The 106,412-nt window shown below is 32.9% G+C and overlaps 1 protein-coding gene across 1 annotated transcript; it reads right to left on the bottom strand.

Moving 5' to 3' along the window:
* Positions 1-3,912: 3,912 nt before the first annotated feature.
* Positions 3,913-101,533, bottom strand: Lmbrd1 (LMBR1 domain containing 1). The gene is made up of 16 exons (XM_076860053.2): positions 101,281-101,533; positions 92,905-93,081; positions 83,931-83,991; positions 61,372-61,469; positions 58,837-58,904; positions 53,364-53,452; positions 46,991-47,064; positions 39,489-39,614; positions 35,006-35,158; positions 31,143-31,207; positions 30,257-30,359; positions 29,621-29,725; positions 27,937-28,086; positions 26,487-26,565; positions 4,573-4,664; positions 3,913-4,400 (listed from the first exon to the last, which is right to left on the bottom strand). Exons 1-16 carry the CDS (start codon positions 101,353-101,355, stop codon positions 4,287-4,289), a joined length of 1,629 nt encoding a protein of 542 aa, XP_076716168.1. The 5' UTR covers positions 101,356-101,533; the 3' UTR covers positions 3,913-4,286.
* Between the last annotated feature and the right edge of the window lie 4,879 nt (positions 101,534-106,412).

Here is a 106,412-nt window from a genome sequence, read left to right as displayed (position 1 = left end):
CATATTACCCACCACCAATTACTACAGTTTAGTCAGTATTTCTTTTAATCCTGAGTGCTAGCCAACTGAGATAAGGTTCAGGTTAATGCAACAGAGCCTCTCTCCTTTAAAGGATGTCACTATGTAAACCAGGAAGTGCATCTGCATAGTTAACTTCATAGCCTCAGCAGGGAATTGCTGGGGATTCCAATCCTGGGAATCAGGGCTTTGCCAGTTACCCCCAGGAGTTTGCTCACCAGGGGAACGGGAACTCTTCCCTATTTCCACAGTCAGAATACCTACAGTAGATTTATGCTAAAATATCTACTTTGCGGCAGCAAATTCTGCCACCCTTCAATACTCCCTCTAACAGAGATAGTATGTTTTCATTTTTCTTTTCCTTACTCACTATATAATGCGGGTACTAACACCCATTTCCCCTTAGGTCTCTTTGTACCTCTCTTGTTCAACTTTCCAATCTTCATCAACAATCTTTTTATATTGTTAGGGTTTGGACCTTAAATATCACATGCTATACTATGTTGGTCTCCAGCCAATGACACTATTGGAAAGTGCTGGAAACCTTTAGGAGGTGGGGTCTAATGGAAGGAAGTTAGGTTACTGGGGGGGCATGCCCTTGGCAGAGAAGTTAAGACACCAGTCCCTTCCTCCTTCTCCTTCTCTCTCTCTCTCTCTCTCTCTCTCTCTCTCTCTCTCTCTCTCTCCTTCCTAGCCACCCTGAAGTGAGCAGCTTGTTCTGCTACATAATCCCTGCCATGATGCTCTGCCCAAAACCTGGAGCTAGCTGACCATGGACTGAAACCTCTGAAACCATGAGCCAAATTAAATCTTTCCTCATTTTAAATTGATTTTCTCAGGTTTTTTTTTTCACAGTGACAAACCTCATTAACAGTGATCAAAGGTGATACTTAATTCAGTGCTATAATCAATGTCTACTACTGTGTTTGTCTATGGATTGATTCTAAAATAGCATATAACTGCTCAGTAGTATACTTTGGAAACATTTTTTCTTATATCTTTTGTATTGTTTTGCTTTGTTTTCCTGGAGTTCCTAATTTCTTTTCTTCACACACACACACACACACACACACACACACACACACACATATTTTCCCACCCTCCTCATCATACCCTGGTATAGTAGCTCTGAATTGGAAGTCAGTTCCAGGTTCCTCATATTGCCAGTACCTTCTACACAACTGAAATACTCACTTTGAGATTTGCTTGGAACATGAGGGTCTTAGTATTTTGGAAAGTTATTACTCTGAAAGATCTCTAATTTAGGCATTTTCAGAAGAATTTCAAAGGATATATGTTGTTCATTAGTGGTAATTCTAACACTTAAATTAGTTTCATGAAATCATAAAGTTAAAGGCATTCCATATATCACTAGGAGGGGGAAAACACCTTAGTGTTAGAATCAAAGTAGACTTCTAAATATGTATGCAACAACATTTGAGAAACTAATAAGAAAAATCACATTGTAAAAATATAACTAACAAAATAAAAAGCTAAGATGTTGGTCTGACAAAAAGAAATTATTCCTTGAAATAATGATGTGTGAATGTATGGGTTATTTAAGACACACATGATATAATCTCTAAACTCTAAACTTCTAGGTAGCAAAATAAATCTCAAGTCTCTAAATAAAATATAAAATAGGACTGGGGATTTGGCTCCGTGGTCAAGTGCCCTTGAGTTCAATCTCTGGTACGAAAAACAAAAAACAAAAACAGACTGACTATACATATCCACTCTAATCAAAATACAGGTTATAGGCTTAAAACTTCTAGTTAGGAAATTTACATGTCAACTGAATATGTTCCAAGTACAAGGAGCTACTACAGGCACCAGGACAAAGTTACAAAACCAGATGTTGTGTTCCAATATCTGCAGTAAGGAGGAGGCCGGCATAAAAGCAATTAGTTACAATGACACTGCAAAGGGTGCCACTGAGTACTAGAATCAGCAAGGAACCAAGCCTGAGGGACTTAAGGAAGGGGGAACCTAAAGTGCTAAGACTGACACTTGAAGAATAAGGATTTTCTTGGGAGATTAAAAAAAAAAAAAATGAGCATCACATATAGAAGGAATAGTTCACAGAGTGCAGATGTGAGGTATCCTAGCCAAGTAGATAGTTAATCAGTCTGGCTCATATAAATGGTGTGGGGATGGCAGAGAAAGATGAAGTCAGAAAAGCCTTAAATATCACATAAGGGCCTATGGATTTTATTCTAAAATAACTGAAAGCTTTTCACAGCAAAGAAATGAAAGAAACTGATTTGTATTTTAAATGCCATGGAAAGACTGAAAAGAGTCAGGACTTGGCAGAAAACCCATTGAGGAAGTTCAAGAACCATTATGTGCATTAGTCTGCCATAACGAAATGTCACAGACTTGGGTGGCTTATGTAATAGAATTCCTGCTTCCCCCAACCCCCCACAGATATGGAGTCAGGAAGTCCAAGTATAGGGTACTGGCAGGGTTAGATTCTCTTGAAATCTCTTTCTTTAGCTTGCACACCATTGCCTTCAAAATTGTGTCCTCACATGGCCTCTTCTTTATGCACATACATTCCAGATGTCTCTTACAAGGACACCAGTCATATTGCCTTAGTGCTCTTTTTATCTTAATTATATTTTTAAAAGACCTATCTCCAAATATAGTCATACTCTAAGGTATAGGAGTTCAGGGCTTCAACATAGGAAGTTTGGAGAGACACTCACTATTCAGTCCTTAACAGAGTGGCAGTAAAAGTGGAAAGGAGATAAGCTGAAGGACAGATATAAAGTAGAAATCAATATGACTTACTGTTTGATGAGTCAGTTATACCTGAGACATAAAGTCTGCCTGATATTTGGTTTAGACAATCAGGTGGGCCTGATTTTGAAAAATTAGGCCATTTGTCAAAAAAAAAAAAAAAAAAAAAAAAGAAGAAGAAGAAGAAGAAGAATACTGAGAGAGGCTTAGTTATATTTTCAACATGATACAATTGAAACAGTAATTTCTAGTTGACAGTGAAGTAAAACTTCAGAACGTAAGAAAAAATAATATGTATGGAAACTAAGGATACAGTAAGATTATCCACAGAGAAAATGTAAAACAAGAACAGAAGAGAATGAAATCCTGATGAATAACACTAAAGATTAGATAAAGAATCTGAAGTCAAACATGAAATCTTTAAACGTATGTCAAGAGAATTAAAGAATGAAAACAGAAAAAAGTGGTACAAAAATTAAGTGACAGAAGAATTCCGTTGGATATAATTGTTAATTCTTAAATCTTTTTCAGAAACTAACATTTTACTTCAAGGATCATATTGTATACTTTTTATGAATTGTAATTTGTTTGTGTTAGTAAGTTAGAATAATCGTTTGTGATTATTTTTAACTATTCAGAATGTGTTCAAAATACTGATATATATATAACTTTCACTATATTCTTGCACAAATTTCAAATCCTTAAAATGAAAACATGTTTTTAAATATGATGTCATAGATCAGTAAATTGATCTTTTTTCAGAATTATTCTAGTCAATTCCATTTATGTTGGAAGACAAATTCTAAGGTCATCTATAAAACACATGCCACCCACAGGGATAGATAGATGGATAGATTGATTGATCCATATACGTATACATATTTGTGTTTACATATACGTCTGTATATATATGCATAAATGTCTTAAATACTCTTGTAAAAGTGGTAACATACTTAATGGCTAATATTTGAATAATATAACAAACATCTTAGAATGCCATTGTCTTAGCAGTTAGAATTTTTTTCATGAAATCTACCTGAGTGGCCCTAATGATTTTAAGTAGAAAATTAAAAAACAAATTCCATATGGGAGTAATGTTTATTATGCTATACTATGAGTATTATTTTTAGACAATCAGAGACATATACACTATTCTGGAGACACTAAGGCACAGATATCAGTGATTTATTATTGTTTTTAAAAAGCAGCAAAAGGGAATATTAATTCTGGAAGATTTTTAATCAATTTAACACTATTATACATTAAAGATTTTTTTTTTTCCACAAACATTCCCTCACAAAGCCGGTAGTTTCATATTTACACAGTATTAATTTTAGCAATTTTAAGTGTTAATCTATGATACAATAATGTTACTTCAGAAACATAAAAAATATAGTCCTTTTTAACAGCCATGCTCCCATTTTTGATGAAAGCTAGTTAGTTTATCCTAACGTATAACTTTAAAACTTTAAAAATGCATAACAGATATTCAGTCAGCTTTATAAAACCTTTAAGACAGAAGGCTGTCAAACAGAATAGACAGAGGGCTCGTCATCACTTATGTCTGAATCTTCATCCACTCCTTCAATGACTGATTTTTTCCCTTTACAACAGGATACAATTAATCCGATCAAGAATACCTGTAAATTTAAAAAAGCTGGGTGTTATTTTTCAAACCTAAAATCACTTAAAAGAAATGCATTTAAAATTCAATGGAAGTACTATGATACAAAAGGACTACTGATATACAAACAAGGAGTTTATATACTGAACTTTATAAAGGAAAATCATGCCTGGGAAATCTGTACTTACCCCAAGAAAGGCCCAGTTACCAAAATAGTATGCGGCACTAAAGAACCAGAATTTGTGAAGAAATAGGTATGTCCGGGTAACGGTACACTGATCTATAAAATAGCAAAAAAAAAAAAAAAAAAAAAAAAAAGAACTATGGTGAGATAGTTTCTTCTTAATATGGATTCATTCTATATCTAAAATGTGATTAGCCAAAGCTACTGGCCAAGATCATACAATCAGTAAACGTTTAGAGATAGATAGAACTGAAATCTAAGTTTCTCTCCCAAACCCACTCTTAACCACCTTAATATAGTGTTAAACTGCCAACTATTATGACATATTTAAAAAAAATTAATGCCACCACTGTAATCTGGATTTTAAGTTAAAAACATTATCTTGACTAATTTATTTGAAACAAAAATACTTTTAAGCTATAGTGTCAGACATCCTAAAATAAAACAAGGATAAACTTTTCCAATGAAAAGCAGGAAAAACTGAGCAAAGGAATCAGATATAATTGGAATTAACTTGCACTTTTCTAAGAAATGAATTCTCAGAACAGATCAAACATGGGAAGGTTCTTTTGAATCTTTTTCTTTTTAATAATGCTGTTGAAAAAATACAAAAATCATTATTCATTGCTATTCTTCCTGTTTAAACTTTAGAGATCATTTATAGCTAAATTAAAAATAAATCATATTTTTCTTCTACAAATAAAATGTAACTCATAAGGTAGTAGACTGTTTTTTTGATATTTGTGTCAGATTCTATTAGTATTATCTAAATATGTTACTGCCATTAGGTTACAAATACATGTATACATATTCACATATATCTAGTAAATGATGTTTAAGGAAATACTTGCTCACCCAAGCTATTCAGAACGGCCAGGCTTGAACAATATTGCATAACCGTGTGAAAAATTTTATTTGCTACAGCTAATACAGGAAAACAACCTCATATATTTTAAGTGGCCTTTATTCTTTACAAAAGAAAATTTTCATCTTACAAGGCAACTTCTTTCAGTCTATTAATTACAAAAGAGATTTTGATTTCTGCATTACTTTTATCCAAAATGGACAATAGCAAAACATCCTGCATTCAATTATAAGACCAATATAACATCTTTCTGGTGATTAAGGAAATACACCTTTTATTTTTATGAACTGTCTTCTCAGCTTCAATAAGTGAGTGTTATTTTTTCATAAAACAAAATTGAGCTGGGAACTTTGCAGCCCAGCTTTTATATAAAGGATCTAATATACTGTAAAAAAATTTTTTGGTTGATACATGATTTTTTGAAAAGTAGAAATCAGTTTATATTTTACCAAAGTACAAGAACTATCATATAGATATGTAAAGATTTGAGCCTGTGAATCTTACATACCTTCCACTTCAACATTGTACTCTAATATTTACTTCTGAATTGCTCAATATGAAACTGGACAAACCTGTCTCTTTTTCTTGCAAAACATGCAGTTTAATAGAGAAGCAACCTGTTCCTTCCACAGTGACCAATCTAATTCCTCTCTATTGATCCCTAAAGGGCTACTTCCATATCCCTTTTACTCTATCAACAGAAGAGTCTAGAAGGAATATTCACAGTTCTCTAAGAAACCCAAAAAGCCTTCAAGCAGTAGTGGCTGAACAAATGTTTCCCTGCCTTCCTGTAATAAGGATGCAAGATTACAGTTTTACACCAAGTGCTGGGAGTTCAGTATACCAGAGGAGACTCCTAGATAAGAATCCTATTGTCACTTACTCTCTGCTCCTACCACAGTTTATTCTCACTTCAATTACAGAATTTACTCCATAGTAATATATTTAATTTGTCATTTTTCCTATTCAATAAGCCTGAGTATTCTCAAGTACCCATCAGAGCATACCTGTTCATTCATATTCAACATGACTGGGAATATCTTATTTAAACTATATATTGTTGCCAGGCGTAGTGGCATATTCCTGTAATCCCAGCAGCTCGGGAAGCTGAAACAGGAGGATTGAGAGTTCAAAGCCAGCTTCAACAAGGACAAGGTGCTAAGTAACTTAGTGAGACCCTGTTTCTAAATAAAATACATAACAGGGCTGGGGATGTGGCTCAGTGGTTGAGTGCCTCTGAGTTCAATTCCTGGAACCCGCCAAAAAATAAAATAAAATGTGTATTGTTAAATAGTATACTTTCTATTCACTAAAAACTGATATGATTCCAAGGCTATTAAAACAAGACACTTGAATTTCATATCTTAAAAATGGAAGTATAAATGAAATGTCCCGCATGATGAAAGAAAAGCCATGGCTCTATGCTCCAACCCACTGGAGGTGGCTACCACTTGGTCTCTTTGCCATGTGAATGGGCAAATCAGAAGTGTGGTGCCTGTGTACTTGTAAGATGAGAATCTCATCATTTTTGTGTAAAGACCAAATAAGGTATTATCAAAAACCCTGTGCAAAGTGCCATTTAATATCAGCTCAACTGAACAAGTATAAGCTTGATTGTAAAAAGTCAGTCTTCTCAATACTGATAATACTCCAAACTTTAATCATACCCTATTTGAGTCAAATGTATGATATGTCAAGATCATTGTACTGTCTTGAGCAACTAATAAAAAAATATATAAATTCTATTACATATTTTCATACTTAAAGATGTTCTGAGAATAATAATTTGACTGAATTAAAAACTTCAGATCTACAACAGGAATTTTAAGTCAGAGATTGAGCTGGCAGAAGCAAGTAAAATTGTTATTCTTTAGTCGTCTAATAATTCATCCAGTGACATTTTAAATTGGCATATACTCATATTCTTTGGATTACCATCAAAATCATACTTTAAATATTTTTCCTATCATATTATTTACATGCTCACTATTTTTAAAGGTTGTGATTGATCTTTGACACAGCTTTCCAACATTGTTAGTAGTCTTTTTTGTTGAAATACAACATGACTAAAAGTACATAAGAACATGTAGCAGCTTTTGTAGTTATCTTTATACGTCTATTATATTGAGTTCTATTTATAGTAAATGGCATACACCCACAGAAGAATTTCTATTAATAAGTTCCATGCACACATTTCAAATTTAAGGGATGATTCCACACTGAGTAAATGGAGGGGAGCTTCTTCTCTACAATCTGTCAACTTGTTGCTGCTCACCTGAATCACAAATATCTAGATTTATGAATTTCATTCGACATTATCTGATAAAGTTAGCAAAAACATTCTGAACTTGGTTTTACCTCAAAGGAAATTTTCAAGTTGGTGAATGTTCCAGTTAGGGATTGTGTTTTAAAATCAGAGGTGTTCAAAGGACTTCTGACTATTGTAGCTCAAAAAAACATAGAAGTTCCAATTAAACTGACAACTAAATGTTAACAATAAAATCTAAAATGCATTATTTTTCTTTCTGATGACAGTGGCCACACAAAAAAGAAAAAAATCAAAATTTATAGTCAAGAAAGTCATGTGAAGCATATGAAAACAATAAAAAATGTTTAAATCTTGTTACTTCCACCCTTCTTCCATCTCTTCTATCATCACAGAAATAATTGAAAAATGTAATGAAACCATTGTTTGGCATATAATTGGAAACTTTTCCTGATAACTTATATATATATAATTCCTGTTTCCTCTTAGAGTACTTACTATGTCCTTTTTTAAAAATGTGTGTTGACTGCTACTAAGATAACTATAGCTGTTGATTATAATAAATAGCACCTTTTCCTTTAAATGTATTTAAAAAAATTACTGTTGATTTAAGTCACAATTGAGTTATGTTAAACCTTCACTAGAAATCATTTATAAATAATTATTGTACTTACTAATTAAATCCTTATGTGGTTAGAAATAGAAAACATTTGAGAAAACTCATATCTCATGGTTACCCATGACTATAATAACTTTGGTTTCTGATTAGGGTCTTACTACTATTGAAGTATTATAAGGGGCATATAAATATTAACTATACACAGGACAAGAAACTTTGGACTTTATTTTTATATAATTAGGAGTTATTCATCAAGTAGTGTTAAGAGGGGATATAACATGAAATACAGATTGGAGGAGGGAACTCACAGTAGAGAGAGGTTCACTAAGAAGACAATTCAAGTGAAAAAAATTAGCTGTAGGGATGGAAAAGGTTGAATCTGAAAGATTTTTAGGATGTAAAGTCCCAGTTTATCAGTTTTATTGTCAAATAAATTCACAGCATATGAAATACATACACATAAAACATGTGAGAGAGTAGCAATATGCAACCAAATAAGTGGGAAGACAGAAAAAAATGAAAATATATAATAAAAGCTAAAGTTATATATTTAACTTAAAATTAACAGAGTTGTTGGTATGGCTTAGTGGTTTGATCCCCAGTACCAGAGAAAAAATTTAGCAAACTGCATAGCTACATAAGTGTTTTGTTAAATCTCACTGGGATTGCTCCATAAAGGGGAAAAGGAACTGATAAACATCAATAATCACAGAAATTCTAAGGAAAATAAATATTTTTATTATATCTTAAAAACAAACTATATTGGGCTAATAAAGATAGAATTTGTCAGCCGGGCATGGTGGGGGACACCTGTAATCCCTCCTCCTGAGGCAGGAGGATCGAGAGCTCAAAGCCAGCCTCAGCAAAAGCAAGGTGCTAAGCAACTTAGTGAGACCCTGCCTCTAAATAATATACAAAACAGAGCTAGGGATATGGCTCTGTGGTTTTGTGCCCCTGAGTTCAATCCCTGGCACCTCCTCCCAAAAGACAGGATCTGTTATATATTTTGCAGTAACGAATGAATAAGTTTTACAGTAATCTTTTTTTTTTTTTTTTTTTTTGAGACAGGATATTGCTTTGTCACCCAGGCTGGGCTCACTGACGATCCTTCAGTTTCATTTTCCCCTCCAAGCAATTGGTAATTGTTTTTTATTACTTTATCTTTCTCATGAAACAAAAGCATTTTAAGGGGTATACTTGAAAAAATTAGAGACAGAAAGTTGAAATTTAGTTCTTGAATCAGCCACTAATATACTGTGAGATTCTGGGATGAGCCATTTAACTTCTAAGTATCAATTTCTTTATAAGTGACAAAGTTAATGTCTCCTTATGTTATGTGGTGATTGGCTAGATCGACCTTTTGAGAATTAAATTTAGAGAGAGATCTACGTTTGATTAAAAAAAAAGGAAAAGTGATGTTTTCTGAGTTAGCAACCTTAAGCAATAATCTGTAAGTAGCTGAGAAGCTTCACAAAATTAGTTAAGCTGGCTCTAGTATGGACTCTGAAGAATTTAGAAAGTTTATAACTAATTAACTTCATTATATTGTCTTAGTTGAACTTTATCAGGACAATCAAAATGTCACCTAGAAAAAGAACTTCCACATTAGGAAACTTTCTCAATCTCCAGCAAAATCCAGGAAAAATTATGCCATGATCAATACTCAATTTTCTGCTCTACATGGCAACCTTGCCTGAAAATGGACATAATATATCAGGCTATCTCAGCTAGATGATCCCAGCCAATAAGATCAATGAGGCCCTTCTTTGTGCCTTCATGCTTACCTAAACTGTATGACTATAAATTTGGTTTTCCATGTAGACTCTTTTTCCCTGGTCGGAATTCACTAATCCTGAGCCTGTAGTTTCTTTTAATACTTAACATTTACTATAGTAAATTGATAAACAGTCATCTGATGAATATATTAGTCTCCTCTCAGGTTATATGAAGCTAAATATAGATGTTAGAGACAAAGATAGGGTAGTTTGTAATTCTTAGTTCTCCATCTCATTACTCTAACTTTAATATTGTACTACCCATTTTACAGGTTTGCTAGATTTCAATCAAATGAGGTTATCCATTCAAATGTATTATGTGTCAAATGAAAGATTATATGTAAATATAAAGTACATAACTATGAAGATCTATTTTACTCTGTTGAAAACAAAGCTTTCTGGTTTAAAATGACAATCAGTTGTTTCTTATCCTTCCCAAGACCTTATTAAAGTTACAGTACAGGAATAAAGCCAGAAGCAATCCTTTAACTGTGAAGAGAATATTGGACCATCAGCTGATGAGAGGCTTCAACAATAATTTGGAAGATGAAAAGCCACATTTAAGGTCTCCAGTAAAACAGATGATTTTCCTCCCATTTATTTTAAAATATAATTTGAAGATCAAGAAGTCTCAACCATATCCACAGAGTTCCCAGCAATGAGAAATCATAGTTTCTGACACTTAATATGAATTGACATGAATATGAATAGATCATCAGATATATAGAAATCTATCAGCATGAGGGGAAAAGAACAGGATAAACAGAATTGTTCCAAGATAAACATAACTGTAATTTTATTTAAAGAAAACCATTTAGGAAAATGTTTAGTGTCTTCAGATACTGAAGATGATGTTACATCCATTAAGACTAAGGATGACTGGAAAAGAACAATCAGAAGAATAAAGTATCGGTAAGAATGCATTACATGAAATAAAAATTCAAAATATAGTTCATAAAGATGATTATATATTTAAGAATTTAGAACAAAGTGGCAGAATACATGAAGTATGAGATGAGACAGATGATCAACTAAAGAACAGGAACTCCCAAAAAGGAAAGCAGGAAATAGAAACCATGATGTTAGCTTAAAAAAAAAAAAAAAAAAAAAAGACTGGTATTGGCTATCTCCTCAGTTAAAATCAAAGACAAAGATGACACCTTGCCCTTAAGATATAAGAGAAAATTATTTCTGTAATTGTATTGGGCTAATAAAGATAGAATTTGTCAGCCGGGCATGGTGGCGCACACCTGTAATCCCAGCAGCTTGGGAAGCTGAGGCAGGAGGATCGAGAGCTCAAAGCCAGCCTCAGCAAAAGCAAGGTGCTAAGCCCAAACTACCCATCAAGTGTGACACAAAAATACTTTTCAGATACACAAAATACTTTTCAAATATGTATTTCATACACACAGCTTTTTTTTTTTACTATAGCAAAACTAGGGACATAGAAGAGAAAATTAAGAAGAGATTGTTTACAATACATCAAAAGTTTAATGATCAGAAATTATAGCATTAAAAATTTGTAATTAAAATTTGTAAAACAGAATCAGAGCAATTGAACCAAATAAGAGAGAAAGTCAGTAGGTTCCAAGATGAAAGCCTTTAAGTCTATACAATGAATTTCATCTAACATAAAGAAGCTAGAAGATATTAGGCATATTAATGTCTTAGGCTAGTGGAAAAAGAAAAAAGAAAAAGGGTGGTTTACGAATGTTGTTTGAAGGAGACAAAGCGACAGAGAGCGAGAAAGAGAGATGGCTGAATGTGTGTATTTCATTGTCAAGGAGCTTACTTACATTCATATAAGAGACTGGGACAGGTATCAATTAAGAGAAAGATGATGTTTTAAAAAATATAGATGTTTTAGGAAATAAAAGAAAAAAGGAGAATGCACACATTTGGAGATTTAATAAAGGTCTCGTTTGAAATAAATCTTATAAGATGATTAGGATTCTGACTAATGAAAATGGGAAGGATAGAGGTAAAGAACAGTTGTGACATTCTAAGAATGTAATTGAAAAGGAATGATGGCAAAGATGTCCATGTCCAGAAAGTATATTCTAAAAAGCTAAAAACTTGTATGACAGGGTAAATAGTGACAGTCCTTAAAACCCAGAGAATTTATCAGATTAGAAGAAGGGGAAGGTCTTATGTTTATTATTGATGAAATGACATTATCAGAACACTTTGGAACAGTGGTTTCTATGATGGGTTCTCAAACTAGAACCATGAGAAAATTAGGAGGTAGGGTTCTAGTTCAGAACCACTAAATCAAAAACTTTGCAATCTGTGTCTAAAAAGCCTTACAAGTGATTCAGATGTATACAAAAATTTGATAACTAGTTTTTCAGAACAATTAAGCCAATATCAGTATGTAGTGCAAATCAGAGTGTAACAATACTGAAAACGTAATTTAAGTGAGATGTAATGAAGGTAAGATGAGAAAGTCATTATGACAACTGACTCTGCATCCTTTAGTAAAATAACTAGGTGTGAGTAGGAGTGAATAAAGATTAAATGTACTTTGAAGAATGATGGTAGTATAAGAATGCGGGTAGTGGAATTTCTCAGTATAATCCAAAGTCCTTATCTAATAGTTTGTATTGTCTTCTCTAAGAACTATTCACTTTAAACATTCTTATGGATATAGTACCAAAATAAGACAAAGCTTGGAGTATTAATTTCACATAATGTCTCAGTCTCATTTGGAACTACTCATAGCGGGATAACTGGCTAATATCTTTCTTTTGCTTTCTTCCTTGACCTATACACACTAACCTATATAACACATTCCAACTACACACATGCTTTCAGCCATCAGGAAAATCTAATGAGTTAGCAATGACCAGGTAGCTCTGAGAAGTTATTGAGTTATCCTTTTTCTTCTTTATTTATGAAGAAAAACCAAGAACTAAACAAAGTCACCTAGGCTCAAAGGAAAAAAAGAAAAGAAAGAAATGCATACCCTTAATAGGTGCAAACATGTTTTAAAGATAATTATTCTAGATATAATCAAACCTTATAGAAAGTGAAACATTAGGCAAGTATTTTCTAATTAGAACTCAAAACCATAGGCATCGCCTCTAACCACTTTCTCATATCTACTCATACACTCACCTGCAAATCCTATTGGCTCTATCTTTAAAATATTTCCAGATTCTGACCATCTGTTGCTATGGCCACTACTATAAGCTCTGCTTTGGATTACTGCAAAAACTTCCTGTCAACCTGCTTTTGTCCTTGGTTCATTATGGTCTGTATCACAGGTTGGCAAAATATGGCACACAGGAAAAGTCAGGACTGCCACTTATTTTATGTTTTATTGGAACACAGCCACAGCCATCCATTATATACTGTTTATGGCAGCATTCATGTGCAAAGGCAGAGACAAATGGTTGTAGTAAACTATGTTCCACAAAACCTAAAATATTACTATGTGGACCATTACAGAAAAAGTTTGCCAAGCTTTGGACTATATGAAACACAGTCTGAGTGATCTCTTAAGAACATATGTACATCATGTCCCTGTTCTGCTCACAATCTTCCAAATACTTTCCTCTGAAAATAAAAGTCGAAGTCCTTAAGATTATCTGCTTGCTATTCCTCTACCTTCTCAGCTTAATCCCACACCAAATTTACTATTATCTCTACTGGAATGCTCTTTCCCAGATATCTTAGTTTACTCCTTACTTCCTTAAAATATTTTTGCTCAAATGCCATCTTCTCAGAAACAATTTCTTTCCTACTATATTGAAACATGTGAACCATTCTTCCATCTGAGCACTACTTACCCTTCCTGGGGCCCTTTATTTTTCTCCATAGTACATATCACCTGATATACTTATTTGTCTGTCTCCTTCTAAGTAAGATTGATGGGGACAAGAATCCTTGATTGTTTCATTCACTACTTTGTATCTCTGTCACTTAAAATTGTACCTGGCACATAGCAGTCATCAACAATCATGTTAAATGAAAAGCACAGGAATGCTAGAATAAATAGAACTAAAAGATCATGTAAGGCACTTGAAATTAAAACATATATAAATTTGTGATAATTTAGAAACTAACTGGACTGTGACCCTCAATGGTATTGAAGATAATGTCAGTAACTTCCAAAGATGCTTGAATTACAATATAGCAATTAATATGTTTTATCCCTCATACAGAATTGTTTTCTAGATAAGGTTATTAAAATTATCTCTAGTACTAGAATTAACTTGTCTTCATGTTATAGATCATCCCAACTTTTTGACTTGCATCCCCAAATTTGTTGACTATAAAACAAAAGGACAAATATAGATTTTTTGTTTTGTTTTGTTTTTTAACAAGGATTGAACCTAGGGGCATGTAAGCACTGAGCTACATCCCCAGCCCATTTTTATATTTTTATTTAGAAACAGGGTTTTGCCAAGTTCCTTACGGCCTCCCTATGTTGCTGAGGCTGATCCTCCTATCTCAGCCTCCTGAGCTACTCAGATTATAGGAATGAGCTACCACACACAGCCAAATATAGCTTTTTGAAAGGTCACTATCCCATGTTCTTTATTCTGAGGGACTTAGTGACTTCTATTCTCCTAAAGAAGGTCATCTTGTTAATTATAAAATTTCAGAAAGCTTCACTTAATACGGACTAGGAAGTGTTAAGTTGATAGTTCACATTCAAACCTGCCTTTTAAATAAAGACAGTAACAGTCTTCCACTGCTTTCATTTCAAATAGTATTTATGAACCACCACTGGGCAGAGCACCACATCCCAAACACCATCATCCCAAAGCACTAGCATCACTTTTCTACTGAATCACTTAAGGCTTAGTTTCTAGAGAAATCTCTCAACCAGCTTCATTCTCGGCCTGTTAAAACTAGTCTTTGTTAAAAATGAACATTTTATCTGTAACTGTAAATATCAAATGCCAAGCATCATCTACTATAGTAACTCTTTTAGTAACATTGGTTTTAAACACAAGAAAAATATTTTTCTTTTCTTCCAGGCCAAAGTTTGGGGAGGGAGGTTTAAAAAACAAAAATCACCTGAATCCATTATAAGTGACAACATAAATGTAAACAGTATGGCTTAGATACAAACTTCAAAATAAAATTTCAAAGGACCACAAAAGTTCAAGGAGAAAAAAATATTCCATGTTCTGAGAAAAGATGGTATAAAGAATGAACTAATCTTTGAAAAGTAACTATCTTCCACACTCCCACTTTTTAACAAACTGGAAAGAACAAACATCTTCCTAAAATCAATATTTACTTGGCAAATGCATATCACTATATTGTTTCTCACTGATTTTGCCTTTAAAGATGTTTAATTGTGCTTTTGTTCAATTAGAAAATAAAAGTATTTATTTTAAAGAACAGAGTAAATATCTACTTCTTGCCTGCCTTAGGCAAAACCAGAATTTTAGTCTTCGTTTATGCACAAAAGCATCAAAAAATGAGATAATATATATATATATTCTTCCACTTACCATTGATGTTTACTTTTCTATTAAAACATATAAAGTTGTACCAATACATTTTATTTATTCTTATTTAAAGTAGTATCATTAATGGGTAAATACACAGTTGTATCTTTTGATTTTGCTATTACTTTTCTAACCTTGGTAGGGCTTGGAAACTGGTTAGCTATTGGAAGAGACAATATACATATATAACTTCAAGACTTCCATCAGAATAAATAGTTTAGGAGACAGAAAAGGAATAGGATCACTCCTCACTACCCCATGACCAGGGAAGGTGGTAAGAAAGTGGAAAAGAAAAGGAAAGGAGCTCAATATTGGACTTTATGTTTCAGGGGTTGACAGGACATGCTTGTTCCTACAGATGAACTAGAAGACAGTTAGAAAATAAGAGCACAAATTTAATATTCTGAATTCTTGATTTCACCCCTTTGAATTACTAAGCATGAATAACCTCTATATGTCAACTGTCGATTCTCCAAACATCACTAATGAACATCATTGACCTAGCAAAGCTAAATTGATTAGAGGAACTGCAATGAGAGAGAACATGAAGAAGAAATACTGAGAAGAATATTTATAAGGTTTTAGGGAATGGGGTTGGCTGGACCACTTAACATCTTGCAGGGTGGGGAACTAGCTAGAACTAGACAAAGTTTATGATGAAATAGTTTTGGATTAGTAGGTACAATGAAAGGGAAAATCTTGAAGCAAGCCTTACTGAGCAATTAATCTTGCTAAATGAGCTATTTTAGTGGTTTCAGTCAGGAGTATTTCCTAGAGCAAGTAACTAAACCAATTTAAAAAAAAATATTACTGAACATAAGGATAGGGAAATACGCCTACATTCAGCATGGCTTAGTGTAGTGACACTATGTTGGTGTCACCAGCTACACACATTTCAGAGGGTTAAAGCTTTCAAAATTTATTGATTGGCACTTGAGAATGGCTTAGATTTTATTATAAATTGTTGAAATTAAATATGATACTCTGTGATGGACAATATGATGGAGCTGACCAAGTATATTTGGAAAATAACCAGTAAGAAGGCTAACTTCCTGATACAATTTATGCAACTATTCTGATTAGAAAATCTGCTTGCTTATGTTCATAGCTTTCAAAGCAAAATCTTCACATAAGAAAATGTTAAAAATAGCTCTATTATTTCATGTATTTGTTGATTGATTGTACATCATATTCTGAGAAGTGTCTCTTCAGGTCCTTGGACCATTTATTGATTGGTTTATTTGTTTTTGTTTTTATTTTTATTTTTGGTGTTTAGCTTTTTGAGTTCTTTATATACCCTAGAGATTAGTGCTTTATCTGATATGTGAGGGGTAAAAATTTGCTCCCAAAATGTAAGCTCTCTATTCACCTCACAGATTGTTTCTTTTGCCGAGAAGAAACTTTTTAGTTTGAGTCCATCTCATTTATTGATTCTTGATTTTAATTCTTGTGCCACAGGAGTCTTACTAAGGAAGTTGGGGCCTAATCCCACATGATGGAGATTAGGGCCTACTTTATCTTCTATTAGACACAGGGTCTTTGGTTTTATTCCTAAATCCTGATCCATTTTGAGTTTGGTTTTGTGCATGGTGAGAGATAGGGGTTTAATTTCATTTTGTTGCATATGGATTTCCAGTTTTCCCAGCATCATTTGTTGAAGAGGCTATCTTTTCTCCAATACATGTTTTTGGCACCTTTGTCTAATATAAGCAATTAGAGAAATGCAAATCAAAAATCACTGTAAGATCTCATCTCACTCCAGTGAGAATGGCAGCTATTATACATACAAACAACAATAAGTATTGGTGAGGATGTGGGGGAAAAAAGGTACACTCATACACTGCTGGTGGGACTGAAAATTGGTGCAGGCAATATGGAACGCAGTATGGAGATTTCTTGGAAAAGTAGGAATGGAACCACCATTTGACCCAGCTATCCTTCTCCTAGGTTTATACCCAAAGGACTTAAAAACAGCACACTACAGAGATACAGGTACATCAATGTTTATAATAGCACAATTCACAATAGCTAAACTGTGGAGCCAACCTAGATGCCCTTTAATAGATGAATGGATGAAAAAAATGTAGCATATATACACAATGGAATATTACTCAGCAATAAAAGAGAATAAAATCACATCATCTGCAGGTAAATGGATGGAGTTAGAGAAGATAATCCCAAGTAAAGTTAGCCAATCCAAAAAAACCCCAAATGTCCAATGTTTTCTTTGATATAAGGAGGTTGATTCATAATGGGATAGGGAGAGGGAGCATGGGATGAATAGACGAACTCTAGATAGGGCAAAGTTGTTGGAGGGGAAGGGGGGCTATGGGGTTATAAATGATGGTGGAATGTGATGAACATTATTATCCAAAGTACATGTATAAAGACATGAATTGGTGTGAATATACTTTGTATACAACTAGAGATATAAAAAATTTTGCTCTATATGTATAATAACAATTGTAATGTATTCTGATGTCATATGTAAATTTAAAAAAAATAGTTCTATTATTAAAAAAATAGAAAGGAAATTCATAGAAAAATCCTAAATTGTTTAAGGAAACTGGGTCACATCATCAAATATAGAACACCAACTTTCCATTTTAATTGGTAAATTATTTAAAACTAAATGAAAAAAAAATCTTCAATAGGTTTTAAAGTACTATGTGCCTTTAGAGAAGATTTTAATTTCTGAAGAGTTTTAAATATGTTTCTTGTGGATTTAAATTGCCCTTTTCCATTCAGTTTCAAAAGAAATATATCATGTAAACTTAGTCAATGACTCACTTTACATGATTGGTTATGTCTATAATTAAGTCAAAATTTATTTGATACTAAAAATATATACCAGAAATGATAGAAAGATATAAGGAATGAATTATTTTGTAGCAAATTCAAAATTAAAAGTAAACATGAAAGATTAGCTTACTTTCATAAGTTTTACTTTTCATCTAAATTACTTAGGGAATCAGCAAATAGCATTGTACTAACTTTTACAATCAAAATAAATCCTGTCATTTTGTGGGACAAAATACATCATGTTAAATCGCTGGAGATACAAATTTAAATTTGCAGAAATAAGAAAAATAATGCATATAATGTAAATATTTGTAATGCGCATAATACATAATTATGCAAATAACATTGCATAATATCTCTAAAATGGAATTCATAAATGTTTTCTTCAACAGTTTCACATTTTGGTCTATACTTGATTATTGTAATTTTTTTTTAAAGAGCAGCTATTCAGATGGTATACAGTGATTCTCATTGTAGGTTTTTTCCTCCTAGAATCATTCTCTAAACATATGCATAACATTTTTTGAACGATGTTTCATGGTCCTTGACCTCTTAATGTTTCTGCATTTTTTAATCAGAAGGATACTTTCTGCCATGTAACTACAGTACAGGTATTAAGTTCAGGACATTTAATATTGGTATTATATTTTTATTTATCCTGCCATTCATTTTCCAACACCATCATATATCCCTTTAATTTCTATTTTTATTTTTAATTTTTTCTCTGTTTGTTTTGGTATTGGGTATTGAACTTACAGGCTCTTTACCACTGAGCTAAATCCCTAGCCCATTTTTTTATATTTTATTTTGAGACAGGGTCTCTCTAATTTGCTGAGGTTGGCCTCAAACTACAATCCTCCCACCTCAGCCTACAAAGTTGCTGGGATTACAAGTATATACCCCTGCTACTATTCTTTATAGTACTTTTATCCTCAAGTACAAAATCAAATCCAGATTTATGTATTATATTTTATCATGTCTCCTTAATATTCTTTCATCTGTAGCCGTTCCTCAGCCTCTTTGTCTTTTATGACATTGACATTATTAAAGCACACAGGACAATTACTTTATGGCATGTTCCTCAATTTGGGTTTGTCTGCTCTTTCATTTTGATTTAATTCATGTTATCCATTCTTCTCAGGGTGTCAGTTAATGAAACACAAAAAGCAAATTTATTCCTCAGTGAGGATAATTCTGATCACCTGATGCAGATATTGTCCAATTTCTCTAATATATAGCTACTATTTTCCCTCTTTATACAAATAAATAATCTATGGATAGATCTCTTTGTGGTTTTAATCCATGGTTCCCTACATTGAATTTACTTTCAATAACTAGTATTACATCTACCTGTAAATGTTTTGTTTGGGCCATTTATAAGTCAGGATTTCATTGGTACATTCATTCACTTTAAAACAGTTTTTTGTTACTGGCCAATATTCTGAGTTAGCCTTACTCAAAATCTTTTCTTTGGTTAACTATTCTATAATCTGTGTCAGTAATCACAAAGCCAGAACCTTGCAAGTCTCCATTTATACTCATTCTCTTAGTGATCCTTCACAGTCTCTTCCCATCCATTCCTGACTAGCCCAGCATAAACTTTTTCCTCCAAAATTCTAGATCCAATTCAACTGCCAACTCAATATGTCTACTTGAATGTTTAATGAATAATTCAAACAAAAAAATGCTCAAAACTAAATGATGTTCTCTTTCAATAAATGAAGTAGGAAAACTGACATACAGAATACATAAAAGCATTCATTTGGGGAAAAAAAATCAAGAGGTATTACCCAAATAGTAAGCTCTTGAATGCTTTGGTATGATTCTGTATTAAAAATCAGTTGTTGGGGCTGGAGCTGGGGCTATGGCTCAGCGGTAGAGTGCTTGCCTCACACATGTGAGGCTCTGGGTTCAATCCTTAGCACCACATAAAAATAAATAAACATATTGTGTCCATCTACAACTAAAAGACAAATTTTAAAAAACTATATTAAAAATCAGTTGTATGTACTATTTGTAATATTTATATGCTTTTAGTTCATATAACATCCAATATGTGGGATTTTAAAATACTATTTAATCAATATTATTTCAATCTCAAATTGAAAACACATTAAGGAATTTTCTCATTGAAAAATGTACTCACTTTACTTTTTTAATGATAATTATTTTTGAGTTGCAGAATAATTCACTATTACTTCAGCTCATTCAAACCATTCTCAATGGTTTAAAGATTTGCCATTAACTAAATCTCTTTCTAAAGAATCAACACTATTGACCACTAGACATGGCATTTTCTTGGGTATTAATATACTGTAGTTTCTGGTTCATCTCTTATTTTCCAAAATTGTATGTCTTTTCCAACACCTAGATTTAGCCTTTTGATTTCTGGCTTTCTGTATACTGTCTGTGCCTTCATTCTTTTGTGGCTTCAAATAACCACTTCCATTTTATTTAAAAAGCAACAACAACTTATTTTTAAACTTAAAGGGCAAATGATGCAATAGTTTTACATTTTATTTTTCTCAAACAAAACACAAAATATGTTACATGTAGGAAAAAGAGACTTGGAAGGAGACTTGGAAAAAGACACTTGGCATCAAAGTCTCAGTCTGATACTATTTGTGCAACTTTTAACTCTTAACTCTTGGAGCTCTAGTTTCTTCATCTGCAAAATAAAATTATTTAGATAATCTTTCTAGGATTTTTTAGTTCACCAGAAATGATAGAAAGATATATAGGAAATAGTTTCTAACCCACGCAGCTCTTTATGGCTTTTATTACCATTTCTGTCTCCCATGCAAACATCTGGGGACAGGGATATTTTCTAACATAACCTATGCAATGTCTTAGGTAAACCATTTCAGAAGGATAGGTAGTGAATATTTGTTAGCCAAAGCAAAATGGTTTGATAAACAAGTGTTATTTATAGAGATTATATTTTGAATCATCTCTTGATGGACTTGTTTACTACAAAACAGTGTTCATCTACTTTTTAAGTTATCAATAAAATTTTTTCTTTTAACGTTCTGATATGCAATTAAGTTTGCGTTAGATTATACTTTTGTCTGCTCAGTTTCTTCTTTGTAATTCATATAGTTTGGTTTAACATATCAGCTCCTATTTTAGCAACTAACTTCACTCAATTTGTCCTAGTAACATCATATCTTCAAGCTAAAACCTAACCCTATGGATTACTTGATAATTTTTAAGGCTCCTCTCTTTATATGTATTATTTTAACAAATAATCAGAATAAATCCACAAAAATGAAGTTTAATCCACAGAGAGCATTCTAGTAACTTTAATGTCCAAATAAGACAACACAAATTTACTTTAAGAAAAGATAAAATAATTCAATAAAACAACAGAAATGAGACTTTGGGTTCATGGATTTTTAAAACTGGTCATTTGGGAACATATTGTTTGATCACTCTCCATATTCTTCAAATGAATCTATGCTCCTGCCACAATTTATTGTTACATAACATGCCAAATATATTTATGTCGTTATGCCTTGTTAATGCACATTTTTTTCCTTTTCTTGGAATATCTTCAGGTTGTTTTGTTTGTTCATTCAGATTTAACTATTCTTTTGAGTCCAACTAAAATGTTATACTGCCCCCTGGGCAGAATAAATCATTATTCCTTCCACCTTTACATACTTTCATTATAGTTTGCCATTTATTTTCCTCCCATTACAATTATTACAATTATTTATTTTTGGATTCAGTTCTATTAGCCTATATGCTTTTTGAAGGGAAGAATTCTATATGTGTTTCCTCTGACATTTTCCCTTTCTCCAAAATCTAATCCAGTACTTATAGTGCCTATTGTATTTGTCCTTTAGAGCATCCTAATCTTTCATTTTTCTATATTCACTCAAATATTCATAATTATGAATATATATGTTCCTTTTAATAACTGTTGGCTTTAAAGCATTTTCCTCAGATCTACATATAAATCAATTATTGTTATTATTATTATTATTAATCCTTATTAAATTAAGTAGCAATCAAAGAATATAAAAATAAAAACCTAAAAGTCCCTTTGCATAAGAAATTTAAAACTTATCTTCTAATCTGCTCAACTGGCTCACTTTGAACATAAAAACTATGCAGAATACCTGTCAGGATAAATTAAGTATTCCTGTCGCCTTAAGAGAACTTTATAAACATAGTAAAACAGTCTATAAGATTACAGATAAATCACTCTATTTAATAGATTATTTTAAACACAGTGTAATCTATTCTTTGATAAATGACTTTGTCATTCTAAACATAATGCTCAAAATTTTTAGTAGTATTTTCTATATGTTTAATAAATGTCAGACCAACTCACACATGAATAAAATATTACTGTAAAAAGTCTCTAAAATGTGGTTGATGTTAAGAAGAAATAAATGTGCATATTTTTAGAATTTGTTGCCATAAATTTTTTCAGGAAAACTAGCAATCTTGGAAATAACCTATATTATCATACTGTTATTTCATTTCCAAATCTAAAAATCATTCTCTAAGATTGTTAACTTGCTGGGGCAAGGGGTGGGGTGGCAGCTCAGTGGTAGAGCACTTGCCTAGCATGTACAAGGTCCTGACTTTGATCCCCAGCACCACAGAATAAAAACAACAAAAATTCTATTACTTGCAAAAGATCACATTAAATATCTTATGCATTATATATACTATCATATCATCTACTCTAGTCAAATGTCCTCACCAAAATGTCATAAATAACAGTACTGAATTTTTTCCCTACCTGTTAAATTTCTTAGTTTCCATTTAAATGGATACAACTGTACCAGTCTCTCACCATATATGCCACTTCCAGACTATTCTTGTATATCTAATATCATGTCCTTTTCATCTTACCCTATCAATATTTAAACTACAGTCTCTTGGGAGAAAAAAAAAAAAAACTACCCTGCTACCCCAAATTCAATTACCTTATTTCTACCATCTTCTTTCAAGCATGCACAAGCAAGTTAAATGTTTAGATATGTGATATAGAAAAAAAAAAGGATTATGAAAAGTAAATGTAATCCATAAACCTAAAGGGTAAATTTTTGTACTGTAAAGTAACATTTCAAAAGATGAGACAACTGAAATGTTTAAGAAAAATGGTAGTTCAAAGAGTCATTTTAACCACAGTAAATTAGATTAGACTAAAGAACAAAAATACTGAATGTGATTCATAAAAAAGTTATAGACAAGTGTCTCATTTGACAAAAGGTCTATAATATACTAATTCATGCAGTTCAGCAACACAGGGACATTTTAAAATCCCCTTTATCAGTAAAATATATTCTTGAAACCTCACTATGTTTTTATTTGTGTTTCTAAGGTTTCAAGACCACTATAACAATTTGGGAAATAGATCTTCAAGGTAACTACCCCCTTAGTTTAAAAAAAAACAAAACTAAGCTAAACCAACACTAATTTTTCCTTCTATGTTCATTTAGCTAAAGATGATAACCAAAAGCACTTTAACTATTGACCCTCTTTTGTGATGTATATATCATTTTATAATAAAACATTTAGGAATAAAGTCACTAATAAAGTAGATTCAAACATTAAGTAGTATTTATTCATACTAGTAAGATTTAAACTATTATTTCTTCATACAAGGTAAAATAATATCTATTTTTCTATCTCATCTCTTGACTTTGCTCCTTTCTCTAGTTTTGATCTCTTTCCTTATTTCCTATGCCTCTGGACTCTGGTTGGTCAGCTGATGCTCTAACCCTCAGTGTGTACTTTGCTTCCCATACTTATATCCCCAATCCCACTTCAATTCCTCAAGTCATGCCTTCTCCAAACTGGTATGAATAACAATCATACCAGTTGTTCAGATTTGTTCAACAAAAATAGAAATTGATAATTTCATCTCTGTCCCTTCACATATTTACCTATCATTACCTTATCTTCAGTCAGAACCCATACATTTTCCTTCACAGACTATCAAAAATTTTTGCCACTTTCTTCAATAGTCTATTCTCAGTAGATGATATGAACTTATATTTCATAGCTAATCAAGAAATACCACTTCCTGCCACCCTCATAGTGTAAAAACTTATTATCCAAGACTTATTATCCTGTTTCCTTCTTAGTGATCTAGAAAAAGAGGTGTGCCTCATTCTTTCTAGCACATTATGCCTTTTTAATCATATTCTCCGGAATTGGATAATATTGGTCTATCAATCAGCCTTGCTGACATTTTTCTTCAACCTTTTCTGCTCTGCTACCTTCAATCTATCATCAACCCTAAAGTCTTTCCTAATTTTAAAAAACAAAACAATAATTCAACTTCCTTCTCTAAGTATCTATTAATAATTTCAACAAAGTAATATAAATTGTGACTACTATTCTTTCTATTCAATGAAATTAGTTTTACCTCCATTAGTTTTTTTCTTCTTTTCTGTCTTCCCTGTACCTTCTCTATCTGCTTGCCCTTAGAAAATGATTTCCTGAGTTTCAGTCTCCATTCTCTTCTTACTCTCTGTCCTCTGAATCCCTTACATTTATAGCCGGTTGCCTGTGAAATCTCCAACAGAATGTCCCCATGACATTTCAAGTAATGAACATGTCTTACATCTCTCTCTAATCCTAGTAACTTTTATCTTGTGTAGTAATATCAAAATTTATAAAACTAATTAGAAACTGGAGGGTCATTCTAGAATCTGTTTTTTTTATCACTACTTTGGATCTAAGCAATCAGAAATTCTTTAAATTTATTTCACAAATTTCTTTCATCATTTTCTATCATCATGAATTATATTTAATTCAAGTTTTTACCATCTTATTGGATTACTGTAGATAGGTCCCCTACTTTAACTTATTTCCATGCTCTGGTCTCAATTTCTTAAATCCCTTCTTTATATAACTATTATAAAAAACCTACTGAAAATAAGTCAGATGATAACTTCTATTTTCTTACTTAAAAAACTCTTTATTAGCTCTTCAGTCATTTTCTAAGATCTTTTATGATCTGGTTTCTAATTCTGTAATCTCATTCCTCCATCACATACTTACTCCCATAACTTAAAAACGATATGATAGTATATATAATTCATTAAAAAAACAATAATGTTTTGTGTCCCTCTTGAACATAAACCTGTATAATTTAATTTTGTTCATGCAATTTTCTTCTTGGCATAGAACAGCCTTACCTTGACACAAGCCAGATAAATTCTTCTTTCATCTTGAAATACAGCTCTAGTATCTGTTGAAAACTTTTTACTCTATAATAATCTTCAACAGGTAAAGCTACTCACTTCTTCCTTTAGGCTATCCCTGTACTCTATAACTGCTCCTATTACTCTCTATCACATTATATAGTTTACCCATCTAAAATAAAACCGCAGAAGTTATGTTTTTGATAATGGTAATGCATGAATGAGAAATATACTATATTTGACACATGGAGTAATAAATATACCATATTTGACACCAGTAAATAAAAGCATTTTGAAGACAAACAGAAAAAATTTTTATAAATTTTGAAAAAAATCAATTGGTAGTCTTTAATCAGAATTGAATACTATAATATTCAAAGGAAAAAATCACTTTTACAACTCATGGAAAATAGAAAAAAAATCATTCTCTAAAATATACAGTAGTTAAGAGCAAAGTCAGAGATTCTGTCAAAACAGTGAAATATTGTGCTCAAACATAACTGTATGTGCTTACAAGTTAATTGCTATTATAACTAATACTATTACTATAAACTAGAGTGATAAGGATGGATTAAAAATTGTTCCAGATCATAGGTACTTTTGGTCTCAGAATTTACAGATTCCAAAAAACTTTCTTGGAATTTTCAAAAAACAAAACAAAACAAAAACCCATTTAATAGTAATTGCTTATTATATTAGTAAATGTAAAAAATAATAACTACCTTTTGTTACTTCCTAAGTAACTAATTGATAATGGTTGATTCCTGAATGGAAATCCTTCCATCACCAAGAAATTCTGTTAAAGACACTTACCATCTTCTACTAGCTGAAAGTTCCTTTGTTATCACACATTAAAATAGATGCATCAAATGCTTAACACAGCAAAATACAAGGTATATCTTCTCTAAAAAAATGATAAAGTATAAGATTGTTCAAAAAAATCTGCTTTACCTTCAGGGGCATCTGCATCACATCTCTTTGGCACAGAAATGGTTGTATTGCCTTTAGTATCATTAGAAGTTACATTGCTCTGAAAGAAGAATATATAGTTAAAGTGAAAATATTATATTATTAACTATACCTGGATTTTAAAAAATAATCATAGTTTGAACTTTATACTCTTTTTCCATTAATTACATCTATTTGATATTCTAAATGGCAAATTTAGTGCAAATTTCAATTAGAAGAAAGAGAATTATGGTAAATTTAATATTTGATCTTTTTGCAGTAATTTTTTTAGGTCCTGTATTAAACAAAAGAGCTGCTTCCCAGAACAAACATAAAGTCAATAATAAACTTCTAGTTTAAATAGGGCATCTAAAAAGAAATAGAGTACTTAAGTTTAGACTTGTGAAGCAGACAAAGAATGTCTTTTGTCCTCACAAAACATAACTTTCCTTCCTTCTTTCCTAGACAAATGCTTACTAAGCATGTCTTAGTAGACTACATACAGGGGAAAAGGCAAAAAGAGAATAAAATGTCATTAAGAAGTAAAAAAAAAAAAAAATATTGGTTCAGTGATCTAACACAGTGGATATCAAACAAAGGTGGTTCATGTACTCCCATTACGATCTAAGCCTTTTCTGATTCACCTAGATTATTACTTAAAAATTTTCAATGAACTAACTAGCTTCTTAATATTTAGCAATATAGATGGTATCAACTGAGGGTTTGATGTGCTATGACTTTTTCATTTCTAATTACATGTTAAACTAAAGAAAGAATGTAGAAAGTACAGTATAAAAAAAGGAGTAATCTGGGCAATACAGGTTAGCAATGCAAGATTCCATTAAAGCAATGCTTGAAATAGGCTCTAAAACACAAATATGATTTGAACTGTTAGGAAATAGAGCAAGAAAGTAATTTAGGACAAAGAGACAAACTAAACAAAGGTTGAATCAGTTATTGTAAAAATATTTAAATGTCAAAAAATCTAAACTTGTTGTCTAATTAAAACAAATAACACAATTGGCTTTTGGGAGATCAACATCATCAAGAAGTCAGATATCAGGATACCCATTATTTTGAAAGAAAGTCAAGTAATTTACAAATAAAATATTCAGACAGCCTTTCCTGTGGGATTCATAGAATCAATAAACAGAAATCCTGTGCTCACCAAACTTTTGAGGGGAAGTCGTACAACTAAAATTATTTAAAAGTGCTAAGATAATACTCAGGAACTTAGTACCTAACAAGATCCATTTAAGAAACAATGAAATGAAATTCTGTGGGTTATTAAAAAGAAAGTATAAAACAAATCTAAATATACTCAAAATTGACTGAAAAACCAGCTTTAGCAATATTAAATTTAAGCTGGTGAGTTAATATGCTAGCCCTCAAAACTAAAATTTGCCTTAAATATCACTGTCTATAAAATATAAAAATAATCAAGTTCACTTACCTCTATTAAGTAATTTTGGCTTCCATACATAACATACTGGGGAGCAAGACTATAAATCATATAGCTAGTATGAAGAACAATTAGCAGAAGTATCATACACAGAAATAAAAGTGCTTGAGGCCTGGTTCTACCTCTTCTGATTTTATATAACTGGAAAGAAAAAAAGACAGTAACAAAATTTCAGCTATATATTTTACTTGTAAAGCATTAAGTACTGCTCTTATATTATGGAGAATAATTTACACAGTTCAGTCAACCATTTCTTTGTTCCAAAATAAATACTGAAAAGTCTTAGCCATTGCAAATAATTAGAAGAATGAAAAAGATAATTCAATAATGGCAGAGCATTTATATCCAAAGGATCCTATAAATGATCCATTAAAAACTAAAGACCTACAGAATTTATCAGTGTTCATGTGACTAGCTTGCAGACAAACCTTCTTCACTTACCATACAATAGCATCTGTTAGAAGTACATAGACCTAAGAATTGTGAACTACCTCCCTTTCTATCTAAAGATCAAAAGTATGACTTTAAATTCTAGGTATTAGTAAATTTTTATGGTTTTAATATATGTATTATTTTACATACTACTGTAGAAAAACATGTCTCATTTATAAGTATTTATTTCTATGAAATACTCATGACATCCTCATATTCTGCTACAAAATGTAGTCTATGATAATTTATGACAATCTGATTACATTTTCACATGTATCGATACTAAAGGGAAATTAAATATATGATAACCTTCATAATAAGAAGTCTTGCATTAGTTAAAATCACTAATGAACTGGGTTTTCTTTTACTCATAGCTGCAAATAGTATCTACCTGATTCAGCTCCATTTTAAAATGCTCAAATTATTTCAAAATGAGTGTAAGAAGAAATAACAAATCATGTACAGTTGTCCTTCATGAGTGTCTATGGGGGACTGGTTCCAAGACAAACTATGATATCAAAATCTACAGATGCTCAAGTCCCTTATGTAAAATGGCAAAATATTTGCATATAACTTCTGTATATCTTCCCATATACTTTAAATCACTTCTAGATTACTTATAGTAACCAATATAAACAGTTGTTATGCTATATTATTTAGGGAAAAATAACATTAAAAAGTCTGCAAATATTGGATAGATGCAATTTTTTTAAACATTTTCTGCCCATAGTTGATTAAATCTACAAGGGCTTTTTATACAGAGGGCTGACAGTAATAATCTATAACTCCTAACAGGAAAGGCAATCTTTTGAGCATCAGTATGTTTCCATGCAGCAAAACACCAAGGAAAACAATGTATCTTCTAGACAAGGTTTTCTTAACCTTGGCACTGTTAACTTTTGGGCAGGATTAGTCTGTGCGCTATATACTACAAGATGTTTAGCAGCATGTCTGGGCCATATCCAAAGATGACAGTAAAACTCCCTAGCTTCTAACAACTAAAAACATTTCTAGATATTGTCAAATATCTCCAGGAGAAGGGGGACAAAATGGCTTGTGTTTAAGAAGTACTTCTCTAGACACAAAAACACTTTTATGTTAACAGGAAGTGAGAAAGTTTAATATTACCATTACTCTTAGTATCAAGACACAACTTATATATTCTAAATGTAATTTGTAAAAATGGAGATCATGTATAAAATAATGAGAAAAACATCAAAATAATAATGCAATATATACTTACTCTAATCCAAAAGAACCATATGCCAATATTTCTAATTCCTGCCATTGAAGTAAAAATAAAGTACATAATAATAATTGTTATAAGAATATAATCAAGAGGGAAAACCTAGAAAAAGATAAAATCAAATTTAATATACAAACTATGAAATCTCTAGAAGTCATATAAAATTAACTAAAAAGTTAATTATTTTATTTGAGAAATATTTAAAATGTCAACTCTGATTTAGATTAGGTTACTACAATACCATTAAAACATAAAAATTCTCAAAGATACAAAGTATTACTAAGTTATTTAGTATGATTATCCTAAGAAAAATACTAAAACAAATTAAGCATCAAATTACATTTATATACATAAAAGAATTTATTAAAAATTAAAAACAAAAATTATTTGGAAAAGTTCATCTTACATAATGTACCCCAAATCAAATTATGTTCAACTAAAACTTTAGCAATATATTGATAAAATAGTCTTTAAAACAACACTCTAATGTTGAAATTATATGCAAATAAAAAGTCAAGTTAGCAGAGAACATAAGTATGTTAAGGTATTAACAAATTTTCAGAATACTAATTTTAAATTTAACAGTATCAGCATGTTAGGTAAGAACCTAAAATGACTTGATGCTATACTTACTGTTTGTAGTAAAGGCAAAAGCATATTCAGTGGATTACTCAAGTTAGCTCCAAAGATTATGAAACCAGAATCTATTCCAGCTGAGTGAAGAGCTTTATCTAAACTAAAACAAAGAAAAAAATCATAAAGAAGATAATTGTGTTTTACTATCACATTTTTAACTGATCTAGAAAAAATATCTTATAATTTAAACATGAAAATTCAACTGAGTCAAAGAAAAACATGGAAAACAAATTAAGCTTCACTTAAATATCTCACAGATATTGTTCAACTGATACAGAATAAAGAAATAATGTCTATTATTGAAACTTTCAGTTATTCTTTGAGTTAATACTATAGAATATTTCATGTAGAATAGCTATTTTAGATGAATAGGCTATACTAATGGAGTTTAACACCAAAAATCTAAATCACAGAATTTGTATAAGTGCTTTAAAAAATGTGTGTACCTTATGAAATATTACTCAGCCATAAAAGAAGAATCAAATGACGGCATTTCCAGGTAAATGAATGGAACTGGAGACTATCATGGTCAGTAAAAAAAAAGACAGTCCCCAAAAACCAAAGGCTGAATATTCTTTCTGATATGCAGATGATAACACACAATTAGTGGGGGGAAGGAAGAATAAAATTCACTGGATTAGACAAAGGAGAATAAAAGGAAGGGAGGAGGGACAGAATAAGGAAGACAGTAGAATGAATTGAATATAACTTTCCTATGTTCATATATGAATAAATGACCAGTGTAACGACACATCATATTCAACCAAAAGAATGGGATCCTTATTAGAATAAGTTACACTCCATGTATATATGTCAAAATACATTCTACTGTCATGTATATCTAAAAAGGACAAATAAAAAAAAATGTGTGTATTGTACTTACTTTGACAGGAAAAGAGAAATTACAAACAGCAATGCAACTAAGATGAAAAATATTCCCCACATGATCTAAAAGCAAAAATATATTCATTACAATATAGTTTACTAGTTACACATTTTTCTTCTATCAGATTCCAGTTCCTATATTTGACACCTAGGTGAAAACTAAAGATCAATATATAAAATATATTACTTCCTAATTGTCTGTTAATAAGAAATAGCTAGTGACACAAGGCAGTATACATGCCAGACTCTGTAGTAAAGAAACATGACATAAAAGTGTATCAAGTTAAAATTCCCTTCCCTTGATTTCCATTTTGGCAAAAAAAAAAAAGAAAAAAAATACAATATATCCTTAGCTATCTTCCCAATCTTATAGGAACCAGAGTTAAATTGTTTAATTGGTTACTTAAAAGAACACAGAATAAAAGTTAAAAAAAATGTGATCCTGCAATCTGCACACGAGGAAAAATAAGAATTCATACCCCATTAGAATCAAATGTATGATATGTCAAGATCATTGTAATGTTTTGAGCAACTAATAAAAAAAAGTTAAAAAAAGATAAATACTTTATAAAGACCAAGGAAACTATATATATTTAAATATAAGAACTCAAGTTAGTACTTATGGAATCATTTCAGAGATGATCATGTTGGGTTAACCTTGAACACATATTAATGTATATTCTAGCAATCTTGTCAATTTTGAAATAAAAATTAAGTTACAAAGGTGACACAGTAAAAACAGAAGAGTAAGAACCTCTGAAAATTTCCTCCTCCATAAAAGCACTAAGAAAACTGGCATAAATAATCAGAATCAACATTTTCAACATTCTGGAAATTAACCAAAGGTATGCAGCAATATAGGAGCAGTTACTCAAGAAAAATGGCTGAATCTCAGAATATAGAGCATTATGACATTCTAACTTGCTCTAGTCCCAATTCTGTTACTCTATCGACACGGCAGCCTTGAAAAATAGCCCTAAAATTCACCATCCTAGAAATCAAATAAGGAAGCAAAAAGGGCTGACACTTTTTTACAGTCTCACTCCCAAAGAACTGTCATTATTTGGCCTGTCTGTGTTTCTCTAGAAACCCCCACTTGCAAGGCTGCTTGTATTTGACCTAAACTGGTGTTCACATGGGGCTAAAAGCCTTTTCAAAGGAGTGTTGGCCAAAAAAATTTGCAAGCAATCTATGAACTTCATGACCTCTCAAAGCCAGTGGACAATGGAAAAATTAAACTAACCAAAAAGATTAAAACAAAAGCCTAGGAAATGAGATATCAATAAGGATTTTAAAAAGTTCTGATATATCTCTAAGAATCTAGAAGGTCTTGTGTATGCTCAGGGCTCTGTGCATGACCAGGAAAGATCTGAGGACTAAAATCTACCTCTGACAAGCACTGAGTACAAGGAGGAAGTGAAGGCTAAGGTTGACTTGGAAAGTGTCTCCCTGGGTGTTGAAGTAGTCTAACACACACGAAAATCTCTGTTAAAGACTGAGAGACTTATTGATTGCAGTTGTTTAAGAAAATCTATATCTAATCATTAACAAACCAACTGAGCAGGGACTATAGTGATCACATAAAAAAAAAAAGTAGAGACTTTACACAGTCCAGAGAAGTCACTAAACAAATAATGATAGAAAGGATAATAACAACAAACCCTTGGCAACAAGGGGAAATCTGATTTCTAGAGTTATCATATTATATTATTTAATACTTTCTAAGTGTTAACAACAAAAACAATGAAGTATTAGTAACAAAAAGTGCATGGATTCGGGGACAACTGACAGACATTTTTTAGGAAACCCACACATTAGATTTACGAGGTAAAAACTTTAAGTATGCTTTAAAATAATATATTCAGAAAACTCTAAAAAGTCATGTCTTAAAATGAAGTGTCAGCAATAAAGAATACCAATAAAGAGATTTTAAAAAACACTAAGAGAGTGAACTGAAATTTTGGAAATGGAAAATGATAACTGAATAAAAAAGTTCTTTAGAAGAACTGACCAGCTGATTTGAGCATCAGAAGAGTCAGCAATTTGAAGAGACATCAACTGAGAGTACATAAGAAAGGAACAATGAAGTGAACAGAGTCTTAGAGAGATGTTGGACATCATCAGCTAACCAACACAAACATGGGATTCAAAGAAAGCGGAAAGGAAACAAATGGAAAAAAACTTTGAATATTGTAGACAACCAAAATATCCACTAACAGATTAATGGATAAACAAATTGTGATACAGACACATATCAGAATACCTCTCTGAAACATAATGGAATGACCACCAAAAGAAAAGAAGTACTGTGAATGAATCTAAAAACTACTGTGCTGTGCCAAAGATACTAGACAAAAAGTTTTATATCCCATGATTCCATTTATATGAAATTCTAAAATGCATAAAACTAAACTCTAATGACAGAAAGGGCATCAGTGATTACCTGGAGTCTGAGCTCAAGGAGCAAGAGAAGGTAGAATTTGGGGGTGATGTGAATGTTCTACATATCTATACATTTATATTTGGCAAAATCAATCTGTATGCTTAATAAAGTTGATTTAAAAATCCTTCTAAACATATGCTCAGTGAAATGAAACAGAAGTTTAAAAGAAGGCAGCTGATGACAAAGATCAGGATATGAATATTTATAAGACATTATAAAGAATCTAGAATTAAAATAAGGGTTGGAGAGGCTTTTGTACACCTTTGTTGCTATGAAGACAAATTATCTTAGGAAAAAAGATTGGAGTGAGTCCTTAAACAATTTATTTTGGATTGGAGGTATAGCGCAGTAGTAGAGCACCTGCCTAGCATGCATTAGGTACTGGGTTAGATTCTCAGCAAAACACACACACACACACACACACACACACATACCACATACTTCTAACAGAAGGTTTAAAAAGAGGTTACATAGAATTACATGATTACAGTATATTTTTGAAAAATTCTTTCAAAAAAGGAGGTTTTTAAAGGGTAAGCAGTTAATGCATTTTTTTAAGTTTTTAAAGAGTGAACAGTAGCACCAAAGTTAAACAAGACTCACTTGTCTTTGATAGAAATACTCTGAAACATTTCTTTCAAAATCTAACCAAAATGGACCTTCTAGCTTCATCTCGCATTCTTCATATTAGTCTTTTCATTGTACTTTCTGAATTACAACTTACATACTATGGTATAAAATTCTGGTCTCTGAAATGCCTATATATATATATATATATATATATATATAAAACATGCAAATTTGGAAGTCAGTGGACAGCAGTTTTAGTTTCTTTATAGTCTAAGTCATATTATAATGTTTTAACTCAATCTAGGTACTTAAATTTAGGCACTAACATCCCAAGAATTCAAGGCTGGCAAACAATGGCTCCCCCCGCCCCTGAAAAACAAAAAAAAAATAAAAAAAGGAAAATAAAAAGGTTTTCTATCTCAATAACATCTTTTTACATACTTTCAGAAATATCATCTAAAATCTAATAATGAGGCAAATTCTATTCTATTTTCAGTTAGGGTTCTTCTGTTCTAATGTGGTTCTCAGGTCTCCTACTGATAGATAACTACAAACTTGAAAATATGCTAACAGCTTATTTCTTATTTACCTTTATTTTTATTTAAATTTCCTAATAACTCGATTATAATACTTATATTACACATGAAATAAATGAAACTCTGAGAGGTTCATATCTTGTCTGACCTAAGCAAGGAACCTGTGATTAAAAACCAGATTATTTGAACACCAAAATCCACACTCTGAAGTATCATGCTATAGTGCCTCAATAGAAGAACTCAGTCTCTAAGAGGCACTACAAAAACTTGAGAGAAGAGTGACAGCATAATTTTTTTAAAAACTCCATTTACCTTCAGGGGACGCAGAGCACCACAAAATTTTGTCCACCAGCTGTTTTCAATGAATTCTAAGTGCCTCTCTCTTTTCCTAAGTGTTCGTAACCTTTCTTCAAATTGCTTTAAGGCACGTTTATCCCTTGCTGGCAAAGGTCGACCATCTTTACTCTGCAAATAACAGAACAAAATTAAAGGTTTGGGGGTGGGTTTTTTCTCCCCACAATTAAAGTCTTAATAAAGCATCCACCAGATCTAGCAAATCAGGCAATAAAATACTTTTAGCTTGGACACTACTTAGGCAAATAATTAATAAAATTGACAAATGCAATGTAACAATAAACGTCTCTGAACCAAGATTAGCATGAAAATGGAGATGTGTGTACATTTAATACTGACCTTCTCCTTGTTCCTTTATTCCAAATGTATTTGTAAAAAAAAAAAAATATGTATTTGTAAAAATACCCTATTAAAAAGGTGTTTGTTTAAAAGAACTGTTAACCACTATGTACTGTAATTATTCTTCCTCACCTCCAAACTGCTCCATCCCTTATTTTAATATATTTGGTCCTGCCCCTTCCCATCCTTTAGTTTAGTGGTTGTGTTCCCTGAACTAATGATTCTCAGCCCAACTCAAATATCAGTAGAGTGATGCAATATCAAGCATAGGTCACATGCAGGAGTTTTTATAACAACTGCTAAGAGTTGGCACTTCCTTGTTGTCCAAGTACACTTGCAAATGAGTAACGCTTTCTTTGGTCAATCTATCTGACAGATAATTTCCATCTGTTTTCACATGATGCTTTGGGTAACAATGAGTAGTGTCTTTTCCATGATGTCTCACAGATACACTTTCCCACTTTAACTCCCCTACCCCAAAATGTCTTAAATTGACCACAATAATAAACCAGAATAATAACCGCTAAATGAAAAAAAGGATGAAATGCAGATTTGTTTGCTTTTATTAGAAGGAACAAGAAAAAAAAAAAGGACTACATTTTAAGAATGCAAAGTCTAAATTAGAGAATATAATGTCTTAAAATACCTATTAAGGTTTAAATGGGTTCCTAGCAGACAAAAACATTTCTCTCCAGTATAGCCTAGTGTAGCTTCAATTTGAAATCATTTAATGAAGATAATGCCCAAACCTTTAATAAAGAAATTCTCACAGTTATAAAAAGCTCTTTACATATTTGCATTACCAGGCTCTTTTGAAACTAACTATCCTCTTCCATACCTTAATGCTTCTCAAACTTTAGCATGCTTAAGACTCACCTGAAAAGTTCAATAAAATCAGAATTCTGGGCCCAACGCCCCAAAGAATATAATTTAGATCTTGAGTGGGCCTAGAATTTATATTTCTCCCAATAAATATTGATGCCTTTGGTGCAAAGACCATATTTTATATTTATAAGGTTATATTTTACTATCTTCATTCCTTTAAGTCAACTTTTAAGTTGAGTACAATGGTATTATCAAAATGGATCCCCGAAAAGGGAACTTACAGAAAGATATTTTCTGAAGGTCAGAGGAATAAAATGAACACTCCCTTCTTAAAGAAATACCCAGATAATAATACTTAAAGTATGTTATTTGAGAAGGGATCAGTACTTTATACATTACCCATAATAAATTTTCTCAAAACCTCCATTATGATGTCAAAATGATATAAACAATGAGGTACTTTTTTTTAAACTGATGGATTTAACCATTTTAGAAAAAAATTAGTAAATCAATTTGAGGGTCAACTTAAAACAGTTATGTGTCTATTTGGTGAATGAATGTATCAGTACAGTGAGGGATGGATATCCACTCTGCACTACTCACTAAATTAATGTAAGAATAATTTTGGTAAGAGAAAAAATGCTAGGACAGAAATTCTGCAGCAATCCATCTCATTTGAAAAATAATATGGTTATAATGTACATAAATACATATACCATCTTAAAAAAACTGTGACCAATTACCATATTATTGCTCCCTTTCCTGTGGTTATCATTGTTAAGCAAATCAAACAGACAAGTATACACATGCACCAATGTATTTATATATTTTTGTATGTACTAGCTAACATATCTTTCTTATGCCTAAAACTGGTCTTTTCGTTATGCATTTATTCTAATTAAATTTTCAGAATAATAGAAATATGTTCATTTACTACCTAAAAAAAATAAAGACTGCAGATGTAGTGTGCACAATCAAAAAAGTCAGAATTTGAACTGAGATAGTCTGGTTTTATAAGACATTTTTCAAGCTATATAAATCTCCCTCATTCCTTTCTATCCACTACATTGCACATTACACCATGGTATCTTAATTTAATAAGTACCTTATTTTTTAATACTAAGGTTGTTTCCTATATATCTACATACCAATGTGTACATATAGCACACATAGATTCCTATAGATAAACTGTTAGGTTAAATTTTTAAAAGTTGTATATTTGATTAGACAGGTAGGCATCACAACATTTCATTTTCTTTAAAAAGCTGTATGTCTCATATTCCCACAAACAGTATTACTATCTCCCCAAATATCATCAATTCCTGACACAGGTAACCATTTAAAAGACTTTCGAATGATTAAAAAATACATATTAAGTCATTCTAATGTCTATACTTTTGATTACTAGGGTTACCAACTCTACTGGTTTTAGCACTGAGAGTCCTATATTTTGGAAAAGTCCTCGGGTCCCAGGTAACTGGGACACCTGATCAACCTCCTATTTACTATTTACCTAAAACATCATTTTATAATTTTACTAAACAGTTTAATTTCTCCTTCAGTGAACTACCTTTGGGTCTTTCATTATTTCTGTACATTGCTTGTCCTTTTATTTACTATCGTTATCATCTGTGCTGAGAGTTTCTCCCATACAATTCTTGGTCTTTAACGTCCATTTAGGTGCCCTTTTCAGGTTCATAAATTTTACAACATAAAAATTGAAGACTCACCAATTTTCTCTTAATTAGCAACTTGGTTTTGTGTCTTTTTTAGAAAGGATTTCTCCACACCAAGATAAATTCATACTTTCTAAAGTGTTTTATAAATTTTATATTTGATTTAGAGTTAGAATACAGTTTTAGATGGTATGAAATTTTATGCAAATTTAATTTTTGTATTATATACACTATTGAATTTATACAAAAATTACTAAAAAACAATTTTCAGGTACTATATCTATAATATTGAATTAACCGATTACAAACCGATGAAGTTCTCTATTCATTTGAATCTCCTATTATGTACTTCAGAAAATTTTATAATTTCCATCAGGTAGATGTTGACATTTCTTAATATTTTATAGTTTGTGCTATTATGGATAATTCTCTATAACAACATTTAACTGGTTAATGATTTTTTATGTATCTATACAATTTGAAGAATTCTTATTAGTTCTAATAGTTTGTAGTTAATCCTTTCACTTGTCTTGGTAGACGATATCTGCAAACAACAAAGATTGTATTCCCTTTTTTCCTCTCCTTCTTTCAATGTTCTTATCTAAATTTCCTTATATTGACTAGAATCTCCAGGAATATGCTAAAGAGTGGTAATCATACTGACATTATTGTCCTGTATCTAACTTTATTGGGAATGTTTCTTTCACTTCAAAGTATGATGCTCATCAGAGGATTCCTTGATTTTGTATTTTCTTCTCTTAATTTGGTAAGATTTTTTGTTTTTGCTTTCTAAAAATCATAACTACAAATTGACTGTTACCAATTTATTCTTTGACATCTGTTAAGATGTTTATATTTCTTATTTTTAATCTCAATACATTGAACTACTTTAATGTATTTTCTAATGTATCATCTTTGTATTTCTTAGATAAATATAGGCTGATCATTATGATAAGCTTTTATTACAGCACAGGTTTTGCATTGCTAATATTTATATTTCTATTAAAATACTTGCCTCTACCTTCATATGAAAGAGAGTACGTGGTTTTCCTTTTTGGGTGCTATTACTGTCTGCTTTTTTTTTTTTTTAAAGCAGGATAATGCTAGGTTAGTAGACTAATTCAGAAAGCTCATCATGTAATCATGTTTCCTAAACTCTTTAAAATTAATGTGTTATTTGATGGTAAAAAAGGAAGAAAAATTTATTATATTTTTAGAAGTCCATTTAGTTGGCAAGTGATAACATATACTCTTTAGCTTGTTCAACTAAGTACACAAAACTTAAACATAAGTAACGCAGTAAAATATGATGTTACATATGGAAAAAGGATAACTGAGAACTGGAAAGGTCTTAATCATAAATATGTAGTTTTGTTTCTTCTTTGTTAAAGTATTGATAGAAATTCTAAAACTGCCAGTGTCCCACCTTACACAGGATATCAATTTTCAAAATAAAGGCATAGTTCTTGAAGAATGTTACAAAACTATCAAACAATATAAAAATATATGTGTTTCCCAATATTAAAGTCACATCAGAAAGCAGCTCAAAGGTAAAGTCAAATAAGTTTATGCTTCCCAGTAACAACAAAAGACTAACTCACTTTTGATTTAATCGTCTGAATATGTTGCTCCACTTCTTCAATGTCTTCAGTGTTTTCTAAACGTTCATAAGCAGCACTTCTAGTGCCTTTTATTAGATTTAAAGGTAATGCTGACATACCATAGGCCTAAAATAAACAAAATTGAAATGCTTTAATAAATTCATTTCAATCAGATTAACACAATTTTCAGGTAAAAACATGTCCTTTAGTAACCTGAAAGTGAGCAGTAGTAGCAGTGTACAATCACTGAAGAATATGCTTTAGGGAAGTGAATCATGATCATATTATAATTCTCTTGTTTATTTTACACTTACATTTATGCAGTTATGATAACATATTACTCATTCCTCAAAGGACAAGTTGCACATTTAATGTCAATATAATACTTTATCAAAGTAATAAGTTATAACTTTAGGATAATCAAATTATGATAGTATAAATTAATAAGAACAATTTATAAAATTATTTTCTATGAAAACAAGAGTAATTTTCTCCAAGCACATACAATGTATCTTTAGAAAAACATATGTATAGTAATATATACACAGTACTTCATTAGTATACCAATTATCTATATGGACAGTTGTTTAAAAATTCTACCTATTTATAACCAATCTTTTTACTAAGTATTTTAAATATTTTCCAACAAGTAATTTTTAACTTTTAGTCAGCATTAAAAATAATGTATATTGTATATACTACTCAATTCCAAAAAGTCTCAATAACTTTTTATTATAATCATTAACAGTCAATGTCATTTGCCATATAGCCATGGTTCAGAATCTATTGACTTTAAATTCTTAGAAGAAACACTGAGAAATACCTGCTGGTTGCAACGACAGGCTCTAAAGCAGATACATGAATGTAATTTTAAATTTGTTTCATTTTTTCTGCTGACCACACAAACTCAGAATAAATGCTACTTCTTAGGCTTAACCCAACTCTATGCTGAATGGATTTGAATCCTATAATGTACTAACTTCAGTACTCAATACTGTTTCTGTAGAATCTTTTGGTCTACTAATATTAACAACATGGCCCTTATTTATAATCTACTGTCAAATACAAGGTCATCTAAATACAAGGTCATCTACTATTTTCTCTGCTGCTCTTCACCTCTACATATACATCTTCTATACTGTTTCCAAATGATCTTACTCTGAACACCCAATTCAGAATATGTCATTCTTCTAATTAGTATCCTTTAAGATTTTCCAGGAAAAGGAAGGGAATTTTTCAATGTGCTCTAGTAGAAACACCTTTTGGGAAGGTGATCCCAGGGCCAGTATGAAAGACAAGAAAGTGGTCAGCCACAGAGTGATCCACTGTTACTTTGTCAGAGAAATTTTTACCTTATGCCTCACAATTGTCCATACTTCTTAAAACACTCTAATTTTAAAATACTTCAGGCCTTCATACTTTAATACATGCAGCACCCTCTTCTATGCCTACCTTCTTAACTTACTTCATTAGTAAATCTGAATGCACTCAGGTTTCAGCTTACTTATACTGTGTCTGAGAAATGTTCCTCGATTTGTAAATGTCACTTTCTTACAATACATAACACATATTTAACAATTATCAGTCTGCTCACTTGGTTTTTCACTAGATCTGCCAAACTTGACTAATCAAATTTCTGACCCAAACTAGTTAGCAACCAGAGAATGAATACTGGGTTTGTTAAGACTAGGTAGGTCCCAATTCTTTGGTCTTCTACTGTTATTCAAAGAACAAATGTTTATTAATAAAATAATTATTGTAAGAAGATAATATCTGACTAAAACTATTTTAAGAAGAGAGAGCTGTTAATTCTTCATGAAGTTATTTCCTTGCATGAAATTGATATATTTATTAAAAGAGCTGAACTAAATTCCTAAATGGCTTAATGTAAAAGATTAGAAAACGAAAATACGTCCTTGGTAACAACTTGTAGTAACATGAGACCAGACTATACCATAATTCTCTGAATATAGCAAATAAAAGTAAATAATCTTTGGTTTTTTCATCAAATGTTTAGTTTGTTTTTAGATTGCACGTTTAACTTTCAATGATTATCAGGAAATTTATACTATTTAGATTTTAATAAGCTTGAAATAAACATAGAAAAAAATTAACATGTTTAAATAACAACCTTTCGAATGTAACCTCAAACTTCTGTGGGGAAAAAAATGTACTTAAAACACTTTTTCAAAAACCAAATTTTTATTACTTACTACTGCCCTCTAGTGAGTTTCTGGAAAAATCAACAAAGGCTAAAAAGATTGTACAGTTTAAAAGGTTAGGTTGGTCATTATTGCTTCCTATCTTGTTTTGAATTCCAAAAATAAACTGCCAACAGAAATATTTTAAAATAACATATACAAACAACAAACATTTCTTCAACCTTCTTGCACTGTTAAGAAGAACATCATAACCAATTCAAAAAATGATTCACAATTTCTTAGAAAATGTGCAGTTTTAGAAATACCTTTCCAATTTCCTTCACTCGTATTTTCCTTGTTATATTGCAAAGATTGATGTGATTTTTAAAAAGTATCTACACAAGACAAAGAAGCTTCTCTTACTGAATGTAGAAAAAATATTAATAATGAAATTATTTTCAAGGATTTTTCCTTTAATGGTAAAAATGCACTTAAAACAATGGTGCATCTTCCAATAAGTATCACAGACTAAAAGACATACAATGTCACATGAAAGGTGACAAATTTGATTTTTAAAGGGGATTTCTATCTCCAGATTATTGAGAACCACTGCACCAGTTCATAGGGGGCTAGGGATTGAATGTTGTTCCCTACACTCACCCCTACCCCCATGCCAAAATTCATGTTGAAGCTAATTTCTAGTGTGATGGTATTTGAAGCCTTTTGGAGGTAATTAAATCACAATGTTGGATCCCTTATGAATGAGATTAGTGACACAAAACAGATATAAGAGAGCTTGCGATATTTGTCTCTGCTCTCTACTATATGGGGAATAATGAGAAGACAGCCAACTGCAAGCTAGGAAGTGAACCCTCACCAGATAACCAATTTGTTGGTTTCTTGATGATAGGCTTCCCAGCTCCCAGAACTGTCAGAAATAAATGTTTATTGTTTAAGCCACCAGTCTATAGTACATTTACAGCAGTCCAAACTAAGACAAATTTTAATGAGCATAAGAAGAAAACATTTTATTTCTATATTTGAATCTTTAACTATCACTTCAATTAGTTTGTTTTACATTAAATGTACATTGATTAGGATAATAATGTTTATTTGTAATTCACAAACATCTTGGAGAGTATATTAAAAGCTTTACTAACATGAATATATAATAAAAAGTTTAGCTGTCTCTGCTAAACTCTCATAGGGGCCTTTCTCTGGACCATGTAATTAATTTTGCATGAAAACATCATTATTCAACATTTCCCCACTTGGTGGCACCAAAAAAAAAAATTAAAATACCTACAAAGATATTTGTTCCTAGAGGTTTCATTTTAATTTTTTTAATTTCATTTTTTTTAGGCAGTATCAGATTTCTTTTTTGGTTTAAGGTTAAAATAATACGCAAGCTAATATATTGTTGGATATTCTTCTCCTAAAACTGAATGCCCAATTATCTGACTATCCTTTAGGACATTGTACAGAGGTTAGAAACTAAACATAATTTAAATAATCAAGTAGCTTCCAAACTAAACAATAATATATAAAGAAATCCAAATACTTGACTAACATAAAGTAAAAAGTCTCTCTAGTCTCAATGCAAAAAAATAATAAATTCCATCACACACATGATTTTAGGTTTAAGAAAGTCTTTGTATATAGGGCCAAAATACTCTATTATTAACTTCCCTCTTTGGGTACACTAGTTAAAATGTACCTCATGAACATATACTATATACCCTCTTTCTTGCCATATGAAATGCCCAATTCTCAAGCTTTTCCATAACAAGTTAGGAGATAACTTTGCATCTGAACTTCAGATAAATAAAAAATTTAGTAATATTAATGAGTTATTTATAATAAAACCACCTATTTATAAATTATTGATTTTTAATTAATTTATAAAAGTTTGTATGAGTTTTTAAAAAATATTTTTAGTTGTAGTTGAAAACAATACCTTTTATTTATTTATTTATTTTATGTGGTGCTGAGGATCAGACCCAGTGCCTTGCATGTGCTCGGCAACCACTCTACTGCTGAGCCACAACCCCAGCCCCTGTATAAGTTTTTCAATTAAGTATAACTAAAGTTTAAGTAGCAAAACATTCTCTTACTGAGCTTTGAGCATCCTTGAAGTGCTATTTAAATGATATTCATCTGTCTATCCATACCTTACCAATTCCAACTACCATTCAATTATGGATGCCTCTTTGACTTACTCATCTTTGAATAATTCACAATTTTCACTAATCATGATATAATTGTTTTTAGCATCTGGTTGACTTTCACTGAGAGAGAAAAGAAGTAGAAACTATAGTTTGATCCAAATAAAACCAAATATTTAGATTCTAATCTTTGATGGGTTGTTTAATAAATCCCAATAATATTATTACTTAAATATTAGTTCTATTTTAAAGACAACAAAAATTGGTAGGTAAATTAGGTCAAGGAAACTATGAACTTGAGATCCACATTTAAGTCTCTCCACTAAGTACATGATTCTGTTGCTATGCCACATAAAACAAAACATAATTTCTAGGTTGTCTGATCTTGTCCTATTCCATTGCAATCTCTTCCTTAATATCAGGCTTTAAGCAGTCTTTTCTACTTAGTCAGCAACTCTTCCTTATCTTGCAGGTTCCTCAGTACCATCATAATGTCCTCTGATCGTTTTATCAATGTCCTTAAGCTCAGCCCTCTGTATTCTAGAAAAGCCAAAACTTTTAGACAGATAACTAATTCAGCATGATTATTATATGTGGTTTACTTGATTAAATGATAATTTTTAAAGTTTTAATTTGAACAATACAAAATATTATGTTAGTTTAAAATATTTATCTCTACAGTAATACTGTTCCTACAGGAAAAGTTCTCTCTCAAATAGTTTTGATAATTTCAATCATTTTTTCCGCTTCTACTCCCCATTAAGATAGCTTCTTTAATTCAGAGCCAGCAGATTAATACCTTTAAAATGTTTGAGAGGGGCTATGACTGTGGCTCAGTGATACAGCGCTCACTTAGCAAGTGCAAGGTGCTGGGTTCAATCTTCAGCACCACATAAAAATAAATAAAATAAAGATATTATCTAACTACAAAAAATTAAAACAAAATGTTTCACAAATCCCTTTATTTTCCATTAAAAACTTTCAAATGGCTTTCTAATCTCAATCCAAATAAAATTTGAAATCCTAACCACAGTCTATACTATGACTACTTGACTTCTCACAACGTCTAATCTACACCTTTTCCTCTTTCCTTTGTTAATTGAGCTCCAGCCACAAGGGCTTTGCCTCCTTGCTACTCTAACAGCATACATGTACAAACCTCAGGATCTTTGCACTTATTCTTCTGTCATGGCTTGCTTTCATTTTATTTAGGTCTTTTGTTCAAATGTGAGAAAAGGCACTCTTGATCTTTAGAGTAACATTAGCCTCTATTATTATCTAATCCCTTAGACTGCTTATTATTCTTCGTAGCATCTATTCCTTGACCCTTGGGAGACAATTCTCAATGGGTCTTTAATTGTTGTATATTTTGCAACCAGGCATTGTACTACCTTTTTCAATAATGTCTGTATAGGACATAATATCCTCCTCTGGAAAAAAAAAGGGGTGGGGGCAGGCATGGTTACTGTCCATACAAAAGCTTTAGTTTCCCTAAGTTCAGAGCTCCTCTTTTGTAATGCACCCCACTATATACAGGTTTCCTATGGTTCTACTCACAATTCTCCTGGGAATTGGGACTCAGGAAAACAGAATAAGAAAATGCCAATAGTAAAGCTAGTGTTATTACTGTGAATAAGAAAAGTCTTTGTTTCTGACTCAGAAAGAAGTCTTGCATCTTTGATCACAATCCATAAAACTTTGGCAGGCTACAAATAAAATAAAATTCTATATCCTTAATAGTATTTTTTACCCCTTTGGTCAGGGTACTGGGAATAGAACCCAGGGTGCTTTACCACTGATCCACATCCCCTGCCCATTTTTATATTTTATTTAGAAACAAGGTCTCACTAAGTTGCTTAAGGCCTTGCTACGGCTGGCTTTGAACTTGCAAATACTCCTGCCTCAGCCTCCTAAATCTCTAGGATTATAGGCTTATGAGACCATACTTGGTTCCTTATAATTACTGACAGTATAATTACATATTGGTTTTCTCCTTTTCCATTTGTTTTTCCTGGCTAATCTTCCATAACTGCTATCGAATTTCCCTATAGACATCAAAGTGCTTTACAAACAGTATCTATTTTCATTTGACCTTCAAAAAATCCCTTTGAAATATTTCCTGTTCCAATGGAATAGATAAAACACTGACCAAGGAAAGGTAAAAGACAAACCCAAGATCAGCATAACAAACCAGTCAGAGAATAGCAATTTGTGTTCCAGGTCTAACCTCTAATTTGTTTTTAATTTGTGCCTGCTTCTTAAATGACAACTAATATCCTCTACATACATTTTGTGAGATGGGAGGATAATCATCCACTAAAAGAAATGGCAAATTCCTATGTACCAACAAATAAAAACAGAAAAGTACTGATAAATAATAAAACTTAATACCTATATAAGCACTGGGAAGATATTAAAATGCATGTCTTTTAGACTTCTTTTATTACACAATATGACATATGAATGTGCATGTAACCAAATTAGATTGCTATTATACTAATAGCCTATTTGTTTTATGTCTAAAGGAAGACATATTGGGAAAATATCCAAAAGTATTTATAAACAGTATTTTTCATCTTTGTAGGAACCAAAAATGCTCTAAACAAAAAGTTCATTAATCTAAAAAGGTCCAAGATAATTTTAATACTGCTTCTACAACTTTAGAAGGTAAGAAAGGAGCACTTCTTGTTGAATTTTCCTCTATAATTTGAGAAATAGAAAAAGACTCAAAGAGCAGTCGTATATAAATTCGGAAATCATTTATAATTCATACCTTGTCACTTCTAGAAATACAAAAAATAAAGTGTTGGATAATATAATATTAGATTTTCTATACTAGAAAAGTATCATTCTGTAAAATAGCCTATTTTAAAAGCTCTGCATCCCTAAATAAGACAGTTTATCAGTAATAGATCTTGATCTATAGGTCAGAGTTCTAGTACTGTAAAATATAGAACCATCTTCAAGGTTCACAATAATAAAATTTGTTTCTGAATATTAAAGTTTATAAATACAGATAAAATTATTGTGACCAAGTGATTCAAACTTTATCATCTTCTTAAGAAAACTGAAGAAAAAAAGAAGAACTAAAACATTAAAGAGAAAAAAATTAAGTTAAATAGATTACTAAGTTGAAAAAAAGCTGTTTTATAGGGTGAATCTTTAATTTTAACTCAATTAACACCATTACACTTACTGTATAAGTTATAGCTGCCAACATTCCGATCAAGGTCAGAGAACTAATGGAAAATGACAATGCAGCTAAGCCATCTGTGGAGAGAAAAAGACTGCTGAAACACATATATGTACTACTCACACATTTATATTCAGCAAATCAATGTAAATATATGAAATTAGACTCCTTATACATTCAGATGTAATAAAACAAATATATATTACCATGTCTTTGCAGTGCTAATTTCAAATGGGAAAAAGGTATTTTTTTTTTTAAAGGCCTCTTCACAAACTGATTTTAAAAAGATCTTTCAGACTAATTAAAATTTTCTTTTCTTCATCTCTTAAAATTAAGAGAAAAATTATTGTTTAATTATAGGTCTATTGGGTCTAAAAAAGAGATTGATAAAATGGTTAGATGCTCAAAAGGTAATGAAAAGATTGCCTGGCCTTTCTCAATGGCAGACACTAATAAATAAAATACATAGGAAAGCCACTGACCTTGACTCTCCCTTTTCTCCTCAATCTTGATACTTCCAGTTTTTTTTTTAAGTAAGTTTTTAATATATAGCCTAAAACCAAAATCTTTTATTTCCCCCTATACAGAGGATTGAGTCCAGAGGTATTATACTGAACTACATTCCCAAACCTTTTCACACTTTATTTTGGGACAGGGTCTTGCTCAGTTACCTAAACTGGCCTTGAACTTATCATTCTCCTGCTTTAGTCTCCGGAGTAGTTGGGATTTCAGGTGTGTGCCACCACACCCAGATTAAAAGTAAGATCTTAAAAAGAGTTTACTTCACTTTTTAACTTGAAAAGATTAGCTTGCCCACTTGGCAGAAAAACAAAAAAAGAAAATAGATTCAAATTTAATAACAAAAGAGTAATACTGTTAACAAGTTGGACTTAAAACTTTATTTTAAAAAAAGGCCATTAAGTGAGAAGCTGGGGTAGCACATAAATATATCTAATATATAAGGAAATACTATGAAAATTTGATTATAGTTAAAGGATGTAACAGTTTTTCTAGCTTTAATACAGGTTCTAATGGGCTTGTACTAATCTACTTTAAATACAGATCCAGTAAAGTCAAATATAATATTTCAATTTAACATATTCCTAATATTTCCATAACTATAAATAAAATGATAAAATCTTCTTAAAAGTCAAATATCAGTTTTATTAAAAAAAGAAAACATTAACAAATTCACAAATTATGCAAGGCAAATTTTTTCAGTCTTATTTTTTTTAAACTACTTATTATCAAATCAAAGTCATTTTGATAGTTACTTTCTTATAACAGAAGTATCAACACAAGGTGTTCATACCACCAAGGTCTACCACCTGGCTGATAGTAATTTTAAGGCACTATAACTTATATTTACCAACACCAGAGAAATAAAAATGTGAAAACAAAATATGTCTTAGAATTGATAGAGTATTATGTTCACATATTAGCGAATCAATTGAGCCAAGGAATTCAAAATTAATCATTTAGAAGGATTCCCATTTTGGTAAAAGATAATAAACTTGTCAAAGACACTGAACATAGATTCTCTTGATAAGATAGGGTCTATGATCTGAGCATATACATAACGAGTACTGATAAAGAAGTTATAGTATACTCATGAAATGCATTAACTGCTGTGATAAAAAGAACCAACTACTTACACAAATTTAAATCATTACTATGTGAAATAAGTCAGACATACAAAAGAAGAATCATAATGTATAATTCCACTTATAATATTAAAAAAAGAAAAAAGAAAAACTAATACATAGTAGCTGAAATTATAACAGTGGTATTTCTTATCAGAGATGATACTAAATAGACACACTGAAGAAACTTCTGTAATGATGGACATGTTCTATATCTTGATTGCAATCAGTTACACTGATTATATACATGTATGTATAAGCCATATGCATTTCTCTACAGGTAAAGTACAGTTTTTAAAAGTTAAAATGCCTGAAGAAAGAGGTCTAAAGTTTATGTCATAAAGTTTTAAGCATAAAATTGATGCCTAAAACAATAAGGAGGTGTGGTGAGGGACAACAAAACTAAAAATTAAGAATAGCTGGGTGACTATTTTGAACCTAAAAAGATGACAGACCTAAAATGTAATACAATTTAGAACATGGTATTTAAATTTGAGGAAAAAAATTGAGACTAAAGAGAATGAGATTACAAAAATCAGAACAATATTGTATGTCTAATCACTAATTCAAGTTATATCAATACTCAAGTACTAGTATAATTTATGAAATAATATTTAGGCAGAAGGAGTAAAAAACCTGAAGGAGTTAATTGCAAGAAAAGAAGCTATTTATTTCTGAGAAAAAGGATCAAGGTGCATAAATCCTTGACAATTCATTATTAGTAGATGCCAGTCCTGCTATCCTTATTCCTGCTGGTTTCAGGATGACATTAATGGACTACAATTTACAAGAAAAATCTTTAAGTGGAAAGCAAGACATTTAAAAGTTACAGTGTAGCTAACAAGTCACAATTTAATCATTATTTTAATATTGTATCTGGAAAAAAAAACAAGAAATACTAGCCAAAAAATATATGGTACCTAATAGAAAGAATACTCACAAAAGTAAACAAATTTTTCAGTATGGTATTTATAAAAATAAGTATTCTACATTTCATAGAAAATAAAAATAGTGTTCACTATCTCTAGTAATTAGAGAAATGCAAATCAAAACTACTCTAAGATATTATCTCACTCCAGTCAGAATGGCAGCTATTATGAAGACAAACAACAATAAGTGTTGGCGAGGATGCGGGGAAAAAGGTACACTGATACGTTACTGTTGGGACTGCAAATTGGTGCAGCCAATATGGAAAGCAGTATGGAGATTCCTTGGAAAACTTGGAATGGAACCACCATTTGACCCAGCTATCCCCCACTCCTAGGACTTAAAATCAACACAATACAGTGATGCAGCCACATCAATGTTTATAGCAGCTCAATTCACAATAGCTAAACTGTGGAAGCAACCTCGATGTCCTTCAATGGATGAATGGATAAAGAAACTATGGTATATATACACAACAGAATATTACTCAGCATTAAAAGAGAATAAAACTATGGCATTTTCAGGTAAATGGATGGAACTGGAGAATATCATGAAGTAAATCAATCCCTAAAAACCAAAGTCCGAATGTTTTCTCTGATAAGTGGATGCTGATCCACAGTGCGGGGGTGGGGGGTGCATGAGAAAAATGGAGGAACTTTGGGTAAAGGGGGGGTGGGATGGGGTATGGGGCAAGAAAGATGGTATAATGAGATGGACATCATTACCCTAGGTACATGTATGACTGCACATACGGTGTGACGCTACATCATGTATAGAGAAATGAAAAGTTGTGCTACATTTGTGTACAATGAATCAAAATGCATTCTGCTGTCCAAGATACCTAATTATAATTAATTAATTACTTAATTAATTGCCATCTATCTGGAGTGACGTGAAATCTCAGTGCACTTTTAATTTGCATTGCCAAGACTTTCGGAACTTTTTTCATATATTTGTTGGCTATTTGTATTTGTTTTTTTAAATATTTATTTTTCAGTTTTAGGTGGACACAATACCTTTATTTTACATTTATGTGGTGCTGAAGATCGAACCCAGTGCCTCATGCATGCTAGGTGAGCACTCTACCACTGAGCAACAATCCCAGCCCTGTATTTCTTCTTTTAAGAAATATCTGTTTAGTTCATATGCACATCTTCTGTTTAATTTTTTGGTTACTTTTTGACTTCTTAATATTTTCTGGATATTAATTCCCTATTGGAATAATAGCCTATCAAAGATTTTCTTCCTTTCTGTAAGCTTGCTCTTCATTTTTTTGTTTTCTTTGCTGTGCAGAAGCTTTTTAATTTGATGTCATTAATTAATTAATTAAAGAAAATAAAGTAGCTATGTCCAAAAGCACATGAAATGTTGAGTAATATTATACATATTTTTATCTATATGACTTTGTAATGGCAAAGCTATTTTCAACTACTAAGCAACTTCCTTAACCTAACCACTTGAACTTATCTTTTTCCTTTAAAAAACTAAGTTGCATGGATTAGAACTTCTGAAAAAGTAATGCCAAAATGTTTTGTTAAGATAAATTTATGATAAAACATTGCTTAACGCAAATGAAGTCTCAGTAATTTATAACCTACATAAAAGATTACTTCATTTCAAATAATAATTTAGTGCTCTTTAAAAATTATTCTATATTATTTTAAGTGAGTTGAAGATCGTATAGAAAGCCAAGCACGGTGGTGCACACCTGTAACCTAGCATCTGAGGCAGGAGGATCATGAATTCAAAGCCAGCCTCAGCAAAAGTAAGGTGCTTAGCAACTCAGTGAGACCCTGTCTCTATATAAATAACAAAGTAGGGCTGGGGATGTGGCTCAGTGGTACAGTGCCCCTGATTTCAATCCCTGGTAACCTTCCCCCTCCAAAAAAAAAGATCACATAGAAACTTTCAGGAATTTTACTGCTAAAATATTGTTATGAATTGCTTGTACACTAATAGTATGATTTCAGTTCTTCTAGATAAACAAAAAAAAGTAGAATAGCTGGGTCATTTGGTGGTTCCATACCTAATCCTTGGAAGAATCACCACAATGCTTTCCAAAGTTGGATTAATTTATAGTCTTACTAACAGTGTATGAGTGTATCTTTTTCACCACATCCTCACCAGAACTTACTGTTATTTCTTTTCCTGACGATTGCCATTTTATTTGGAGTGAGATGAAATCTCAGTGCACTTTTAATTTGCATTGCTAATATTGTTGGAACATTTTTTCATATATTTGTTGGCCATTTGCAGTTCTTCTTTTAAGAAATTTCTGTTTAGTTTATATGCACATTTTTATTTGATTTTTTGGTGTTACTTTTTGACTTCTTAATATTTTCTGAATATTAATTCCTTGTTGGAATAGTAACCTATGAAAGATTTTTTTTTCCTTTCTGTAAGCACTCTCTTCATTTTCTTATTTGTTTCCTTTGCTGTATAGAAGCTTTTTAATTTGATGTCATCCCGCATACTGATTCTTGATTTTATTTCTTGACCTTTAGCAGTCTTATTAAGGAAATTGGTACCTGCTGATATGTTGGAGTATGACCCTATATATTCTTTTATCAGTTTCAGTGTTTCTGATCTAATTCCTAGGTCTTTAATCCACTTTGATTTTTGTGCAGGGTGAGAGACAGCAATCTAGTTTCTTTCTCCTACATTTGAATACCCAGTTTTCCCAGCACCATTTGTTAAAAACACTATCTTTTCTACAACATATGTTTTTGGTATCTTTGTTAAGGATCAAATGTCTCTGGGTCTTCTAATCTATATTCCACTGGTCCTCTTGTCTGTTTTGGTGCCCTTACCATGATGTTTTTGTTACTATACCACTGTAGTATAAATTGAGATGAGGTCGCTCTTATTGCTTAGTACTACTTTTGCTATTCTGGATCTTTTATTCTTCCATATGAATTTTAGGACTTTTTTTTTTTAGTTCTCTGTTCTGTTTTCTTTTTCTTTTTTTTTTTTTTTTTTAAGTGAGAGAAAGAGAAGAGAGAGAGAGAATTTTTTCATATTTATTTTTCAGTTTTCAGCGGACACAACATCTTTTTATTTTATTTTATGTGGTGCTGAGGATCGAACCCAGCACCTCACGCATGCCAGGCGAGCGTGTTACCGCTTGAGCCACATCCCCAGCCCCTCTGTTCTGTTTTCTATCATCATTATTTGATAGGGATTGAATACTTTTGGTAGTATGGCCATTTTGACAATATTGAGTCTGCCTATCCAAGACCATGGGAGATCTTTCTACCTTCTAAAGTCTTCTTAATTTTTCTTTCTTTCTTTTTTTTTTTTGTTTTTGTTTTTGGTATTAGAGATTGAACTCATGGGTATTCAGCCCCTGAGCCATATCCCCAAACCTATTTTGTATTTTATTTAGAGACAGGGTCTCAATGAGTTGCTTAGTGCCTCACTTTTGCTGAGGATGGCTTTGAATTCATGATCCTATGGCCTCAGCCTCCCAAGCAGGTGGGATAACAGGCTTGTACCACAGACTTCATTTTCTTTCTTAATTGTTCAATTATTTTCACTGCAGAGGTCTTTACCTCTTTAGCTAGATTTACCCCCAGGATTGATTGATTGTTTGTTGAGGCTAGAGAGGATGCAATTGTTTTCTTGATTTCTTAAAAATGCAATTGTTTTCCTGATTTCTTTCTCAGCAGCTTCACTGTGAGAGAATAGAAAATGTAAGAATAGGCTACTTGTCAAAGAAAAGTCCTAAGGATCAGGATATATAAATTACAATGGGTAGATTTTAAAAAGTAGAAAAAAAAAAAAAAAGAAAATAAAAGAATACTTACGACTACTTCCAAGTTCTTCAAATAGGAACTTCACTTTTTCCCACTCTGTAGAATTTTTATTATTGGGAACATTCAATGGAACAAAAGCACTAAAACAGAAAATAATTCTATTAAATAGCTTTAAAAATAAAAATGTTGAATAAAAGAAATGGTCTGAAACTCAATTTTACTAATTTTTTGAAACAAATATCAACTTTTCCCCTGAATAACTAATAAATCTGCACCATTTATACAGAGGTATGAGAATTTTCTTATCTATGTATATATTTTACCATAATTTGTTTTAATAACTTTATTATGGTATTCAGTAAAATTACCTTCCTTTGTAACCCCATATATTTTATTTTTGTACGTAAAACTATTTTGGCTTATTTTTTAATTATACTTTCATAAAGGTGAGTAAAAAAAACAATAATAAATAAAAATTTTTTAAAAATATTTTTTAGTGTTGATAGACCTTTATTTTATTCATGTATTTATATGCACTGCTGAGAATTGAACCCAGTGACTCACACAAGCAAGGACTCTACCACTGAGCCACAACCCCAGCCCCATAAAATATTTTTTAAAGTCCTATAAATTTAAGATGGACAAAATAGTGCATCACACCAAAAAAGTTGAAGATCTTCTGCATTAAATTAGTAGAACAAACTATAGGCATGCAATTAATTCAATATATTTATATGCATTGAAAATAATAGATAAGAAATACATCATAATAAACAGTAAATTTAACATTGTGGGATTGGGGGGTTTCATTTTGTTCTCGTTTCTTTATATTTTTCAATATTGTGCTTAATAAAAATAACAAAATCAGTTTCTGTTTATTTTTCGGTCCATAGGTAAGGGGGAACCATTGAAATAACAGAGAGAGCTAGTGTCCTAGGAATTGTTCTAAGAGCTTAGACTGAGAAAATGGAAAATAAAATAAATAAATGGTCACTTTATTATAGAGCCCAGGTCATGAACCAAAAGATAATCAAGAGATTAAAGGGCTGGGTATCCCTTAGATAGTATATGTTGAAAATCAAACAGAAAGGTAAAAAGTGACTCTAATTATTCCTTCTTCTTGGCCCAATTTTAATTATAAGCAAGATGTAAATTCTATCCACTTTTATGAAAAAGAAAATACTGGATGAGTTTAAGAATATATAAAGGTATTTTGTTCTGATTAAAATTTCAAGTAAAACAATGTCATTATTCTAAAATTTTACTTTTAATTTTAAAAACCTTTATTCTTTGGTACTACTAACAATTCTATAAAAAGATGAATAGGAAGAACATATTAGGGTGTTATTTAAATTTCTAACTATTCATGTTGACTGTAGTTTATTACACTTGTCTTAATTTTAGAGACTTAAACCTCACCATTTTAAGGGGGAAAAAAGTGACCACTCAAATATAGAGAGCAAAAAATAAATGTAAAAGCAGTTCATTATTTGTTGCCCAGTTATAAAATAAAATAAAGAAAGGAATAATTGTAGTGAGATAGAAGAAACTTTTAAATAACTTTTACATTTTATATGTCTATAATGTTAACTTATTTAGAATTAATATTTCATTAACAGAAATACAAACTAACCAAGAAAAACTACTTATATACTTCTATATAGACAGTTTTTTCTAAATATCCCAGAAAGTATGTTTGAAATTTGTTGGTTGGAAATAACCAATGTGTGAATGTGGGGGAAAAAAAATTACATTGTATAAAACATCATATAAAATATTATTAAAATAAAAATCTCGCAAATATCTAAAACTAGCATTCATAATCAGAAAGTTCAGTCTGAACATGCAATTTTAGGTAATCAAAGATATTGTACAGTGGTGGGAAAAAAATTAAGTAATCCTACTAGCAAACACACTTTCGTGTTCAAACTCCCGAGCAAGGCTATTCAGCAGTTCAAGTCTTTAATGAAGAGTAGAAGAAACCTCATATGATCAAGCAATCTTTTAAAAAAATTATATGGTCCAAAAAATTTTCAGAATGACTTCAGGAAAATACCTACTTAAAAAAATCCTTCAGAGAATTAACATTTGAGCACCAGTTATTATTTTAGGCAGAAACCAAAGCACAAATTTGAAACAGATTTGTCAATTACATTAACACTAGATTTTATAACCTAAGAAATAAACCAAAACTATTTTCATTGTACATTAAGAGAAACATCCATAAGGAGAATTCAAAATGATTACAACTAAATAGATGTAAATTCTGAGCAATAATATTCATAGCATTTAACAACTGTTAGGCAAAGACACTATGCAATGAGCACAGATGCTGGCCTTAATTCTAGAGGACCTTCACAAATCAAGCTTTATCCTTTAAGTGGGGTTAGAGTGAGGTAACGAGACTCAGGAATATAGGACAGCAGCTAACTGGTATGGAAGTGTTTCAACCTTTTAACCATCAGGAAGAACAAACCACTGCTCGTTAGCCAAATATCAGCCCTGCATACAAGATCTATAGAGAAAAAGGAATATTTACTAATGGATAAAAAGGCAATTGAGGGCTGGGGATATATCTCAGCACAAGGCCCTGGGTTCAACCCCCAGCATGACAAAAAAAAAAAAAAAAAAAAAAAGGCAATTGAAGTCAAATGAAGATGTAATACAGACACACCTGTTTTAAGGAGGGAAGAAGCAGTTAATAAGATTATCGTGTATTTACTAAGTGGTGACGACACTACAGTAATCAAGAGTTATAGTAGGATTTTATGCAGGGGAAGCAAAGATAATTTCTTAATCTCAATTCCTCTCAAAAAGTAAATAAAAAGCATATCAGTTTCTGAAGACACAAAACTAGATCAAAATAAGAACTTGGAGCCTAGTAAGATTATAATTTCTCCTTATATCATTGAAAATAATAAAAATGAAAAACTGCTTACTAAAAATATTTTACACCCAATCTGACTCACTGAATTAGCTTAATACAGATTATTTCTTCAGGAAAAAAAAAAAAAACAAAGAAAAGGCTAATGGATTTTAGTAGATATGAAACTGAAATGATGAATTTCAGCAGAATTGAAAATGAGAATTGTACCTCCTACATTCAATCACCAAGTCAAGTCATATTTATCTTCCAAATGGCTTATCTGTTTCTGTTTTCTTTGTAACTATACTAGTTCTGATCCTCATCTCTCACCTGAATTATTACAATGGCCAGGTAGTTAATCTGCCTACCTACCATTTAATGTATCATTTCTCCAGTCCGACCTCCAAATAACCCCTTTATAGTATCTTAACTTTTAAAGCAAGGTCACACATATTTACTTTCTTACAGTCACATAAACAAACATGTACATCTTCATTGTCTTTCAATTGATTTGATTAAGAAATCAAAATTTCTTAAACATTACATATTAGATTCATAGCCTACCTACCTGGCTAATGTCATGTCCTGCCACCCACTGGTTCACAGGAATACTCGGAACATCACATCATACTTTATGTTTTGTTTGGGGAGGTGTGTGTTTTTTTCTTAGAAGGATTAAATTCACATCATATTTAAAAAAAAAAACTTTTATACATGTTTTTTTGGTGCACTATAATTATACAAAATAGTGGGATTCATTGTTATAGTCATACATGCACATATATAATCTGTTCAATATCATTCCCCAGTATTTCCCTTCATATCATACTTTTTATGCCATTCTTTAAACACTCCAACCAATTTACACTCCTTCAAATCTCAATTGAAGTATTACTTCCTCTTAGGTCTTCCGAGTCTACAAGGTAGAGTAAGAACTTGTTCCTCCATCATCATACCTGGTATATATATTATTGGAGTGCTTAAACAGTATAATTTAAATAATTTATTTGCATGTTTTCCCAAGGTGAACCTTGAGAATAGAGACCAGGACTTGTTTTTGGCCCTACTACTTAGCACAGCATCCATCACACAAGTGCTCCAAAAGTGTATGAGCTATAGGAATACTATATCTAGGCTATATCTTTGTAATAAAATTATCTCAAATTTTATCAGCTAAAATAAACAAGTAAACACCAATTCAAAGAAACAATAGCATGTCCCCTTCAAGGAAATTTCAAGAAATTTAATCAGTCACTTTACCTAAATGTATGTTCATTCAAATATGGTAATGAAAAGAATACTACACTGGGTAACCAAAACACTACTAGTCTTTAATTTACTACTCTTTTACTCTGGCTGGTATAAAGATGTGTATTTTTATTGATGGTTCTCAGTCACGTTCTAAGTCAGGAATTTCCAAACTACTGGCTGCCTGTGTTTATATAAATAGAGTTTTATTGGAATACCTTGTGTTTATGTATTGTCTATGATTACTTCAGAATTACGAGAGCACAGTTAAGCCACACAGATCAAACAGACTGCAAACCCAAAATGCTTATCATCTGTACCTCATGAAGAGTTTGCTGATCCCTGTTCTAGATAATTTAAGTTTACAGACAAGGGACTTCCACATTATCAAAGCGAACTAACATTAAGTAGAGCTGGCTTTCTTTAAAAGCCAAAAAAGATTTTAAAAGGTATATTTGGTAGCTAAAATAAATAGCAAATCTGCTAAAAAAATATCCATTCAATAAGTTCTCTTTTTCATGACACATAAAGGCAGGCAAAGGGAATTGGAAACATGACTAGACTATAAAACACTTGCATTCTAACAACTCTTGGAACTATAAAAAGTTACAGACCAATTTCATTCTCAGCACAAATTACCTTTAATAAATGAAATTGTTTATTTATTGAAAGTTATTTATTGAAATTTGTAACATCAAATTATAAAATTTTAAAGGCTTATTAGCACCTAATGTATCTCTAACATAAAAAAAGAATCTAGACCTATTTTAACAAAGATAAATGTGTGCCATTAACAAGAACAAATTTCAGATGTATAAACAAAGATATAAAATATACTGATATTAGTATGAAGCTTAAGGAAGAACAACTAAAGAAGGAACTTACTGACAAAGATTTGACTGTTGGGTCAAATCTATAAAGATGTAGAGACAAGGATTTTTACCACAGTGTTGTTTATAATAAAAAGAAACTGCAAACATCATAAATGTCTACATAGTCATACCTTAGAAGATCATTCAAATAAACTGCTTTACTAAGAAAGGACTGCAATATAGACAAAATTGATGGACCCACACTTACTTTCCTAAATAGGTACCCACTGTAGTATAACAAATAGATTATCAAGAAATGAATAAAATATAATCATATTTTTGGAAAACTGAAACATGGAGGGTGCATGCAAGGTGGGGACAGGCACCCTGCAATCATCTAAGCATGAAATATGTGTATGTGGGACAATACAGAGAAAAATGTTGATTTGGGCTATGTTGTTCAGTGGTGGTATAAATGGTGATTTGTTCTTTTTTCACATTTTTGTTTTCCTTTCCTAGATTTCTCTGAATGAACATTTTGTTATTATTATTCAACTAATTATATTTCCATTGTCAGGATAAAAAAATTAAGACTTACCCAACTAAAAGAAGAAGTGCACAAATCACAGCAAATCCCAAAGTGTACTTGAGTGCTGTTTTAATTTGCTAGATGCCGGGGGGGAAAATATATCATTTAGTAAGCTGTTATATAAAAATTTTTTGCAACAGTATAATTATACTTTCAAATCAAATATGCATTTAGAATCAACAATATAAAATTTTGCCAGTTGGGAAAAAGACTTAACATTTAAAGAAAAATGATCATTATATCTTTACAAAATATACAAGATTTTAAAATCGTTTCAATGGTTAGGCTCTTGTAAAAGCAAAATACTGAAAGCAGTTTATTATCTAGTGAGCATCTTTAGTAAAATTATCAGAATATTTAATAAAATATTCCCCCAAACAAGCAGCAATCAGAACCTACAATGCCCCTTCCCAAATCATCAAAATGGATTAAAATAATAAAAAAATAATGTACACATGTGGGCACAAGCATATGTACACATAAAATGTAAATATTATATAGTTATATATTTATATTCTTTAAATATATATGTAACATATATCCTACCAAGCACTATTACAAGAACTTTACATATGTTAACTCATTTAATTCTCAACTCGAAGGTACTCTCATTCCTACTTTAGAGAAATGAAAGCTGAGGCACAGAGAAGTTAAATAATCTACCTTAAGCAATATAAGTCATATATGATTAAACAAGAACATAAAATCAGAAGTGGAAATTTAAAGGTTTTAATTTGCCTGCTATCCACAATGTAATCCAGACATCAAACAACTGAACAACAACAAAAAATACCCCAGAAAGCCAGACATTATGAACATGAATAGAAAAGTCAATTTTCTCAAAGTTAAATCACTGAGAATGAACATTATATTTTGTGTCAGACTAATGAAGAATCTAAAAATCACCTTTAAAAAATTAAATTCATGTTTCATATGGTAAGTTCTCATTTCTATTTCTAAGATAGTCCTGAGGGGAGAGGGAATTAAGGAAAAAACTAAGGAGAATCCTCAGATCAAACAAAGGTTGGGCAAAATGACAACATTTATCTCACTGAGATTTATTTAATTTGTAACTAGCCACCGTACCTTACACACATTTTAAATATGAAGTTATATAGTATCTGCAAATAATCATTTGACCCTCTTTAAATAAACATATAATATGCCACATTCTTTGTAACTCTAGAAGTCATTTAAAATGTTGATTTATAGGCTGGGGTTTGGCTCAGTGGTAGAATGCTCACGTAGCATGTGCAACCATGAGTTTAATCCTCAGTCCATGCAAAATATAAATAACATGTTGATTTACTTGCTCCCAAACTTAACACTAAATGCTATTAAGGTTTTAAGCATGATTAAGCAAGATGCTGGTTTTTGAGTTAATATATTTTTGTGTTTAAATAAAACATAAAGTACAAAACAAATTTCTGTAACTCGGTATTTATTCCTATTATACTGTTTTCCCTGCCTTAAATTTTAAAAAAGTGTTTTATTTTGATAAATTCCTTTCAAAATACAATTTCTTCCTTGACCTATTAACTAATACATAATAGTAGATTTTTTATTCTAAACCATCCATGCAATCTAGAGATGGAACTAACTTGGTTATACACATCAATGTGTGTGTGTGTGTGTGTGTGTGTGTGTGTGGGTTGGTACCAGGGATTGAACTCTGAAGCACTCAACCTCTGAGCCATATCTCCAGCCCTATTTTGTATTTTTATTTAGAGACAGCGGCCGAGTTGCTTAGTACCTTGTTTTTGCTTAGGCTGGCTTTGAACTTGCAATCCTCCTGACTCAGCCTCCTGAGCTGCTGGGATTACAGGCATGCACTACGGCACCCAGCATCATCAATATATTTTTAAGGCATCTCGAAATTATATTTATAGCTAGGGATTTTTATGCTAATACTTAAGTGATACTAGTCTGCTCTTTTAGAAACATCTGGGTGCTATATTTATCAGGTTTCTGTTTTCAGTGTCATTTAGTCTGAACTACCTGCAAGTGTTCCTTCCTTATAATCCAGAATAAGGGTCAGCAAACCATGTCCTAACTCCTTTTTTAATGCATCACAAAATGTTCATTAAGTATCCTCTCTGGATACTTAACACTATAATGATAGAGTTGAATAGTGGAGACACAAAGCCTAAAATATTTACTACACAGTTTTCACAGGAAAGTTTACTTTCGAACAGACACAAGCCATTATATGGCTACTGAAAAATGTGGCTGGTTAAATTGCTATAATCTAAATTTCAAAGACTTGGTGTGAAAAAAAATTTAGTATCTTATTAATAATATAATTTGATTATTTTGAAATTATAATAAGGGAAACATTAACTACCATGTTTAATTAAAATTAATTTTCTTTTTATTTATTTTAATGTCGCTACTAGAAAATTTCAAATTTCACGTGGGATTAATGTTATATTTCTACTAGACAACACTGATCTAGAATAAACTAAAATGGAGTCATATCATCTTTGTAAAGCAAGAAAATATTTTTTTAACTAAAATTAGACCTCTAAAGTAGAGATAACTTACAGTACATTTACTAGTATCATCATCATCCTTTTCTTCATAGTAGAAGTAGACAAAAGGAATCCAGAAGAACACACAGAACAATATAACAGAATATAAAGCTGTGGAAACAAATAATAAACTGAGTTCAACTTAATACATATATATTCAGTTATCTAACTATATGTCTGCATGTATATATATCAACTTACCAAAATTTACTTCCCTATTTGATTTCCTGTATTCATAACTTTGTACATGTGATTTTCAAGTAGCCTTTGCTGTCCTCCATCTCAAGAAATCAATACCACGATTAGAATAATATATCATAATTCAAGTTAACTATGGGACAATTTATAACAAAAAATTAAAATAATTGTACCAACAACAAATATGGTAGGTAACCGCTGAGCTCTTGCTATGTGCTAACCACAGTACTGCGAACTTCCTGTAAACTATCTCATTTAAACTAATTTTTGCATTCATTCCAACTTAAAATTGATCACAGGGACCCAACATTTGCCACTCTGGCAAGTTAAAACAACAGCTATAAATATTACTGTCCTTTTGATATAAATAATTTCCCCATGCTAAGTTTAAAATATGCAGAATTATAAAATTGACCTTACACAAAGCAAGAAGAAAAGCAGTACAACAGTAAAATTAGATCCAAAGTTAACTGACAAGAATTACTATTTTTCTACCTTAAAATGTTAGATTTGAGATACTTTTATAGACATTAATCAAATTAATTCAATAGTGGTCTAAAGTTAAAAACTGGAATAATGAAAGATATAATGTTTAATATTAAAAACAGCATAAATGTCAGGTGTGGTGGCACAATACTGTAATTCCAGTGACTAGAATTTGAGGTAGAAGGATTGTGAATTTGAGGCCAGCATGGGCAACTTAGCAAGATCCTGTTTCAAATTTTAAAACAATAATTAAATAGGTCAGGATGTAAGCCCAGTGGTAAAGCAATCCTGGGTTCAATCCTCAATACCACACATAAAGACAAGAAACACAGCCAAAACAACTGTTTTGGGACATAATAAGTGTAAAAAAGTTGTTTTTTAGAAGTCTAGGTATTAACATTTCCTTGCATATAAAGTTCATGAAAAGCAACAGCACCAGTATAATTACATTAACTAACTACAGAATGGTAAATATTGTATTCCTTTGTAAAAAAAAAAAAAAAAATTTGTCATCATTTCACATCTATTAGGATGGCTACTATTAAAAATATAAAATAACAAATGTTGGCAAGTATGCAGAGAAACTGGAACACTGTGTAGTATTGGTGGGTGGGAACATAAAATGGCAAACAGTATAATGCTTTCTTTAAAAAAAAAAAAAAAAAAGGTGGGGGGGCGGTTACTGCATGATCCAGCAATTCCACTTCTGAGTATATAGCCGAAAGAACAAAAAACAGGGCTTCAGATTTTCCTATATAACCATGTTCATAGCTGCATTATTCACAATACCTTTGGAAAATCAAGCATCCTTTTATGGATAAACAGAGAAGCAAAATGTAGCATACACATAAAAGGAATATTATTCAGCCTTAAAAAGCAATGAAATTGTAACACAAACTACAGCACAGATGAACTTTGAAAACTTTATGCTCAGTAAAATAACCCAATCACAAAAAGATAAATATTATATGGTTACACTTATATGAGATACTTAGGTCAAAATTATAAAGCCAGAAAGCAGAATGGTACTTGTCAGAAGTTAAGGGGAAGGAAAGAATGGGGAGTTACTATTTTTATGATTATAGAGTTTCAGTTCTACAAGATAAAGATATTTATAAAAACGTGGTGTTGATGGCTGAACAACATTATAAATGTATTAAACACCACTGAAGTATATACATAAAATGGTTGACTAACATTTTTGTTGTGCTTAATTTGCCACAATAAAAAGAAAAAAATAGAAAGCATTTGTTACTAATACATGTTAAAATCTTAAGTTACTTAATCCATTGGAAGGAAGAACTGTAGGAGTTAATAGAAGTTTTAAATATGATCTCAATAATTGCTCACACTATCTCATTTATCTGGAGGCCATTTATATAACACAATTATCTTCTAATTGCATAAGTTACCATCATATTCAATTAACATGACAGGGATAAAACAAATTCTTATAGTTAAAAAGCAACTCTTTCTGTCATATGGTAGCTGCTGTCTTGAAATATGATTCTTTGGCTTATAACTATATTATGAAGCACCTTGCATACCAATAAATATGCACCTTCATCCAAAAACGAAACAAAAAAAGAAAATCCATTTTTAAAAGTAAAGACTTAAAATGATGCTTCACAATAGAAGATACATACAATGGCTAATAAACACTTAAGAAGGTGTTCATTACCATTAATTATCAGAAAAGCATAAAAACCCATAATTAGATAATACAGACTTACTAAAATGGTTAAAATTAACAAAAGCATAAAAACCCATGATTAGCTAATACAGACTTACTAAAATGGTTAAAATTAACTGACAGTACCAAGTATTAACAAGAAGCAAAACAGCCAACATTCTCATACTTTCCTGTGGAAATGTAAAAAGGTACAACACTGTAGAAAACTGTTTAGTAGTTTCTTATCAAGATCAATAAACACCTACTCTATGACCCAACAATTCTATTACTCTAGTGATAAGTGCAATAATATATGCAAAGTGTTTCCACTCAGGGAAGCCTGATTGAGTTCTGGAATCTAAGACTTTTATTGGAGGGTTATAATATAGTATCTGTTTTGAGTACAATTACCAAAACTACAGACTCTAAGAAAGAAAACAAGATTTCACCAAAAATCATGGTTTTCAGAAACAATTTAAACAAGGTGGTACCACATGTTTTCTTATCCCACTGTAAAAAACCACCTTACCAATTAGTAGCACACGAAACATAGCAAGGGCTAGGCTTCTAAGAGTTGGTCAAGGGTCAGTAACATAAGCTAATCCTCCTGAAGATAGACAAGAGCTGAGCAATAGCACACTTGCTGCATTAACTCTTTCTCAGCAGGAATGTTCTAGCAATAATCAAAACCTAAAAAGGACCCAAAGTCCATCAACAGGTGAGTGGATAAACAAACTGAATGTATTCATACAAAAGATTACCACACAGCAATACCCCCCCAAAAATGAGATACAGATAAATTTCACAACCTTACACTTGAATAAAACAAGTCCGGGCATAAGAATACATTTCCTATGACTAAAGAAAATTCTAGCACTAGACAAACTATTATAGGAATTAAAAAAAAAAAAAAAAGTGGTTGGGGGAAGCTTCTGAGGCTAATGAGAAGCTGTTGATAGCAGTGCTCAAAAAGAGACAATTTCTAGTACTCAACACCCATGGAAGGAAGTGAGGAACAGATAAAATTAAGAAGACTCTCTAATATCTCTTCAGTAGTTTATGGTTCAGATATATTTAGAAGACCCTAAATCTTTATGTCCCTGACATCCCATTCTAAGCTGTTTTCTGTTAATCTGAGTGCTCTTTCCAGTGTGCTTCATAAAGATTTCCTCCTTTAGCCCATAAATGTTGAAATGTAAAGAAAGAATTAAATTAACATTTATTGTATGTTTTGGATCATTTCTAATGCCAAGTTGAGTTTATAGAGCTATAAATGAAAAAAAATTGCTATAACTACTACTATCATGAAACAGAGAAATTGCTTCTTTTAAAATTATACGTCAAACTCACAGCTATTTTCAAAGAAAAAATATTCTTAACTCCAACAGTTGTGATGTTCTCATGACATTTCTATAAAGTATGATTTTTTTTTACTTATAAGTTTTTTTTTAAAAGACTAGTAAATAAAAGATAATATATTTTTGGTTTAATAGACCCACTAACATCAAAGAACATATTAAGAACAAATTTTAAAATCTCAGGTCCACAGAAACTGACAAGAATTACTCATATTGGGCTGGGGTGGTAGCTCAGTGGAAGGGCGCCTGCCTCACACATGTGAGGCACTGGGTTCGAACCTCAGCACCACGTTAAAATAAATAAATAAAGATACCGTGTCCATCTACAACTAAATAAATAAATAAATAAATAAAAGAATTACTCATAAAACATGTTCTTTAAAAAAAAACTTATTAAGAACTAGCAAAACCAAGTGAATGTAGGACCACTGATTAAAAAAAAAAAAAAAACATGAGAAAAAAAACTGGCAAAGAATACAGGATAATTCCTATGATTTTTAAAATATATACACAAAACAAGAAATCTACATCTAAATGCTGTGTATCATTAAATTATAATTCCCATAAAAATTAAATTGGATACATTAGATTTTTGAATGATTAAAATTTTAAAAATGTATTCCTCCTGATTATCAATGAAAGAAGCTAACCTCTAAATCAAAATATTTAGTTCAAGAAAAACTTAGAATAACAGTCAATATTGTAAGAGAATAATGTAGTCATTAAAAAACTTTGTTTTTGGGGGGCTGGGGATGTGGCTCAAGCGGTAACGTGCTCGCCTGGCATTTGCAGGGCGCTAGGTTCAATCCTCAGCACCACATAAAAATAAAATAAAGATGTTGTGTCCACCAAAAACTGGCAAATAAATATTAAAAAAATTCTCTCTCTCTCTCTCTCTCTTTAAAAAAAAACTTTGTTTTAGAGGGTCAAAATATAAAGATATTCTAGGAACCCTTAAAGAATTTTGAAAGTATCCTTTATTCACTTAAAGAAATTTGGGGTCAAGAATGATAGTTGTATATGAATATTCTTTTTCCTTTCAGTATTCAAAACCCATGGAAGGAAAACAAATATATGATGACTTAACTCCACCTCATTTTGGATGCTGTAGTTTCCTTAAGGTGGTAGTAATGTACTAAGGATGGAAAGACAAGGAGAAATAAATTTCAGACTCTCATAATATTGACATAACAACTCTGGCTAGCCTACCATTCCTGCTGATATGGTAACTATTTATTTCCCAGTCATTCAATGAAATAAGGACACCAAAATGATTAGGGAGAATGCCACCTTCAAATTCAATGAAAGCACTGTTTCATCCCAAGGTGTAAGTACTATTAAGCTATTAAGAATTCAAAATCAGCATGCTAGGTAACAAGCAAAAGTTTTGTAAGTAACAACTACTCAAAAATAAACAACTTATAGATGTATTCACTGATGAATTAGGACCAACAATGTAAACTGCCATGATATACTCCTATCCCTTATTTATAAGAAACATGTACATATTATGGGAGAAAGAGAACCGTAATGTGCTTAGGGGTCTACAGCATTCTCTGAGAGAGAGAAAAACTTCTAGATTCACTTTAAACCCTGCAAGGATAATAAGACCAAGGGAAAATTGCAGACCAGTTTCACCCGTAGATGGATTTTAAAAAGAATCCTGAATGAGAAGGCACCAAATCAAATCTAGCAAAACATTACAAAAATTAAATAAACAAAAGCCACTATTCATGACCAATTTGGGTTTATCCTAGGAATGCAAAGTTGGTTTAAGAAGAATCTATCTATGCTGGCATGGGCACCTATAATCCCAGCAGCTCAGGAGACTGAGGCAGAAGGATTACAAATTCAAAGCCAGCCTCACAAACTTATTGAGGCCCTTCACAACTTACAGAGACTCTATCTCAGGAAAAAAACCAAAAAACAAAAAACACAGGCTGAGGTATAGCTTAGTGGTTGACAGCTTCTGGGTTCAATCTCCAATACCAAAAAAAGAAGAAGAATCATCTAGCTAGATATGTGGTATTTAATGTATTACTTGAAAGAATAAAAACAAAACAAAAACTCAAATGATCATTTTGATACAGAAAAAGATCCTAATAAAATGTAATCAATTAACCAATACCTATTTAGTATGTTTCAGTCAACATTCTGGAGGTATGCATGTAGCTACATCAAAACACAGAAGTCCCCACTCTCATAAAGCTTAATTCTAATGGGGAAAAAAACATAATATTTAGAATTATAGTATAGACTACTCAGAGTACATAAAAATATTCCAAAATCAATTTAACAAACCCACTGAAATAGTTGCTTCAAGTAGAAAATGGAAATGCCAACAAATATAAAGGCTTGCAACTTCATTTCCAAATAAAGTGCAGGCTGGCTTCATTTCATACTCACCAGACTGACAAATACTAAATATGCATGACAATATCATAGTTTAAGATATAGAGTAACTAGAAGGCTTATTTGGGAATAAAGTAGTGAAAACACTTAGAAAGAATAATGAGTTTCATTCATTGCACAATTTTAATAAAAAATGTACATAGTAATATGTGATATATTCATTCATGCTGAAAATTTACACACTATAACATGTATAACATGTATGAATCTCAGGAACATAAGGATGAAGGAAAACAAGTCATTTCATATAAAGTTAAAAACTGTAAAACTGAGTAAAGTATATAAAACTATAAAGCAAAGCAAAGGATGAACACAAACTAAATTTAAAATACTGGTTACTTCTAAAGGAGGGGACAAACTGATAAAGGCACTTGATAGAGGCTGGACCTAGTGACTCACTGCTAATGAAGAAAATGTAACAAAAACTGTTACTCTTGAGATATTTTAACAACTGGCTTCCCTCTTGATCACTTTATCCCTGACTTGTTCTGAGAGAACACAGTTGCCATGTTATAAAATGCCCTATGGGAAAGTTCATATGGCACAAAACTCATGTTGCTGGCCAAACAGGGTAATACCTGAAAGCCTGCTCATACCCTTGTGAGGGACATTGGGAGCCAATTTTCCCCTAGAGGAGCTGCAAGTTGTTCTAGCACACACATTCACTCAGTCTTGCAAGAGAACCTGAGAGAGAAGACCCAGCTAAGATGCATCTGGATTCCTTTCCAACAGAAATTGCAATATAATGTTTGTTGTTTTAAACTGCTAAATTTTGTGGCAATTTGTTACATGACAATAAATAACTAGCACAACTTCTGATAGTACAGCAAAGTCATTCAAACATTCTATTGCATATATACTGAGTGTATACTGAGAATACATACCTTGGAGGATAACATCATTTCTAGGCTTTGACTCAGAATTTTTATTCTGAAGAATGGGTCAACACTCATTTAACTTATGCCTTTAAAAAAAAATTGTTTCCCTTCTTTATAGTCTTTATTCCAAGGTTTAAACTTCAATGCCAGTTAATAACCAAAAAAAGATTAATTCATAGTATAACTCCCAATTGAATGGCAACTGATGACTACAATGTTGACTTCAAAGCTACACAGAAATACAGAAACAACAGTATGTGGCAAACACATGAAATAAATTAGCATTATGTAATGGCTAATTTGAATTGCCAAATTGATTGGATTAAGATATGCCTATGATTAAGAGGCTTCTAGGTGTGTTGATGAGAGTGTGTCTAGAAATGATTGGCATGTGGGATAGGGAACTGAAGTAGAGACCCTCCCTAAGAATGGGCAGAACTGCCCTATAGGATGGTGGCTTGGATGGAATAAAAGAACAAGGAAGCAGCAGCAGATGCAAACTCCATTCTTCTTGGTGCTGTGATCATCTGAGGATATTGGACTCTCATTTCTTCACTCTTCCAAAGCAGACTCTGTCAGTGATACTCTGGGGAGTTTCCAGAAGCCTTCAGTCTCAGACCAGGGTAGTACCATTGATCCCTCACATTCTGGGGCTTCAAGCCTTTTGGACTGTGCAGCTACTGGTTCTTCCAGCTCTCCAGCCTGCAACAGCTATTATGGACTATCCAGATTCTGACTGAGTAAGCCAATCCAAAAGGATATTAAATAAGCATCCTTTTAAAATATAGTAATTAATTGATAAATTCTAATTAGGAATATATGACAGCAGAATGCATTTTGATTCGTTGTATACAAATGCAGCACAACTTTTCATTTCTCTGGTTATACATGATGTATGTGCAGTCATACATGTACCTAGGGTAATGACGGCCATCTTATTCCACCATCTTTCATGTCCCCATGCTCCTCTCCTCCCCTCCCCCCCCAGTTTGCCCAATCAAACTTCTTCCATTTTTCTCATGCCCTCCCCTCATGATCAACATCCACTTATCAGAGAAAACATTCTGCCTTTGGTTCTGGGGGATTGACTTACTTAGCATGATATTCTCCAACTCCATCCATTTATCTGCAAATGCTACAATTTTATTCTCTTCTAATGCTGAGTAATTTTATTTTTATTTAATTTTAATTTTTTAATCTTTTCCCTTTTAATGCTGAGTATTTCATTGTGTATATATACCACAGTTTTTTTTTTTTTTAATCCATTCACCCATTGAAGGGCATAGAGGTTGCTTCCACAGTTTAGCTATTGTGAACTGAGATGCTATAAACATTGATGTGGCTGTATCACTATAGTATGCTGATATTAAGTCCTTTGGGTATAGACCTAGGAGTGGGATAGCTGGGTCAAATTGTAGTTCCATCCTAACTTTTCTAAGGAATCTCCTTACTGCTTTCCATACTGGCTGCACCAATTTGCAGTCCCACCAGCAATGTATGAGTGTGCCTTTTCCCCTACATGCTTGCTAATACTTACTGTTGTTTGTATTCTTGATAACTGCCATTCTGACTGCTGTCAGTTGAACTCTTAGATAGTTCTGAATTGCATTTCTCTAATTACTGGAGATGTTGAATATTTTTTCATATATTTGTTGACCGAATGTATATCTTCTGAGAAGTGTCTGTTCAGCTTCTTAGCCCATTTATTGATTGGGTTGTTTGTTGTTTTGGTGTTAAATTTTTTGAGTTCTTCAAATATCCTGGAAATTAGTGCTCTCATAATCTGACATTTGTGTGGCAAAAATTTGCTCCCAAGATATAGGCTCTCTCTTTACTTCACTGATTGTTTCTTTTGCTGAATAGAAGCTTTTTAGTTTGAATTCATCTCATTTATTAATTTATTATTTTATTTCTTGTGCTTTAGGAGTCTTGTAAGGAATTTGGAGCCTAATCTGACATGATGAAAATTTGGGCCTACTTTTTTCCTCTATTAGGCACAAGAGTCTCTGGTCTAATTCCTAGATCCTTGATCCACTTTGAGTTGAGCTCTGTGCATGCTGAGAGATAGGGGTTATTTTCATTTTGCTGCATATGTATTTTAGTTTTCCCAGCACCATTGGTTGAAGAGGCTATGTTTTCTCCAATGTGTGTTTTTGGCAAATTTGTCTAGTATAAGATAACTGTGCTTATGTGAGTTTTGTCTCTGTGTCTTCTATTCTGTACCACTGGTCTACATGTCTAGTTTGGTGCCAATACCATGCTGTCTTGTTATTATAGCTTTGTAGTATAGTTTAAGATCTGGTATTGTGATGCTTCTTGCTTTACTATTCTTGCTAAGGATTTCTTTGGCTTTTCTGGGTCTCTTATTTTTCCAAATGAATTTCATGATTGCTTTTTCTATTTCTATAAGGAACGACATTGGGATTTTAATTGGAATTGAATTGAATCTGTATAGCGCTTTGGGTAATATGGCCATTTTGACAATTTTAATTTTGCCTATCCAAGAGCATGGGAGATATTTTCATCTTCTAAGGTCTTCTTCAATTTCTTTCTTTAGTGTTCTGTAATTTTCAATGTAGAGATTGTTCACCTCTTTTGTTAAATTGATTCCCAAGAATTTTTTTTTAAGGCTAATCCTAATTTCTCTTTCAGAGGATTCATCACTGATGTATACAAATGCATTTGAATAAATAAACCCCCTTATGATAATCATACTTCCTATTGATTCTGTTCCTCTAGAGAAGCCTGATTAATATACATTACAGACGGATTACTCTTGGAGATCATGCTGAATCTTACAAAGAACCACATTTCAATTGATAAGCCTGTCTTCTTAACTTCTTAACCTCAATTTTTTCATCTGTAAATTAAAGATTCCAATGCTAGACAGAATGAAATTATAGAATCAGTTTTTGGCTTATAGTTTTTGTGATTCCAATCCAAGATCAATGGACCCATAGCTTTGGGGCTTTGTTGGGAATGGTGGATGACAATGGCAAATAGTGCATGATGGAGTGAACTGCTTACTGCATGGCCAGGAAGCAAAGAAAAGGGAGAAAGGAGCCAGGGTTCCACAAATCTCTTCAAGGGCACACCTCCAGTGACCTAAGGACCTCCCACTAGAACCCTTCCCCTAAAGGACCACAATACCTCTCAATAACACCCATCAGGGATCAAGTCTTTTAACATCTAAATCTTTGTGGGACACTTATCCAAAGCATAGCACAAGTCCTCTAAAATTGTAAGCTATAACAATAGCAACTGTAAGAGGACAAATAGATGAGGATGGTGGAAACACAAGATTAAGAGAATAATTCTATAAAATGACCCCACTGTACTGCCTCCTCACATGCTTTCTTTGCCAAAAAGCATCTGCCTGCAGCCCTGCCTGGCCTGAGGGGGGACAGGAAATGTCACATTCCTCAACAAACCGAGGCAGTGGGGAGAACACCTGGCAGTCAGTGTACATAATGAATGATGGGGATCCAAAGAGGATAAAGGCTGCTTATCACTGGGTTCCTAACAGCCAACCTCTGGGATCACATATTCCAGCTCAAAGGGTTGCTAACACCTCCAGGGATCTCACTTCCCAACACAAAGGATCACACCCTGTGCTCTTGCCACTTCCTGCCCTTAGGCACATACACAGAGTAGACAGGGAGGCAGGGATTAAAAAGGCATTCTGTGGTCTAAAAAAGAGCAAGACACACCCACTCCTGCAAGCACCCAGCTCTGGGTACTCTTTTTCAGGAGAAGTCTGCTACTTCTGTCCCTCTCTTAAATAAAACTGTGCTTTCTATATTTGCCTTGGCATTTCTCAGGTATTTAATCTTTAACACGTAGGGAATGAGAACCCATTCCTGACTGGTATTACAACTATCCTTTACTGTCTACAAAACACAAAACTGTTGTTATACTCTATTTACATTAGCTCATTAAATATTTTTACCAACAACTTTGACAAGTAATTTACTATCACAAAACTTATACAATGTAGGTGTATGAATTGAATTTAATAAATTTATAGTCATGCAACAATTACCTCTTCTAGTTTTAGAATATTTCCATAACCCCCAAAAAGTTGTCTTGTAAGTTTGTAAATAATAGCCACACCCGCCCCAAATTTGAGGCAAACTTTGACTTGTTTTCTGTCTCTAGAAATTTTTATTTTTCTGGATATTTTATGTATAGATAATTATATATACAGTTTTTCTTCATTTGGGCCCAGGAGTTTGGAATTATTTTTCTGCGAAGAATCAGATAGTGAATATTTCCTGCTTTGCCACAGACAACATGTAAACAAATAGGTATGGCCAGATTTAGATTTGACTCAGAGGCCTTACCATAGTTTGCTGATCTCTAACTTTGACAGCTGGATATTGTCCATGTTCCTTACAGTAACCTCTGGTGTAATAAAGGTTGTGTGCCCCCATCAGATTAAAAATATTTGATAAGCAAATTAATATAGATATAAACCATGGATATAATCAGCTACTCCAGCAGAAACACTGTCTCAACCAAAGGGAACTGAGGAAAGATAACATAAAGAGAAGATGATGGATCTCTCAAATTCTTGTACCAGACCATAGAGCTATTTGGTGACAAAAGTTTACTACTCCACAACATAATGGAATAATGATCCCAGAAGCTATTTAATCATTAAGATTGCCGCCTAGGTTTCAAAGAGTGGGGGGAGGTAGCAAGGCCCAGATTTCAAAGGCCAAATGGAAAATTCTTGGAAGCATAAACCCTACAAAGTAGAACCTGGAAGCTCAAATTTGGCCAGCATTCAAGTGCCAGTGAATCCAAAGGGCAGAACATCAAACCTAGCCTTTATAAGTTCTGCACTTGATTGAGATCCTTTCTTCCTTCTGATTTTTTCCCTTTTGGAAAGAAATGTCTATCTTATGATTGCACCACTAAAAATATTTTAGAAATAGATCACTTATATGGTTTTAGAGTTCATAGAGAAAATTTTTGCCTCAGGATAGACAAGTACTTAAGGGTGTCACAGATAGGTGATACTTAAATAAGACTCTTAATTTTAGATTTTTTAGTTCATATTGGAATAAGTTAAGGCTTTGAGGAATGCTAAAATGGAATGAATGTATTCTCCTATGCAAAGGTGGAATATTATAGAAGGAATTAAGCCCCACAAAATAGTATGTTGATATCCTAACTCCAATTGTGATGGTATTTCAAGATGGGGCCTTTGGGAAGTTATAAAGTATAGATTAAGGCACTAAAAAGGGCCCTATGATGGGATTATCAAACAAAGAGGAAAGAACAGAGTGTGTATTACTTTGAGAACCCAGCAAGAAGATGGCTATCTGCAAACCTTCATCAGAGAACCAAATCTATTGGCAGCCTCCAGAAGTATGAGGAATAAATATTAGTTGTTTTAGTCACCCAGTCTACATTATTTTGTTAAACAATCTCTGCTTCTAATTTATGTGTTATATATCTCATTGGAAATGCAATTTGTATTTCCCTAATGATTAAAAACGTTGGATATCTTTTTATGTGCTTATAAACTGTTTTAGTCAGATTTTTCACTGCTGTGACTAAAAGACCTGACAACAACAATTTTAGAGGAGGAAAAGTTTATTTGGGAGCTCATGGTTTCAGAGGTGTCGGTCCAAAGAAGGCTAGATCCATTTCTTGGGGCTCAAGATGATTCAGCACATCTTTGTGGAAGTACATAGTGGAGGGAAGCTGCTCACCTCAAGGCAGCCAGAAAGCAGAGGGTGGGGGAAGGGGCCACAAAGAAGACAACCTTCCAGGGCACACTCCAGTGACCCACCTCCAGCCACTCCCCACCTGCCTGCAAACTCAATACTGATTAGGTCACACCTCTCACAATCCAATCATTTCAACTTGTAACATTCCTGCATTAATACAGGAACTTCTGGTTTCTGATTGGAATTACATTCTTATTTCTTTTAATTATGTTTCTAGCTTTCATGTCAAAACTGCATCCTGTGACCCTGCCAACCTTTTTTATTATTTTTTTTTTTTGTCTTTACATGGGTACCTTGAGATTTTCTACCTGCAGAATTTTGTCATATATGAAAACAAATCTTAATTCTTTTCTAGTTTAGATATATTTATTTAAACAACTATTTTGGTTCCTTCATGGGCTAGAATCCTCAGTACAATGCTAAGTATCAGTGATGAGAGCAGATGTTTGTACTCTGTTCTTAATCTTAGGGGAAAACAGTCAGATATTCACCATTAAATATAATGTTAATTGTAAGTTTTTCGTAGCTGTCCTATGTCAGGTTGAGGAAGTTCCCTTCTATAACTCCTTTGTTGAGAGTTGTTATCAACAATGGATACGCAAATTCTGTTATATGTCTACTGAGACAATCATGCATTTTTTTGCCCTATGTTCTTTTAATATGTATGTTACATGAATTGATTTTTTAATATTAAACCAGCCTTCCATTTTTGGAATTAATTCCCAAGAATGAAAATATGATGTCCAATTCAGGTTTTTTAAAATTTTGTGTAGTATTTTTGTGTCTGCATCATGAAGAATATTATTCCAAAGTTTCCTTTTGTCATGTTTTTGTCTAATTTTGGTGTCAAGGTAAAAGATGGAAGGTATTCCATCCTCTATCCCTAAAAGGGTTTATGAAAAACTAGTATAATTTCTCTTTTAAACATATGATAGAATTCACCAGTGATGAAATCTATGTATCAAGTTTTCTTTGTGGAAATATAGTAAATAATTAATTCAATTTCTTTATGTGCTATAAAGCGATTTCTTCTTGAATCAGTTTTGGTAATCTGCATCTTTCTAAGAATTTTTCTAATTCATCTTATTTGTTGCTATAAAGTCATTTTTTAGAGTCTTAATCCTTTTAATTTCTGCAAAATTAGTAGTAACACACCTCTTTTATTCTTCATTTTGATAATTTCTATTTCTCTCTCTCTCTCTCTCTCTCTCTCTCTCTCTCTCTCTTATTTCTCCTTGCTCCATGCCCTCAATCTGGCTAAAGATTTGTCAAATGTATAGATTTTCACCCAAAAAACCTACTTTGGTTTGACTAATTTTTCTCTAATGTTTTTCTGTTTTCTACTTCTCTGATTTTGCTTCTTCCACTAGCTTAAAATTTAGTTTCCTCTTCTTTTTCTATTATCTTAAGGTAATAGGTTTAGGCACCTAAGAATTATTTTCTAATATATAAGTTTAAAATTTCAAATTTCTCTTAGCATCATGAGAGCAGCATCCTATAAATTTTGATAAGTCCCATTTTTTATTTTCATGTAAAAATACTTTCCAGTTGCCTATGATTTATAATGACCCAAGGGTTATTCAGAAGTGCATTATTTAATTTCCAAATATTTATGGATTTCCAAGATTTCTTTCTTCTGAATGTTCCATCATACATGAATAGGTAAGCCTGAAGCTGACACACAGGTCTCTGAGGCTTTGTTGATTTTTCTTCAATCTTTTTTCCACTCTGATCTTTTGATTAGATAATCTATCTTCAAGTTCACTGAATTTTTTTCATCAGCCACATCAGATCCCATTGCTGATGGGACTATCTAATGAATTTTTCATTTCAGTTACCATACTCTTTAATTTCAGAATTTTTGTATGGTTCTTTAAAAAATCATTTCTATCTCCTTACTAAAAGTCTCAATTTGTCACACTTTCATTTAATTAAATAGTTTACTTTCTGCTTTTAACTGATAACAGGTATTTTGAAGACTCTGTTTTTAAATCTAGAAATATTATTTCTGCTGTTTTCTTTATCATGGGTCACCTTTTCCTATATCTTTACATACTTAATAATTTTTGAAACTCAACATTTTAGACAATATATTTTTCAACTCTGGACTGTGCCATTATGCCTGAAGGTTGTCATTCCTGTTTTACAGTTTGTATCTTTATTCACTTATTTGTCAGAATTAAATCTGTAAACTACAGCATTAAGTTGTTGCTGGTCTACCCAGTTGATTTTTGTTTATGGGTTGTTGTTTTTTTTAATTCTTCTTTTTATCTTCAAGCCTCAGTTTCTAGGGATTTCCAGTGTCTACATAGCTTAATGATCAACCAGTGACCAGAAAAAAATTTTGCTCAAGTGCCTTGAGCCAGTAAATGTTCCATCCCTTGCCAATTACTCTGTAGTTGACAAGAGAGTGCATTAAAAGTTCAGGTCAAGTTTAAGTTAGCCCTGGGTTTTATTTTCTGCTGGGCTCCTTCTGGTCTTCTATATATGTGTACACAGCCCCTAGACTAATTTGCATCCTCCCCATTCTCTGATATACATGTGTACAGAAACAGTTGGATATGAGATTGTCTGTCATGACCACAACCCTATGCAGGTAGAACTGCCTGCCTTTTCCAATTAGCTGACTCCAAGATTGTCAGTTACACTAATAATACTGCTAGAAATAAGCACCACCCATCTGAATAAGTCCCTTCCACCAGAACAGGACAGCTTCTGGTCTTAATGGCTTGCCCTGCCCTGGAGATCCATCAGCAATAAACAACCTGGGAGTAGGATACAGCATCCCTAGATTAAAACATTGAACTACAACATTCTTGCAGCATTTATCAAACACCTGTCAGACTGTTTTATGTCGTTGTCTGATTTCCAAAGCACTAGATTTGGGGGTTTTGTTCAATTTTTGTCCCGCTTTATGATTTTTTTTTTTGGGGGGGGGTAGAAGAAAATCTGCCAACCTTCTTACCTGGCCATGGATAAAATTCCACCCCCAGCTCAATCTTAACTACATGGAAGCACATATAACCCTCTCTCATTAACAAAAATGGTAAAACTTACGTGAGTTCTCCAAGTTACACAGCAAATAAAGGACCCATTCATTTTACAAATATTTAAGCAACTACATACATACCAACAACTCTTCTAAATGCATCAAGGACCAAAAGAAATAAAAAGATATTTTTTGTTAGTGTAGTATGAATTCTAGCAGGAGGATATAAACAATAAATTAAACTAAAATACATAGTGCATGAAAAGGTGATTAAGGCCTACAAGAAAAAAATACAATAAAATGGACCAATATAAAAGGGAACATTAATTGAAGATGGAAAGACCTTTTCACATTCAATAACATTTGAGCAAAGACTTGAGGGTTAAAGGAGTTAAAGAAACTAATCAAGCAGATAACTGGAAGAAAAGCATTCTAGGCAAAGGGAACATAAAGTGGAGGATGGAAGGGAACAGTGAACCTGAAATGTTAAAGAACATTAACAGCAACATTAATATAATTAATCAGTGAGGTAGAGATATATTAGGTATCCACTGCTATGAAAAAGATTACCCAAACTTTGTAATCTAAAGAAAATTTATTATCACAGATTCTGTGGGTCATGAATATGAGCCCAGTTTAGCTAAGTCCTTCAACTCAGGATTTCTCCCAAGTCTGAAATCAAGATATTGGTCATCTAGCAGTTCTCTCAAGGCTCAAATGAGAGACACCTTACTTCCCAACTCACTCACAGTTGTTGGCAGAATTCCATTCTATACTGGCTATTAGCTGGAGGATTTGTCCATAAGACAGTATACTATAGGGAAGCTGCTTAATCAAAGAAAGGAAGAAAAAAGAGCCAGAGAGTACAAGCAAAAGTCATCATCTTTTATAACTTAATCTCAGAAGTGACATCCCATCCTTTTTGCCAATGCTCTTGTTAGAAGCCGATAACTAGGTCCACAACATACTGAAAAAGAGAGGATTATATATAGGGCATGAGTATTAGGAAGTAGAAGGCACTATGGGCCATCTTAAGAGGCAGCCAACCACAAGAGAGTAGTGGGAAATGAGGTCAGAGAGGTTTGTGAGGTGGGAAAGAATGCCAGATCACACAAAGCTCCATAGGTTCTAGTAATGACTTTGTCTTTTACTGTGAGTGAAATGGGAAAGTATTACAGGATTTTGAGCAGACTTGGCAAGGATATGTCATGTTTTTAAAAGATCACTATGATTTCTGCATTATGAATAAAAATCGATAGGTAAGAAATGTGTTAGGAGGTTCCTATAATAACCTAAAAAGAGACAACAGTGTGTTAAACAGTATAGTAGCCAGAAGGTAGTAAGAAGTAAATTCTAAAAGAATTCTTAAGATCAAATACAAGAGAATTTCCTCCCATATGTGATATAAAACATGAAAAAAATAGTTTCAAGGACAGTCTTCAAGATTTTTGGCCTGAGGAACTCTGTCCTTCTAGTTGCTACATAGTACAACAAGGAAAATAATAGTATAGAAGATTGAGCTGCTCTGAACATGTGAAATTTGAGGTTTTCTGGTAGAAATTCCTGTAACAGCTGCACAGAAGAATATGAAGTTCAAAAGAGGTTTCCACAAAGATTTGAATTTGGAAGTTTGGCATATAAATGATATTTAGAATCAAGCAACAGTATAAAATCAATAAAGGACTGAGATAAAGAACAGATCCAAAGATTAAACCCTGGGCATTTCAACATTAAAGAGGTCAAGAAGAAGAGAAAGAATCTGCAAAGAAAACTTACAAGGCATAATCAAGGACGTAAAATGAAAAACCAAGAGTATATGTTTCTTCACAATCTGGCATATAGAGGAAGGTTTATGATACCAATGTGACAAACTCACACAAGTCACTCTAGCTGTAAATCCAAGAGATTACATATTTTTCTGATATTTCTTACTTGGAAATGAGGAAAGAAATCCTTAGGCATTTAGGTCTCAAGAAGTTTTTATCTAGATAATCTCTTGAGCAGACTTAACCAGAAACTACTTAGGAAACATCCCCTAAGATTAACAATGTTTTCTTTTAAAAGGAGGAAAAGGGAACATGATACAGGACACAAAATTAGACAGAACTGAGAACTATAAAGTCATACAAGAGCAGTTTTATGAAAGAAAATAGCAAAACACTTGAAGATATAATGAATAAATAAAATTAATAAAAAGGAAAAAAGAAATGAAAGCTTAACCCATTAAGTTTTCAATTTTTCAAGTCTCAACTTTTCAATTCTAGGAACATTTCAACAAAATTGGCACAGATATAGTAAACTAGGTTGGAAATCATAATCTAGAGTTTACATATAATTATACTAATATTAATATTATACCAATTAGTATGCCATAATATAATTATATGCCTATTATGTAATATATAGTTATATACTACATACTAGTTTATAAGTTTTTTTAAACATCTGGGAATATGTGACAAAATGGGTTTATGTTTCTGGGGTAGACAGAACATCTCCAGCCAAGGGAGTCTCCTGATTAGAAGATCACTACTAGCATAATGGAAATGAGCGGAAATAAGCAACTTCATATTTCATCTTCAACAAGCTCCAGGAAACTGTATCTCCTTTTCAGGTAGCTTCAGTTAACAGGATTGCTAATAACCAAAAGACGGGGAATATCCGCAGGCAGACACAGCAGTCATCCTGACTTCTATAAACTTGCCAGGAAAAAACAACTGAATTCCATTAATAAAATAGAAGATCTCCTCCAAATGGAGCTTCCAGACCTTCGGATTTACAGAGATCCTTAAAGGCCATCTACAAATGAAAATTCTTTTTATAATGATACTAAGTTTTTATTTGCATTTCTTCTATGCTTAACATGAACTGATTGATGGAACAGAAACAAAAGTGGATAAAACTGCTGGCCTTTTAAAAGGAGAGAGAACAGTGGACTCATGCTATACTGCCAGTCATTTTGTATCCTTCAGGGGAAGAAGTAGTTTGGACTTTTATTCATGAAAGTAAACTGTCTATTAAATGTCCACCCTTAAGTATGTATCTTTTAATATTCTGTGGCAAGAGAAGTATACATAAAGCATACTTACTTGTTTCTTACAAATGTCTCAATAGAATGCTATTCCAGTTATGAGATACACTACCGCATTTTTAAAAAATCCTCTTTTTTTGCTTGAAAGAACAACTGCCAAATGAGTAATGGTTATCCAGACTTACGATAAGGCAGTCTTTGTCAAAAATGAGCAGTGAACATTGAGCACAGTGGCATGCAACCACAGTCCCAGCTACTCAGGTGGTGAGGCAGGAGGTTGCTTGAGTCCAGGACTTCAAGGCCATCCTGAGCAACATAGCAAGATCTCAAAATACAAGCAAGCAAACAAAACAACAACAAAAAAGAAACTGCAAAGAAAATAAGTAAATAACAGTATTTGTTACCACCGATAAAACTCAAGCTTTCAAGAGAAAAATCAGAATTTAGGAATACTTGAATTTATCACCTTTAGAACTTGAGTTTCACAGCTTCCCAATACAAAAGGGCTTTTCTAATAAAAATAGTTGTGACAATATTGAATGTTTTTTCTAATGTATAATGATATATGTCAACATTTGAAAAACCTATATTATTCATTGAACCAATATTTTCCAAATGAATAAGGCAATAAAATGTCAAAAAAAACATGTATAGGTAAAAGATTGATTCAAAGTGCAAATGGAATTTCAAGGCAATGAAGAATGAAAAGGCAGTGAACATATAAATTTAAATCAGTAATTTGAAGGTAGTTAGCACTCTTAAATATTTTCATGGAGGAAGACAACGAAAACTACTTTAAGAGAATTTAAATAAAAGTTTAAACCTTCATGACCAGTTTTGTTTTGTTTTGGTTTGGTTTTTCATAGAAACTGGCATCTTAGTTAGAACCTACACTGGCAGCTCCCCATAAATATGTATATAAACTACTGTAAATTATCACTAATTAACATATGAAAATTAACCTTTGTCTAGAAAAGTGACTGCCAAATGATTTGTTACCAGATAGCTTTTCTTTTAAAAGCACACAAGAAAGACAGAAGACAACACAGAAGACAATTGCAAGCCTGATTATTTTCATGGATTAAATGCTTAGCCTCCCTATTCCTCAAACCTCTCTAAATACATGCACAAAAAACACATTATGAAAGCCATCACTTCTTCCTAGACCTGCCTGTGTTAAAATCAGAATCAGCATCATAAACATTTCAGTAATGAATTACCAAGCTCCCTATCATGCCAAGTAAAACAGAACTTCTGGACATGATCTAGCATTCCACATTATTAAAATGTCTCCAGAAAATTTCTGAAGCTTTCCTGGAGGCTCAATGCTGGTAGCCACTCCCATAGGAAACATCCTCAGAATCATTTGCTTAAAGGCAAATAGCTCCATCTTGGGAAATAAGATCTACTTTGGGCTCTGCCACTCACTAATAAGGTGATCTTTAACATCGATTTCTTCCTCTAGAAAAGGTAGAAAATACAAAAAAAAAAAAAAAAAAAAAAAGCAGAGTGACGAGGAGACAAGCATTTATGAAAATTTTTTAAAATGCTGAATATGAAAGTCTTGTACATCGCCTACAAGGTTAGACTGAGAATGTGCTGATGTATTGGGAGAGATTAGATAACTGTAGAATCTGATGGAGGCAACAGATAAATACAGTGCTTTGTATTTTTTTAGTTCTCAGAATCCAGAAGAAGATGTCTATGTAAAAGTAACTAGATAGTATCTATCATTTCAGAAGAAAATGCTGGGTTTGAGAATAATAATTACTTTAGAAACCACACAATTCTTTCCTTTTAGGTTCTTAGCTGTAGGTAGGTCATCATTGAGTTGAAGCCAAAGGCCTTGTTGGATAGATAAAGAATGGAACTAACTTTATAATAATAACCATTAATAATATCCAATTAAATTTTGTTTTGACTTCATGGTAATCAAAAAATTCTATTCATCATTTAGCTTTTCATGTAAATTTCTTCTCTATACCAGTGTGTCTCAACTATCCTAACCCAAGGTAGTTATATTTTTCAGCATAGCCTAAGTTCTGCAGAGAATTAGCCCTAAGGCCCTAAAGCACCTATTATTTGTAACGACTGACTCATTTCCTAATGTTTTAAATTCTATTATAGACACTTTATCCTTGTGAGGACTGAAGACATACTATCCTTGGGAGAACTGAGAAAAATACTAAAAGCCTTTTCTGTAGGTTTAATTTCCTACATGATACTAACTGTAAAGAGCTGATGAAGTAATATTCTGGCTTACAAGTCTCTGTGACCTTGGTTTTAATAGATTAGTTCAGTAGCCTCTGGGTTCAATGATAAGATATGGTTCCTGGACTTGGACTTCCCTAACATGTAAATTGGCTTATCCTGTTACATATCTACAGGATAATCTTATTTTATTGTTACACAAGTGACAGGCTCCTCCACCAAAATTGTTTTTGAAGAAGTAAGCCATATCCTTCCAATAAATTTGGACTGAAAAGGCAACATTCTACATTAATAAGAACCATATCAACAGTTTTAACATTGCATTTATAACACATTTAATGTATAAATAGGAAATATTAAATTCTTTTCTTTGTCCTTTTGGTTTTTTAATTAGAAATAACTTTAGACATGTAGAACAGTTGCAAAAGTAGTACCAAGAGTTGCCATATACCCTTCAGCCAGCATCCTTTAATGTAATATATTACATAATTATACATATATATTACAAATTATACAAAATTTATCAAAACAAGAAAATTAAAGCTGGTATAATACTAGTAACTAACTACAGAAGTTACCCAAATGTCACCACTTTCCCTATTAATGCCATTTTTAGAAATATTATTCAATATTAAAATACTATAAAGATTTTTCCAAACCTATACCAAAAGGATAGAATTTCACAATGGGTCCTTTATATTTTAGATCAGGAGAAAAGACAAAGGTTAGAACCAAAACAGCTAAATTAAAAATCAATGAAACACTTGAAAAAAAAATCCCATTAACAGAAATTTCTGTGTTTTTTAAAGTTTCCAACTGAAATCTTATACATCTTATTTACTGAAGAAAAAAATGGCATCTCTTTTCTAAATAAGAAATTTTACATTTTTAAATAGCACAAGTCTCATGATTATTTGAAAAGAAAGAAAAATGTAGGTGGTTATTATAAATTTGTAAGATCTTTTTTTTTTTTCAAATGAATTTTTTTTTAATATTTATTTTTTAGTTTTCGGCGGACACAACATCTTTGTTTTGCATGTGGTGCTGAGGATTGAACCCGGGCCGCACACATGCCAGGTGAGCGTGCTACCACTTGAGCCACATCCCCAGCCCCATAAATTTGTAAGATCTAATACTAGAAAAAGGGGAGGGGAATGGAAAGGGAGAGAGGCTACCTATCAACCAAAGCCTCTGAGTTAAATACCTCTGTATAATACAATAAAGGTAATGGTGAAAATTCCCCTTCCAAGAGAATTTTCTACTATTGTCAACACTTACCAAAAAAATTCTGGAACACAGATTTTTAAATAAAGAGCACAATTAAGTATGGGAAATCAGCAATATTAACATAAGGGACATGAAAATAAAGTAATCAGATCGAACCACCACAAAGAAGTGTTATAAGCTAACCTAAAAGATGCAAAATAGGCACTAATAGTTTTAGAATATTGAGAATGAAGACATATTATTTATTCATTCCTGGTGTAAAAGAAAACAATAATCTCATATTTGATATCAAAATTAAAAGTTTATATGTAGCTTTATTCTACATTCTGATAGCAGCCCAAATAGGAAATATAACAAAAAGATACTTACTATAGTAGCCATATAATACAGTGTCCTCAATCTGTTTGCTGACATTAGCATTAGCCCAGTCCTAGGACAGTAAGGAAACAATAGCAATATTAATTTTAACATACACCTGCCCAACAGTTTAGAAGTGAAATTCTGTCAAATTAAATCTTAAGTTTATCATTAATTCAAATAAGGTATGGTCTATATCTTCAAAAAATGAGAGGCAGACAAGTAAACAGACAAATTTCAATATGGAAATGCTTAGATAAGATAATACAGTTCTGGGAAAGCACCAAGGCACCTAACTGAACTGGAGATCAGGAATGGCTTTCCCAAAATTATCTAAAATGAGAGACCAAAGGTAAAAGAAAATGTTTTTAGGGAAAAGGAAAGAAAATGATGAAAGAGGAAAGAGGAATATGCATGGAGAGTTAGAAAAACTGAAAGAAGCTAAATACAGATTCACTAGAAAAACAAAAACCAGAAAGCAGGTGGAGTAAGGGAAAGGAAGGGCATATGTTGAAGAGACTTGTGAGTCATACATAGTAAGTATTTTGGACTTTGTCCTAAAGGTAATGAAAAATGGTGATGAATTTATGCAGACATTAACAAATGTAATCTGTATTTTATAAAATAAGATTTGAACAGATTATCACTTTTGAAATATATAAAAGTCCATCTAAACTCCTTTTCATTCATCCCCATAAATGTTCTTTCAACTACTAAACTTATATTTCGAATTAATCTTGTCAATAGAAAAAAAATCTATACACTACTGAGTCAGAATGGAGGTATAATAATATCAAATATTTTTGTCTAATACCCTAAATTCTGTGCATGCAAAAAACTAAACCTGGAGAGTCTATGGAACTGGTCATTGATATTAAGTTGCAAGGTTCAAATTAGAATGCAGGTCATTTTTTTTTTTTTAATAAACATTTCAGGAATTCAAGTTAGTGTCAACATTCACTATAAGTGCTGTTAAGGAAATTATCAACACTTAATTTTCTTAAAATAACTTAGGACTTTTCTTTTCTTCTTCTTTTTGCCTACAAATACATCTAGCAATGAACATCTATGAATTTCTTGCCGATAAATAACTAAAATAAAAATGCGGATGATCCAAACTTGCAAGTGCAAAACCTATATACAAAATTAACAATAATACTTCCAAACAACTATAAAAATATAGTTTAATAAATCAAATTTTAAAAATAAACTATATAAAGAAAACTAACCTAACTGTAGATTATTAAATTTCTAGATAAGTGGAAAATCACCTGTGCAACATGAAAGATTATAAATACTAATTCACTCCGAATTAATCTATAAAAATAATATATATTGCCAATCAAAACCCCAGTGTACTGAGTGAGCCAGGCATGACAGCATGTGCCTATAGTACCAATTACTTGGCAGGCTAAGGTGAGAAAATTGCTTGAACTCAGAAGTTCAGTGATAGCATGGACAACATAGCAAGACCTTTTCTCTTAAAAGAAAGAAAAAGAGGAGAGGAAAGAGGGGAGAAAACAGGAAGAAAGAACGAAGGGAAGGGTAAGGGAGGGAGGGAGGAAATAAGAAACCCCAATGTACCAAGGGACTATGTTAATATGTTAAAAAAGACCAACAATAAGTATTTTCCTAATTACTATATTTTACTAGTAAAACATGAAAATGTTTTGCTGAGAGCCATAGCCAAGTAGGAATGACACATGGCAATTTCCTTGTCAGCCTACCCAATATTGCTTAGAGGGAGGACTCTCCATTGTGGAAATGGGCTTGCCTTGGACCCAGGTCATTTGCAGTGACATTGCATGAAAGGTGACCTTGCTCAGGGATTAGGGCGGATCCCGGTTTAGGGCGGTTCCAGGTTTAGGGTGTGGATCCTGCTGGGAATAGGGTGGTTCCAAGTTTAAGGTGGATCCTGCTGCCTCAGGTGCCTGCTCCTTGAGTTCCCGTTGAGTTCTCAAGGGATTCAGAGAGTATTTGGGATGCAGAGCCCAGTGGAGGTGAACATTTTTCCCAGAACGTGCGTGTAGAGTGCCGGTGACAGTTCGAGAATAAAGAGTTGCTGTTTGAATCTACAAGGTGTGTGGTGGCTCGGTTATTTTGTGCCCAGCCAGACTGCAGCAATGTTTTATTTTAATAATGTTTAATTTAACTAACTGGCATAACTGGCATAATAGAAAACATTAATGATATGAAGTAGTGACAAAATGTGGAGTTGAAAGCATTTCCTTCACATTAATAGGAGACTCTATGATCTAGATATCCTTTGTTGAATCCATCCTAAAAATATTCACAAGTTAAGATAGATATCAGTACAGGGACATTTTTAACAGTAGTACTGGCCAATGAATGACTTTGAGATTCTTAGTTATTTCCCTGGCAACAAGATAGCCTGAACAGGGCAGCCTCCCTTTCCCACACAAGAGGAAAACACTTAATTTCAACTACTCCTGGGACAAAGGAGCCCACAGTCTTCATCAGTTATTCAGCAATGAGAATGTCCTAACACCCTCTGAACAGCTTGTACCTACTCAGCTCAGACTACTTGACACTGAAGTCCCAAGTGTTTATCTATCTACAAGACCTCTCTTCTGCCTCCCCTATAAGATAGAAGAAAGGAGGTTGAAATACTGAAGTATCTGCACTTGGGAGAGCTTATTCTTGCATATATTTCAACTTATACACGAACATAAGCACTTGCTGATTTTTATTCCAGTAAATGACAGTCTACACCAAGCAACAATAACGGGTTTTGCTTAAAAGCTCTTTGCCCAACCACATTCAGTATAGTGTTGTTTAAAACTGAAGAAAATCTAAATACCCCAGGAAAAATGGTAAAACATATTATTGTATATTCATAACAGAGAATATCACATAGACATTAAAAACAAACCTATTAAAAAAACAGCCATAGAAACATACACATGAAGTACTTTTGAATAGAGGGAAGAGAACATATTGCCACCATTAGTTTTAACACATGCAACCAACTCTTTAGGGGAAAAAAAGGGGGGGGGGGACAAAAGAAACTCCTAAAACACTTTTAAAAAGTCAAAGAAAGCATACATAGTGCTTACTAACTAGAATGGAAAGCCCTGAGGAAAATTCTATATAATGATTAGAAATTTTTTCCTCAATGATTTAAATATCCAAATGCATATATACATAATCACCAAAGCTTCACCTCCTAAGAGATGTACTTCCTTAGTGATTGCTTATGCATCAATTTGGAAGTGTAAAAAGATTTATGATGAAGATGATCAAATTAAGAATAATTTATCGATGGACTAGAGGATAATTATAGCTTTTTTACTTATTACATTTCATGCAAAGTCGCTAGGAGTTTCCAAGACAGCCCCAAGAAGTAGTAATGTCCTCAACAGAACTCTGGATAGGGCAAAAGGGTGGGAGGGGAAAGGAGGAGTCATGGGGGTAAAAAAGATGGTGGAATGAGATGGATATCATTACTCTGAATACATGTATGAAGACAAGAATGGTGTGAATATACTTTATATACAACCAGAGATATGAAAAATTGTGCTCTATATGTGTAACATGAATTGTAATGCATTCTGCTGTCATATATAACAAATTAGAATTTTTAAAAATTCAAACTTAAAAATTGGACAAGAGCCCAAACCCAGGGGGATGTGTGGGGGGGGTTGAAAGTAGAAATTTTGAAGGTAATTTATAGCCAAATAATCATTCAAATTTAACTTCTTTTACTCTACAAGTTTCTTGTGTTTAACCAATCATTGAGGCAATAGAGAATAAAACTGTTACTATTTAAAGCTACAAATATGTGTAAAATACACAACATCACTCAAGTACCATTAGTGTATTTGGCTTTTATGCACTCCTCTGCCTCCAAAATATTTGATATATTGTCAAGAAAGCTTACTTTATTAAATCTTCTTTCTTTTACATTTTGAAAACCACTATACCCTTGATATGTTTTATAAACTATTGCCTCCCAGAGTAGAAACAAAAAGAAACTTCAATCACTTAAGACTCAAAGGAATGTAAAGACACTCAAAAACTAATACTAAATAGAGACTACTACAGAAGAATATTTCAGAAGAAAAGAAAATGATATGAATTCCATAGAACAAAAATGTAGTGGGGTCACATATGTAAATTCCTTTTCCTATCCTTCAAGATGACTTTCTAAAACCTGGTGTCCAACCTAAAATTCCAACATGACTCTCCATACTTTTACCTGATTACCTCACCTTAGATCAGTAATTCTCATTCAGAAACCATTGTGTTCCCATGGGCATTTGGAAATGTCTAGAGACACCAGGCAGAGGGAGGAATAGGCATCTGTTAAGTAGACATCTGCAAAACTTAGGAGAGTCCCTCACCACAAAGAATTATCCAGCACAAAATGTCAATGGTGGGGAACCACTGACTTAGAGGTCTGGCCTACCTCAGCATCTGTCAAGCATCTTACACCTGCAATGACACACTATCTCCACTCTCAAAAATTCTTCCTATTCTAATGAAGTTTAAAGTATACAAACTCAACTAATTCCCATTAACCTCAAAGAGATAAAGATATTACCACAACAAATAAAAACACAGATGCCCACCTAGAGAACAAAATTTCCTGAAAACCTGACAGTATTCCTTATCACTACATCCTCACCTCACTGTCCATATTTAACCTACTCCAACCTGTCTGTCCTACTGCTATGCTAAAATTATTCTTCATAGTTACCAGTGACCAAATCCAGTTGTAATTTCTCTACCCCTTTCACTTAACCTTCCAACAACACTCAAAAAAGCAATCATTCTCTATTCCTGAAATATTCTTCTCCTACTTTCCTTATCTACTTTTCTTCTTACTTCTCGGGTTCCAGCTTCTTCCCTTTGACTGGCCTCTACATATTGGAGCACTCCAATGTCAAGTCTTCTCTCACTACTCAGTCTCCCGAGTTACCAGTATACAGCTCTGACATTCATGTTTACTCCCAAATATTTCTCTCCAGTCCTACCTCTCTCTTCAGAGTTTCAACTTCCTACTTGATACCTACACTTGCAAATATATAATGGTTACTTTGAAGGTGACTTATTTAAAACACATTTTTTTTCCCTCTACACTCCCTCATATACCCATGTGCATGCTTATGCTCTGTTATTCCTTTAGACTTCCCTATATCTCTAAGCTGTATAAAAACGTAGGCACTCCAATTTTCTTTTACCTTCATCCTGTCATATCCAATGCATGAACAAATTCAGGAGTTCTACCTCCAAAATATATATTGTTTTTAATCATTTTGTCCACTAGCACCACTCCAATTCAACTTACCTGCGCCTTTTACCTTCATTAACTTTCTATTAAGAGAAAAATCCAAATTCACTAACATGAAAAAAATTATAAGCCATTTGGCCCTTGCCTTCCTCTGGTTCTTAGCTTATACAAAAGCAAAACCTCAATACCACACTTCAGTCAAAAAAGCCAATTCATCCTGCCTAAAGTCTTTTGTATTTGCTGAGAATTCTCTCTTTTGGCTCTTAGCTGGCTGTCATCTAACCCACTAGTTTGGTTTACCTCAGCAGTCTGGCCTCCCTATCACCATTTCTGCGTTAACCACATCTAAATAGACTTTTGTGTCAATATATTATATATCCTTGTAGAATTTATCACTAATACAGTTCCTTGTTGCATTTATTTGTTGACCATTTGTCTGGCTTTACATACTCTTAAGCTCCATGTGAATTGCAATCTTATTTATTTTCATCATAATCTCCAGAAACTACCTTGTCTACCACATACTATGTACTTAATAAATAGTAAATAAATGTATTTAAGGTTCAGAGAACAAGACAAAGTCCTAAGATATAATACCCACTGTTTGAAAATAGGAATAAGGAAGCAATAGAGTTCAACCCAGATATATTGTAATAGCAGGCCGCAAAGAGATTAATCACTAGGGGACAAGAGTAAATAAATACTAAGTGTTTTGATGCCATATCTTAACTACTAGCTTTGAATTTTTTTTTACATGTTGTATAAAATTAAGAATATTTATTCATATTAGTGTCAACTTATCATTTTTAATGGTATAGTTCACTATCCAAAGTCACTGGCCAACTATACAAGACTGTTTAATAGATCACTTATAGCTAAGCTTTAAGGTCTTTTTTTAATATAAAAAGTTGATTACTTCACAAGAAGTTAGAAACAAAGCAGTTATTTAGTTACAATTATCTACAATGCTTTATGTTAAAAGAAATGTCAACAGAAACAACTTGGGCATTGCAATGTACAGCTTCCATAAAAAGGCAGAGAAAGCAGGAATTTAGGAATAAGAAGTGTATGTTAGAAGATGGGCATGGGTGCCACTTGCCTGTAATCCCACCTACTCTGGAGAATGAGGCAGGAGGATCTAAAGTTCGAGGCCAGACAATGAAATTTAATGAGACTCTACCTCAAAATAAAATAAAAAGAGCTGGAAATGTAGCTCATTTGGTAGAGTCCTGGGTTAATCTCCAGTACCAAAAAAGAGATTGGAATGAAAAGGAAAGTGGAGGGGAGGAGAGACAAAAGCACATTAAAATGCAAGTATCACTCACTATGGAAAGCAATACCAGAACATATTGCTAACCAACATACATTTATAGCAACAAATAAACCTGGAATAGATCTAAAGCCATTGTGGCATATTTACATTAACATGACTATATTTATACTTATAGCATAACATCTGAAGAACTAATTGTTAAATACTTTACACTTTCCTTAGTTGTTAAGTATGTGAAAAGAATTCAGCAGTAGGAAGAGTTTATCAGTGAAAAGTTTTAAAAATGTTTTTGGTTCTACTTTTGAGAATTAGCAAACAGGCTGACTCCAAATGAAAACTGTGAATTTTATTCAACAAAAGAGAAGATAAGAAGAGAGAGCCAAAGAGAGAGAGAATGAGGAAGAAAGTGGAAGGGAGACATACAAAGAATGTTTCAAGGTATCAAAAAAGTGTCAATGTACAGAGAAAAAAAATGATACATTGTCTATATTGAAGGGGCTAAACCAAACAAGAGATAAATAAAGAAAATAGATAGGTGTGGTGGCACAGGCCTGTAATCTCAGCAGCTCTGGGGGCTGAGACAGGAGGACTGTGAATTCAAAGCCAGCCTCAGCAAAGGAAAGGCACTAAGCAACTCAGTGAGGCCCTGTCTCTAAGTAAAATACAAAATAGGGCTGGAGATGTGGCTCAGTGGTCAAGTGCCCCTGAGTTCAATTCCTGGTACTCCCCAACCGGCCCCGCTCCCCCCAAAAAAGTAAAAGTACAACCTACAGTTTTATTATCCTAATAATAATTTTTAAAAGCTTTGTATTAAGTATGAGAAATTCATCATGAATTTTGTTCCCTTCTAGTCATTTATATCACATTTATATTTAATAACTATAAAGTAAGCACATAAATTACCACTGTGTATTTTCTTCTTTTAGGAGAAATTTAATAAGCAGTCTAAATTTTAACAAGTAATATTTTTGCTCTTTAGGAAGATAAATTCTTAAAATTTTGCTCAAATGAATATAATGCAATTTCACCAAAACAAACAAACAAACAAACAATAATTAAAATCATCACCCAGACAATGACTGCTAAAAATATGGGCACAAAACAACTACTTACTTAATGTAGGAGAGAGTTCACAATTTCATGAAAATATTTACTTCAGAAATTTCAAGATGAAAATATTTCCCCACAAAATCTAAAATCAAATATTCTAAATTCACAACTAAAAACTCCTATTCAAACAATAGTTGTACAGGAATAATTACACTGTTTCTATTATATCTGCAAAAAAATATATATATATATATCATATGTGTATATATGTATGTATTTTATTTAACTTCACAGAGAATAGTCTAGAAGTTTATAATTATGTCTTATCCATCTGGAATTATCATACACACACACACACACACTCACACACGTGTATATTTAGCAGAAGCGGGGATTGAACCTAGGACCTTCCAATATGCTAAGTAGCAGTCTACCCTATATAACACCTCCCCCGGCACCTTAACCACAGTTTTCAAATAAAAAGAATATTCAGACATTCTTAAAATGTCTAAAAGGTTTATGCAAGAAACAACCATTTACATAGTTATAGGAAATCAAACATTTCTATGGAATTTAGACCTAAAATGAAATATTTCTCAGATAATAACCTTATAATTTTAATATCAATCATTTAAGTACTGTGTACACAATTATTAAAGGTATATTACTTCTTTCCCAATAAAAAAAGCAGAAATTTTAAGTATACCACACACACACACACACACACACAAAAAGAAAAATGGTCATTTTTCTTAAAATAATGTTTCAGCCCAAAATATGGGCTGAAATAATGTTTTGCTTTATTATGACAGTTCAATACACAATATGAATTGCTTAAATGAAAACAACAACAACAATAGACTCCTTAGCAGAAATCCCATTTACTGAGCTACTTGAAAGTATCTTTTACTTAAGAGGCCATCTTCTCAAGAAACCTCATGAAACAAGAGCTCTGAAACCAGATTGCAGAACTTCAAATTCCAGTTACAATACTGACAAGCTGAACCTTGGTTTTTCATCCCTAAAACTATGGATAATCTTATCTACATTGTAGGGTTGTTTAGGAGATCAAAGTTAATATATGTAAAAAGCTTAAAATAGAGACTGACACATAGTAAATATTCAACAAATGTTAGCTTCAAAAGAGTTGTGAGAGGCACAAGAACAAATCTATTATGCTTAAAATATTTTCAGTTCAACAAAAGGCATTTCTCATATTTGCAAGGTTATTGAATTCATGGTTCTTATGTCAATTAATAGTTTGCTTCTAGTTTACCATGTTGCATTCTTAGCCTTTATGCTTCATTCTTATTTCAACCCAGATACAAAAAAAGGAAACACAAAATACACTTGACTTAATTGCTCAGAACTTGAAAGAAAAAAAAATTACATAGTATGATAATACATACCTTAAATGTGCCATTTTGATTTTTCATGTAAGAAACCAAAAATATATCCACTGGAAGAAGTGCTGATGTGATAAGTGCAATTGCTAGAGAAAAAATCGCTGTTATGGTGGAGACAACTTCACTTTCTCTCTGACTTTGGTATTTACGAACATATATCCAGCAAAATGCTAAAATAGCCTGAAATAGAACAAAAAGAATGTTTATTACTCCCCTATGTATTTTCCAACCCTGACTTTGTATGTGTTTAAAAGTTTCCAGTAAAAAAACTTTATGTAATGTGAAGGTTCTTCTACATGTATAATGAAAAAATTGTAAAATTTAGCATTTTCAAAGTTTGTTTCATGAATGTAGTACACTTTGCTTCAATGCTAACACATACATTACTGATAACAGTGCTCAGTTACATATACCCTCACAAAACACAGTGTTACCATTAGTGGTTACATACAATGTCATAATTACAACCAGTTTTGAATACCTTTTTCCTGTGGATCTCACCATCCAAAGGAAATATAACTAGATGTTGTCCTAACCTAGGCTTATTACTGAAGCGACATGGAATATAACTTAGACTGAAATTAACTTTTGCCTTATTATGACAGTTCAAAAGATTAACTGGCAATAATTATTATGCAATTACTATAATTCAAGTTTTAAAGGGCTTTAAATAAAGAAAAATCAACACTGAAAATGGATTCATGTGCAGAGCAAATGAGAAAAAGTACACCCCAAGATACTTCAGTGAACCTCTCTTGTCAATCAGGTACTCTTGATAACTTTATCAAGACCTTTCTAACAACTGAATTACCAAAGTGATTCTCTAACTTTAGGGAGTATCAGAATCAAGTAGAGAGTTTATTAAAGCACAGAATGCTGGTCCCTAACCCCAGATTCTGAGATTCAAGAGGTCTGAAGTGAGCCTAAAAATTTGCATTAGTAATGGATTCTCAGATGCTGCTGCTATTGGTCCAGGGAATATATTTCAAGAGTATCCACTCTGCTCAATTATAGGGGGTTGCAGACATATGAAATCAATGTTTTTCAGTCTTGACTATGAGTTAGAATCACCTGTGTAGGTTTAAAATATCTTTTGGAACCAAACAGGCATTTCTCAAAAAAGAAACACAAAAGGCCAACAAATATATGAAAAATGTTCAATGTCTCTAGCAATCAGAGAAATGCAAATCAAAACTATATTAAGATTTCATCTCCTGCCAATAAAAATGACAATTATAAAGAACACAAATAATAATAAATGCCGGTGCAAGTACAGGGATAAAGGTACACTTGTACATTGCTGGTGGGACTGCAAATAAGTACAACTACTCTGGAAAGCAACATGCAAAGTCCTCAAAAAACTAGGCAAGGAACCACGATATGACAGTTATCCCACCCCTTGGTAGTTATGTGAAATAACTGAAATCAGCATACTATAGTGATATAGTCACTTCAGTGTTTATAGCAGCACACTTCAAGGTAGCCAAATTATGGAACCAGCCTCAATGCCCATCAATAGATGAATGAATTAAGAAACTGTGGTTATATATATTCGATACAATTTTACTCAGCCATAAAGAATGAAATTATGGCATTTACTGGTAAATGTATGGAAATCAAGAACAGCATGCCAAATAAAATAAGCCAGTCTCAAAAAATCAAGGATCAAATGTTTTCCTTCCTATGTGGAAGCTACAGCAAAATAGAAGGGGAAAAAAAAGTGGAGTATTGGATATCATAAACCTATGCAGAAAATTAGTAAAGAAGGAGACAGAGAGAGAGAGAGGAGGGATGAGAAAGGAAAGGGAAATGTGGAATGAATTTGTTTTTTAAATTATGCTATGGGCATATACAAATATACAATAGTGAATTTCACCTTTATGTATAAATAGAAAGAACCAAAAAATAAATAAATAAATACACAACAAAAGGAGGAACAGTAGAGTGGAGGAAGGAAAATGGGCAGAGGCAGGAGGAGAAGGAATTTGAGGGGGGTGGGGGGGTGTTGGGGGGTACATGAACTGACATCGAATTCCATGCATGTAAAAATTTGCCAAGATGAACCCAACTACTATTTATAACTGTAAGGCTCTAATAAAAATAAACAATATATAAAGCTAAATAAAATACATAGTTATTGCTTCCCCCACAACTCCATATCAAGTCAATTAGGATCCTCTAGGCATCAGTATTTTAAATGCCTGAGGATTCAATCAGCCAAACTTGAAAACCATTTTTCTAAATAAAGTAAGAGTTCTGGGACAAAAGCCTTGTTTTGTCCTTTCACTTTCAAGAACCATCTGTTACTTCCTTTCTAGGCATCCCAGTTCAGATGTCTGAATGGAATTAATAAAACCATCTAATTAGTTTTACAGTTTTCAATTTCTCCTACCACAATCAAGATATAAGAACAGTTTCACCACCCCAGAAAATTTCCCTTTATCCCTTTGTAATTAACCATGCTCTTTACCCTCACAACTACTATCTATTATCTGCCTCTATAATTTCTGTCTTCTCTAGAATGGCATCAGGTACTCATGTAGTAGTATTCTCTCATTTGAGTTTGGCTTTTCACATGACACAATGCATTTGAAATCCAAGTTGTGATTCATTCCTTCATATTGCTGTCATTTCAACTGGTGACAGATCAACAGGAAGAAAAAAAAAAACAGGTGAGAAATGATTTAGACTTTAGAACCTAGATGTTGGTATAAAACAAAACAACAAAAAAAGGACTTGGAGCAGGCAGAGTTGTGCAAGCCTATAATCTAAGAAACTCAGGAGGCTGAGGCAGGAGGATCCCAAGTTCAAATGCAGTGTTAGCAACTTAACAAGGCCCTAAGCAATTTAGCAAGACCCTGCCTCAAAATAAAATATATAATATATAATATATAATATAATATAATATATATATATATATATATATATATATATATATATATACACACACACACACACACACATACATATATAGGGCTGGGGATGGCTCAGTGATTAAGTTTTGAGTGTAATCACTAGTACGAAAAAAAAAAGGATCTAGACTTAAATTCTGGTTTAACTGTTTACTAATTTTTTTTTTTGTTTTGAGTTTGATTTAAAATTTTTAAATAAATAAATAAATAAATATTTTAAATGTTCCTCAAATTTGTTTTGACTTCATTGGCATCTGAGACTTATCTTACTATTCTTGCAGAGTACTCAACACAAAGTGCTCAACAAAATTTGTTAGATTTTGAGAAAAATCTGCACTTTTATAAATTTCAAAGTGGTTGATATAATCAAAAGGAAGGAGTATGCCAGCATCAAGAAGACAAATTAAAAAGGGGCAACCAGGAAAATAGGTAAGGCATGGGTTTTGACTTTTGGGTTTCAGAATCCTTTTACATTTTAAAAGAACCAAAAAAATGTTGTTTATGTAGGTTTCGTTGTAGCAATATAATTGTGCCATAAATAAATCAATGTCTTATAAAATAAGCATAAAAATACTTTCACAGAAGATTATAAGAATTAAATGAGATGTTTTACAAAGTGGTTAGCCACAGTAACTGCTTAAAAAAATAGGAATTATGGGCTAGGGATGTGGCTCAAGCGTTAGTGCGCTCGCCTGGCATGTGTGCGGCCCGGGTTCGATCCTCAGCACCACATACAAACAAAGATGTTGTGTCCGCCGAAAACTAAAAAATAAATATTAAAATTCTCTCTCTCTCTCTCTCTCTCTCTCTCTCTCAAAAAAAAAAAAAATGTATGGTTGTCCATTGGACTTTAAAAAAAAATTAGGAATTATTATGAAGTGTCATTCAAAACAATTTTAGAGCATTTTATAAAATAAACTAATATATAACTTTATTAAAAATTCAGAAAAGATTTAAAAATAGTTCCCCAACTCCTCCCAAGAGATTCTGACTTAACTAGTCTGGGTACTGGGATTTTAAAAATTCCCTAGGTGATTTTAATGAGTGGCTAAGGTTGAAAACCAATGAAGCAGAGGAAGGAATGAGAATAAAGGAGCAGTTACTAAACTAATAAGCATACATACTTCTGGGATCCTGTTAAACAGCAATTCTGATCCAGTGAAGTTGGGACAATATATTTTCTGTTTCTAACCAGTTCTCAGATGATATACTTTAAGAAATAAGATAAACTTGCTTTACAGAAATGAAGATCATCTCTATAGTACTGGAAAAAACAATTGAAAGATGGATTGAATCAAATTATTGAGGACGTTGGGAATTAAGTAGAAAGTTTATAACTGCTATAGTAAACATAGTGTATAAGCATGAAAGACCAAATTTAATCATTTTTATGTGGTAGAGGAAATTGAAATCCACTCTGTTTGGTCAAGATCACAAAAGTAGGAACATGTGTGTCACAATGCTTCAGTAGGTGTCTGGCAGCAGTTCTAAAAGCCTGAAGTCCCCAGACCCTGCTTGTCCCCAAATCTCAATTCAAACTTTCAACTCAAAATTGAAAACTATTCTCATAATAACACTAAGATGTCATATGCCTTTTCACTCATGGTTAAAGTGAAAAGCCACAGTAGATTAAACTGTTGGTGCATTACCACGAATCAAGACAATGACATCAGGCTGCCAGTTGTCACAGCCTTCTTTACTATCACACACACACACACACACACACACACACACACAAAGCAATTTAACTTAAGACTGTGCTTGAAAAAGCAGTACAAATTTTATTAAATTTTGACCCATGATATTTTTAAATACTTCGGGTTAAAATAGAAAGCATGTGTAAAGTCCTCCCGCTTCATACCAAGGTATGATGGCTGTTCACTAAGAAAACATGTGAAAACTTAAGAGTCAAAAGTAGAACCAGCTACTCTTTTCAAGCAAAACTATTTTTACTTCAAAGAAAAACTGAAACTGATAATTCAGTTTGGGATATTTAGCAAATTTTATCAAATGAACAAAGAAAACAATCTCTTCAAGAAAAACTAACAATATTTTTTTTTTAACCAGTGTTAAAATTCAAGCTTTCAAATGAAAATAAGAATTTTGGCTTCATAATAGCTGCCATTCTCACTGGAGTGAGCTGATATCTTAGAGTAGTTTTGATTTGCATTTCTCTAATTGCTAGAGATAATGAACATTTCTTCATATATTTGTTGATTGATTGCATATCCTCTTCTGAGAATTGTCTGTTCATGTCCTTGGCCCACTTATTGATTGGGTTATTTGCTTTTTTGGTGCTTAGCTTTTTTTGAGTTCTTTATATACCCTAGGGATTAGTGATCTACCTGATGTGTGAGGGGTAAAAATTTGCTCCCAAGATGGAGACTCTCTATTCACCTCACAAATTAGTGTTGGCAAGGATGTGGGGGAAAAGGCACACTCATACATTGCTGGTGGAACTTCAAATGGAGCAGCCAATATGGAAAGCGGTGTGGAGATTCCTTGGAAAACTGGGAATGGAACCACCATTTCACCCAGTTATTCCTCTCCTCAGTCTAACCCAAAAGACTTAAAATCAGCATACTACAGGGACACAGCCATATCAATGTTTATAACAACATAATTCACAATAGTTAAACTGTGGAACCAACCTAGATGCCCTTCAGTAGATGAATGAGTTAAAAAAAAATGTGGCATATACACACAGTGGGATATTACTCAGCAATAAAAGAGAATAAAATCATGGCATTTACAGGTAAAAGGATGGAGTTGGAAAAGATAATGCTAAGTGAAATTAGCCAATCCCCCCAAAAAAACAAATGCTGAATATTTCCTCTGATATAAGGTGACTGACTCATAATGGGGTAGGAATGAGGAGCATGGGAGGAATAGACAAACCCTACATAGGGCAGAGGGGTGGGATGGGAAGGGAGGGGGCAGGGGGTTAGCAATGATGGTAGAATGTGATGGACATCATCATCCAAAGTACATGTATGAAGACATAAATTGGTGTGAGCATACTTTATATACAAAAAAAGATATGAAAAATTGTGCTGTATATGTGTAATAAGAATTGTAAAGCATTTCACTGTCATGTATTTAAAAAATAAAATCAATTAAAAAATAAAAATTTTTAAAAAAAGAAAGAATTTTGGAAAAGTTGTGATCTTGACAACTTCTCAATACTCGGAAGTTTGAGACATTTCTGATAAGATCAGTAGTGATTTAATGAATGTGACATTTGGATATGTTATAATGAAATGTATCCATATTTGGCCAGGTGGGGTGGTGCAGGCCTGTAATCCCAACTACTCAGGACATTGAGGGAGGGGAATTATAAATTCAAGGCTGGCCTGGGCAATTTAGTGAGAATGCCCCCATCTCAAAAAAAAAAAATGGTTGGGTAGTAAAAATACTCAGTAGTAAAGTATCACCGGGCTCAATCCCCAGTACTGCAAAAAGAAAAAAAAAAAGCATTCATATTTGGACAATGTGCATGACTCAGTTAACCAGTATTTTCTAAATAGTCAACATACTGTCTTGTAAAACTATGCATGGGTAAAAGATCCATTCAAAGTCCATGTTGGACTAATGAATTTTAATATAACAAGGAAAAGTCATTGACAGGGTTTCAGATTGCATATTGCAACTAAACATAAGAAGCTTCTAACTGTTGAGCATTGGTGTAATAGCAAATACCATCTGCAACTATACGTAAAATACTTCTCTGCTTCTAACCAAGTATTGTTGAAACTGGATTTTCTTCATATACTTCAACCAAAATAACTCAAAAGACTGAATTAAAAAGTTGATATAAGAATCCAGTTCTCTTCTAAGACCAGAAATTAAATATATCTGCAGAAATTTAAACAATAATCCGTATTACTGATTTTTCCCCCCTCCAATATCCAGGTTTCTGGTTTATTAACTGTCTTCTCATTTCATTTGTTCCTACTGTGCTTTTACTAATTAAAGTGGGCTTTCCTCTTCTATCTAAAATCTATCTCAATACTCACTTTCAAAGTTGTTCTCTATCCCCAGAAACACTATTTCTTTTTTTAAATTCCTGCTTTCATTGCTTAAAATACATGTTTCAAGAATTTTCTTTTTCCCAACTATCTCCAAGCCTTGCTTAAGGCCATGTTTTGTTTCATTTGCATCCTTCTACAAATTACAGAAAACCTATTGTAGTTTAAATGCTTATTCACCAACCACTGACACAATAATCCCGCTAGACTTCAATACTAGTTACATACTTGTTTATTTTCTTCTAATAAACTAAATATGATGGGTTGGAAAACTAGGGAATTCTCCAAGCACAGGAGTGGATGGCTCTGAAGGCCACAGCCAACCCTTAGTGCTTCCAGTTTCTTCATGAGGGGGTAAAGCATATTCTGATTCAAAGGCATCTGTGAAAGTGAGGGCAGCAAGAAAAGCCTTTCCTTACATTTTCAATAGTTTTTCCTTCTTTTCTTTTTTTTTTTTTTTTTTGTAGTTTCTGCTAAAAAATTTACTAACAGAACATATAGGAGACACTTCTAGGGAATCTCATAAATTCAAATAAGTGAGATTTCTAGAAGTGAAAAGTTTTGTTTTGTTTTGCTTGTAATGCAGAAGTCAAAATACATTGGAACAGAAAACAACAGGGCAGGATGAAGGCAAAGGACGAAAGAATTCTAAGAATGTAGAGGGATATAAAGAAGAACAAATTGGGGGGGAAAAGAATTGTCTTTTGGGGTAGGGAAGTAAAAACAAGGTCATTTGGGGCCATTATAGTCCCATAGAATAATCAGAAACAAGAAGCTTGGGGACAGAAGGCCCTTGAGGTAAAATGGGAGTAACATACTCCCGCATTGGCCTTAGAAAGAGGTTACTGCTCTACCTTACAATTGTTCTACAATTAGCAATAAAAGATTGAAAAGAATGTGACACCTCAAAGTCAGAACGAGTAGCTCACGTCATCAAGGCGGAATCGCACAATGGGCACTGAAGGCTGCCAATGATAGGGAACATGGAGGAAAAAAAACATTTAGAAAATCAGACTAGTCAACAACGCCAGCGCCTACAAAACTGGAAAAGACCTGGCGCTGCCGCCGCACACCTGTTCTAGAGGTACAGCCTTTTGGGGATGAAAGGCCTCCACACCCTTCTCAACCCGAGGGTCTCTTCTGCCCACAGACCTCCGGCCCCAGGCCTCAATCAAGGCTTGGGGCAAGAGTTTCGGTAAATGACACCAGCTCTTTAGACGTCATCGGTGAAATGGAAGCAAAAGAGGCCGGAAATCAGCTCCCCCTCCTCGACTTCCCGGAGCCGCCCCCGCCCCCCGATGGAAAGCAGCCCAGAGTCCCAGCTAAAAGCAGGGCGGGGCAAGGAGGGTCTCCAGGGCCTGGAGAGGCCAGCTGGAGGACCGGCCCCTCCCTTCTCCCACCAGTGCAAACACTGGGAAAACTCCAAGCGCCTCCCCTACCAGTAGTAAGAGGCCGAATATGCACCAGCCGATCACCAGCTCGGCTGAAGCCGCGCCAGCAGTCACCGCCGCCATCTTCGCTTCCGGTCCGGACAGGCCTGAGCGAAGGGGATAGGGAAGGGGGAGGGGGAAAGGGGAGAGGGCGAGGGACGCGGAACCCGCTCACCCTAAAGGTTAAAGGGGCGGAGGGGGCGGAGCAACTGGTTGCCTAGGAGACCCGACCCACGAGCGTCCCCTGGCGTCGAGCCGGGCGGGGCGGGAAGAACGGGCTTAGGGGCGGGGCACGCCCGGACGCAGTGACATCATCGAGCTGGTTTGCCTCACACGGGCTGAGTTCCAAAGGACGAGGTCGTCTCACAGCAGCACAGCATTTTTGGAATGTTTAACCTAGCCTAAGCGGATGGACTGAGAGAGCCAAGTAATTCTGGAAAGGATGGACTATATACATGTGGAGATTCAAACGAATTTTACGCATTTCCACTTCCCGAAAATGCAGAACGGGTGATATGATTATCAGAACTCACCAGAATGCAGGAAGAGAATATCTTGACTCAGACTAAGTTTACCCACTGCCCCCAAAGACTTTCTAATTTGCTGGCGGTGATGCCAGGCAGGGTAACTGCTTGGCTGGACGTTGCCTTATCATATTATGGCCTTTTTGTTTAGATCTGTGCATACTTGTGAATTCAGTTTGTGAACATTCAAAATGAAATGATAGGCTTTTATAATATTCAAAAGTAAACAAGACAGACACTGCCATAGGTCATAGTGAAACAGAGGAAGAGAACTCCTGGGATGCCTTGGCTGGGTCCACTGGTGTGTTTAGTGTGAGTTTTACCACTGAGTTTAACAAGCATAGTCTGTGATGTAGGCCAAACACAACTTTGTGAATGAACATCATCGTCTGTTTACAATTTCTTATATTATCCGTTACCTAGGACCCACTTCTGGCAGGAAACTTGCAGTAGTTAAGGGATGGCCTGGTAATTCTACCAGGACAGAATAAGGAGGGAAGAAGAGAATAGGAGAGAATGTAATTGTAATGTGAACCGGTATCATAAACGAATAAGTTCTCTGTGCTTGCAGATGTTTGAACTTGACTCTACTGTGGTACATTCACAACTCTGGAGACCTCTTTCTTATAGTTTCCTTGAAGAGACACTTCTTCCAGATAGTCACGTAAAGTTCTAACATCCCCAAGGCATACTGGAGGACAGTTTTGATTATTCCTATTAATGTCTTCTAATCCTCTCCTAGAATCTCTCTTGGTTGGAGAACAACCCAGTCCAGTTCTCCCCATTCACCTCAACATAGCTCAAATCTCCTCTATTGGAAATGATCATACATACTTTGTTGCAATAATTTTTCTTCCAACATAGACATAGCCCAATTTAACTGCATTATTCTAGTTCCATCATGATAAAAATCAATCCTTCTTGGATATGGCCACTGGAGTCAGTCCCACTCCATGGTCAGCTACCATTCTTTCAGAACTAAATCATACACCAACCCTCTGTCTCTCACTTTCAGGGGCCATATTTCAAAATTTCCAAATAGGTTCCTTGAGACTTCATATCTTAGCTCTCTGTCATTGAGACAATGACTTACAAGAAAGGAAATTTTATTTTGGTTCATGGTTTCAGAGGTTCCCATCCATGATCACCTGGCCCTGATGCTTTGGCCTGTGATGGCACATCATATCATGGTAGGAGTGTGACTGTTGACTTTTTGGCAACTGGAAAGCAATAGAAAGAGACTATTGCCCAATATTCCTTCCAAGGATATACCCAAATGACCTCACTTACTTCCACTCAGCCCCACCTCCTAAAGATTCCCCCATCTCTCAATAACACCATTGGCCTGGGATCAAGCCTTTAATGCATAGTCTTTGGTGGTGATTCCATAGCCAAGCTGTAGACCTCCCTTATTAGTCTAGGGATTGCAGTAACACCATTCCCCCAATACACACTTAGGTTTAGAGGCAGGGTTCCACAAATAAGCAACAATTCCCATTAAAGAAATTATTTCATTAATTTCTCTTCTACCCCTCTCTAATTCATTTATCAAAATTTTTGTTTAGATGAGTGTTCCAGAGACAGAATAAATCCTTACATTCATTTTTATTTCTGCACATACAATAGAAATCATGGTTAGAAGGGAAACAAGGAATTTAGGCCCGTACTCTTCCCCATGGTTTAAAATTATATATAAAATAGGAGTTTTGCTGAATCTGGACTGAACATTGTTAATATCTTTTGTACCCTCTACTGAATTAAGCCCATTTATTAAATTGTATTAATACTTCTGCTGCCTCTAACCATCTAAGAATTGGAGTACTATTTAGAAGTTGATTGATTTTCATGTTAGAAAAACTTTATATCACTGTGTTACTGACAAGAATTTCTAGTTATATAGGGGTTTCTAGGAACATAGGGGTTTGAATCAGCAAAATTGGGGGAGAAATGAGAAAGTGAGGCATCTGGGAAGGCGAAGATATGCATTTTAGCCCTCTTGTCATTCTTCAGATTAGTCAGTATGTTCTAATCATTTAATATCATAGACCAGACCAACAAAGACTACTAAACACAGTATCCTGATTATGCTCTTCAATGTAAGAATGCTTTGAATTGGGCCACAGTTCTTTGGTCAAAGCAATCCTCAGCAACTGTAAGATAACTCAGTGAGACCCTGTCTTTAAATAAAATACAAAATAGGGCTGGGGATGTGGCTCAGTGGTCGAGTGCCCCTGAGTTCAATGCCCGGTACCAAAATAAATAAATAAACAAACAAAAATATCTTTATTGGTTGAAAATTACCAGAATTTCTATGTGTTCTGCTTTATTTTATGTTCAATGAAATGGTCATTAAAAGTCAAATAACCCCAAGGGGTTTAATAAGAAGAAGCATTCCAGAAGAATTGTCAAAATCTAAACTCCCTTGACTATATTAAGAGTGCTAGAAGTCTTTGAAGGAAAAAAGTTTTGTAAGACAGCAAAGATATCTCCCCTCACTCCTCATCTGTTTCTCGGCTTTGGAATAGTTCCTCTACCTTAAACCAGTTGAGGGAGAACACACAAAAAAAATCACATATAGTTTTGGAGGATGTGGTCTAAATTTGGGAAGAGGTTCTACATCTTATTGCAGCTGCTAAGGGAGGCTGAGTCACAGAAATGCCTGGTGCTGTGCTGACATAAAGATCTATATTGAGGAGTACCATAGCGTAGAAGGGGTATGGATTAGCTCCTACCAATATTTTTCCTCTTCAAAAAGCACACTCTACTCCCTTGAACTCACACCGAAGGCTTGGGTGAGTTTGAACTCACTGCTCCTGAAAATCACCTTATTTATGTGCTGTTTTCCTGTGGAAGACTAAGGAGAGATACAGCAATCTCTACTGTAGGAGTCCTTCCTGAGAAGTTTCTTTGCCTGGGCCAGGAACACATGCACAGTAAAAAGTTAGGAGCAGTACTAAGAAGACCAGGTAGTGATGGCCTATAGAAAGTTTACTTTATTGCAAAACCAGAAAGGTAATATAAACAGAGATGTCAAAACCTGCAACACAAGTGTTCATGAAGCAAGGACAATCACTCCTCTGCCCCTATCCTCGTAGCACTCAAAAGAGTTTCCCTCCCCTGGGAGCTTGTGGGTGGCTTTATGGACCCAGATGCATGAGAATGGTTACTCATTCCTTCCATGAGGTCTTTCTGGTAAATCAAGTGTAGGATTATGATTAAATGACATAAAATGGGAAATAAAATTTATAACATTAATTTACACAGGAATTGATAGAACAAAAATAATACTGAGGAAAGATGAAAAGCCTGCAAGAAATACTTATGTTAATGGAACACAGGATAGGTAATGAGAACAAAGAAAGGGAAAGTACTCAAAACCCCAAAAGCAAGAAATAAGGCATAGAGAGTTACCTAGACCAGGAACTGGAGAAGGGTGCAATGTAAAAGGGTGGATGACTCAAGCCTACTGGAGGGGTCAAAAAACACTGGACTGTCCAAGTCCAAATAAGACACTTAGAAAGCTCAATATTTGTCTTTCCAACTCTCATTCTGTCTGTACTTTTGTGGCTCTCAGGGAACTCTTTTTCTGATGGACTTCTTTTTTCTGCTATTTTAATTCCTTCAGTCAGGCTACAGTTAAGTCTTGCTGCCTAGTGACTTTGCACATGTCTGCCCTGGTCCATAATATGTTGATTTAATATTTAGTTCTCTGTTGTGTCCTGTAGGTACTCTTCTGTCAAGAGGATTTAACAATGGTTTGGAGTGAACATTCATGTGGACTTAAGGAAGCATGACCATGCCTGCCTTTTCTTCCTAGTACTGTATTACCTCTTTGCCTTCTCAGTCTTCCCACTATCATCCAACTAAATTAGTATCATGACCCTAAGTTTCTTATTTTCTTTGTGAAAGAACTTACACTGTGTTTCTAAGGTCATTGGCACATATGGTTGAGAGGCCCATTGGGTTCTGCCAGAACATTTTCTCACTTCTGTATAAGAAATAAGAAATTTCTCCCCAGTAGGAAGAAAGACATTTTTTTCACAAGAACCAATTCATGAAAAATAACTTTATGGTCTATATTGTTTAAATCATTGAGCCTAAATGGATATATATATATATATATATATATATATATATATATATATATATATATTTATTCTCTCTCTCTCTCTCTCTCTCTCTCTCTCTATATATATATATATATATACTTTGTTTTGAGTGCAAATAAATAAGATATATGTTAAAAAGCAGAGGTCATTAAATAGAAAAAATACCAAGAAGAAAGTGCTATAAACTGTTAATATCTGGGTGTTTTTGATTTGTGGACACATCAGCAATTTTCCAATTTGTCATCCTAAAATTAGATTGCACACAGTTTCATAATATGAACTGTGAAATTCACATTTTCTTATTTCTACAAGCATAAACTCTTAAAGGATACAGTTTATAAACTTCTCCTAATGAGATAAGCATTCCCACATGAACTGGTAATATATGTTAGTTTTCTTCTTAAGACTTTTTTTCTTCTGGCTATGAAAGAAATGATTTATTCATAATTTAGACATGTTGAAATGTCATTTAAAACCTCCAAGTGTTTTTCATTGTGTTGCTTCTTAA

Source organism: Callospermophilus lateralis, chromosome 6 (assembly GCF_048772815.1).
Source record: "Callospermophilus lateralis isolate mCalLat2 chromosome 6, mCalLat2.hap1, whole genome shotgun sequence".
Classification (NCBI taxonomy): Eukaryota; Metazoa; Chordata; class Mammalia; order Rodentia; family Sciuridae; genus Callospermophilus; species Callospermophilus lateralis.
Note: the sequence above shows the minus strand (reverse complement) of the source record. Positions and strands in the feature narration are given on the sequence as shown.

Bases quoted from the DNA above. Each gene is read 5' to 3' on its own strand.
- Lmbrd1 (XM_076860053.2), bottom strand. From the start codon at position 101,355: ATGGCGGCGGTGACTGCTGGCGCGGCTTCAGCCGAGCTGGTGATCGGC. The intron at 93,082-101,280 runs GTAGGGGAGGCG...GTTCTATTTCAG, and splicing joins TATTCGGCCTCTTACTACTG to GCTATTTTAGCATTTTGCTG. The intron at 4,401-4,572 runs GTAAGTACAGAT...TTAAATTTACAG, and splicing joins GTAACTGGGCCTTTCTTGGG to GTATTCTTGATCGGATTAAT.